The sequence below is a fragment of the Lacerta agilis genome, chromosome 17, assembly GCF_009819535.1.
Source record: "Lacerta agilis isolate rLacAgi1 chromosome 17, rLacAgi1.pri, whole genome shotgun sequence".
In the NCBI taxonomy this organism is placed as follows: Eukaryota; Metazoa; Chordata; class Lepidosauria; order Squamata; family Lacertidae; genus Lacerta; species Lacerta agilis.
The window spans coordinates 18,172,466-18,287,967 of record NC_046328.1 but is presented as its reverse complement, the minus strand read 5'-3'; the positions used below and the strand labels follow the sequence as shown (position 1 = coordinate 18,287,967).

Genomic DNA, 115,502 nt, shown 5'->3' with positions numbered 1-115,502 from the left:
AGTTCCAGAGGCATTGGTCAGGAGTTCACCAGGGTTTCAGTTCATGATTTTTGAAATTTTTTGTTTGTTTGTTTGTTCATCAAAGGAAGCAAAAGTAGATATGGTATTTTTCTGAACTTTGTAACAGTTGGAACAACTTTAATCTCAGACTTCCAAGGGTGGGGGAACTCAGGTCAGGCCTAGGGGCCAAAAGCCTGTTTATCAGTCCCTCAGGACTCTCCCAAGCCAGACCCTCACTGTCTGGCTTTGCATTTGCCTTGAGAGTGTTTGCTTGGCTGCGTTGGCTCCCGGAGCTGTGATAATAGCTCTTGGCAGTGGGGATGGTTGCTCCTTGAGACTGGTGGGGTGGAAGGTAGGGAGGCCAACGGCAGGTGCAGCCAGAGCCGCTCACCCAGCACTTGCTGCCTGAAGCGCTCATCTCATTATTACCTAATGATAAGGCCGGCCCTACTATTGGAGTGCAAAACCCCAGCCCATCGCGCTTCAGGTGCACTGCAGAAATTTAGCCTGCAAGGACCTTGCAGATGACAACTCAAACGGGGAGCCCAACAGTAGGTGGAACCAGAGCCCATGCCAGGCAGAGCCAACTGACTCTAGTTTTGCTCCCATCCTCCTCCATTAATGGAGCAGAGGGATATTGAGGTCTACTAGCCACGATGCCTATACTCTTCCTTTTGAATACCAGTTGCTGGAAACCACGGGAGGAGGGGAGAGGGCTCTTGTGCTCAGGTCCTGCATGTAGGCTTTGGGGCATCTGGTTGGCCACTGTGAGAAGAGGACGCTGGAGTAGATAGGCCATTGGTCTGATCCAGCAGGCCCTTCTTATGTTCTTAACACTGAGGCTATGTAGGAGTAAGCTGATAACCCTTCTGGAATGGCAGGCAGGTGGGGTTCGGCTAATGGCAAACTGAGGCTGGTGGGGCAGTGATCCACCTGCCCCAACACAGCAATATCCACCGATAGGTGTGTTATACAGGTTATTGCTTTGCTGTTTTCATTTTAACTATTTACTTGTGCTTTCCCCTTCCATTTTGTCCTGTGAACTGCCCTGAGATCTCGCGATGAAGGGGGCGTTATATAAATCAAATAAATAATAATATTGGAACCTCTGATAGCTGCACGACCAGAATGTGGCACACTGTGCAACAGGAAGAGGCATGCCTGTTGCTCCATCCTCTTTTTGCCTCTGGCCACAGCCGCCACTGGGATGCGGCCCCTGGAAGGTTGTTCATGATGGAACATGGCCCAGATAACAAATGATATATGGGAGTCAAGTATAAAATCAACAGAAATAGCCTCTATGGATCTAAGACTAAGACTTATTCTACAGAAAATAATATTCAGAGTCCTCTGGACTCCAGCAAAACTATACCAGAAGAAAATAACAAGTGCAGGCAACTGCTGGAGATGTGGGAGTAAAAAGGCGAACTTGGTACATATGTTGATTAACTGCCCGATGATAAGATCATTTTGGTGCGAGGTGAGGATATTTATAGCAAGAGTGATAAAAAGAAATTGTTATTTAGGGGAACTGAATTTAATTCCAAATTATATTCCGGAAACGTGGGAGATTTCAAGGGGTCAAAAAAATAAATAAATATGGATGTACCGTGCTATGTTAGAAGCAAAAAAAAACTTGTTTTGATGAATTGGAAGAGCCGCAAAAAGATTCCATAAAGTGCATGGATTGATAATACGGACAGATTAGCTACATACGAACGAGTTGCATGTCGACGCAAAATAAGAATGGATAAATATGAAGAAATCTGGAACGAACATTTAAGCGATAAGGTGGATAGTGTTGGGAGGAGAGAGAGGTGGTAAAATATTGTTTAAAAAGGTGTAGTCCTAGGTATTTCAGTGTATTCAAATCTGAATTGTCAAATTGTGTTATTATGGTTTTTGTTGTATGCGTCTTTTGCAGTTGATGTTTGAAAAAAATGATTAAATAAATTAAAAAATAATGATGATGGAATGTGGCCCTCGGGCTGAAAAATAGAGGCAAACATGTCACAGATGTAAATTTAAGGATGTCCTTGTAACGTCTCAAAATGGACATCTTGGACCACGTCAATTTCACAGGTGTCCGTTCATGAAGTCCAATGCCGTCCTGCTTCTGCATCCATCCGAAATTTTCCCCCACCTATGCTGTAATATCTGTCAAACATCTGTCAAACACCCTCAGATATGCTGATGATACTACCTTGATGGCAGAAAGTGAGGAGGAATTAAAGAACCTTTTAATGAGGGTGAAAGAGGAAAGTGCAAGATATGGTCTGAAGCTCAACATCAAAAAAACTAAGATCATGGCCACTGGTCCCATTACCTCCTGGCAAATAGAAGGGGAAGAAATGGAGGCAGTGAGAGATTTCACTTTCTTGGGCTCCATGATCACTGCAGATGGTGACAGCAGTCACGAAATTAGAAGACGCCTGCTTCTTGGGAGAAAAGCAATGACAAACCTAGACAGCATCTTAAAAAGCAAAGACATCACCTTGCCAACAAAGGTCCGTATAGTTAAAGCTATGGTTTTCCCAGTAGTAATGTACGGAAGTGAGAGCTGGACCATCAAGAAGGCTGATCGCCAAAGAATTGATGCTTTTGAATTATGGTGCTGGAGGAGACTCTTGAGAGTCCCATGGACTGCAAGAAGATCAAACCTATCCATTCTCAAAGAAATCAGCCCTGAATGCTCACTAGAAGGACAGATCCTGAAGTTGAGGCTCCAGTACTTTGGCCACCTCATGAGAAGAGAAGACTCCCTAGAAAAGACCCTGATGTTGGGAAAGATGGAGGGCACAAGGAGAAGGGGACAGCAGAGGATGAGATGGTTGGACAGTGTTCTCCAAGCGACTGGCATGAGTTTGGCCAAACTGCGAGAGGCAGTGAAGGATAGGCGTGCCTGGCATGCTCTGGTCCATGGGGTCACGAAGAGTCGGACACGACTGAACGACTGAACAACAACAACAACAATGCTGTAATATAAGGTCCCAGAAGCTAGAATCAGTGGGCTCCCGCAACTGAGGCCCAACCAAGCTCTATGGCCAAGGCTCGTGCAGGTTCATCTGTGAACCTTCACAATACATGATGGAATACATGATGGCTCCTTCCCAGCTGTTACAACAGCAGCTGCGAGAGTCCCATCGCTATCCCCAGGGAGAACCAGTCCTGGGGAGTTTCCCTTTCTTTCTGGTTGCGTGCAAAAGTTCTGATCCGGGAGCAAAAGGCATCTGTCATACAGATGTGTCATGTGGGAGCCTGTGAGGGGAACGGGGTTGTCAAAACATTGCCACAGAACATCTTGTGTCCTTGACACCAGTGTTTTTGGACAGACACAAAGAGTGACTGAAACAGCAGATGGGAAAACTCGGCAAGAGGGTGGCGGGAGTAATAATAATAATAATAATAATAATAATAATAATAATAATAATAGTGATTAATTTCTTTTTTTTCAAAAGAATTTATTGGATTTTAATAACAGAAACACACAAAACACAAATACATACACTACAAAAACCACACAAAATACACACAAACAAAACAATTATTTACTCATCCTTATCCTCTTTATAATCCTAAGCTTGGGACTTCCTCACATCCTCTCTTTTGCGTTCATTTCTAATCTTCTTTAGTAACTTTGTAACATTGTTAAATCTACTTTCTTGCATTTAATCTTAGTCTTACAATTATAATCCACATATCTTAAATCCTAAATCTTATTATTATCAAATAAAACATCAAATTCCACATCTCCACTTCTTTTATCCTCTCTTCACTTAACTTTGTTGTGCTGTAGCCTATAATTCTTCTGATTCCAATTACAAATGTATATAAAACAACACATATTGACAAATACCTAGATATTTCTTCCATCTCATAGTCCGTTTCCCCTCTGGTGTTGGAGTACCGTGGTCAGCCTTTATAATATCTCTATTAATTCAAACTTTACCCCACCCCACTCCTGTCCATCATCACCCTTCCCTTTACCTTCCCCATCCCTCACCGGTCTCCCCCCCCAACATTCCCCCAGTCCAGTTTCTTCTTCCTTCATATTCAGTTTTGCTTCTTTCCCTTCTGTTATTTCCTTCAATTGTAGCTCCTCCAGAATGCAGCATTCTTCCTGAAAAACAGTTGCAGCAACTTTATCACAAAGTATCTTCCCTCCACTCTCAGCTCCGTATTGCATTTTCCATGGTTGTTGTTCTCGAACCTCTGGGCTGCCACCCCAGGGGTTCTCTGTACTGTCCAAACTAAATAGTGATGAATTTCACAGCTCCCAATGCAAAGACGTATCGATCACATTGTACACAAGAACAGAAGAGCCTGTTGGGCCAGGTGAGTGACCCATCTAATCCAGCATCCTGTTCCCACAGTGGCCAACCAGATGCCTGTAGGTAACCAGGAAGGAGGACGAGAACACAAAAGCCGTCTTCCCTCCCAATGTTTCCTGCAACTGGCATTCAGAGGCATTGCTGCCTCAAACTCTGAAAGCAGAGCATAGCCATGGTGGCTGGCAGCCATTGGTAACCATCTCCCCTATGAATTGGCCTAATCCCGTTTTAAAGCTGTCTGTGTTAGTGGCCATCAATACCTCTTGTGGAGAGCCAGTGTGGTGCAGTGGTTAAGAGCGGTAGACTCATAATCTGGTGAACCGGGTTCGCGTCTCCGCTCCTCCCCATGCAGCTGCTGGGTGACCTTGGGCTGGTCACACTTCTCTGAAGTCTCTCAGCCCCACTTACCTCACAGAGTGTTTGTTGTGGGGGAGGAAGGGAAAGGAGAATGTTAGCCGCTTTGAGACTCCTTCGGGTAGTGATAAAGCGGGATATCAAATCCAAACTCTTCCATGGCAGAGGGTCTTCTCGGCAGTGGCGCCCGCCCTGTGGAACGCCGTCCCATCAGATGTCAAGGAAATAAACAACTATCTGACTTTTAGAAGACATCCGAAGGCAGCCCTGTTTAGGGAAGTTTTAAATGAAGCTGCCCAGAGTGGCTGGGGAAACCCAGCCAGATGGGCAGGGTATAAATAAATTATTATTATTATTATTATTATTATTATTATTATTATTATTATTATTATTTTATGTCATTTCTTACATCTTTTATCTTCCAATATTCAGTTTAATTGGATGTTTTTGTGTTCTGAGAGAGGGAGAAAAGCTTCTCTCTATCCACTCCCTCCATGCCATGAATAATTTGTAAAACTTATGTCAAATCACCTCTTACTCGCCTTTTCACTAAAAGTCCCCGACACTGCAACCTTCCTTCATGGAGAAGTTGTTGTATCCCCTTGATCATTTTAATACATAACCAATGCTTCCCCCCCCTCTTCTTTTTTTGCACCTTAACGCAAAACCATGGTTTACTGAGCGAATCTGGATTTGGATGTAACAGGGAAGTCAAGCTCAATTGCATCTTCCTCTTTTTTTGTTTTTTGTTATTCCACTCAGGTCAAGGGAAGAACAAAGTGGGAGTGACCAGGCTCCATGGCAAGCCAGTGTCTACCATTTGCCTGCTCACTGCCAACCTGCTCAACCTTTACCTTTATAAAGAAACAGGTATTGCAAAAGCACCATTAGTATACAATCGTCTTTCCTCGGAAGGAAACTTCTTTAGAATTGCTAAGCTCTCAGTGGCATGAGGAGTGTGGAACATTATGCTACTGGGGTTGAAAAACAGTGAGAGCCGTTGATAAGATTATGCTCTTGCATTGAGTTCAGTAACACAATCTGATCAAATCGTTGATCATGCTACTACACTGTTATCAGTTTCGGTTCTCTGTGAATAGGAAATGTAGGCACATTGTGCATGATATTTGCAGCATTGGAGAGTAGCCAGCAATTAAAAAAAAAACCTCCTCACAGTTGAAAATGCTACCTGGAAGAGTTCCGTAATTTGGGTCAGGAGAATTTTTCCATGTTTAATTCAGATCTCAGTGTGCTTAAGATCACAGCCATAACTGTGAAAATATGCAAATTTCTTTTTCTTGAGAAGCTCTTTGGTTCAGGGGGGTTGAATCTGGAGTACAAGGAAGGGCCAGAAGTGAAGCAGGACTAATCCCTCCAATCCGGTTTCTCATTTTTCTAATCTTAAATTCAGCCCTTCACATTTCCACATCAGTTTTCAAATTCTTTTGAATAAAAGCCCTTATGAAACCTCTCCACCCACACTTGAGTGCACATTTCTCCTAATAAACATATGTTGACATGCAATATGTTGCACACATTTTTTTCCCCAAAGCAATGTTCCTGTACAGAAGGATTTTTGAACATTGTTTTCATTAAAATATGGATTTGAACACACATTGTTACCCCAGGGTATGCATTTTTGTACACTTTGCTCAGCTGGAGAACTGCCTTGTAATATTCAGAGGAGGGAGACTTTCAAAGGGTCTCTGTATTTCAGTTCCTGTATTGGTTCGGAAAGTGTGACTTGGGTAGAATCGTCTTCAAATGTGTTGGCAAGCAGGGAGAGCAGCAGAGCTGCACCAGTGCTGCCCCACCAGCCACACCTTTCTGGATTGCTGTAATGCACTGTGTGTGCGCCTTCCCTCGCAGCTGGCCCAGAGGCTACAGCTGGTACAGAAAGCTGCAACCCATGTAGCAAGCGGTGCTCCTTGTTGGGCACATATCACACCAGTTCTAAAGGGATCTGCACCAGCTGCCTATTAGGTGCTGAACCAGTTTTAAGGTCCTGCTAGAAAGCCCTGAGGACACAGGTGGCACCGTGGTCTAAACCACTGAGCCTCTTGGGCTTGCTGATCAGAAGGTTGGCGGTTCGAATCCCCGCAACGGGGTGAGCTCCCGTTGCTCAGTCCCTGCTCCTGCCAACCTAGCAGTTTGAAAGCATGTCAAAGTACAAGTAGATAAATAGGTACCACTCCATTTCTGTGTGCTGCTCTGGTTTCGGTGTTCCGTTGCACCAGAAGCGGCTTATTTGTGCTGGCTACATGGCCCGGAAAAACTGTCTGCGGACAAACACCGGCTCCCTCGGCCTGTAAAGCGAGATGAGCACCGCAACCCCAGAGTCGTCTGTGACTGGACTTAACTGTCACGCGTCACGGGTCCTTTACTGTTACCTTTCAGAAAGCCCTGAAAAACTCTGGACCAGGTTACCCTAAAAATCATCTTCCACTTCACTGCCCGGTCAGGGCAATAAGATCAGCAAATGGAATCTGGCTAGCTTGCCACACCCTGGTGATCATTGGCTTGTGAGGGGCTTTATCACCAATGGGACCGGTGTTGTGGAATCCCCTTCCTACTAAAATATGAGAGGCTCCATCTGGCATTCCCCTGGTTCTTGAAAGCGCATCTGTTTAGACAAGCATTCCTCAGAAGCTGAACCACTTGATGTAATTGTTTTAATTGCTCGTTTTCTGTTTGAATTATCCTTTTAAACAAAATTGTCTTATTGTATGGCAGATGTTTTTTTAAAAAAAAAACATTTTGATTGAATTGTTTTACTGCATGTTGTAATTATATGTGACTGTTTTATCACTGATTTTATATAGTCGTACCTTGGTTTTTGAACAGCTTAGTTCTCGAACGTTTTGGCTCTTGAATGCCGCAAACCCAGAAGTGACTGTGCTGGTTTGTGAACTATTTTTGGAAGCCGGATGTCCAACGGAGCTTCTGATTGGCTGCAGGAGCTTCAGAAGTCGTGCTTTGGTTTTGGAAGTTGAAAGGACTTCCGGAACGGATTCCTTTTGACTTCCAAGGTACGAATGTAATTTGTGAAGTGCTAAGAAGACATTTTGTCATGTTAGTGGTTTGCTTAATTATTTAACCACCTATTCAGAGAGGGGGTTGTCTAAGTGTGTGTGGAAACGAGCCTATCATACAGAGCCCCAAGAAAGCACCCCAAGGTTTGCAATGCTATTTGTTTCTCAGATCAGTCTTTACCAACTTGGCCCACACCAGTGTATTGAACTTCGGTTCCCATCACTGTTGGATGTAAACACAGAGCAGCCAAACCCAACACTGCTAGAGTGGACATGAAGGTAACTCAGTCCTCCAGGCTTAACTTCCTGTTTACCTGGACTGAGTCACAGGAACCAGAAGTAGGTGTGGTCTTACCTGGGAACCAGATTCCAAAGAAGACTCCCCAGTTTTGCCTCGTCGTTTGAACAAGCAGGATGCTCTCTCTCAGCTTGCAGCTGAGAGAAGCAGAGGTGAAGCCTGTTCCCCTATGGAATCAGCTTCACCACATGTAAATAGATTTATCTAAGCTTATCTGCCTCTTTGAGCCTGTACTGTATCTCATAGACGATGACTGTAAGTAAACTCTTTTATATCTAATAATCAGTACTGTATTGTGTCTTTGCTTTTAAGAGGGAAGAAGGGGAATATACCAGGAATATATATTTCTTATAGTTACAGGTAGGTAGCCGTGTTGGTCTGCCATAGACGAAACAAAATAAAAAAAATTCTTTCCAGTAGCACCTTAGAGACCAACTGAGTTTGTTCTTGGTATGAGCTTTCGTGTGCATGCACACTTCTTCAGATACTTCTTCAGATATATTTCTTATAGAGGCTTTAGCAAGCCTATGCAACCATTTTCTGCTGTGTTTTAAAAGGGGAATGGAACTCTGCTAAGTTTGGAGCTTGCTCACACAAGCTGGGATTGAGATATATAAATAATATATACTCATCCACATTCCTAAACATTCCCACAATCACCTCCAGCCAGCATACCTATGCTCCCATCAATCCTTGCAACCTATGGCCATTCCAGGTGGGGTTGATGAGAGTTGTAGTCCAAAACAACTGGAGGGCACCAGCTTGGGAAAGGCTGCCATGGATGCTAAGAAACCAGCCTGCCTTGTGAAAGACCATATCCATTAAAAAATTGCTGAGAGACCGAAGACTCTATGAAAAGATGCTATGGGGGGGGGGGAATGGAAGCTGAGGTCTCTTGACAGATAACAAGGAGGTGATACAATCCTGTAATCAAGGCTAGCATCTAATCTGCATTGATGCCTTTTATCTCTCACACTTTGCCTCTGTCAAGTTTCCGCTGAGGCTTTCTTGGAATCTGTAAGGACAAATAGTCTCTGAACTGAAGTGCCACATCATAGATGGAGAGATGAGGGTGGTGGTAATGGGTTGAACAGAAGGGGCACAGTGCCATTGCTGTCAGAGAAATATTTACTGCGTAGGATGGAGTCTCAACATGAAAGTGGGGTCCATGTAGGGCAGGAATGGGGGGAACCAGTCCCCCCCCAGCTGTGGTTGGGCTCCAGCCCCCATTAGTCCCTGCCAAAAAACCCAACAGAACTTCTGGGAGTCCACCAACATCTTCTTTATTATTATTGTTTTATGTATTTACTAGCTGACCCATCCACGCGTTGCTGTGGCTGCTTTCATGTAATGGGAAAGGAAGATGCAGTATAAAAGAGAAATTGATATCTTACCATAGGTCTTTGAAGTTGAGGTTGTTTTGGTTTTCTTTTCTTGCTCGTTATTGTTTATGTGTATATAACTCAATATTAGTATTGTTGTATTTTCTGATTCCTTTTTTTAAAATTGTTTGTATGTCTTGGTTTGATGTTGTTGATGTGCATTGGAGGGTAGTATATTTGTTTGTACAGTATCAGGTTAGGCCGTCCGAACCTGGAAATGGTGGACAGAACGTTTGTAGCCGGCCTGACTGTGCCGTTGTTTTGCTGTGTACCTGCCGCTTCTATCAGCAGGCTATCTCGGTGTTAGCGGGCAGCTTTGCTTTCAAAAGGCGGACGGGACATTTCCGGGCGGCGTGGCTATGGTGTGGCTTCTCTCTATAGCTGCTGCAGGCGGCATCTAAAAGCCACCAAGGCCAAACTCCGTCTTTGCGTATGGGCTGCCTTTTGCGGGCGGCGTGCCTGTTGATTGGATGGTGGCAGTGATGTCAGGGGGGGAGGAGGAGGGATCGGCAACGGGTGTTGTGTGCTGTGCAATTTAACGTCCACCGGAGGGCGCCTTTTGCACAAATTCACAGATTTACCTGGGAAAGGTGTGATATGTTTACAATCTAGGTACCTAAGATCCTTCCCATACAGCCAAGGCATTTTGTGTCCAAATCTGACGCCAATCGGTCAAGCGGTTATGGAGAAAGGTGAAAACAAACAAACAAACATGCACCTTGAAGGATTTTATATAGAGAGATATCCTGCCTTCCTCTAAGGCTGGGATTCAAGGCGGCTTCTGACATCTAAAAACATCACTATAAAACACAAAAGTTAAATACTATTTAAAAGTGTACATCAGTACACATTTAGAACCAGCAGTGAAAATCCAGTTTGAGTGTTTCTGCCTGGCTGGAAATCATAGAATTGTAGGGTTGGCAGGGACTACAAAGGTCATTCCTGCAATGTGGGAATCTTTTGCCCAACGTGGGGCTCAGACCCATAACCCGGAGATTAAGAGAGTCTCATACTCTACCAACTGAGCGAAATGCCTTTTTTATGTGTCCTTGCACTGTGATAAAGCCTCTTGATTGCCTGGATAGAGAATAGAGAGAGGGAAACTAGCTTCCTGTATAAAGGTGAAATTTACATCTGTTGCTCCACCCACTTTTGCCTCTGGCCCCACCCATCACTGACATGTGGTCCCTGGAGAAAATTGCCCAAAAGAGAATTCAGCCCCCCAGTCTGAGAAAAGTGGCAAGTCCTGTTCCTGCAGTGTTCCCTGTCGTGCTCCCAAGTCCAGGCAATAAAAACTCTTCAGCACTGTGGAGCAGGGGGCATTTTGTGTATAGGCACCCATCACGTACAAACCCTACTTCCTGGAAAGCAAAATCAAACTGGGAAGCCACAACATAGGCCCCTTCTCGACTCTTGTGTCTCTCAGCCTCCAGTCAGACAGCAACCACAGCCCCAATGACCTGGCAAAAACAAAAACAAGAAAGCGTTTCCTTCTGACGTTTCCTTTCCTTTCCTTTTTTTAATTGCCTTTCTTTTCATCTTTCCTTTTCTCTTTCTTCGTGCCACAAAGGGAAATTGCAGAACATATTGGCAGCCATAAACATGTCAATGCAACGACACAGACAGACATCTCCACGTGTTCTGAGAACAGCAACAACCAAAAAAAAATCCTGTCGGAAATGACTGCAAGATTTGGGTGAAATATAGAGGAGGAAAGGGGCTTGGCGTCAGTCCCAGAAAGAGAAACGAGACCTTGGGCGGTTCCACAGTGAGACTCTCTAGAAGAGCAAGTGACTAGAGGTTAAAGGATACAGTCGTGGGAAGACAGGCAAGGTCTTTGGGCTGAACAAGGCGGGTGAAACAACTCTTCAGGGAAATGGGGAGCGGGAAGAGAATCTCTTTGGCCAATTCAAATGTAAAACTTTTCAGGGGAAGACAATAAAGCTGTCTTGGAGAGAGGGGAGTGGGTTCTAAGGGCTGGAACAATCAAATATAAGTGAAGATTTAGCCACCTTACCCCTTATATCAGAGCCGACCCTACCATTAGACGTGGTGAGGAAGCTGCTTCAAGCGGCAGAAGCTTCCTGGGTGGCAAACCCCCAAGGTGCCTCACCTGCCCTGCCACCACCTCCAGTGCCTGTTCCCACAAAACCGCATCCATTTCGGGTGAGATGTCACCCGAAATCAGCACGGCCTTGATAAAAAAATCAGTGCCGATGGTGATGCTGCTTCTCGGCCAGCGGTGGATGCAAAAAGGTGCACAGTGGTGGTACAGCAGGTAAGTGGTGGCAGGAGCAGGTAAGTGGTGGCAGGAGTAGTAGTAGCAGTGGCAGGGCAAAGTAGCCCTTCGAGATTCGCCTTAAGCGGTGAAATGGGACGTGCCACCCTTGCCCTACAAGGAAAGAGGGTTGTAGGGTTCCCACCCCAAAGAAGGGGTGTTTTGATTTAGAAAAAAAGGTAAAGGGGGGGGACATGATAGAGGTATATAAAATTATGGTTACCAATAGCTGTGTTCCACCTCCAGTTCCAGAGGCAATGCGCATCTGAATGCCAGTTGCTGGAAACCGCAGGAGGGGAGAGTTGATGTTGCACCCAGCTTCTGTTTGCTGGCTTCCCACAGACATCTGGTTGGCTACTGGCGGACTGGATACTGGATTACATGGGCCTTTGGCCCAGTAGAGCTTCTCCTATGTTCATAACCACACTACAAGTGTAATAGGGTTTAACAGTTATCTTCCCGTGGGATATTGGGAACTGTATTTGTCAGGTGTCAGAGGATCCAACCCCCACGGTATAGGTTGCCAGGAATGGATAAGACAAGGAAAAGTCCTTACCAACTGCTTTTTATTTAGTATTCACAGAGAGAGGCTTGGGAATGTAGCCTCTTGGAATAATGGCGGTTGCCTTGAGCGAGTCTCCACCCCTTCCCTTTCTCCCACTTCCTCATGCTGAAAAGTGCCCTCTGCCTTTGAGTTCTTTGCTCTCCTACTTTCTATGCCCACCAGGTTCTGGGAGAGGGGGGTGGTCTGCAATGCTTTCTAAAGACACTTTGTCCGTCCACACACCCCCTTCCCAGTGCTTCTTCTTTCCCCTTTCCCATTATCCGCCTCTGAGCTGTGATCTCCCTGTTGTCTTCTTCTTCTCTGGAAAGGTCATACTGGGGAGGCAGTCTCCACCATTCCTCCTCTGCCCAGTCCCTGACAGTACTTCTGTAAGGACAGATAGGAGCCTCGTAACAGATTTCTGAGACACATATTTTTGTAAACTAAAAATCTTTAATAATAAAATAAAATAAAATAAAATAAAATAAAATAAAATAAAATAAAATAAAATAAAATAAAATAAAATAACAGATTTCTGAAAGCCAAACTAGACAATTTATAGGAGACATGGAATTGGGCCTCCTAACATTGCACACAGACGTGATCTCTGCTGCGACATATACAGAACAAAGGATGCTTCTTAAAAACTGATAAAAACTAATTTGATTCCTCAAGTAAGGCTGCAATCCTAACTCTCAAGTAAGTTGAGAGAGAGCCCAATGAATTCAATGGGACTTACTTCTGAGTCGACACAACTGCATTAAATAAATAAATAAATAAATCGCTGTGGTGACTGATGCTCATGCGATTGGGGTGGAAAGGAGGGAGCCCAACAGTAGGTGGCGCCAGAGCCAATGGCGGGCAGAGCCAACTAATTCTAGTTTAGTCCCCATCCTCCTTCCTTGTTGAGTTCTATAAGGACAACACTGAGTCTAAGGAGGAGGAAGCTGATGGGCAGGGACCCCCCCCCCATGCACACACACCCGTACTGCTTGTAAGTTGAAAAGGCAAGCAGGTGAAAGGCAAACTGAAATTGTGTTCCTAATGAACCAGCCCTCCAATCTTTAACTGCAAGAGAGTTCTGTCTACACAAGATTTGTTTTCTGCTGTGAATGCAGGCATCATAGAATTTAGAGTAAGGGGCGGGGCAGGATTAATCTGGCCAGTTAGCCCTGGTGATGCCACATTTAGGTTGTATTTATGCTGTTTTTAAGCTGTTTTTAAACTCATTTTTAATCAATGTTTTTATGTTTGCTGTTAGCCACCCTGAGCCCGGTTTTGATTGGGGAAGGGCGGGAAATACATAAAATTTTTATTATTATCATTATCATTATTATTATTCTTCCCTGATTAACAATTCCCAGAATTCCTTTGGGGGGGAGATGGAGGGAGGGAGGAGGCCAAACAAACTGGTATACAGTGGAACCTCTACTTACAACCATAATCCGTTCTGGAACTCCGGTCATAACTAGAAACCTACATAGGTAGAAGCGCACTTTTCCATAGAAAGTAATGGAAAAGTGAATTGATCCGTTCTAGACGATGAAAAGCACCCCCTAAAACAGCAATTTAACAGGGATTTTACTGCCTAACGAGACCATAGATCCATAAAATGCAGGTAATAATCAATGTACTGTACTATAAAATAAACAAGACAGTATTGTAGATGGGGGAAAAATAATGTTTATTTTCTTCTTACGTGCACTGAGGGTGGGTGGGCTTACCTGGCTACAAGCTGGGGGTTGGGCAAGGGTCAGTAAAGAGCTGATTCACTTCGGCCAGGATCACTTTTTTTTCTTGCCAGGCCAGGTTCTTCTCTGGACTTCCTCAGGGTTAGTTCCTTGGCGGGGTTTGGGGCTGCCGTGCGCCCCTGCTGTGCCTCTTGGAGGCAGCACCTCTTCCACAGCTTTGGGAATCGTACATAAGTAAAGCCATACGTAATTTGAGGTTCCACTGTACAATCAATATAGATTTCTAGTGCAGATGCCGTCTTGCAACATCTTCCAGAAGATGACATCAACTGAACATCGCTATGAACTGGACTAGAGCCTGCAAGACTGTGGTTCAAATCCCCACTCGGCTATGAAGCTCACTGGGTGACCTTGGGAACCAGTGACAGCCTCCCAGCCTAACCTACCTCGCAGGTGTGTTGTGGGGATTAAATGAGGAGGGGGAGAACCTTGAGTTCTTTGGGGGGAAAGGTGGGATATAAATGCAAGACATACCGGTAATAAAATATGCAACACACAGTTGAGTGACATTTGGACGTGGTACCCAGGAGCCAGTTCCCAACTTTTCCTGAAAATCCCAAGCCCGCTCTGAAAATTCACTGCTAAACAGTGGACGGAAATGCCACAAACTCTTTCCATACATCCTTAACAACAACATCAAGGAAGTGGGTAATTAATCTCAATTACTCCCACATAGAGGATTTAGCTCCAGGTGCTACCACACCCCAGATCCATTTAATCTCTATTACTGGTGGCTGGCAGGGCAAAAAGCCATCTTTCTACTTCCTGTGATCCTCATAAATCCTATCCTGTGCCACCCAGCCTGGGTGCGGAGAGGAATCTTGCCACAGGGCATCTAATGAAGACAGAGTGGGGTTTAGGTTTTCTGGGCCAAGGTGATTTGCCAATTTCACTCTTCTCTTGTGCTACAAGCATAACAGCCCGCTGGATCAGGCCAATGGCCCCAGCATCCTGCTTTTGCAGTGGCCACTCAGAAAGCAGCAAGTGGGACCCAAACACAATAGCCCTCTCCCCTCCTTTGGTTTCCAGCAGCCAGTATTCAGAAGCATTACTGCCTCCAACCATGGCTAGTAGCCATCAATAGCCTTCACAAAATTGTCTAATCCTAAAGTTCCACTCCTGTTGAAGTGAGTTCCATAGTTAATGATGTACTGCAGGCTTCCTCAACCTTGGCCCTCCAGATGTTTTTGACCTACAACTCCCATGAACCCTAGCTAGCAGGACCAGTGGTCAGGGGTGATGGGAATTGTAGTCTCAAAACATCTGGAGGGCCGAGGTTGAGGAAGCCTGGTGTACTGCATGAAGAGGCTCTTTCTTTTACCTGAGTCTCCCAACTTCCTGCTTAATTTGATGCTCACAAGTTCTAGCGTCATGAGAGATGGAGCAAAACTTTCCCCCATTTCCCCATACCTTGCATCGTTCCGTAAACTTCTTTCATATCACCTCTCGCTAGCCTTTTCTCTGAACTAGACATCAAAATTAATAAACCGAAGTTAGTCACGCCAGTGCATTTTCCTCCCCAATGAGTCTGCTCTGAGCTAGACTAGCATTGTGCACAGACCTAGATCATGAAAACACAAAATGAAATCTAAAACAGCATTATGAAACAGTGGCCAACCAGAGGCACATGGGGAACCCACCAGCAGGACCTTACTGCAACGGTGTTCTGCCCACCTGCGATTCCCAGAGATTGTTATTCAGGAGCGCTCTGCTTCCAAGAGTGGAGACAGAACATAGTCACCTATTGGTAGCCTTCTCCTCCAAGAATTTCTCTCATCTCCTTTTAAAGCCATCCAAGTCAATGGCCATCGCTGCCTCTTCTTTTAACTGTGCTGCACGAACAAGTATTTTATTTTGTCTGTCCTGAATCTCTCGAACCTTCCTCTTCACTGAATGTCCCCAGCTTCATTCATTCATTCATTCATTGAATTTATATTCCACCCCTTCTTCCTCAAGTAGCCCAGGGTGGCAAATGGATACACAATTCAAAAACAACAACATTCCAAAACAGATGGAAGCCTTCTAAGAATGATTAGAATTAAGCAAAAATCTAAAAGAAGCTACAATTAAACATATTCCAAAAGAAAACGACCCCATTCTCCCATCCAATGATCTTGAGGTTTCCAGGAACAGAATTCTTCAGCCACCAAATGACTAGTATGATGAGAGCATCTGCTTTCTTCTATCATGCCACATCTTACTCGTCTTTTCTCTGAACTTAAAAGCCCCAAATGTCATAACCTTTCCTCCTAGGGGAGTTGCTCCACCTCTCTGATCACTCCGATTGCCCATTTCTCAACAATTGCTCTGCCTCTGAGCTACTGTACATCCTTGCTGACCATCATCGTCCTCGTTTCCTCCGAATGCTCTGGGCCCTGACATAGCATTGCGAGGAGAAGCTACATGAGGGGTGCTGGGAGCCCTAAGGCTTAGGGGTTACTGGGCTGGGGCTGCCTAATCCAGAGAGCCAGTGTGGTGCAGTGGTTAAGAGTGGTAGACTCGTAATCTGGGGAACCGGGTTCGTGTCTCCGCTCCTCCACATGCAGCTGCTGGGTGACCTTGGGCTAGTCATACTTCTTTGAAGTCTCTCAGCCCCACTCACCTCACAGAGTGTTTGTTGTGGGGGAGGAAGGGAAAGGAGAATGTTAGCCGCTTTGAGACTCCTTCGGGTAGTGATAAAGTGGGATATCAAATCCAAACTCCTCTTCTTCTTCTTCTTCTTCTTCTTCTTCTTCTTCTTCTTCTTCTCCTCCTCCTCCTCCTCCTCCTCCTCCTCTTCCTCTTCCCGGGACTGAGTCAGGGTGAGCAAATCTGTCAATTCCAGCTTCTCTGGATTTCTCGTTTTCCCATCTCCAAGCTCAGCTCTCCACACTTCCACATCAGCTTGCATTTTAAATAATAATACTAATAATGCCATGAAAATCCATCAGTATTTCAATGTGAATTTCTCCTTATTTATACGTGTTTGTACACATTTTTGCCTAATATACATACAAATTCTGGCAAGAGGAATCTCCCCTAATACAATACAATGCATGTTGGTATGGTATTCTCATTCATGGATGCTCAGTGTTCTTTAGCGTATGCATGCAGAACTGCATTTTGAAACTTGGAGAATCTCAAAGGACCGCTGTTTTTTGGTTCTAGTTTTGTTTGTGAATTGGGTAGGGTCACCATCAAACGAAAACGGAATAAAATCTCTCTCTCTCTCTCTCTCTCTCTCTCTCTCTCTCTTGCATTGAGGCCTAATGTTTGCTTGAAAATGTAATTTTTATTGGTTTTCATAGATATATAACAAATATAACTAGACATCTAAACATGACCGTACTCCCCACAACCAGATACGTAGTATAAAAAGGCATCTAGTTTTCCTTTCAGCGCCATTATATTACCGGTTCTTTTCTCAACTGTAGCTAACCTCCATACTCCCCCTGCCCCAAATTTAACCTTTATTAACATTATTAACAACCCAAAAGTGTGGTAGCAGGGTATTACAGTATATCGTACCTTGGTTGACGAACGCAACTCGGACGTTTTGGCTCCCAAACGCCACAAACCCGGAAGTGAGTGTTCCGGTTTGCGAACGTTCTTTGAAACCAGAACGTCTGACTTGGCTTCAGATTGGCTGCAGGATCTTCCTGCAGCCAATCGGAAGCCACGCCTTGGTTTCCAAACGTTTTGGAAGTCGAACCGACTTCCAGAACCGAATTCCGTCCGACCTCCGAGGTACGACTGTACAAGGAAGAAAAACAAAAAACAATAAGAGAAAGAAATGGTGGCAGTCAGACCAATATAAATCAAGGCATCCATATTTCCTAAGTTGGTATGGACAATGAATATTGAGCCCAAAGCATAGGAAATAAAATCCCACCAGAGGACATAAAATGGTTCTGTATCCTCCATCCCCCTGGAAACACACCGTTTATGTGTCTTGTCTTGTATTGTCTTGTCTTTTCACAACAGCTGAAGTGCATAAATTCTTTATACCATACAGCTAAATGCAGATTTGTCAAGGTTTTCCATTGCTGGGCTATTGAAATCCCACCTGCAGCCAGCAACATCTATATCAAAACATAAGGTGGAGTCTGTTGCCTGGGTAAGATTTCTTATATTCTGGCTAAACATCTGCCTTGACTCTGATAGAGACCCTCTCCTCCAGGTAATGTTATTGGACACCTTCCTCCCCATTGGGCTACAACACTTCAACAGGAAGGTTCAACAACTGGGGCTATCGGTGGAATTCCTGCGCACAATGTCCTTACTATCTGCCAAGGCCACAATAAAAACTAGATTGTGGGACATTGAGCGCCAAGAACTCATAGAGGCAGCAGGCAAAACATGTTCCCCTCTTTATTTTCATCTTCCGTGGGCACACGAAACAAATTGTAATTATCTTGATTTTCTACTGAACCCCCCAGAAAGAAGGGCTTTTTCGTTGGCCAGGTTCAATGCAAATCCATCGAACCTCCTATGGGGAAGGTTCTCAGGCAGGGTGGAGGGTGAGAGGATTTGTCCATGCAATGACCACCAGGTGGAAAGCCTTGTTCATATGGTTTTTCACTGCAAACTTTACGACGATCTCCACCAGCAATTCCTGGACCAGCTCTGTATCCCTAGAAGGAGACCAGAGCGGGAAGTCTTACGTTTCCTACTAATGGGGACTGACCAGGAGCTTAACAAATTGGTAGCTCAATACCTACATTTGCTCTTTTCTCGTCGTAATATTCTGCAGTCGTCTGAGTTATCAGGAGTCCCAGAGATGTGATCGTGGTCAGCAGAGTCTTGTCTCTTTTCTCTTCTAACATAAGTCTGTGCCACTGTGAAAGTATTAATCTGCTTCTGTTTTGTATGTATGTTTGTTTGTTTGATGCCAATAAAAGGTTGATGAATGAATATCAAAAGAACTTTAGAGCAACAAGCCTCCATACCGTTTATGGGCAGGCAGACTAAGGCCCGGGGGCCGGATCTGGCCCAATCGCCTTCTAAATCTGGCTTGCAGGCGGTCGGGGAATCAGCGTGTTTTTACATGAGTAGAGTGTGTCCTTTTATTTAAAATGCATCGCTGGGTTATTTGTGGAGCATAGGAATTCGTTCTTTTTTTTTCTTTTCAAAATATAGTCCGGCCCTCCACAAGGTCTGAGGGGCAGTGGACCGGCCCCCTGCTGAAAAAGTTTGCTGGCCCCTGTTTTAGACCATAGGTTCAGTCCCAAACCCTGTAGATTCCACTGGGGCAACAAACAAAAATATGCTGATATCACTTTTTTATTTTTAAAAAAATGTGATGGTGGGAGGTGCTGGTGTCAGCTATTGTGGTCCTACTGGGGCCTGAACCAGCCAGTGTGGTGTAGTGGTTAAGAGTGGTAGACTCGTAATCTGGTGAACTGGGTTTGTGTCTCCACTCCTCCACATGCAGCTGCTGGGTGACCTTGGGCTAGTCACACTTCTCTGAGGTCTCTCAGCCCCACTCACCTCACAGAGTGTTTGTTGTGGGGGAGGAAGGGAAAGGAGAATGTTAGCCGCTTTGAGACTCCTTTGGGTAGTGAAAAGCGGGATATCAAATCCAAACTCTTCTTCTTCTTCTCCTTCTCTGCAGCTGTGCATATCAGGGGTGGATTTTGGTCATACGTCGCCCTGATCAAGGACAAAATCCACACACACACACCCTAAATATTGCTCATTTTCATGCCCTCCTCCCTCTCACACTTCCTTGGCTTGGCCCGCCCCCCACCTTGGCACCCTGTGAGGGGGAACCACCCACACCGCCCTAAATCCGGCGTTGACAGCGGGCCTGCCTACACACCCAGTGCTTGTACGCCCGCCTACATGCATTGAACTTCTTCCATCTTATCCCAAGGCCAGTTTCAAGTCCAGGCAACCTTCCCTGCGGTTTCTGCTCTGCAAAAGAGAAGTGGCAGCATGAGTAGACCATGATGTCACTGCTTTCCCCGCGGCTGCATATTTTGGACTGAGAATGCTGCTGCTTCCAATCAAGGGGTTGCATTGATCCTCGCTCCAGCTATACCCCCTTGAGTGTCATCAGCGAAACAGTTGGCACCGGCTTTGAATTCTTAGACGTCCTGAGGGCCCAAGGAAGCGGAATTCAAATGGCGCTCTTCCAGGGCTGGGGTGTGTGTGTGTGTGAGGAGGAGTTGTTTTGAGCTCGTCCCATGCAGAGGTCGACCCGACGCAGGATAGGGAGCCATCCTTACACGGCAGGTCTTGGGTATTATTAAGGAAGAGAAAGACAAAGAGGTCCAGCTCAAGGGTCACGATCCAATGAGATCTCCTCCTTCACAAGTCCAAGTAAAATAAACAAGGACTCGGGGAGGGCACAAGTGCATCTGACTCAGCAGCCTGTCCCCTGGATTGTCCCTGGCTATTTTTGGTTTTACAGGAAGCTATTTAATACCAGGTCAGACTATGGATGAATGAATCTGACAAGTTAATTTCTCTCTCCCTCTCCCTCTCTCTCTCTCTCTCTCTCTCGTTTTAAATTAAGCTCTTCACATTTCCACGACAGTGTGTGATTTTCCTTTAAAAAAGGGGGGGGGAGAAGTCCTCATGAAAATTAATCTGCATTTCAGTGCAGATTTTCTCCTAATTATATGCATTTCTGTGCACATTACTTGGCCAGAGAACTGCGTTGCAAAATCCAGAGAAGTGCAAATTTCAAAGGACGATTGTGCTTCAGCCTGCGTATTGTTTCAGAAAGTGCAAATTAGGTAGGTTCCTTTTTTAAAATGTGAACTGAATTGAATCTCGTTCCTGTCTCCAGGTCAGGCAACCTGTTTAATGAGTATTGTTCCCGATTTGCTTTCACAGACCTCGTGGGGTTGTTTATGCAAGGCCGGTTCTTTACTGAACATTTGTCCTTATTTGTTCAAGGCGAGTTCGCTTAGAATCCCTGAGTTGTTTGTGTGGTGTGTTTAGACATCTTATTAATCGTTTGCCCATTCCACACTTCCTACTCCATTTCCCTGTCACTTTCCAAACCACATAAGGGGCCGGTTTCTGTTAAAAAGCCCATTTCGTTGTTGCAATAGGGCAGCAGAGCCCTTTCTCAGACTTTCGTTGTGCAAACCTGATGTTCCAGGATGTCCCTGAACCCCTTCTGCAAAATACTGACAGCCTGAGAGGAAGTTTTCGCCTGGCCACTTTTCAGGGTGTCAGGAGGCAAGGAAGCGTCTCTCCTATCACTTGCTACCCAAGCCTTTCCAACTACAGGTAACAGAGACTGGAGACAGGGCCCTTCTCAAGGCAAAACCTGCACATCCCTTTCTATTCAAGCAAGAAACATGGTCAGAGTTCAAGGATACAATCTACCCAGACACCCCCCCCCCCAAATTAAACACTTCAATAAGGGTACCCAGAAGGAGCAGTGAGGGGATGCAGAGAATGGGTGTGGTTCAGAAGGGTGTATGGCCTGGGAGAGTCTTGAGGGCCAGAGAAGGAGGCCCGGGGGGGGGGACTTAACTTAGCCCCCAGGCCTGACCTTCCCATCCCTGGCCTAGAGAATCCCTGGAGTGCCTGCCAGTCAGTGTAGGAAATACTGAGCTGACTGTTGGTGGAAGTACTCTTTGGTGAGAGAACCCCAGCAGAGATTTGAAGTCAAAAAACACGCAGAAAAGTAATGTGTGGATATATAGGCCATTAGACCTTTAAAATATGCCCATCCAAGTTCCTTCTGAAGTTTCCATCTTCCCCCAGTATAGAAGAGACTTTGCATGCCAGAGCCCAGCGGAGGAGGGGGGCGGTCTGCCCCTGGGTCACACCCTCTGCCTCCCTCCTTGATGGCCAGTGGTGGCCCCCTCCACCTCCCTTTTGGTCAGCCCAGAGGGAGGGTGTCCCTTCACCAGTCATAAGGAGAATGGGGCTCCGTCTCCCCTCCCAGCCCCAAAGGCCCAGCCTGTGTGCCCACTTCACTCCCTTTGGCTCTGGCCTCAATGAGGGAGCTTCTTGTGGGCAGGGATGTAGCTAGCTGCTCCGGCACCTGGAGCTGTGGGGGCGGGGAGATCCGCCCAGGGGGGCGACGCAGCAAGCTGCCCACGGAGTCCGCCTAGCGGATGCAAGCCCCACGCTGCCGTTTCGGGCAGCGCGGGGGCCCGAGCCACCGCGTCACTCCCAGGAGAGACGTGTGGCTCAGGCATGCTGCAGGCCAGGCCCCATGGCAAGTGCCACTCTCCACGGTGTGCCATTTTGTCACCCCCCTCAAGGATGACACCCCCTGCACCCCCCTTCCTATGCCCCTGCTTGTGGGGGTGCCTGGTTGTGCACCCTCAAGAAATGAAAACCACATTTAAAAAGAAACCAGAAGCCTTTTTACTGGGCATCCTTGGCCAGGAAATTCCTAAATGTGATAGAACTTTATTTATGTATATGCCACAACAGCAGCTAGAATCTTGATAGCTAAAAACTGGAAGACAGAAGAATTACCAAAGATTGATGAGTGGCAGATTAAAATGATGGACTATATGGAGCTCGCAGAGATGACCGGGAAACTCCGTGACCTGAGGGAAGATGCGGTGGAAGAAGATTGGAAAAAATTTAAATTGTACTTAAAAAAATTATTGTATGATTGCTAATTAGATATAACTAGGAAGGATAGCTAAGCTGTAGATTTCGAGTAAGATTAAGTGTTTAAGATAGCTGAATTTGAGTTAAGAACATTAGTTAAGTTTTAATAGGTAGATAATTTTTATAGTAAATATGATTTTGCAAGATGTTTAGAAATTACTAAAGATGTTAGACAAGGAACGCAGGAAGAGGGGACAGGAGGAAGTCTAATTGCAATGTGAGAAACAATTATGTTAAGAAATTAGTTTTTTATTCTATGTTTTTGTTTAGGTTTTTTGTTTAGTGTTGTTAGGTTTGTGTTTGTTGTAACTGTGTTTTCTTTGGTTTTATAAAATTCAATAAATATATATTTTTTTAAAAGAAATGTGCCATGCCCCCCCCCCACGCTATACCACTGCAGTAGAGGACACTGTCTCATCGCCACTGTTGAAGTAAGATTCAACTTCTGGTCCATTTGGATTCTGTGGGTTGCATGCTCTGACCGCTAGCAAAACGAAGGGATCCGGTGCAACAGTTGGACTAGTGAAAGCTCATTGGGCAACAGATGACGTAACCTATTTTGTAACAGTTACCAGCAATTTACTTATGCGCTCTCTTGCGCAACAACTATCAGCTGACATTAAAAAAAACAAAAAACGTTTTGCCGGCAGAGCAAGCATTCCACTAAGTGACCTTAACACTACATTGGATACACCCCTAAATTACAGAGGTGTGTGGATCTTTTCCTTCACAACCGGCAGCAAAATGACTTGGGCAGCTCTGCTTGTGTGTGAGGAATGTGTAGACACCTCTCTGTTAATGAAACACAGCTTTATCCCTTTCCCACATTTTGAAGGGCCCTTTGTCATGACTCAAACGGAAAAAAAACTTCTTCTTCTTCCAGGAACTGAGGCCCATGCTTGTAGAATTCACTCTTACTCAGCAGATCTCCAAGTACTTCCTGATGTCTTTAAATAATTTTTAGAGAGGCAGCCGGAATTGCGGCTCTTGAGCCAGACGACTCTTGTAAAGTTGGAAGGGGTTCCTTTCTTTTTTGGACAGCGATAGCAGGCAGCTGATGCGCTGGTTAGGGACACGGGAGAAATTTGGTTCTGCTTGCATTTTAATATGAACCTACCCAATTCACACCTCCTTAAATGGTCCGCAAAACCAAAACACAACTACCGTATATCACACTTTTCTGAATTTTGTGATGAAGTTCTGCAACCCAATAACAATGTACAAAAAGATATATTAGGAGAAAGTGTGCATAAACATGCATATATTAGGGGAAATAACATACTAAAATAATTATATTATTGCAAATTGCTTGCAAAATTGTATACATTAGGCAAAATTGCATATGAAAGTATATATGTATTGCAGGCTTCCCAGAGGCATCTGGTTTTGAGAACAGCATGTTGGACTAGATGGGCCTTTGGCCTGATCCAACAGGGGTTTTCTTGGGTTTTTATATTCTTTTATTAATAGAAATTCACACAAAAATGCTGGGTGGAGGTCAATTCACCTATACTTTTTAAAAATAAAATGTTTTAAGACTTTTAATAATCTGCGTTTTATTCGGTGTTAAAGTGCTTTTATAAATTTACCCACCGAAATATAGAAAGTCAGTTGCAACTCAAGAAACCTTTAATATATTAAATGTATAGTTAAATTTGAGGCTTGGAAATGGCAGCAGGAGGCTTTTCATTTTGTTTTTTAAAAAGCAAGCACTACAGCACTCTTTAATTCTGCAATATTCTAATTTAAAAAGAAAAGAAAAAGGCATAGCCCAAACTATTTCAGCACTAATTAATAGATGGATCAAAAAGAAAGAAAGAAAAAGATTAACAGTAAGTAGGGAAAGGAAATTTGGGAAATGTCAAAGGAATGAAAAGCTTGTTAAAAAAACACACCAAAAAAACTCCTGTGTTATATCAGAACAGAATTTCCTGCTGTTGAAAAACTCGAGGCATCAGATTCAGGAGTCGGATTTCTTTGATGTAATCAGCCGGTGAGCAATACACTGCTCTTTTTATGAGGCATCATCTAGTCTTGCGTCAAGCTTGATGCCAATTAAAAAAAAAAAAAAAGCCGCAGTATAAACAAACACAATGGTTTGGTGAAGTTTTCTGTTGGGCTCAAGGAAATCAAGCAGGAAATTGAATTCATAGAGGTGAACTTCAAAGGATCCACTTGTCGCCAGATCTATCCCATGCAGTACTGCTATAGGTTTGCGGACTGTTCCAGCTTTACAAAGCTTCAAAAGGTCTAGTTTGGAAGCCTTTGACTCACCAGGAGGCTGTCTGACTGCTGCTGAATGTGTCTTTTGTCCAGCCCCTGGGAGCATGCCAAGGCAAAAATAGTTTTGCGAACTCTGCTGCACACGCTCTGCGGCACCCATTAAAACATCATCTGTTGTTCACTCCACTAGACTTATGGCACATACCACATGGTCAAGAGCTGGGGAATCTGGAGGTTTGCCCTCGGTGTGATCTCTCTCAGACAAAAAAAAACCCGCTGAGTCATGAAGTCATGACGCTCAAGAGTTGGTAGAATGGGATTAGTAACACGAACGCATACGTGGGGATTCAGTTCATGCTTGGAGACATTACTTAAGGCGGCGTTACTTACTTAAACGGGAGACGGCCCTCGCTGCATCATTCGTTTGCAAATCTGACACTACTGAATTTGGTCTGAGTCAGGATTCGGGTGGCTTTTCCAGCACAGGGGGTACTTGCAGACGGGTGCTTATTATGGGATGGGTGCTCCTTATTCACTCCCCAGCATCCATACAGTGTTGTTGGCATCAAAATCCCATCCCATATCTCCTCGCCTCCATTTAATCTCAATTTACTATGTACAGGGGAAATCCTACATTTAAAAAAAAAAACCCATAACTGTTGCCAATGGTTCATTGAATCAATGAGTCTTTTGAAAATTAAGTTCCCATCTGCAAACATCCAGAAACTGATAGCACTTATTGAAATGCTGTGCTAACTGATCACCAATGACTGCTGTCACTCTGATTTTATCTTGCATATATTTGAGCTTTACGCAAGAATATGACACACTTTCAGTTGCTCCTTGTAATTCATTCACTTTTTGACTCATGCTTTCCAAATTCTTCATCCTTCATTGTGCTAATCTATATATACATAATCCGGTCAATTTAGGCATCCCTCTGTTTATCTAGCTATCTGTTGAGAGATTGACCAAAGTCCATAGAACTTTATGGTCTCTAAGGTGCCACAGAACTCTATTTGTGGTGGTGGTGGTGGTGGTTGTTGTTGTTGTTGTTGTTGTTAATTGAATTTATATATCACCCTATACCCGGAGGTCTCAGGTCACAGAACAGATGGACAAACACTGTCACTGCTTCAGTATGTAGGTTTGGGCAGAGGTGAAACTAGGCTTCATTTCACTTGGGTCAAAGACCCAATTTGGTACCCCCCCCCCGCCATGTGCATTTGCGTACACATGCACAGAGGCTGGAGCCTCAATGGTGCCCCTCTAGAGTCTTCACCCGGGGCAAAAAAACCTGACTAGCCCCCCGTAGCTACGGCACTGTCTTGGGTGTTCTTAATTTTTTCTTTCTTTACTTTGAAGATGACAGAAAATGGAAGATTGCCCCTTGCAGTTGACAATTCCATTGTCTTCCTGGTGAGAAATTATGAGATTGGTGGGACAGGAAAACAAATACCTTCGTTTTTTTTAAAAAAAAATTGCATAGCAATTAGTGACCAATGTGCTGAGTTCTCGTTTCTGCTGTGCTCAAGAATTGTTGGTTTTAAAGCAATTTCCGATCAGTGGGGTAGACCATGCCGAGACCTGCAGTTACAGAAACATCTGAAAAAAAGAGAACATTCTGTGTTGCGTGGGTAATATGGGGGTGGGGTGGCTTATGTTGTGTAACCGTAAAGGCTGTGGAAAGATGATCGGTAAGAAACCTGGCTCTTTAACTAGACCGTGCTCCTGCGCTTTTAACAGCAGCTTGGTGTGCGGACATTAGATATAATAATAACACTTGCATCTCTGTGCCATGGGAGGCTTTCACTGCTGGTTTCTGCACATCAAAGACTGTTAAAGGCAAATGATTGTAGCGGGTCCTGCCATTTTCTGCTCAGCTGGTCAGAAATGTCTCTGTAACTGGACATACTTCTTGTTGTTGTTCAGTCGTTCAGTCGTGTCCAACTCTTCGTGACCCCATGGACCAGAGCACGCCAGGCACGCCTATCTTTCACTGCCTCCCACAGTTTGGCCAAACTCATGCCAGTCGCTTCGAGAACACTGTCCAACCCAGAGCCGTCTTAAGGGGATCTGCCGCCCTGGCGCGGCTATCCCTCCGGCGCCCCCGCCATGCCGCCTCCCCGCCGCCTCCCTCCCGCGCTTGCCGCCCCTTGGGAGGGGGGTGGGCGAGTGGGGGATGAGGGGCGTGGCGCTGGAGCGGCGCGGGGCTCTGCGCGCCCTTCCAGCGCTTCCGGGACGGGAGGCGACGGCGGCCGGCTCGCGCTCCCGCGCGCATCCGGATGGCGTGGCGCAGCCGGGCGGCGCGGCTGGGCAGCTTGTGCTCCATCGGGTGGGCGGCCGGCTGCGCGCGGGAGCGCGAGCCGGCCGCCCTCGCCTCCCGTCCCGGAAGCGCTGGAAGGGCGCGCAGAGCTGTGCTCCTGTGCTCTGCTGGGCAGCCAAAGGGCGTGGCGTGGCCAGCCAGCTCCCTTGCCGGGAGTCAGAGGGCGCTGCCGGCAGGCGCTGCCAGCGGGGCTGGAGGACAGAGGCGCCCTCCAGGCCATTGCGCCCTGGCGCGCCGCGCCACCAGCCCCAATGGATGAGACGGCTCTGGTCCAACCATCTCATCCTCTGTCGTCCCCTTCTCCTTGTGCCCTCCATCTTTCCCAACATCAGGGTCTTTTCTAGGGAGTCTTTTCTTCTCATGAGGTGACCAAAGTACTGGAGCCTCAACTTCAGGATCTGTCCTTCTAAAATGTAACTGGACATACTTCTAAAATGTAACTGGACATACTTCTTAAAACGTGAAAAAAGCACAGAAGTTTAACTGGCACGCAGGAGGGAATGAGGCCCTGGGGCTTAAAAAGCCTTGCCCCCCCCCACCACTCAGGACGGTCAATTTAAGGGACCATCATAAGCCAATGTAGAAAAAGAGAAGCTTAAATCTAATGGGTGGTATTTTACTCAAAAGTTGCTCCACTGAAATAACATGACAAAATTATACCCATTGATTTCATTAGGTCTAATTTGAATAAAACTTAGTTGGCTATAGAATTATAGGATCCTAGAACTGTAAAGTTGGAAGGGACCCCCGAGGGTCATCTAGTCTAACCCCCTGGAATGCAGGAATCTCAAATAAAGCATCCCTGACAGATGGCCATTCAACCTCTGCTTAAAAACCTTCAAGGGAGGAGAGCCCACCACCTCCTAAGGGAGGTGAACAGCTCTTACTGTCAGAAAGTTATTCCTGATGTTTAGTCGGAATCACATTTCTTGAACCCATTGGTTCAGGTCCTCGCCTCCAGAGCAGGAGAAAACAAGCTTGCTCCATCTTCAGTGCGACAGCCCTTTAGATATTTGAAAATGGCTATCATATCCCCTCTCAGTCTCTTCTTCTCCAGGCCAAACATACCAACTCCCTCAAAGGTTCCTCATAAGGCACGGCTTCCAGACCTTCTATCATTTTGGTAGCCCCCCTCTGCACAGCTTGTCAATATATTTCTTAAATTGCGGCACCCAGAACTGAACTCCAAATGTGGTCTGACCAAAGCAGAATAGAGTGGTAATATTACTTCCCTATACTTCTGTTGATGCAGCCTAGAATACCATTAGGTTTTTTTGCTGCTGCATCTCACTATTCACTCATGTTGACAACCACCCAATATATTTATTAATGTTGCAATCCTTGAGATATTTAGTAGATGAACTGAAGTCAAGTGGGTTTTTTCTCAGTAAAAAGACTTAGGATTGAATGAATGTGTTAAATTGTTTTAATAAAACAATAAAACCTGTTTTCAAAATTTGTCGGGGTTTGGGTGCTGGAGCTCCTCGTGCACGGCCTTGGATTGGTTATGCACGAGGTACCAGTTGCGGGGAAAGTGGCCAGCGTTCCGCGTGCTTTTGAGCACGGTCGCCGGCCAAGCCTCACAGTCTGAAGGATGTTGAGTAAGCCAATTGACGACTCCGATGAAGCGTGAGTTCCTAATTGCCTTCTTTAATGAACAGTTGCCTCGTGAAATAAAATATATACCCTGACTCTGAATAGGCGGACCAATTTACTGAAAATTAAAAATTTTACTTTACTCCCCCCTTTAACCCCAAAGGAAGACAGACACCGGTTGTATCTTTAGTGGCTTCGGCAGAACCCGCATAGGCTCGTCCCCTAAGCTAAGTTCTCCTAAGCTTAAAGTCCCTGCGCGCCCGATCTTCCGCGAGGCTAACTAAATAAACTAAAACCGAAATATCTTCCGCGGGCCTAACCCTAGGCTAACCTAAAAGAAAACCTAACTAAAACTAAAACCGAATGATCTTCCGCGATCTAACTCTAACTAAAGAAAAACCCATCCAACCCATCCAGCCCGCTCCTAGTCCCTTAAACTAAACTTGACTTCAACTAAAACCCAACTAAAAGAACATGAACGAACTCCTCTGCCTAAGCGGGGTGCCTCTGCCTTTTATTAGGGAACAAACGTGACATCATCATTAGTACTTTAACCAATAAAATCACTGTTGCTGCCCTCCAAAAAGGCGGGAAGCAAGTTTAACGCTCATTAACAACTTTGAACATGACCGGATCTACAAAATAAAGGCGGATTAATCTCATAAGTGAACCACACTATTCATTAATGCTTTCACTTTCGCTTTTACGCGCAATTATACCAAAAGTAGACCTCGAAAAACTTATAAAATAACCAAATAAATATGAATCCATGGCGGATCCGTGAAACGTATTCCGACAAAAATTAGTGCCCAAAGCCTTCTCATTAATCAGCTACAACACTGGAAGTTAGAAAAGTATTGGATATTTGGGTAGAATACTGCCTTCCTATTTTCACTTATATCTCCACAAGGAAAATAGCTGTTTGTTTGGTTATTTATTTTAAGTGAAAAATAAAAAAAAATTATGGGAAGAGGACTCTTAACATCCTTGAGGAACCTCACAACACTTACAACTATGGGCTTACTAGGAAAGTTTCCTTAATTTCCCTTTCAGATTTCCCTTTCACAAACTTTCTTGTGGCCTCTTTTAAGTGCAAAGGTGCGCAGTCATAAAGCAAACCTATTTTCTGAAGACAATGAGATCATGGAAGACCTAGAAAAAATGAGTTGTCAAGTGGTGAATCACAGGCTTTCCCAGGGATGCCTGTTTTGATTGGGGTGGTGGGAACCAGGTGGGTGAAGTCACAGTAGGCCGGTCACGTGCATCACTAAGGGAGTACAAAATAGGGCACACAGAGAGGGAGCAGAGAGAAGCACAAGGAGTCTTTAAAAAAAACCCTAAAACTTTGGGTGTCCACATCTAATCTTGCACCCTTTCTCAAATTTACTTCTTTGCAAATCTACCAAAAATAAAAATAAAATAAAATAAGGATGAATGGCTTTTCTCAGGACAGTGGAGGCTGCATGTGCTGTGTCCTGTTGGTGTGATGGTGTTGGTGTTTGCCCTTCTTCTGATAGGAATTGCTCTTGTGGGAGGACAAAAATGGGGGGGGGTGTCAAGGAGGGTCAGTTGTGTGGGGGAGTGAGTAATAATAATAATAATAATAATAGTAATAATAATAATAATAATATTTATTATTTGTACCCCACCCATCTGGCTGGATTTCCCCAGCCACTCTGGGTGGCTTCCAACAAAAATCAAATACATTAAAATATCACACATTAAAAGCTTCCCTAAACAGGGCTGCCTTCAGATGTCCTCTAAATGTCTGGTAGTTGTCTATCTCTTTGACATCTGAAGGGAGGGAATTCTACAGGGCGGGAGCCACTGCCTGGTTCCCTGTAGCTTATGTCCCTATTTTCACCAGAGGAATGTTGGAAGGTATGTGGGATCCTTCCAAATTAATACGTGAGCAAAGTAGGGAATTTTGGCAAATGCCACTGATCAAGTATGGGATTAAAGCAGGAGTAGGCAACCTAAGGCTGGATGCGGCCCAATCACCTTCTAAACCCAGCTCATGGACGGTCTGGGAATCAGTTTGTTTTTACATGAGTAGAATGTGTCCTTTTATTTAAAATGCATCTCTGGGTTATTTGTGGGGCATAGGAATTCGTTCATTTCCCCCCCCCAAAAAAATATAGTCCGGCCCACCACATGGTCTGAGGGACGGTGGACCAGCCCACGGCTGAAAGAGGTTGCTGACCCCTGGATTAAAAAGTCCTTCCCCTTTTGCTTAAAAACCCTTTTACACAATGTGAAAAGCACCTTACCAGAAGCAATAATAAAGTTTCATTTTTGCTTGTCGGCCCCTTTTCCATATCAGGAGGAAGCAGCGGTCTAACCAAAAGCAAAAGCTGTTGACCGCAGTGAGCAACATGTAACTCACTCAAAAGACTTCAGGGACAGAAGATAACAGTCATAGTTGCCTGCTGCCTCCCTGCTATCAAAACGTGAAATAGGTTTGAAGTCTAAGGAAGTGGCTTGCAGATGTTCTAACCCCTTTTGGTGTTTTTCCCGGCAAAGCCCCATCAAGGTGCTGCTTCTGTTTGAATCTATGCTACCTGGTTGTTTAGGGAAATTTGAAACATTTGTGAAGGAAGGTGTGAGGTTTCTGTGAAGTATATTGCAGGAAAGGCAGGCAGGAAGGTGACCGCAAAAGAGTTCCCCTTATTCACCAGTTTCCTGAAAAACCCTGCAGAAGTCATTAACTTGCATCACACAGAATCTTTCGAAGAGGTCATGCTTATTGCCCACTGAAATTTTCATGCTGGTGGCAGATCAAAAGGATGTTACGCGACTTTCTGGATTACTCACACTTTTACCAACATGTGCGTTACAGTTTCTTGTCTTTTGTCCGAAGGGCAAGAATAAGCATGCCTCCCTATAATATGTAAATGTGTTGGTTTGTGGTTGGTTGGTTGGTTAGTTAGTTAGCTAGTTAGTTAGTTAAGGGGCTTTTAAAAAAACCAGGGAAGCAACTTTGACCTCATCTTATCTGAGAATTATTTTATAAGCTTCTGCCAATTTATGTACAGTGGTACCTTGACTTATGAGCAACTCGACTTCCGCATTTTTCGACTTCCGAATGACCTCCGGAAGCAGGAAAATGGCCGCCGCTTCCGAAATTTTCGACGTGCGAAGGGAAAGCGGCGGCACGATACCTCGACTTACGAAAATGTGTATGCGGTTTTTTTCGACATCCGAATTTTTTCCCCGTTCCGAGATGGCGCCTTCGACTTACGAAGATTTCGACTTACGAGTGCGCCTTCGGAACGGATTAATTTCGTAAGTCGAGGTACCACTGTACTGTGTGTGTGTTTATAGCTAGGGATGGGTGGCTACTGTAGAGTTGTGGAAGAGCAACCAAAATGATAAATATGGAACAACTCCCCTCTGAGGAAAGGTTGCAGCATTTGGGATTGAATGTTGGAATATAAACTGATTTTTCAATGCAGTGCTTAGTTAAACTAAAGAACTTGCTCTCTCAGGAAGCAGTGATGGCCACAAACTTGGAAGGTATTATTATTATTATTATTATTATTAATTTATTTATTGAATTTTAAGATAAGAGGAATTTATGGAGCATAAGGCTATCAGTGGCTGTTAACCACGATGGCTAGCCTCTGTCTCCATAGTCGGAGGCAGTATGCTTCTGAATACCAGTTGCTGGAAACCACAGGAGGGGAGAGTGCTCTCATGCTCAGGTCCTGCTTGCAGGCTTTCCACAGGCACCATGTGAAGAAATACAGTTAATGCCAATTAACTGACTCCGCATTTGTGTGTAATGAGAGTGAGTGGCACATCACCATTCATCAGTGTATAAATCATGTCCCTCCTTCAGTGTCAAATGACAGAGGGCTTTGGGGGATGTTAAACCTTTTCCCTTCAGTGGTTTTGCCACTTAAAGTACTGACAATATAAAAGTGCTCTGTGCCATGTTTAGTTTGGCCCAACGGTTTTTTTTTTGGGGGGGGGGAACCATAGCTCAGTGGTAGAGTACATGCTTTGCATGCAGAAAATTCCTGGTTCAGTCCCTGGCATCTCTGCAGAGGACAAGAAGAAGACTATTGTGGAATGCTACTTTGCATCTGCTGCTAGTACACTACAGAGTCCAGATTTCAAGAATTCATAAGCTGCTGGGGGTTGATTCTGTGCCCCACAGATGTCATTACAGCCTCCTACAAATTCCCCAAACCACCCACACATTTCAGCTTTCATTGTGAGTTTTCCTGGACTGCCAGATTACACAACCTGAAGCGTGGCCATATGAAAAGCTACATAGAAACATTGCTTGTTTCTGGAACCAACAAGGCACATGATTTTGGGGAATAAGAAATCAGTTGTGACGCCACCCTCAGAACATGTGCATAATCAGCCTCATTCTGCACATCACGAGTTATGAAGGATAGATCTTCTTGCAATATGATTACTTCCAGGAAACATACTTTGTCTGCATCTGGTATGCGTTACAGATTTCATAAGGGCTGGTCCTCATATTTACCTTCTACTGTACCATGTGGCTTGAGTCCCTTGCTTCATTCACCCTGTAGGATCCTCAGTGTGGCATGTCTTAAGGTGCCTCCAGACAGGAAGCTCCTAGTGCAGGGGTAGGCAACCTAAGGCCCCTGGGCCAGATGCGGCCCAATCGCCTTCTAAATCTGGCCCGTGGATGGTCTGGGAATCAGTGTGTTTTTACATGAGTAGAATGTGTCCTTTTATTTAAAATGCACCTCTGGGTTATTTGTGGGGCCTGCGTGGTGTTTTTACATGAGTAGAATGTGTGCTTTTATTTAAAATGCATCTCTGGGTTATTTGTGGGGCATAGGAATTCGTTCATTTCCCCCCCCCCCAATATAGTCCGGCCCACCACATGGTCTGAGGGACGGTGGACTGGCCCACGGCTGAAAAAGGTTGCTGACCCCTGTCCTAGTGCTATCCAATCATTGTTCTTCTGCTTTGAGGAAACGCAACTGAGGTGTCATCCAAACTTCCTTTTGCCTAGCGATTTCTTCCATTTGGTCCATGACTTCTAGGCACAGGTCTGAGAGGATTTTCTTTTGTCCTGCTGCTTTCCTGGGAAAACCTGCTGTTCACCACTGAATTGGAACAAAGTCAATCCACAAAAAAATTGATTGATGTTTGCTTTGATTCAGTGGTATACAGCGGGTTTCCCCAGGGAAAGCATCAGAACAAAAACAAACAAACCTAGAAGTCATGGACCAAACAAAAGTGTAGATGAACCCTGACTTCCCATATTTCAGGGATATAGTGGCTTTTGTGGTTTATTCATCCTGCTGTTTTTCATCCACAAAATGGATAGAGGTGTGTATGTAGGACAGGCACAATTCACTTGAACAACCATTTCCCCCACTTTTAAAATCTAGCCTTTTCAACAATGATTTAATTTGCATTAAAGCACATGTTTATTCAAGTGCAATTGTGCTATTACTTTCAGAGCTAGTAAAAATGTTTTGAAATGGAAAGTTCTATCAAACTATGTAAAGGAATGCAAAATGACATGACACCAAACACAAGTATTGTTTATGATAACACTGGCCAGAATCTTGTAAAGAACACATTGGAAGATGTTGAAAACCTAATTAAATGGGCCTTCTAAGGAAACTCTTGGAACAATCAAATACTGTAAAACTAACAGCTGTGCTTAAGGAGAAAAAGAGAGGAACTTATTAATGGTTGGGGTTTGGTAGCTAAGAAGGAATTGGGGAACTTGGGACAAGAAGTAAACAAGTTAGTTACATTTTAAAACTGCCATTTATTTATTTATTTACAATACATACCGGTATATTCATTTTCTTTGTAATATTAGTATAGAAACCATTTACCATACACACGCACGCACAGTTTCATGCTGTGTTATATTTAGCATATATAGATTAATATAGTCGGTGTATAAAGAATATTCAAAAAGGAAGGAATTAATATAAATGTTTTTAAATATTATAAAGTGTTTTAGGATGACTGGAAAAAATTAAGAAGTGCTAAAATTGATGGTGAAGAAAAAGAAAATTTTAAAATCAGTTTTATAATCACCCCTATAACTGTATTTCAGTTAAGCACTATTGTATGCATATGCTCATTTTAAAAAGAAATATAGATGGAAAAGCATTCTAGCACTAAATAGAATATAAATTTAAATGGTGTAAAGTGGCAATAGATTCCCCGGCACATATCATAACTAGAACTGTTAAACAGACAGAAGTGCTAAAGTAGTCCATACTTGCAGGGACGGCACTGCTCTTCAATTCTTTTAAAAAGCATCAGATATTCTGTGGTCTGAGGTAGATTCCCCATAAAATATGAACCAAGTGTAGCAATTCCACACTACGTGCTTTGTGATGAAGCACTTTGGGGCAGTGTCACTTAATGAAGAGGAAATGGGGCTGTTGTCTGGAATGAGAGATGAGACTTTTTATGTGGACAGAAGGCAGATAAATACCTGAATATTTGTAAATTAACAGACTATGGCGCATGAGTGCAAATCTCCAGTACTCTCATCTACAAGGAATAAATAGGATCTTATGGTGACTGTCCCCAAAATCTTCAACTGCTTGGGGGAAGTGGAAGTAGACAATGAAACAACTATATCCTGCTACAGTTTGAACTACAACTTGCATTTTCAGACTGTGGCATCTTAAATGACAATTAATAACCAAGTGACAGATACAAGCTCGAAAGAAAAGAATGGGGGATGTTTCTATCAGTGTGGCAAAAACAACAACTCCAAACACCCCCCAAACCATATAGAATCTATGTAGGTTCATTCTAGCTTAGCTATATACCATCAAAGTAACTACACCCTAAACATTTATATATACATGTCTATTCCACACAGGGTTTAAAACAGGAAACTAGATACAGCCTCTTCAGAATATAGATATGTTCTGTGCATGGAGAATTCACTAAAGCAGGTAAAAGATTAGAAGCCACAATAAACAGGAAGGATGCCTACTAGCACATTATAGTCAAAGCAAAACAGTCCATGGCAGTCATAGCTGCTGAGCTGTAAGAATAGAGTTGACTGGCATGCTGACCTTCCTCTTCTTCACTGGGCCACTTGTTTCCTCCTGGCTAAAAGCACTGTCCAGTCTCAATTTCTGCAAGAGTAACAGGAAAGAAGATTGGTCCTTCAGTATATCTTGTAATTCTAGGCACATCTGCCTCTCTGGAGTAGTGTATTTGAAACTGTGTATTATTCACTAAACATTTCCCCATCAACTTGTCTGCTAAGCAATACTTGCAGGAAGATTGATGGAACTGTAACATATTGCAGAATAGTCCAGTGCATGTTCTAGGGAACGAGTTCCCAAATTGTGATCCACGGACCATCAGTGGTCTGTAAGCTTCATTCAGGTGGTCTGCAGCATATCTGCATTAACTATTAATATTGATTTTAAAATGTATTTTCATTCCTCCTGTTACTTCTTATTGTGTTGCAGACTGAATTCTATGGAACGCAAATTGTAATATAATAAAATACAATATAAGAAATATAAGAAAATAAATAAATACAATTAAAATCATACAGTACATTACAATTGCTGCAACAGGAGGGGGAAAAAAACATTAAGCGGTCTGTCTAGCTAGGTCTTGGTTGAGACTGGCTGGGGAGACCCAGCCAGATGGGCGGGGTACAAATAATAAATTATTATTATTATTATTACTGTGACCTAGAAGAACATACTCAACATCCACCTGCAACTGTACATTGACAGGGAAGATATATAGTGGAAGCGAGAAGCGAGCTCGATTCTCATGGAATCTTGACAGACATTATGCATTTTTTCTTTGTGCTTCAGAAGAAATTCAATTCAGTTTGCATTTAAAAGGAAGCTTACCTAATTTGCACTATCAGAAACAATACAGCAACTGAAACAAACCACCCTTTGAAATTTGTATGTCTTTGAATTTTGCAGTGCAGCTCTCTGGCCAAGCAATTTGTACAAAAATCCATACCGGTATATTGGGAGAAAGTGTGCATATAAATGAATATTAGTAGAAATAACATAGACAAATCTATTATATGCTGGAAAATTGCTTTGCAAAATTGTGTATATTGGGGAAAACTGTGTACAAAATGTGTTTATTAGGAGCAATTTGCACTAAATTGCTGATTAATGTTCATGAGGATTAAAACAAAAATCACAATCTGATGTAGAAATATGGAGAACCAAATTTAAGAATGGAAAATGAGGAACTAGGAGAAACCAAAATTGTCATATTAACCCATTCTTACTTCTCATTGAGGAACCACTGATAAGCTTCTGTGGAACTCCAGGATTCAGCAGAAGTACACAGTTTGAGTGCCACAGCACTAGAAGACTGTAGCCTTTTGAATGTGCTGCAGTATCAAACAAAGGTGAGTGCACACAGTAACACCCAACTACCCTAATCAACATTCATGGCCCAAGGTCAACAGTCCATTTTCTGAATCTTCTTTAAAATGTATTCATACATCAGATTGTGCCACAAAATATCCTTGTGTCCGAAGCTTAGCTTATTATATTTCAGTGAAAAAGCATTTTGTTATAGGTCTTTTAATTGTATCCAGGTAGTGGGAAGGTTCAAAGCAGAGGGACAAGAATGGTACCGACTAGAGCATCCTTCATCAACCTAGTGCCCTCCCGATGTTATGGATTACAGCTTTCATCCTTATTCCATCATGAGGCCATGTTCTATGTTCTCCTACCAAGAGAATACTGTAACCATGGCTTCTAAGTGACACCACAGCATAGGAGCCAAGTCCTAGGGGCTGGGGGTTCTTCACCCCCCCAATAAAATATTTGACACCCCTCCCCCAAGTTGATGGGCATCGCCATTCAAATAGTGTGTGTGCATATCATGTCATGTGATTGATTATGCAGGATGGGGTTTAACAGGCCCCCCCCCCCACATTTTATTCAACTTGGCACCCCTGCACCACAGCACTTTCATCGCAATTGGCTGCCCTTCTATGTTTCTGACCCTGAGGAAAGTTCCCTTCTCCACAGAATTATTTAATGATGGTGATGATTAATCATAAACGTAAATGTAAAAACAAACATTTAATCTGTATAAATTATTTTTGGGCACAGAATAGCGATAGAGAAACTGTGACGCTTAAGATGCTGTTTGTTTTCAACTCTCATCAGCCCCAGACAGCATGGCCAATGATCAGGGGTTGTGGAAGTTTGTCCACTACACAGTACGCTGTATGAACGTGTGTTGACCCCCTTTTGGGTGGTTTGAAACCGCAGCATGGTGGAAGTGTTGGATTCTGTCTCTCTGACATTGACCAAGGGGTGACTGCGGGGGTAGCCGAGTTTTTGGCAGCAGTGCTTCAAGGAGTACTTTAACAGGAGGAAATTCTAGATTTTACATATATACACATACAATCAGCCTATGAGTTTAATTGCTGTTTCTCTGTGTATATATATTTTAAAGTTCTTGTATGTGATTCTTTCTCTCGCGATTTTACTTGTAAAATGCCTAACAAAGGTTTGATAAGTAGTAGTAATCCAACAACATCTAATGAGCCAGAAGTTCCATGTTCCATGCACGGAGCAAATGCAGAAATTTCATTGGCTTTTTTAGACATCCACAGATTGCACACAGCTCAAGGTATAGTATATAAAATTTTGCACAGCCAGGTCTCAGTGTACCTCTTTACCCTGTACATAGTGGCAGAACTGCAACCACAAGGACCACGTTTCCTTTGCAGAAATGCTACTTTTGAGGGCTCAAATGCTTTCTTCTAGCTGATCTATAAATATTATTCTACCTTAAACAAAAAATAAACTATTTTTATAGAAGGGAGGAAACCTCAAATTGTTAGAAAGCAACCATTTCCAACCTAGGCCTAAGAGTAAATGCAGGAGTTGCCAGATAGAGGAGCTTTTCCCACAGTTTTCTGTTACTTCTGTTAATGCAGTGACCTCCTCATCCCCACATCATCAAAAAGGAGAAGTCCAGTCTTTGCACAAGGGACTGTCTTAAAAAAGTCTTCATTGAAGACTGGCGAAGTTAAGCACACAGGATTAAGCTGACTTCGCCACCACAGCCACCATCAAATGGCTGGGAAATTAAAATGCACGAGTAGGGACTTCTGCTGTGCCTCATGCAGGGTTGGCCTGAGACCAAGACATTTTGATGCCTAAGGCAAAAACAGCAACTTTCCCCTACCCCATGCACAGACACTAATTGAAATAGCTGACAGCAGAAGTAAGTTCAAATGTAGAAGTTCTATTGAAGTGAATGGGAGAGACACCGGTGCAAACATGCCTTGTTGCAAAACTGAAGGCAGATGTTTTGGGGCACATTCTATTGGGATGCTATGACGTACAAGCTTCCTTTCAATAAAGCTTGTTCAGGAGAATGCCCATAGGTCAGATTTGTCTTGTCTTCCATTCTGTGGTCCTTACTTGTGCTCAGGGTCATAGGTAACTGTCTTATTCTGAGTTAGACCTAGTGTTCCACCTAGCTCAGTATTGTCAACAGACTGGCAACAGTTCTGAAGAGTTTCAGGCAGGAGCCTTTCCCAGCCCTTACCGGAGAGGCCAGGAATTAAACGTGATCTACCCACCTTACCTTGCCTCATGCTCATACTACAGGTGCCAGTTAATTAGATCAATTAGATGATATGGCCACCTTCTCCACATCAAAAGCAATGTACAGTAGAGCTTCTTTAGATTAAGAGTTCCATTTTACAAGACAGTGTCAATGCTAGTCAGTGGAAATGCTTATGGGGAAATCATTTGACTGGTCCAGAAATGGCTGTGTAGTTCTCTTGGTGGAACTACAACTCCAGCAATCATCTGAAGGTACAGATAAGTCAGTTTTTAAAGAAAAATCATTGTCTCGTAAATTAAGGTTTAATTTATAGCTCTTCCTATGCAAAAGAATTAGTTCAAATTAGAAATGGTCTGAAGCTGGGATAGCTCAGTCAGAAGAGCATGAGACTATTAATCTCAGAGTCATGGGTTCAAGCCCCACATTGAGCAAAAAGATTCCTGCATTGGAGGTGATTGGACTAGATGACCTTGTTGTACATTCCAACTCTACACTTCTATGATTCTATGAACATTTCTGCTCAAGTTCTTTTGGTGATTTGGGAAGGAGTGGGGAGGAGAACTCCCCTGAAGTTTTGGGGGCGGGAAATGTTTGTAAGAATTTGGGGGAAGGGACTGGTTTACCTTCATTTATCAGGAAAGGTGGCTAAGTGGAGTAGGGAGTTTTCTTTAAAAACAAACAAAAAACAAACAAGTCTTATGACAGCTGTAAGTCTCATGAGTGCTCTTTGCATCTTCCATGCTGCATTTCCAGGTCCAACTGGAACAACAATATGTAGTTCCCAACTCAACCTCACAACTTGAAAATTCTTATTTTCATTCCCACAACCTCCTCAAATTATGAAATCTCCCCTCCCCGCAAAAAAACAAAAAAAGGCAATATTAACAAAAATCCAGTTCAGCTCTCAGTTGGAAGCTCATGAGCAAACAGGGCCCTCGGGCCTATCATAGCTGCCTTCCCAGTCTCAGCTTCATCAGAATATCACTCTTCTCTTATTGGCCTGTCTCCCATCCCTTGATGGTACAGATGGTTGAAGGATGGAGTAAACCTAAGGCATGGCACTTTCCCATGCCTTTTAGTTAGGTGGTAAGTAATCCAACTGATTACTAATTTGCTCCCTCTAGTTCTTCTCCCATTACAGATTGCTTCAAAAGTAATTGCAACTGAGGAGAGGGTGTGGCAAGGAATGAGGCTAGAGGTTGAACTTCAAGATTGGATGATGTAAGGGATAAATGTGGTTGGTGGATATTTATATAGTTTTATTTATTGTATCCTTCTTTTGTATTAATATGATGTTCACTGTTGTGGAAGCCTTTGGGCCAGAAAGCAGTACAGTATATAAACCATCGCAAATAAATCATAATGTTGGGAGAATGCCCATTTAATTAGGTCCCATATCAGGAACACCAAATATAAACAAGTAGCCAGGTTAATTAATTGACTAGCACAAGAGTCCAAACTATTAATAATTCCTGCCTCTCCTAGAACTTCTCAAATTCATACTCCTCCATCGTCTCCCAAAACAGATGGATGCCAACAAGATGAGGGAAAAGGAAACAGGGTTATGCCAGGGGAAACTTACGGTAGCCATGAATCTATTCATTCAAATATGTCATTTTTTGTAATGTTTGAGGCCCAAGACCATGATCTTCCATAGTGTTTTTTTTTAAAGCCTTTATATACCTCTAGTTTTGACCAAATATGGTGAGGGAAAATATGAAAAGCAAGTGAATAGTAAAGCCACCCCTTTGTGTGAAATTCTTTCCATACAAGTTATCTCCACTGTCATTTGAATGTGTGTGTATATCATTATAAAAGTGACTCTGCAAGAAAGGCATTTTCATCTTTTTAAAGATCTGCTCCCTAGATAGCCCTTGTCTCAGGCAAACATCCTTTCTGCCCTTCCCTGGAATCACAACAGTGGAAGTTTCTGCTCCACCCTGTTGCTTCTTTGGGGCTTTCTTTGTCCTAGGAAAAGCAGTCCTTCTGCCAAGAGCAATGTTAAGGATGGAGGTATGTCTGAGAGTTCCTGCTGAAGGGGAGAGAGCTGCTTTCAGGGAAAGTGTCTGCCCCAATAATTCTTTACTCACACTTCTAACATGCTGTGGAGCATGGATGGATAGATGGCGAGGAACCAGTTGGTGGCCGGAGGGGGTGTGGGTCGGGACCATAGCTGTCAACTTTCCCTTTTTTTGCAGGAAATTCTCTTATTCCAGCGCCGTTTCCCATTGCAAAAAAAGGGAAAGTTGACAGCTCTGGTTGGGACTGCCACATTTTCCTAGCAACAGCACTTGTCTGAGTGATCAGTAAATGTGATACCACTACAATGGGTGTATCAGCTGCATAGCAGACACTGTAAGAGCCAGGCTAAATGGAAGAGTTTTAGAAGTAAAATACATCTACAGTAGGTCACCCAGAGCAACTTAATAATCCATTCCATTGTAACAATTTTCATAGGGGTAGTCTGTTACTAGATCTACTCATGTACACGCATATGTGAAACTGTATTGAACATGCATGTTCATGGAACTATTATTGTGGGGATCATTACTGGAGATGCTTGCATGCCAGAGATGTTATTGAAATGGACGCTATTATTTTAAAAATACCAGTTGAAATCCTGCTTATTTAAGGGAGTTAGCAAAGACCAACGAATGTAAGAAAAGGTCCTGCTTACAGGCATTTGGCTGAGCACTATGAGAACGGAATGCTAGATTAGATGAGCCATTAGCCAGCTCCACCAGTCTCTTTTTATGTCCTTAATCTAAATGAATATATGTTTATTTACAAAAAATGGCAGGCCTAAGTAAAATGGCTTCGCAGCTCAATGTGACAACATAAAGATAAAATAGCAGGAAGGTTAGTGAATACAATCTACTGAGGTTACCCAAATCTATATTGCCTGGATCATTAGCTTAAAAGTTCCTATTAGAAATAGAGAGATACAGTGAGATATGCCATTATGGAATATGAGTGGGCACTCAGAAACCCAGACAAGCTATTGGGAAACTGAAATCCACCAGGAAGGGGAAAATTACACATGCAAATGATGTGGGTTCAGATGTGACATGAACTGATCTGTGTCTGAAGTGAGGGAGATCAGTGGAATAAAAGAAGGTAGAGAGAAGTGAGAGGGTACATGCAATAGTTTTAATGGAATTGACAAGCTGGATCACAGCTAATGTGTACAACAGCATCCCAGCCCTTTTCTGGAATGAGTGTTTAGAGCAGAGAACTGGCAAAGGTGGATGGGTTGATTAACATTTTCTTTGCTCACCATTTCATAATTCCTCCCTCAAAGCTGCTTTCCTTAGCACAGGGTTCTAAACACACATTATCCTTGCAAATGCACACTTTGAATCTCATAGGAGAGGAAGTTATTTGGGTAGGAAATGGGTGAGATTTAGAGTAAAGAAATGGTGGACACAGAAAGGATTAAGCAGCCTTCCCTTCTATTTCTGAATTTCCCCTTTGGAACTGACTTTGACTTTTTAAAAGAGAGCCTTGGAATACACTTACATGCATTAGCACAGGGAAATCTGTGGCCCTCCTGTTGTCTCTCATCAAAGTTGCCAATATATAGGAACAGTCTGAGATGGTGCGATCAACACCTGGAGGACCACATGTTCCCATCTCTCTATTAGTTAGCTCTTGAGCCAAATACTTCAGCTTAATTTGGCTGTATACCAGACTAAGTAAAGGAGAGTCAGCTACAAAATGAATCACCCTAATACATTCTTTGATCTCTCTTGCCTACGTTTTACTGCACTTTCTTACCCACAATGTTATATTCAAATTTTTGTAGTCTGGTTTTCTTTGTGAGCCCGATTCCACTAAAGTATGTGCTAACCATTTATTTGGCTTGCCTACTTCCTAGTGAGACAATGGGAAGGGAAAGTCCCTGTGGTATGTGGAACAGAATGAATGAATCATTCACAAAGTAATGGCATTTTGAGATCAGTGTACTGCTTTTGTCTAGCAACCTGATGTTCTTTTTCCCTGAAGTAGTCCACATGATCTTGCCTGTAGTCAAGAGTCTCTGAAAAATGGAAGTCCATTTTCCCATTGATAAAGTTGCCAATGAAAATGGTTATTTATTTATGCTAGAAATTAATTACTGTGGTGACAAAAAGTAGAGGGAAGAATGTGCCCACATCCTTGACAGTAGAGTGCCCAGTACTAACGTGTTCTACTTTAATACAAGTCATCAAATTTAAATCTGCAGCATGCATGACTCATGCCTTTTTAATGAAGGCCACTATCCACAGTGTTTGTTCAATAAGTCAGCACTTTCAGACTGCTGAGTCAAGGAAGTGCAAAATTGTATCCTTCCTATTTTTTCATACAAGAGACAAGGGCTGACGTGAACAAGCCCTAAACTTACTCAATGATTACTTCAGACAAAATGTTAGGTCATCATTTCAAATTATACCACATACACTGAGTCAGTAGCCTCATGGGTCAAAGTTCGGACACCATTACAGGGCACCAAACTTTCAGTTATTTAATATATTATGTATATTTTTGTCCTGTGCTGCCACTGATACTTTCTGCCTCAGGCGCTGAAACGTTTTGGGCAGACACAGGGTTAATGAGCATTTTTCACTCTATGAAGCCAAACCCTCTACCCTTGTCCTCCTCAGCTTTCTTTTAAAAAACATTGCAAGATATTCATAGAAGCACTGAAGTACAGTATATTTTCCTTACACAGGTTTCTATTATCACCTTCATCCGGCTATGCATTACTGTGTGCTGTACATTGCAAACAGTTAAAATAATTTTAAAATAAACCCTTTTAATGGTTTGCAAAATCATTGGCATAATAATTTACATAACACTTTTGTGGTGTTCAAAGTCTGCACACACTTATTTCAGAAATCCTTTCCTGTAACAGACCAGTCTTACCACTCTAATCTTGCAGGCAGGGGACTGAGGCTGCAGTCCTAAGGGATTGTGTGTGTGTGTGTGTGTGTGTGTGTGTGTGTGTGTGCGCAAAACCCAAAGACAGTTCTACAGTCATTTGATTTTGTCAACCATTACCAAAAAGTTCTAAAACCATGGCACATTTGTAATCCACATTTGTAATCCCCCCTCCTCAATCTAACTTGAATGCTAAAGGATTTTACATCCTAACAGAATCAACACAACTACTGCTGTTTTAAGGAATGTCTGCATTGATTCCAAGCATTCTCTGAAAACTGAAAACAAACATTAAGTTCTCATCTAATGTTGGCACCATCATGTGGCACTGGGGATTGGTTAGAGGTGTGGCCTAATGCTAGAAGATCTAGCTGTTTCAATCACAATTTGGGGGTTTTGCTTTTTAGGTGGTATTCCATTGTGCACTATTGCAAAATATTTCCCAAACTTCCTGGACTCCTACTGGAAATGCAGATACATTGGCTTTAGGTGGTGCCAGCAAAGACAGTAAGCCACATTCTCCAGCTTCAGGTGTCACTTTAGGGTGCAGGGATAGTTGAAAGGAAGAATTGATTTCTACATGGTGCATAAAGACTTATTGAAGTGTTGGTCCAAGCCCAGGGGTAGAGGAACATTTGCATACCACTTCAGGCAGAAAAATGCCTTGAACTGGCACTGGCTGTCAGAGAATCAGCTATTGTTAATCATATTTACAATGTAGTGAAGCTCACCTGATGAGATGCTTTTTCTGCCCCTTTTACACCAGTCTTTCTAGATGTTTCTGAAATATAAACATTATGCTGTTTCAGGTAGACATCTTTTAAAAAATACTCTATTACCGTATTTAAATATACTGTATACCTTTAAAAAACAAATACAAAAAAGATTTTGATAAACACAAATTCATAATACAGACAAATCACTGAAGGAGCTAAATCGGGAAAATTAAAATGCATCTCTTTTAATGTAAAATATTAGTTGGACACCAGATCAGTCATAAGAACATAATCCCTACTGCATCAGACCAAAAGCCTATCTCTACCCATGTGTCCTATAGTAGCTAACTAAGTATCTATGGGTGTCTCCTTGTAGGCTAGGGCTTCTAGGTATGAGGGTATTTAACACAAGCTAAGACCACACAGTCTAATGAAACAAGTGAAGAGTTTACCACGATGCAAAACAATATGGAGTTTTGAGAAAAAGAAATGCAATGCAAAAGTTACAGAAGACCAATTCATTTCCTTTGGAGCAAAATAGCAAAATAAAGAAGATAAAAATGCCACCCACTTTCCCTAGACTTAACCAGTCCTCACCTCACCAGACTCTCAAGAGGAATCTTTATCTTGAGTAGCAGCCCTTTCTTATTTGCTTGCCTGTGTCCCAGGCTTATGACAGTTTCTCATTGCACTGAGTTCCACCTTGAACTAAACAGCTCCTGGCTAGCTACCTGCAGAAATAGACTCCTGCCTATCACAGGCCCCAGAAAGAGACCTTGGTAATACCAGAAAGCACTATTTCAAGGGGGGCACTTCACTTGGCAAGCATGAGACTGGGCCTTTCTGCGGTGGCCCCATCCCTATGAAATGCTCTTCTGTGTGACATATGTCTAGTTCCTTGCCTCACTATAAACAGGCCTTAAGTGCCTGGCTATTTCTGATGTTTATAATTGCTATTAACTGATTGTTGGTCTCATATTTGATAGTTATCATTTTAACCATTACTAGTATTTTTATTTATTTTTATAGCTTTATATTCTGTAAATTACTTTGAGAATGTCATCACTGTTAAAGGTGGCACAAAAATATTTCAAATGAATAAAGAAATACCTGCTCCCTTTTGATTAAAAAATAAACTGTTTTTGCCTTCTAAATCTGCATTCCCTTCATGAATCCTGTTTTTGTCCAACTTCATGCCATCAACTTGAAGGTTCTGAAAAACAATTTACAGCACATAGATGCTTTTTCATTCAGTTCAGTACAGGGAAGAGTTATCTGCATGTTCATGACTAACTCTGCTAATTAGTTAATTATTTCGCAAACATTAATATGTGATTTTGATTTATTATTCCACTGATTAAATTTGGAACTTCTTATGTTCCTTTCTATACAACCCTGGTGGTTTGTTGTTGCTTTTTTGTTTTTTGTTTTTAAAAACCATATTAAACATCTGGATGTGCCCTTAGAAATAACTTCTTGAGCATAAGGACTGTTCAGCAGTCCACCATCCTGCCTGTGAAACAACCTGCCCTGAAGAAAGACTGAACAGATGTTGTACAGTGGATGCTTTAATAATAGGATGTCTTCTTTCAGCAGCATGGTCAAACACAACCACCATTCAATCCCTTTGAAATCTAGAATTATAAGTAGTAATAATAACAATAATTTTATTATTTATACTCCACCCATCTGGCTGGGTTTCCCCAGCCACTCTGGCCAGCTTACAACACATAAAAAATTGTAAAACATCAGCCATTAAAAATTTCCCAGTACAGGGCTGTCCCCCTACTACAACACATACACACAATGGATTCAGGAAAATGATATCGTATATAACCTCTTCCTTTCCTTTAGTGCTGCCTTCCTCTTCTTCCTCATCACAGTCTAGCCCCTGATGGGAGATCTCAGTGGAACCATTCTCCTCAACCAGATTGCTCTCCAGCAACCCCATCCGTTTGCTCTCTGTTGTTACTCTCACTTTCATAATGTGGAACCCAGTGGAGACTGACCCGACTTTGAGGTTCACTGGGTCACCATCAAAAAGCAGGCAATCAGAGATGTTGCCTTCCTTAAAGCCAGGGGGTTGGTAATCAATGGGTGTGACTGCAAAAGAAAGACATATGAAATCCTGTGCTGCACAGCCTGAAGCAAAAGGCAAATGCAGTCCCCAGAGCAAGAAGCTAGGCTAGGCAGCTGAACAAAATGGAAAAAACAACAACCATGTTTAGTTCATTAGATATTGTACTCCATGTCAATCAATCAATTTATTTATTGCATTAGCCATATGGCCATAGCACATAGTAAAAGACCAGGCAGTGGCCTGGCACGATTATACAAAGAATACTACAGATACAGTTAAAACATTGGATGTAAAATCGTGCTGCATAATACAGATAAAATAGAGAACTCCATGTCATTTTATGCATCTTTTGTTTATTCATTATTTATGTCAAAGAATTAAATACCACTTGATTGTAAAAAAAAAACCCAAAAACCTGCGAAGTGGTTTACGAAAAGAATAAAACAATGAAATCATCAGAATGAATTATTTGTTCCAACATTTATTTATTTATTTATTTATTATAGCATTTTAACACCGCTTTTCAGTCAAAAAAAGTTCCCAGAATGGCTTACATAACAATCCAGAATTGTCAACTTGGAATGAACTCAAAGGGTCACCTACCGGTACTGAGTCCAGCTTCTTACTATGCTGGAATCTCAATTAAAGCATCTCATCTAATATTTGCTTTAAAACCTTCAAGGAAGGAGAGCCCACAACCTCCTGAGGGAGGTGAACAGCTCTTACTGTCAGAAAGTTATTCCTGATGTTTAGTCGGAATCTCCTTTCTTGTAACTTGAACCCGTTGGTTCAGGTTCTAGCCTCCAGAGCAGGAGAAAACAAGCTTGCTTCCTCTTCCATGTGACAGCATTTTAGATATTTGAAACTTTGTAAGGTTTGGCAGTTAGGCATTAGCGTATTAGGTTGAAGGTGAGGGGAGGTAGTGGTCATCACCTACCCCTCCTAATTCAAGGGTATTCTGTTAAAGGAATCCGAGGGGCATGGTCTCTGTCCAAAGCCCCAGACTGGGGGGGGGGGTGTAGGGCCATGGCATGACCCCAAGCGGTGACCCCAGGGGAGTTCCTAGTTGATGTGCATCAGCAGGTCTCCTCTTACTGGTGGTTAACCCTTCCAAGACTTCCTGCAGATGGGCAGGAGTCAGATAGTTGTTTCATTTCCAATGCCTAAGCCAATACCACTCACATTCTGTAACCAATAAAGTTGTGGCCTTTTTTGCCCATTAATCTAAAATACTGGTTTCATGTGTCTTTATTCCAACATCCCGGAAGGGTTTGGGTCCTTGCCACACAATCTCCCTTCATCTCATTTGAACCCGTTGGTTCAGGCCCTAGCCTCCAGAGCAGGAGAAAACAAGCTTGCATCCTCTTCCATGTGACAGCATTTTAGATATTTGAAGATGGCTATCATATTTCCCCTCAGTCTCCTCTTCTCCAGGCCAAACATAGCAATTCCCTCAACTGTTCCTCATAAGGCTCAGCTTCCAGACCTTTTATCATCTTGGTTGTCCTCCTCTGCACATGTTCCATCATGTCAGTATTTTTCTTAAATTGTGGTGCTCTAGAGGTGCTCTGACCAAGACAGAATAGAGCAGGACTATTACTTCCCTTAATTGGGATACTATGTTGATGCAGCCTAGAATAGCATTAGGTTTCTTTGCTGCTGCATCACACTGTTAACTCAGGTTTGTTGTCTACAAAGACCCCTAGATCTTTTTCACATGTACTACTGTCAAGCCAGGTGTCTTCCATCTTATGTTTATGCAGCTGTTTGTTCAACCTTACATTTGTCATTATTGAAATTCATTTTATTAATTTTGGCCCACTTCTCCAATCTGTTAAGGTAATCTTGAATCCTGATTCTGTCTTCTGTGGCATTGGCTACCCCTCCCAGTTTGTTTGGATGAGCATAACCACAATACCTTCATCCAAGTCATTTATAAAGATCTTAAACAAGAACAGAACCCTGTGGACAGAACCCTGTGGTCCCCCACTTGTCACATTTTTCTAGGATGACAAGGAACCACTTAGGTATGTAGCTGTTCTCACACAACTGCTCCATTCCTTCCCGCTGCTCACCTTGACAACCAATTTGCCTCCAGTCTGCAAACTTTGACATACATTTTGATAGCAGTTCCCCAATTTCCTTGGTTGTGTGCTAGTCCTGGGAATTAATTTAGGGGAAGCCAAGAAAGGTGGAGTCTCATCACCTACCATCATTGTAGTAGAACAGTTTCATGGTCAATGTAATGTCATTAGGCAGCGGTCCAAGATTCTGCATTAAGACATACAATTTGCGGATCAGCAGGATGCTGGCTTGCTTAATTTCCTCACCCTTCCCTCCATTTGTAAAGCTCCCTTGAGTGTCACCACTGAAACGATAAAGAAGTCAAAGTCTGCTCCAAATCATATGGCTCAACATTAAAGCATAAAACAAACTTTAAAAATAGATACACTCAGCAGGTGCCAAGAAACAGTTTACTGAATTGAGGAGCTGAAGTTCAATATATATTTTATATAATCCTATAAAATAAGTTACTGTGCAGAATCAGATGCAAGGGACACTACTTTTTATGCAATACCAGTGTAATGCATAGCTGTGTACTGACAACACGGGAAGCTGACATGTGCTGTGTCAAACCACTGGTCCCATTGGCAGGGGTGTTTCCCAAACCTTTGGGCCTTTTGCATGGAAAGCATGTGCTCTGCTACTGAACTTTGGTCCTTCCCCCCAACCTATGAGCCAACCCTAGGAGTTTGAACCCACAGGAGCATGAGTCAGTTGCAAGATGATGTGCAATTGACAGTCATGGACAGTTCCGCTCTCATGTTTAACTGCTCATGTGAACACTAGTTGCATGAGCAGTGTGACATGAAAGCCTTGAACACACACAAGATTGCAAATCTGATTGGATCTGTTGGGAAATCTTTAACAATGTGTCCATTTCATGGAATCGGAGCAATGATCTTACATGAGTTCACAGTACTGTAATCATATAATTTCATATGATAAATTATTTGTGGGAGCGAGCAACCTATGGAACATTAAAACTGACTCTGAAGTGTTCTGTGTCATTATACCTTCCATAAATGAGTGGAGGACACATGGAAAGAGGGCCAAGGACAGGACAAGAAGTATGTGCCATCTGAAGACACTTCAGCTATCACAGATCTACTTACAACAAAGCAACTTGAAACATGTACTGTACAGTGATATGCTGCTGCAGCCTCTTCTGATAAGATTGCAGATTGAGTTGCCAGAATTAGGATAACACTGTACCTGTAGTTACACCAACACAAATCAGTGTGTACGTGTTGGCTATAGCATCTAACCATTCTACAGGATTTGAACTTCAATCTCACAGCGACAGTAGAAGCCAAAATAGCAAAATGATTTTCAGTCACAAAAGCAACCACTGCCACTTACGCTCCACTGGCAAATATAGAACACCCACTGACACATTTTACAGTAAGGATATAAAAGGGCTGCAGAGTCTTTTCACCACTATAATCAAGATAAATAGGAAAGACAGATTTGCAGTGGGCTACTGCCTAGAATTACAAAAATTGTCATTAACACATGAATTGACACTATGACTGTGGAAAGGGCACAGCTCCAAAATTAAAAATGGTTATGAATACTCATTTGTTCAGCATTTGTATCTATGAATCCCATCTAAGAAATAAGGAACCAATTTCAGAAACAATTAGATTGCCACTGGAGAGTATGTGCTCATCCTTCTAAGAAAGATTTAATTAAAGCAAGCTGAACAGGTTTATTTCAGCACCTCTAAACCTGTAACCCAGATCTTGACATCTAGCTCCAGTTCACACAGTGAGAATACTAGATGCAAAGTGAGTGGTGAGATATCCAAGAGGATAATTGAAAATGCCAAATCACATTAACATATTTTTTTTCACCATGGAGGTACATCATGAGTACCTTGTGAAGTGGCTTATCAAAGAAAATCTGAATTCTAGGTTGTACAGGGTATTTTAACTAGATGGTATATATATGATGTTGTGGAACTGTTTACAAACTACAGTTCCACATGATTTGTGCCACCTGGTGGCAGTGGTGGGGAAAGCACCATCTGACAGGAAAGTGTGCAATTTGGAGCCCAATTAATACATCTCAGTTCATCTGTCAAATCAGAAGATGGCCTGAGTCCACTCACTATTGTCTCTGTCTGATCCTGATCTTGCCCTGAAGCAAGTCACACTGTATTTAATATGATTTATTCCTTAGGAGGTAGACACATGATTGCACCCTTAGTACTGTAAAGAGGAATCTTATAGTTATCTAATTCACAGGCTTGTTGTAGAAGACATGCAATAATAGACTGCAAAGTAGTTTGCATGTGAAAAGGCACCACACAGTAAGTAAGTAAGTAAGTAAGTAAGTAAGTAAGTAAGTAAGTAAGTAAAACAAAAAGTCTGTTTGCATAACAGCAGTTTTCTCAAATTAAACACTTCAAGGCAGGGATAGGGAACCAAATGCAATCTTCCAGGCCTCTGTCCAGCCCTCAGGACACTCCTCAGACCATGCCCTTCATTGCCCCTCCTCTAGAGCTTTTGCCTGGTTCTGATGTGTCCTCTTGCTTACCTGGATGGAGGATGGAGAGAAGTAAGTATAGAAACCTCTGACTGCTGGATAGCCTTCTATTAAAAAAAAAAAAAATAGACCCTGCTCCTTTTGGCTTCTGGCCCTGCCTAGGCCTAGGACTGGCATGTGGCCCCTGGAAGGTTTCCCATGAAGGAATACTGCCCACAAGCTGAAAAGGGTTTCCCTTCCCTGTTTTAAGGCAAGCATCTCTCTCAATGTATTTGCCCAAGAAATTAAATGATGAAGTGTTTACCTATCAAAGTCCATCTGAGGTCCATTCCTTGAATACTTGAACTTGAACCGGTAGAATTCTGTCATGTGCTGGAGATTGAAAAGCAAAGAGCAAGACCGATTGTAACTTGCTACTGTAACAAATAGACTTCTTACCATCATGGGATGTTCTAGCCATATAATAATTCCCACATGAGATCTCAGAAAGTGTTTTCCATCTCCTTATATTAAAGCACATGAGATATCTGTTGACATTTCCCCCTCTTCTTCAAGTTGATTGCTTTGTCCTTAGATATCATTACTGTGTTGTATTAAGGACAGTCCCACACTTGATGTCATTACACAGAAAACTTTATTTTGGTCCTATAAAATGTTATTTTATCCATACACAGACCATTTATCACATTACTTTGGCTCTAATTAGCTGGAACATTTAGTACTCCATGTACAATGTTGCTAGCCTAATTCATCTGTCATGCTAAGAGAAACTGTGTATGGAAAAATCAAACAGCTGAGGGAGGGCAGAAAACGTATGAAATTGCTTGCTTGTAGTGAAATACCGTACAATACAGACGCGGGTGGCGCTGTGCGTTAAACCATAGAGCCTAGGGCTTGTTGATCAGAAGGTCGGCGGTTTGAATCCCCGCGACAGGGTGAGTTCCCGTTGTTCGGTCCCTGCTCCTGCCAACCTAGCAGTTCAAAAGCACGTCGAAGTGCAAGTAGATAAATAGGTACTGCTCTGGCGGGAAGGTAAACGGTGTTTCCGTGCACTGCTCTGGTTCACCAGAAGCGGCTTAGTCATGCTGGCCACATGACCCGGAAGCTGTATGCCGGCTCCCTCAGCCAGTAAAACGAGATGAGTGCCGCAACCCCAGAGTCATCCGCAACTGGATCTAATGGTCAGGGGTCACTTTACCTTTACTGAAATAAGCATAAATGGGTTCTCTCAGGGTGGGAGATGCTGTGATTATAATCAAATGTGTATTGATTTAATTCACATCATGCCTTCTCATTAGGATGATCAGGACAGCTAACAAAATGAAACTGCACAAAGCAATTACAATGAACAAAAATGAAACCACAAAAATCAAATAAAAAATCATAATAATTCAGGATAAAAACTGCAAGCTGGTTTTGACACCTCCCTCTTCTGCTGAATGTGGATGTTCTAAACTCAACCATAATGGCAAAAGGAGGACTTGTTGCCAGACACTTCCTTCAGCTGCTGACAGATCCAATGGGCAATTGGAAACTGAAGTAAGACACATGGCTTCAGCTTAGTCCGGGTGATGATTGTAGATCTTATAAATGATGGTCTAGGAGTGCCTTTGCTGGTTTTCTTTTTTAAAATAAAGCTGTGTCCCCTCTCTATTTAGCAAAGGAAAGAGCTTTAGCTCACCAGCTTTGCATGCAAAAGGTCCCAGGTTCAGTCTTCAGCATCTCAAAGTAGGTATGGGAATATCCCTGTCTGGAATGCTGGAGAGCAGCTGCCAGTCATTGTAGATAATGCTGAGCTGGCTGGACCAATGGCCTGACTCAGTATAACACAGCTTCCTATTTTCTAAGCATGCATGTGTTGGTGGTAGAAGCTGAGATTCTGGCTAACTTGAACATAAAGCATAATTTATGCCTAATTGATTTTTGACTTTCTCTTACCTCAGGTTCTTTAGGGTTGGTATAGATCTGTTTTAAGAAAGCAGACTGAGTTAGCATTGAATTTTCGTAGTGAAAATAAAGCAAGTACAATTCTGTTTGATCACAGGTAGACTATAAATCTCACTGCAGGAATTTTTTTTACTCATCCTTCCTGGATCTGTAACTAGTCATACAAACTGTGAAACTGTGAGATGTGTATATAAATATCTGTCTTGCAAAACTTTCCATAACCCCAGCTCTCATTCAGGGAATTAATAAAGCAGCAGTACCCACATAGATACCTGTAGTCAGTTTACCAAACCATCCAATATTCAAGACTTCCCTGTGGAAATGTCAATCAAAATATCTCAGAGTAGCAACTGCAGAAACATGGGACTTCTCCTGACATAATTTTTAGTGCACATTCATGATTACTTGTTCTCTTGATGCTATTGGGGCAGTCACACATGATCCCACTTTCAATACTGTTTGTGCCTGCAAAATATTTGGGGCTGACACACTACTTTACTTCCAATCAGTGCAAAATCCCATAACTTGCTATATTTTTTATACGTACAAATGTTCTGATTTATTTTTGTTCTGCCTTTTGTTGCACTGCCCCTCCAGACAGAAATAATATGGAAGCATTGGGGAAGTATTTCACAATAAACTGAAGCAGAATAAATCCACCACTAATGCACTATTATTATGTTAAGAACATGATGCAGAATGTACCTGCCATAAAACACCAGTCTGGAGAGGTCCATTAGGGCAATGAGATTGGTTTTACTTGTCTGTCAAAAGCGAGTGTAACAGCCACAATAGTCCACCATGCAAAGTGAAAAAACTGCCCTCTCCTGGCCACTACTTAACGGGGACAGTCAAAACTAAATGAACAGGCTACAAGAAGAATAAGCTTTTATAACCAATCATTTCAGCTTTTTGCAAAGTGTGGTGTGTGGAGCTTGCTGTTCTGGGGGTGAGGGACTGTCAGCCGCCTAGACCTTTCTATCCAGCCCCCGAGCAATCTCCAGGCCACACACCTCTCTGTGTCTTCTTGGAGTGTTTCTGCATGGCTGGAATGTGTCTTGGAACTCTGATAATGCTACCTGCTTGTCTGGATGGAGAGATGTGTGGTGTGTGTATATATATAAAGCTGACTTTTGCATGACCAGAACATAGCCTACGGTACAAAAGTAAGAGTCCTATCAATTTCTCTGCCCACATTGCCACGATCCCCACCCATCACTGCCATGCAGCCCCCAGAAGGTTGTCCATGAATGAATGTGGCCCTTAGGTTGATAAGGGCTTCTTATCCTTTGCAACATGGGGGAAAGTAGAGTACAAACTCTCACTCTTGTGGGGGGAAACCAGGGTGGTGAAAAAGACCCTCCATCCCTCCAAACTCCAACAGCAAATCTATTATGTATTGTTATTTGTTTGTTTGTTTTTATTGTTAGCAACAAAATCTACAATAAACTCAGTATCTGTGATTAAACATTAGTCTGCTTGTGTTTACTGTGTCAATAGAAAATAAAGAAATCCTACATGTAACAAACTTATTGTCTGTGATTTATCAGCTGTACCAGGGCAGTTGCCCCTCCTGCATGAGGCAAGGTGAGGTGACCGCCTCAGGTGGCAGGATCCACAGGAGCAGCAAATCCAGCCTCCATGGAACTCATCACCAGCTGCTGCGTTTGGAGGTCAGATCATCTGCTTCCCCCAATGCTGCCTCTGTAGAGGCTGTAGAGCAAGCTGTAGGCAAACTCGTCCCTCCAGATGCTTTAGGACTACAACTCCCATCATCCCTGACCACTGGTCCTGTTAGCTAGGGATGATGGAAGTTGTAGTCCCAAAACATCTGAAGGGCCAAGTTTGCCTATGCCTGGTGTAGAGGCTTTTGACCCATAGGAGGCCCTCCTGATCTCCTCCCACCCTTGTTCCCAGATCTTCACTCAACCCTTCTTCCCTGGCTGAGTGTGGGGGACATACTATTTTGTGGTTCACCTCAGGTGACAAAATGTATTGGGCTGGCCCAGAGCTGTACAGTGAAGTGTAGTTTAATGAAATAACTAAATACTTCTAATAAAGAATTTTCAGCACTTTCACCAAACTACAATGCCCAGAGACTTGGGGCGGGTGGAGACTGGTGGAAACTGAACTGGTATTAAACCTTATAAAAAGATGTAGATGTGTAAAGATAGCACTTGTAAACATATTTAAACAGGCTAGAGATTGTGGAGTGTACATCACAGTGGGAAGTAAAACTTGAGGAAAGTGTTCAGATATTGAGGTAAAATACCGGTACATTGTTGAAATATCTTAATCTTTGCCCAAGGCAGGTCAGGCCAAGTTACCAGTAGTAATTGTTCTTTCCAAACAGAGGAAGAGCAAATCCTCTGTGAATTGATTTCATGTGCTACTTACTGTCAAGGCAGCCATATGTAGCTGGGGGGGAAAAAGAACTATCAAAAATCAGAATTTCATTTTAAAACATCCCCATCATTTCTTCACTTAAACTGCTACTATTTCCAATAGCTCAGGGCTGAGGGGGCGGGGGGCGGGGGAACCAGCTTTTTTTTACTTGGATGTGTTGCGGTATATTGGCGACTGAACAATGCAAATTTTCAAGTCTAAATTGTTTACTCAGAGAAATATCTCAGATGCCATTTTGCACGTGGTTTAACATTGCAAAATTTGTCTTTACTGTAAATAGCAGTTGCTGGGAAGGACTTATCAGAAATGAGACTACAGCATATGGGGTGGGGGTGTTAAACTTTCCCTCCTGAGCTGTGGTGCTGATGCAAATCTCCATCCCAAAGGATGGGGGGGGGGGCCCTCACTGGTGCCAATATAGTATTTTCCCCACTTAGAGTGGTAGATGGAATTGCAAGAAACATCACTGACATCTTGTGGCCAATTGGATTAATTACACATAAAAGGTAGCTTTAGGTTTATATTCCTTTTTTTAGTTGAACCCACCTGTATAAATATTATAAAATCAGTTTCTGTACCACATGCAACTGAAAAAGGCAATCTTAACCCAGTGTTTGGTATATCTCAACTACTTTCATAGGGCCAAATTAGACCTGCCGACTTCTTTTTACCTTTGAAGTGGTTGTGGGGGATTTTAGTTTTGATGAATGCAGGTGCAGGGTAATTGATAGTTTAACATTTCCCCCTGTGCTAAATCAGACAGACAGACAGACACACACACACACACACCCCTCTTTTCAGTGCCCAGAGGAAGAAGGAAATGGGTACTTGTATTGTGCCTGATCCCCAACCCCTACACACACGTGAACACACACACACACACACACACACACACACACACACACACTAAGATTAATAGCAGCTTCAGGGGCAGCACGGTGGGAAAGGACTAAAAATGTGCTGCCTCTGTATGTACACCAAATAAGGAGCCAAATGAGGGTGAGTTGGGTCATGTTTTCACATTCTCAACATAATTTCAGCTACTTATGTGAAAAGGAAAATGTGTTGTAGTTATTTTTAGATTCTCTATTATAGTCAACAGGGATGAAACAGATTTTCAGATTTAACATCAGACCTGGACCTGAATAACAAATCAAATCAGAATGACACAGAACAGATCCAAAATAGATTGGTTTGCTTCTAAATGCTACAAATACAGATACAAATAGAACCTTGTAATTTCTGTGCGCCCCTCTTAAATATTTCCTCCGCACATCTGCTCTGATCAAAACCAAAACTTATTGTGAATGCTTTAAGGTTTTTTAAAAAATGTCAGGAGATCCTGCAGAGTGTTTGGCTTGTCCATCGATATATAGCAAAAGAACTAGCATTATAACTTAAAAAAATAAGCAACCAAAGTACCGGTAACAAGCACTAAGCAAAGAAAAGTACCTAGGCCAGCTATCTTTTTCTTTAAATGATGCTTTGACAACTGCTTTTGCAAATGTGACTTTTCCTCCATCTTTAGAGAAAAACTGCATCTGTTCAGTATCTGCATATCAAGCAGCAGTATTGGACTGGGATCATTATCGTAACATCATATGGTCATCTAATTTTTTATTAGCATAATATATATATTACAAGTCTGATTCAAACTTACTTATTGAATTACTGACTATCAGGCACAACATGCAGCAGAATAGTCTGCAAATTGATTTGATTCATGGACATCTCCATATTTACTCCAGTTGCAGACATGGCATAGGCAAACCTTACAGCTCTAGAGGAACAGTTTTCTTTGGTCAAGACAATTAATTCAAGGCAAGAGGTGAAGAGCAGACAGTTTTGCAGTGAGGTTTCCCTGCCCTCTGTAACCCTGTGGTGAAATCTCATGATATTTAAAACACGATTTAATATAAATGAAATCAAAACTTACATAGTTCTTTTCCAGCGCATCAAAGCACCCTTGAATCCTGCTGGAGCAGATATATTAATGAATGAACATTCATCCATATATATATATATAGTGATAACATCCTTAGTTGCCAAATGGAGTTTAGAGTTCATAGCGAAGAAAATGAAGGAATGCTCTGGAATGTAAAACCTGTGCCCAGTTAAACAATAGTAAGGTTTATATAAATCTCTGGTTTTTGTACCATCCTTGGTTGGGGATGTACAGTATGTACAGAGTTTGTGCAGAGCCAGGCATCTGCTACAATCAATATCCACTATGGTATCTTCTTGATCATTTGGGATTTCTGTTTCTTACCACTTGACTACCTGGAGTGAACCCTGGCAGCTTCTATCTTCTCGAAGAATTTTTAGGCACATGTCTGGAGGATGAAAAACAATGCAGTTAACTGGTGTTTATCAAGTTGATTTCCAGGTACCAAATATTGGCTGCTTCCGGACAGGAGGCTTCAAGTTCAACCTAACTGCTCTTCCGTTGGAACTCGGAAGTATTGTGCTTTTTCTATGTGTACATCTCACTATATTTGCAAAGAGAGAGACAGAAACAAAGACAAAGACAGAGAAAGCAGCTTCAAATCCACATTAAACTTAAATGTAAGGTAAAGGTAAAGGACCCCTGGATGGTTAAGTCCAGTCGAAGGTGACTAGGGGGTTGCAGCGCTCATCTCGCTTTCAGGCCAAGGGAGCCAGCGTTTGTCCACAGACAGCTTTCCAGGTCATGTGGCCAGCAAGACTAAGCTGCTTCTGGCGCAATGGGACACCGTGATGGAAACCAGAGCACACGGAAACACCGTTTACCTGCCCACCGCAGCGGTACCTATTTATCTACTTGCACCAGCGTGCTTTCGAACTGCTAGGTTGGCAGGAACTGGGACAGAGCAACGTGAGCTCATGCGGATTCGAACCGCCAACCTTCCGATCAGCAAGTCCAAGAGGCTCAGTGGTTTAGACCACAGCGCCACCCATGTCCCTAAACTTCAATGTGGATAAGCCTGACATGTAATAACTCAAGAGCTCAATGAAACAGAAGAGACAAAGGCAGCAAAAGTTACCATCTAAATAGCGGGTTCCATAAGAGCTTTCTGGGAAGAGCCCCCGGAGATAAGTTATGCAGGAGATTGAAACTGCTAGCAGCCTTTTCACCAAAACCATAGACTGCTGCTCAGTGGCAACTCTGTTTGGAAACAGAGACGTTTCCTGAAAATGATGAAAACATATTTCCTATTTGCTTTAGAAGACAAATAAATAAATTGGAGGTCTACATTTCTTCTTAAAATAATACTACAGGTTTTCTTTGTACCTTCAAAGTTTTGGGCTTCTGGCCAATATGCAGGAGTTGAGCAGTAGCCATATTCGTTCAGTTAACTGTTTTCCATGGAGTGTTGGACCTACAGGAAGACAGATATGCCTATGATAAAAAGAGTTACTTCTAGGCAACCAGGGATTTCAATTTTCAGCCGTTCCCTGGCTGCCCCAATTTTAGACTCCAAATGATTACCATAAGTTTTTGAGGACTGTTAAGCTTTGGAGGCTGATTTTCAAGACTGGCCTATGCACTATTCAACAGCTATGGCTTACCTGACTGTGTGTAATAGTTTCAGCTGCCCTTTATTCACATGTCACTGATGGAAATAATTGTATTTATAATTTAGTTGGCACCTTTCATCCATGTTACTCAAGGCAATGAACAATGTTATTTCCCTCTCCTCCTACCTCATTCCTGGAATGCAGAAAGGCCTCAACTTCAATTTAATAAAAAGCACTCAGATGGCAGGCTAGAAAAACTTTGCCTTAAACTAGGACAGAAGTAGGGAGACTAATGGTTTATGTGACTCAGTATAAGTACTGTACAAAGTTAATGAGTGTGAGACGCAGGGATAGCGAATAGCATAAAGCTTCACTTCTTACTGAGAATCACATTTTCTGAGTATTGAAAATTGGTTCAGTTACTGCTTTGAACCATGATAATATTATAAAGAATGGTATTGTCTTCCAGGTTTGAGCCCCAGGTTGGGCAAAAAGATTCCTGCATTGCAGGGGTTGGACTAGATTACCATTGGATCCCTTCAAACTCTATAGCTCTACAATTCTATGACTGGGGGACCATGGCACCCAGATCATTCAGTTCCTGACAGAAGTTAAATGAATGCTGTTCAAGAAAGATATTACACAAGTGATTTTTTTATGTTCACAGCAAGAACCTCTGGCCCCCTGTGATAAAACACTCAGCCATGACAGAAGTTCAGGTCTCATATGTTTTGCCACCACTCAAAACCTTAGGTACGAATGTGGGTGAGAACTCTTGAGAAATTCAAAAGGCAGGGGAGAGGTGATGCTCTTCCCCACGCTCCCTCCATTTTGTATCGAATCCGCATGCACACTTCATAGCGGCGCTTAATTTGTGTCAAACTCTCAGCCCTTTCAACACCATGGCTCCAACATGGGCAGTTGCCCACTTAGCCGTGAACTGTGACAGGGTCTTCTTGGTGGTTGCTCCCCATTGATGAAATGCCCTCCATGGGTGTAGGCAGGATTTTTCTTGAGGAGCAGGCTTTTATTATGAGAGGCAAACTTTTGTTAGTGGGGGATAAAACCTCAAATTTGTATTGATTTGTACTGATTTTTTGAGGGGGGAACAGCTGCCCCCTGTCTATGCCCATGGTGCCCTCCCTAGTGAGGTGCGTCTGTCTGCAACCTTTAGGAGTACCGTAATTCAAAAATATTCCTGTTTATCCAGTGCATGGGTAGGCAAACTAAGGCCCAGGGGCCGAATCTGACCCAATTGCCTTCTAAATCCGGCTCGCGGACAGTCCAGGAATCAGTGTGTTTTTACATGAATAGAATGTGTGCTTTTATTTAAAATGTATCTTTGGGTTATTTGTGGGGCATAGAAATTCGTTCATCCCCCCCCCCCAAAAAAAATATAGTCCGGCCCCCCACAAGGACTGGCCCCATGCTGGAAGTTTGCTGACCCCTGATCCAGTGCATTTGATGGCCGACAGATACCTTTCCTGGCAATTCTGGGTTGCACCAATGCTAGTCCTACTTGGAGCAGACCCACAGAGGGTTATTTATTTTTAATAAATGTGTATATACTCATAACAATATCCGAGTGGTTTCCAACAATTATACATTCACTGTACCATACAGTAAATTAGTGGATGTGGCTCATTTAAATCAATTAAATTCCACGGGTTTACCCTGAGCAGGACTTAAGTTGGACACAATCCCTGAAATAATGTTTAGCTGTGAGAGCAGGTGAATTTCTCCCCAGAGGTTTTTAAACTGCTTTTGGAAGTTCTAATTGTATTGTTTTATTACAGAAGTGTTTGCCTCCCTGGGCTCCTTTGCAATGAAGGGCGGGGTTATAAATTTAAGAAATGAATACTAAGCGACCCCTGGAACGCGTGAAGGGCAACTGAAGTGTCCCTGAGCAAGTGCAGAGCGCATTTCCCTTGAAGATCAGATCAGAGGAGGGCTATTTTCAAACTGAAAAAACCGGAGCCTCTCCAGACCTCTAATTAGGCTGTAGGGTATCTCGAAGTTGGGGCAAGCAATGGGGACGTTTGTTTCCTTCTTTCCCTATATATCTGGGGGAGTTTTGCGACGGCGGTAGGGAAAGCCGCAATTTCCCTCAGACGGAGCTTCCCTTCTTGTGGAACAGAATGCTGCCCGCTGCCCGCCTAAACTCAACGGTCGACTCCGACGCTCTCCTCAGGCGGGCTCTAAATTTAAGCGGGAAACGGGCAGGATTCTATTTGACTTGAAGGGGGGAAATACCTCCGTCTGAGGGAAAACCTCTGGCCGTTTAGTTTCATATTAAAACATTAATCCGGGTTCAGTGCCTAAAAAGCACCTATCTCCAGTCAAGGGCGAGGAGAGACTCCCCGCCTGAAAACCTGGAGAGCGATAGCTGCCAGGGCTTGTTGACAATAATACCAATGGGCTGACTTAGTTGTAGAAAGCAGCTTCCTATTTTCGTGCAAATGAAGGTGAATCGGGTATAGAGAGGGAGTCTGCTCCGCTGCTTCCTCTTCCTCCTCCTTTTGCCGAAGTCGGGGGAAAACCTCCTTTCGGTGTTGCTCGCCGGCCTCATTCTGCCGGCTGCTTGCGCAAGGGAAAGAGATCCATTTTTCTTAATTTTTTTATGCAAACCCCAGTCATGCCTCTGGAGCAATTGGCCTCCTGGCCAACAGAGGAACTGTCTCTTTCTAAAGTTGTTTATGCACGCAGGATCGCCCCCTTTCTGCTTCCGCCTTTACTGAACTTTTTAAGTCATGTTGTTGGAAGGGGGAGGTGGCTCAAGGAGAAACAAACACGCCCGCTAGGTTTTTTCTTCGGCCGCTTTTGCTTTGCTTTTTGGCTTTTGCTTTGTTCCTTTATTTTGGCAAGTTGGCCATGTGGACGCCTTGCAAGACGAAGTTGTCATACTGCAAAGTTTGGTTGCAAAGGTTAGGGCAAGCAGGGAATCAAGAGTGCAAAGCTTGGGGCAAGAGGCGAATCGCGTTTTCCAAAGGCTGGAATCAGCAAGTGGAGCCCATGGATCAAAAATGCTCCTCACAACACCCAAGGGAGCTTTTTGCTAGGAAAGAAATTGGGGTCTTTTGTCAAGAACAGCCTAGGATTGGAAATCCATACCTGGAAGATGCTTTTCTTCAGGATTACTTGAAATCACAGCTACCCACTGAGGTCTGTATTTTATATATCATATTATATATATAGACACACATAGTATATTATATATTTAATGTGTGTACGCACACACACAATGTTGTGTGACATCTAGAGACTCCTAGAATTGTAGAATTAAAAGGGACTTCAAGGGTAATCTCATCCAACCCCCTACAATGCAAGAATCACAGTTAGTTTGCACTATTAACATGGATTTGATTACTTCCTCTGATTTAAACAAATGCAATTACATTACATCCTTTGCATATAGGACATTAAGAGTATCCAAACTGGTGGTGGCTGGTTCCCTTTGAGACTGGTAGAGTGGAAGGCAGGGTGCCCCACAGCAGGTGATGCCAGAGCCAACTAATTTTAGGTTTGTCCCCATCCTCCTCCCTGTTGAGTTCTACAAGGAGCAAGTGGGACACAAAGGAGGAAGAAGACGAGTAGCCAGGTGGACCCAATCCCTAGACAGTTTGTAAGAAGGAGGCAGGCAAGTGAGGGCAGACTGAGACTCTTAGGGCAGCACCCCATTCATCCAAATGTAGCAGCCTACACTGAATTCCAAAGCTGTCCTTGAATACTCTCCAATATTTCACAAATGGAAATAGAGACAGGTTAGTAAAATTCCTATTCCTATACCAAGGACCACTGCACAAGCCACTACTATCTTTTGTACATTGCTAAAGGTTCTGTTCTCTCAGCTGTGTTAATTGACCCTACATAGGAAGGTGCATTCCACTGAATCAAACCAATTGGCTTGTCTAGCTCAGTCCTTTCTATATTTGACTGGCAACAGCTCTTCAGGGGTTTGGACAGGGAACCTTTCCCAGCCCTCCCTGGAGCCGCCATTGGGGACCTTTTGTCTACAAAGCAGGTGCTCTTCCCCTACAGCAAAGTATCTTGCCCTTTACTGATTTAAAAGCCAAATGGGTGTTTGTTCCTTGCTTCAAAGTTATACAAGAAGCCAGCAGTTTGCCCTGTTCCCAAGCTGTTGTCCACAGTTTAAAACAAACCTCGCTAGTTGAAGCAGGTGAAAGGTGAGCTATGTATGGGTCATTATATATGTACAGTTATTTAGTTTTACATCTCCAACATAAGTTTGTTTTTTATACATCTTTGATAATTTAACTGGTGTGAGGTACCAGCAATAAAACATTTTCATTATATTTTCCTTAATTGAGTAGCACACTGTAAAATTTATATCTGTTTTCCATAGTCTTTCCCATTTGTCTAAAGTGATTGTTTGACCCAGCTCTTGAGATCATTTTATCATAGGTTCCTTTATTACCTCATCTTTCAGTTCCCATTCTAGAAGGAGATTGTATATTTTCGATATTTTTTTATTTGGCTGCAGAAGTTCACTTTGTAATTTTGATGTTTTCTGTTCAAATCCTACCTTTTTATCTTGATTAAAAATGTGCAATATCTGGTGGTATTGTAACCAGCCATTACAATAACTTGACCTCCTCATAGGGTCTTATTTTAACCTCCCCTTGTTCCTTTATTGCTAGTTGTTGATATGTTGCCAGCCCTTTTCCATATTTACTTTTTTTACCGCCACCACTTCTAGTGGAGAAACCCACCACGGGATCATAAGTTGACCAAACTTTATATAAAGACCTCCTAATTATGTGGTTCAGAAATCCCTATTTACTGCTGTTTTATCATAAATCAAATAGGCATGCCAACAAAGCAGTTGTTCCATCCTTCGAGGTCTAACATCTCTGTTTTTCCCCCACATAATCCAGTCTTTTATCCATCCTAAACATACCGGTACTGCCTGGTAATAAATTTTCCAATCCGGAAGTCCAAATCCACCCCTCTCTTTAATGTCTGTTAATAATTTGTATTTTATTCGTGGGTTTTTTCCCCTGGCATACAAATCTGGATATATCCTTTTTCCATTTTTCAAATATATCATATTTACTAATTACCGGAATCATTTGAAACAAAAAGAGCATTTTTGGCAATATACTCATTTTAATTGTAGAGATTCTCCCCCACATTGATAAATTTAATCTCTGCCAAATTTCTAATTGGTGTTTTATTTCTTTCCATGTTTTTATATAATTATCCTCAAAAAGATTTATATTCTTCATTGTTATATAAATCCCCAAATATTTTTTTTTACAATTTGCAGACCGCTTGTTTTTTCCAAATTTCTTTTTCCCATTTCATTCATATTTTTAACCATTACCTTCGTTTTTTCTCTAATTAATTTAAATCCTGCTACCCTTCCAAATTCTTCCATGTTCTCTAGCAATTTATTTATACTATTCATTGGGTCTTCTACCATTACTATCATGTCATCTGCAAATGCTCTAATTTTATATACATTTTTACCCAGTGTTATACCCTTTATTACTTCTTCCTTTCATATAACCTCATTTAATACTTCCAATGTAAGTATAAAGAGGAGAGGGGAAAGTGGACATCCATGACGTGGTCCTTGCTTAAAGGTTATGCAAGAAGCCAGCAGTTTGTCCTGTTCTCAAGCTGCTGTCCACAGTTAAAAACAAGCCTCACTAGTTGAAGCAGGTGAAAGGTGAGCTATGTATGGGTCATTATATATGTGCAGTTATTTAGTAGTAATTTTTTTAAGTGCAAGACAGTCTCCCAAGCCATGTCCCTGAGGAAAGTCCAAAAGTACAGGCAGATGGGTTCATTCTTTATTGCATAAGCACATTTCAAATAGCAGCAGTACATAATACCCAGTTTAAAGGGATCAGTACCAGAGAGAGGTGAAGTCAAACAGGCAGCCCAATACTTTGTTTTATGTTCTGCTCGCTGTGATGTTTTAGTTTAGTTTAGTTTAGTTTAGTTATACATACATACCTACACACATAAATACTAGTCCATCTCCCCACATTCTTTTACTTTACAGGTGTTTGCTGACGTAAGGTTGGACCTTGAACAGTTTGGGACCCGTGTGAAGGATGAAATTGATCTCCTGGGACGCGAGTGTGAGTTAAGCCCTCCACAACTCAAGCATTTCGATGCCTGGGGGCGGCGTGTGGATGAAATTATCACCTGCCCAGCCTGGAAGAGGATGAAAGAGATCTCGGCTGAGGAGGGGCTGATTGCTGAGGCTTATGAGAGGAGATACTCTAACTGGAGGTACCAGTTTAGTTGACACCTGCAGACTCAGTTGGCCACACTTCAGGGCGGTTAACATGTCCATATACCTCCAGTCAGGGTGGATAAAAATCAATGATTTTTTTGGGGGGGGGATGATTTTTTTTTATTTAAATCAGATTTTTTTAATGTAAATCGGACTTTTTCGATTTAAATGCTTTTTGAGGAAAATATATTACCATCCAAAGGTTATTCAATCATGAAATAAAGATTGGTTTTTTAATTATGTAGAATAAGGCTGTATATGTTTAATTTTTTGGTAAATAAATTCCATTAATCCATTCACAATGTCATTTATGCTCTTCCAGAGGTTTGTGTAAGATTTTTTTTTTTTTACAAAGATTTTATTGGTTTTCCACACAATAAAAGACAATACAACAGAACAAATACAACAACAAATACAACAATCAAAACAGAATAAAAAAAAATACAAACCTCAACTGGAACACCAATATTCCTTTTACTACTTAAAAAAAATTCTTGTTTCAAATCCACATAGGGGGACTTCCCCCGTTTTCTCTCCTTTGCTTCCAATTCTAATTTACTCTAATAGCTTCTCATCTCTAAAGTTTAAATCATCACCGTCAAAATATCTAAACAGACTTCTTAATGTTTATTTTTACTTCATAATACAACCTATTACTTCTTAGCTCAAATCTTACATCTTATTTTACTTAAACTGCTGCTGATAAACAATTCACATATCTCTTCACTAGTTCAAAATCTTAAATTCTTAACACACTGACTTCAGGGTACCATGGTGAGCCATCCTAGTTATATTTTAAATATTCTCACCCTATCCCTCTTCTAACCATTTTCCTTCGCCATCTCGGGATCACCCCCCAGACATTTCTCCATCTCCCTCCAACATCATTGTCCAGAATGTCCTCTTTTTCTTTAAAACCAAAGGTCAAGACGCAGTCCATAAACATCCTTGCAGGGAACTCCAGGGAACACAAATCATCACCTTCCAGCATCTCCATTTCAGAATTCCAGTCATCTTCTAATTGTAGTTTCAAAAATCTTTTTCCCTTCATTTCTGGGCTCTCACCCCAGAAATTGGATATAAATTGTCTTCTAACCCTGGGTCTCTCACACCAACAGGATTTTCCATCTTCTCGGAGTTGCATAGTCACTGTACTTTGTTTCTCAAAAATTTCCTCAAGTTCCCTAGCAAGGTTTTCTTCCAGTTTGACAAAGTTCTCAAGAGTCTTTCCTGTTGCATATAACTTTTCCTCAACATCCTGCTTCAACAAATTTAATTTCTGGTTTAACAGTTCTAACTTCAAAAGAATAATCCTTTGTTCATGGGTCAGACCCGGATCTAAAGCCAGTTTAAAAACGAAACCCAAGCATGGTAGAAGTAGGCAGAGGGTATCAAGTTTCAGTACTTTTCCATCTTTAACCACAAGTTTCAGCCGCCATTTCCCCCCGAATCAGGGTGAAAAGATTATAATCCAACAACTTCAAAGAAGAAATATTTCCAACATCTTAGTTCCCCTAAAGGGTTCAGCCGGTCTCGCTTGTCAAAAAGCTCCATAGAAACTTTGTATCCGCTACTGCAGCAGCAGCTAGAAACAATGTTATTTTCTTCATGCAACAAAGGGAGGAACGGGCTTCCTTTTGACGTTCCTCCCGGAGTGCCAATTGTCAGAAATTTTAAATCCAATTAACTCCGTACTCACGGCCTACGGGTTTCTTCTTTTTTTCCTTCAAATCAGGTAAGAACGACGTGCTCAGTGCAGGCGGCAGCCGCCACTTCGCCTGCCCAGTTGGGGCATTACCTCCACAGCCCGGCGCCGTTGTCCCTTCACTCCCGCGCCCCTTTTACAAGGGGAACGGGAGAAGGGTTCAGCGCCATAGTGGGCTCGCTGGAGAGCCCGTGCCGCGGGACGCTCGACCTGCGGTTTAGCGGAGCCCGCTGTGCGGTAGCGGAGCTCCTACCCCCGGTGCAGGCCAGGGTCGTCTCGCTGCCGAAACGACCCTCGACCGCCCGCAATGGCGTCCTCGCCGGAAGTCGTTTGTGTAAGATTATTGGGCAGTTTCTCTGCCTACACAGATGCTTGGTTTACTTTTGCAGTTCTCAAAACTGAATTTGACTCAGCAGAGATCACATGCCTCTTCTTCACAGCAAAAATGTTATAACATGATCAGAGTTGAGAAAAAGACCTTAATCCTATTGTTCTACAAACCTATGAATGCAGAATCAACCCCTTCACTGATAAGTTTCAAGAAGTTCAGTGAATAGAATAGAAACAATATTTTTCTGATTGTTTGGAGTGGAATGGATCTAATAAATCTATTTAAATTGTTATTATTAAGTTAATGATTATTTTTCTCCTTCCTAAGTACAACAGAAAAGTTGTCCAAATATGAATGATTAACCTATTAAACTGGGGATAAAAAAAACTAATATGAAAATTTGTTATTCTAAAAATCTTCATGTACTTGCATATTAAAGTTATACCAGCAAGAATTAGTCTTTATGTAGAAAACTATGATTTAAATCAAGCCTTACTGACTAGTGATTTAAATCGTGATTTAAATCAGTTTGATTTAAATCAAATCCACCCTGCCTCCAGTGCCATTCAAAATGAAATGTTTTTAATCCAGGAAAATCTTCTCAAAAGTCGGGGGTCGTTTTATACGCCGGGTGGAGAATCTGCGGTCGAGTATATCTCAAACTCTATATTTTAACTGGAAAAGTTGGGGGTCGTCTTATACACGCAGTTGTCTTATAGGCCGGAAAATACTGTAGTTATATTCCAGCTGACATCTCTCTAGAACAAATATATTTTCCCCTTGGCATTTCTAAATTCAGCAAGCCTTTGTTTCTCCTTCCACAGCCGCATTCATCAGATTGCCAAACTGTACCTTTTTGCACCTTCTTCCGGGTTTTTTTTATGTCCTCTGGCCATGACTGATGGGGCAGCAAAAGTAATAGAGGTGAGATCACAAGTCAGTGCTCAGCAGGTAGAACACTATATTGCATTGCTCTGAGTTAGACTAAGTCGGAGGTTCATTTCTGGGCTGCTGCTACCAAAGTAAAACACCCTACCCATAGATTTCCCTTACCAAAAAACAAAACCCCTACCCACACTATATTTAGAAACCTTGGAGAGCTGCTAGACTAATGCTGAACTAGGCTAATGGTCTGGCTCTATATAAGACATATTCCTCAGTTCCCCAAGGCCTTCCCTAATAAAGTCAGATTGGGAGTTAGCAAAACTGGTGCATATGTGGCATCAGGGCTCTGCTTAGATTCAGCTTTGCTGAAAAACCTTGAGGTCATTGTCTCAGAGGCAGATCTTTGGCAGCGCAACTGGTTCCACCACACTGGGCTCTGAGCCTACAGGGCACCACAATGAATAGAGCAGAATGGAAGGCAAGAGGCTGGGGGAAGGGGTGCCAAATTTTGGCCTTGCACAGGGCATCACTGAAATCTAAGCCTGACTATTTGGAGTTATTGGTGTAAGATCTCTATTAAATAGTGGGCGGACATAGCAGATGACACAGTGATTCTCCAAGCAGCTCTCTTTATTCTCAGGCTGGAACAGAACTGAAGTGCTGAGCCAGCCTGCTTATATAGTCCTCAGTAACATGCAACAGTAACAACTCTCTCTAGCTACCCAATCCGTGAGCGGCACTCTCAATCGTTCATTTGTATGTGGGCCTGAGTGAGAATTGCAGCCACGGTAGGCAGAGTGAAACTATATACACAACACCCCTAGTGGCCTAGGGTGAGAACTTCAATACATAACAATCTCTGTGGGGAAGCTCCCTTGCCTGACTGTCATGGACTGGTTGGATACAGAGGAGTGGTGGGAGGCACCAGCAAGGGAACCACCAGACAAAGAAGGCTCAGAGCTAGGGCATTTGTGGTGGGACAACGATGCAGGGTCAGAGGAAGGTGTCAAAAGCTGAATAAGCAACAGGGTTTAGTGAGCCGGAAGAGGCTTTGGCAGAGGGGAGCCAAGACTCAGAGGTGTCAGAGGAATGGGGCCAGGAGACAGAAATGAGGCAGGCTGCTGAAGAATCCAGGGAGTCCCCCCTCCTGCTGAGACCAGCTCTCCTCCCACCTGGTCTCCCAATGCATGCAGAGGAATAAAGAGGGAGGAGCAACAAATGACAGGACAAAGGAGCTTTGGGCTGCTGTGGAAGGAACCAGGAGAGGAAATCCTGTTTGTTTTTCTTTCTCCCGTCTGTTTCCTGCAATTCCCAACAGTCCTTGGGGATCCCCAAGCCCCTCGAAGAAGTTTTTATCCACTTGACATCACGTGACCCTGCCAAATTCTGGACTTCTGGCCAGTGGATGACAGAACGCAGAGGGGGCTCCGATGTTGGTAAGTGTGCCCCAAAGTGGGAAGTTTGACACAGAGTGCAGTACAGTACAAAATGCCTTAAGAAATGAGTAGTGGCACAGCTAGATAATGTTATACCATCAGCCTAATGGTCTGTTGAGGCATGGGGAGAGGTCCTTTAGATGGCCATGTGTATAACGTCTGTTGTGAAATGCACTATTAACATTTCTCTTCTCCCACCACCCCAACGCCTCTTCCATTCCATGCTTTTAACTGCTTCCACATTTCTAATGGAAAAGGAAAACGAACAAATGAAAAACAGTTTACCATCCTGGTAATAAGAAAGATAATACTCTAAGCATGTGCAGTCTCACAGTTTAAAAATTCAATTAACTCATAGCACCACCATGACTATGTGAATAAAAGATGATAGTTTCTAATGCTTTCTCATGTGATTCTGTGAAACTTGAATTCAGATCTATCCGCAGGCATCTGGGGAAACCCAGCTAGATGGGCGGGGTATAAATAATAAATTATTACTATTATCATGTCACATAGGCCACGCCCATAGTAATCATGACGGCAACATTACTGGTGGGTAGGATATAGACAATCCTATGGATTGCAAACATTGTAGTTGCTTAAGTTTTCCTATTGCTTAAGTTTCACTTTAGGAACATAGGAAGCTGCCTTATACAGAGTCAGTATTATGTACACGGACTGGCAGCTTTTGTCCAGGGTTTCGGGCAGGGGTCTTTGCCAGCCCTACCTAGAAATGCTGGGGTTTGATCCTGGAACCTTCTGCATATGAAGCAGGTGCCATGGCCTTTCCCCAAAGTTACTGAGGTGCCAGCTTCTTTTTTCGCTACACTGCTGAATGATAATGTTGCTTTTTCTTCAGCTTGAAGCCAGTGCTGGTTATTTGTGAAGATCAGCAGCAGCTAAGACTGGGTGTTCTTTTCTTGCAGCTAGTGGCACAGAGACAGTTGCCCTGGAACTCCCTGATGGCAGCTACAGTCTCCATGGCTTGAAATGGTTTACTTCAGCCACCGATTCAGATATAACTTTGACACTGGCAAGGAGCATGACTGCTGATGGACAAATACAGCAGGTCAGATTCCTAGTTGGGAAACTGAAGGACCAGCTGACAAGCAGTAATCAGTGATGTGGAAGTGGGGTGAGAAACAGGGTCCTTCACTGGCCATTTTGACAGGCGTTGGGGCCACTTACCTGCCACTCACCTGATATCACATGATCCATTGGGCCTTGCTGTGTTAATCAGCTGATCAGCGCTTATAGCATGACCCACTTTGGGCAGGAATCAGCTGCACTAAGAAGCTCCCACTTGAGAACTGTGTAGCACTGCCAATCCCTGCAGGATCACCGAACAGCTGATCAGCACTGACAGCACACCTTGTTTGCCAAGAAACTATCCCGAGTAGTACACTTTAAGGATCCTGATTGTTCCCTTACAGCCATGTCTTTACCTGCCACATAGTTATTTCACACATGATGTCAGTTGAGGATCAGGTGGGCTTGGTTTGCAGAAAACAGCTTCACAGGCCAAAGAGAACCCTTGTATGGCCTAATTTGGTTCACAGACTGGAGGTTTCCCATTGCACAATGAATTTATTCTAGCTCCATTCTCCTTGTTACCAGTCAGTGTTTCTCACCTTTGCATTCTCGCCTGCAGGGCTCCAAAGGTCTGTCTCTGTTCTACCTGAAGATGCGCAATGAGGAAGGGAAGCTGAATGGGATTGAGATACAACGGCTGAAAGACAAGCTGGGCACAAGGCAACTGCCGACCGCAGAGCTGCTCCTAAATGGAGCCAAGTCACTCAAGGTGAGCAAAAAGAAAAAGGCTAGATATGTATTTACGCAACTATGCTGTGTGTACATATTTCGTTACTGAGGAATTTGTGCAGAGATCCACTGCTCTACTTAGGAGTTACGGGCAGGCAGAAAAGTTATTATAGGCTTTTATGTCCCAGGGAGAACATGAGAGAAAACAAATAGATTTCCTTTTTACTAAATTGCAACCCAGTCCATGCCAATTAACCGCATTCTGGCTTTCTCTGCTTCATGCTTCCAGATCTCTGCAGAGGGCCGGGGTGTGGCTTCCATTGCAAACATGCTGACCATCACTAGGATCCACAATGTCATTTCTGCTGTTTCGGGTATGAGAAGGTAATTCATGTCCCCTTCCCTAAGATCTACTGGGCCATTGGGCTTAGTTATGGCTCTTTGAATCATGCTGCTGTCTGAATAAGCATTAAAGTAAGATGAGCTTGACTGTGAAAATGCTGTTAAGAAACTCCTGGTTTCCAAATTGTGGTAGTAAACTACAGTTCCCATGATTCCTTTGGGAGAATCATGCACTTGCAGTGTATGGTGCAGATGGTAACTTCCATGTTATAAAGGTAAAGGTAAAGGGCCCCTGACCATCAGGTCCAGTCATGTCTGACTCTGGGGTTGCGGCGCTCATCTCACTCTATAGGCCGAGGGAGCTGGTGTTTGTCCGCAGACAGCTTCCGGGTCATGTGGCCAGCATGACAAAGCTGCTTCTGGCGAAGTAGAGCAGCACACGGAAACGCCGTTTACCTTCCTGCTGGAGTGGTCCCTATTTATCTACTTGCACTTTGACGTGCTTTTGAACTGCTAGGTGGGCAGGAGCTGGGACTGAGCAACGGGAGCTCACCCCATGGCAGGGATTCGAACCGCCAACCTTCTGATCAGCAAGCCCTAGGCTCTGTGAATTTAACCCACAGCGCCACCTGGGTCCCTCTAACTTCCATGTTACTATCTCTCAAATAAAACCACTGCTTGTGAGCTACAATTAGCTACCTCAATCAGAAGTCTACACAGAGCAAGAGCGAGGAACCTGAGGCCCTCCAGATGTTGCTAGACTACAGCTCCCATCATTTCTGACCATTGGCCATGCTGGCTGGGGCTGGGGCTGGGGCTGGTGCAAGTTGTAGTCCAGCAACATCTGGAGGGCCACGGGTTAGTCACTCCTCTCAAGAGCTGTGGCCTTTGTGACCTTGGGGCGTGTCTTCTCACATGTGACCTTTTTTGGGCACTAAGGTCATCAGGAGAGGCCTTGCTCCAAATTCTGCCACTTTCTGAAGCCAGATTTGAGTGATCTCCCAATGGGCTTGCCAGCTAACAAGAATCCTCCCTGACTTTGTGTTGTGAATCAGAGCTATCTAGGGGGTAGGGTGTTTGTAGTATGTGAGCAACAAAATGATGCATCTAAAGTATAAGTATAGCATGATATGAGAGCAAGAGCAGGGAAAATAGTCAAGTGCATTTAATTAGCTAAAAATTGCCTTCCGTCTCCAGAGTGATCACCCTGGCAAGGGATTATGCCACCAAGAGGGAAGCCTTTGGAAAACCCCTGAAGGCTCACCCCTTGCACATGCAGACTTTGGCTCGAATGGAGGTGAGGATTTGGAGGTGCTGGTTTTGTTTGACCTTGACCCTTGAAGTCTTCCCCTGCAACCTACGAAGCATATGAGACTCCCCACCACATTCAGGTTCCTCTTGGTCATGAGGTGAAGGTGGTTTCCTTTTTCTCCCTTGAAAAGCACATAGAGCCGAAGGAGGAAGTTGGAAGAGTGAGGTTCTTTCTCACAGCCTCTTTCAGCTCCATGTGCTGAAACCTGGATATATTAGGCACTGAACCAGGATTTCAGGCAGCCCTACCTGGATATGTCTGGCATCAAACCTGGGACCCAATGCATGCTAGGCAAATGCTCTACCACTAAGCTAAAATCCTTAAGACATAGGAAGCTGCCTTATACTGAGTAAGACATCATTTTCCATCTAGTCCATTATTGTCTACAATAACTGGCACTGGCTTTCCAGTGTTTCAGGCAGGGAACACTTCCAGCCCTACCTGGATATGCCAAGGATTGAACCTGGGACTTTCTGTATGCCAACCCGGTGTTCTGCCACTCAGCTACAGCCCTTGCCCAATATGACATCCTTGTTTCTCCAGCCTAGTCTTACTTGTTCTAAGAACCTTGTGTGCTCCTCCACATGATCCCAGGCTGTCTTGTTCCTGCAGGTGCAAGCACGAGGAGCATTCCTGCTGATGATGGAGATGGGGAGATTGCTTGGACTGGAAGAAACCAAGAAAGACACTGAGCAAGACCAGCACATGCTTCGGCTGCTGACGCCTGTTGCCAAACTTTACACTGGGAAACAAGTAGTGTTTCAAGGCCTAGAATTTGGTTTCATGGTTTAGTTACATATTGGGCTCTGAAGCAAAAAGGGATGATTAACAGAGGAGCCAGATGCTAATTGTGGGGGGAAAGAGGAAAGGAAAGAAAAGAACTAAAGTTGGTAATTGTTTAATGGCCAAGTGGTTGTGAAATGGTAACACCCTGCCAGGGTAAGCGTATTCAAGAAATGGAACTAATATAAAGATATTGGAATGATGTTTTCCTGGATGGGCTTCTGCCCTAAGGTGGTCCCTTAGCCTTGATCCTCTTTTTCAACAAGCCTTTCTCATCCCCAGATATTATACAGGTTTATCACTGTTTCCCAGCTAAACCACCACAAACTGGCTGATAAATGTAAATGGGCAGATCAAAGAAGACCTGTCCTCCAGATTTGCAACAGGTTTCGCCACAAAGCTTCATCAGTTCGAGGCTGTATGATGCAAACAATACTCAAATTACAATGTATATTAATACAATAGAATTGTAAATCTCAAGGAACTTGCTATGCCTTACCTAATCAGACAAAACAGCACAAAAGAGGAAACTTCACAGACACCGCTTGATGAACAAACTTGCTTCAAGCCTTAAATACAACTGCAAGTGAATGTAATTAATCATTACATGGTTGCATGGTTAAAGGTACAGCATGTTCCTTGTGATTTACAATTCTTTTGTATTAATATACATTGTAATTTGAGTATTGTTTGCATCATACAGCCTTGAACTGATGAAGCTTTGTGGCAAAACCTGTTGCAAATCCGGAGGACATGTCTTCTTTGATCTGCCCACCTGTGGCAATATAAGACCTACTGAGGAACATTTCATTCTATTCCTTCATCCACCGACCTTCGTTTCATCATACTGGAGTCAACTGTAGACCTACTGAAGAACTCTCCACTTAGTTCATCTTTTACAAACTGTTTTGTACCTTCTGTTGGCATCAGGATACTGTTCTATGCTCAGCCACTTGTTGAATGGTTCAGTTATTCAGACATTGGAACGTTCACCATGCATATTATTCATTCCATGTTTTTGGCAGAACTATTATTGATCCGCACATGGCATTGTAATATGTTTCTGTTTGTTTGAATGGTCATTATTCCATCCTTATTCAGTTATTATTCTAGTAAATTCCCTTTTACATTTATCAGCCAGTTTGTGGTGGTTTGGTTTGGTTTGGTTTATTGTCATATTATTATCACCACTGTGATACTTAGTGTAGTTTGACTGTTTCCCAGGTACCTAAATCTGGTGAAGACAGTGCAAAGTGGGATGGTGCAAATGTGCCACATTTCACCTCCCCACACTCCAGTTTGCTGACACGTCTGTAAGGTGCTCCTTGTGTATATGAAGTTGTCAGAGTTGGGCAGAGACAGATCTCTGGGTGTTCAAGGTTAATGGGAATGTGCACATACCACATGTCTTTGTTGCAGGCTGTTGCTGTTATCTCAGAAGGGCTGGAGTGTTTTGGAGGGCAGGGCTACATGGAAGATACAGGCCTGGCAGGAGTTTTACGGGATGCCCAGGTATTAAGCCACACACCCACCCCCTGCAAAAAGGGCATTTTTCTCAGCCTCTCCTTCTTTCAGCAGCCTATATCCTACAGCAGTGTTGTTGAGGTAGAGCAGGGGACAAAAACTGGCTTCAGAATGTTGGTGGTGGCTCCATTGTTTGGAGTCTTCAGGAGCTTAGACATTGCTTGTCACGGCATTCTAAGTTCACAATAGAATTAGCTATTTTCACGCTTCCTCCAGGTAAAATTTCTGCAGTTCAAAAATGTACGCTTTGTATGTGTTTCTCCAGGATTAAGAATGCACCAGCTGTTGATACAGAATGTCTTAGAAAGAGCAGCTTCATACGGTGTCCCTGCAGCTTGTAACTGGATTTACTCGCCAAATACCAGGGACTCAAATTTAACGGCAGGTGTTAATCATGAGTTAGATACATTCCCTCAGTGCCAATGTTATTTCTTCAAAGATTAATATTTATAGTAAGCCAATATAAGTCTCCTAAGATGCCCCAACCCTCCGTCTGCTGTAACAAATGAACACAGCTGGCAGATTGTGAAAGATGGACCAGTTCTCAGCTACAAAGAGCACTATCGAGGAATAGTTATGCAAACACAAACAGAGACTATATTTGGGATGGGAGGAGCATTCAAAAATATTAGTTGGAGGGCAGTGCCCACCCTGCCCTAGATCAAGCAACACCCCCAAAATGTCTGTTTACATATTAGATACAGGCCAAGTTAAGATCAGACCACACGATACACTGCAGACACATGAAATGAAGCCCTTGACAACCCCTTCTCTATTGCAAAGCACATTCAGGAGACTGCATTTCATCAGAGAAGGGATGGGGGCATGTGTCACCATTTTACTCCCACTTGTTAACAGCTGTCTTCTGTTCTTTTTTGGTGGCTGGGGGCAAGTGCACATTGGGTGGGAGCGGTACACATACTGCCCACAGAACACACCATGCCAGGCTTTCCGTCACTGGCAACACTGCTGGGTGGGCGCACATGGGGCATGGAGGGTTCACGGAGCCTGTGTGCTAGCTCAGCCCTGGCCACCTGAACCAATTGGGGCTACGCCGCTGCCCGCCCATGCAGGGAGAAGCCTGGCTGGCCGACATGGGCAAGGGCTGGCAAATCCCCACTCCACCCTGACTCTGGCCAGGTAGACATTCAGCAAGGGGGAGGGGGACACAGCAGTCAGGCCAGGCCAGGCTCCAGGGCTGAGAGACCCCCAGCAGCTGGCATGGTGGGATAGGGATCCCTATGTGGCTCATTCCCCCTAAATATCATGAGCCTGCTCCTCTGCGCCCCTCCCCCATGCTATTCCCCTGCTTGTTAATATAGTATGGGTGGGAACATCACAGACGTAGATAGCAGCTGTCGGGAAAGAGCTCAGCATCCTCTGCTACCCATTTTCCAACTCTAAAACCTTGCTGCCCAGTGTATTTTGTGACCAGGAAGGGCAATTTGTTTATCAGCTTTATACTTTACTTCCTTCAGTCTTTGTCAGCTTGGAGCCCTCCAGTTGTTTTGGACTACAATTCTTAACAGTCTCAGCCAGCACAGCCATAGAATGCTGGAGCTGGTGGGAGTTGTAGTCCAAAACATCTGGAGGGTGACAGATTAGCAGAGATTGATATATTGCAGAGATTTCAGGAGCAATGTTTCATCTGGAGTGACATGCAGTTGTTCTTACTCTTCCATCCATTACTAGACTAACATCTCAACTTTTTCCCAACGTCTTAGATTTTGGCTTCCCTTTTAATTTTGTTTGCTGTCCCACTTTTCTCTGACTCCCTGACAGGTGCTAACTATCTGGGAAGGAACAACCAATATCCTCTCTCTGGATGTTCTGCGCTCCCTAGTTAAGAGCCAAGGAAAAGTGCTGGATGCATTTTTCTCTACTGCCCAGGTGAGCATTCCTCAACAAGGACACATTACTGTTAATGTCACTGCTACCAATGTAATCCTAAACTATACCTACTTTCCAACCTGGGGCCTTCCAAATGGTTTTGACTGCAATTCCCAACAGCCATGGCCAACAGAGTTGTGCTGGCAGGGGCTGATGGTGTGTGTGTGTGTGTGTGTGTGTGTGTGTGTGTGTAATTTCATTAAATTTATATTCTATCCTTCCACCCAAAGGAGCCAAAGGCAGCAAGCAAGCAATGAAACAATCAAATATTTAAAAACCATTCCAGTACAGATGCAGACTGGGAAATATATCCACTTAAAAGGCTTGTTGAAAGAGGAAGGTCTTCAGCAGGTACTAAAAAGGCAACAGAGGTGGCACCTAATGTTCAAAGGGAGCAGATTCCAAAGGGCAGGTGCCAGACCCTGAAGGCCTGATTCTTACAGTATGTGGAATGAACCTCTTGCTAAGATGGCATCTGCAGAACGCCCTCACCTCCAGAGCACAATCATTGACTGGGTATATAGGGGGTGAGATGAACGTTCAGGTACCGTGGTCCCAAGGTCTATAGGGTATTATACACCAGAACCAACACATTGAACATAGCCTAGTTTGCGGCTGAATCCATCTGGAGGGCACCAAGTTGGGGAAGGCTGCATTAAACCACTGTTAAGATTGCAGAAGAGGTGGAAAGGAGTGCATAAGCCACATCCATTCCTGTGCCCTCAGCTGTGATGAAGAGATTGCAGCATTTTGTCTGTACTGCACACTAGAGCGGTTTTCAAAGAGACAAAACTCAAATATCTTTAATATAAAGACGAAAACTTGTTTTCTAGAGTTTGTGAATAGAAGTGTGTGTGTATTAGAGGCCAAAGCACTTAAGAAATCACTATGCTTTTAACCATCATGCTGGCTGGGGCTAACAGAAGTTGTAGTCCAAAATGCAAAGGGCAACAGGTTGAGGAGAAGGCCACTATTAAGAGGTGACAATAGCATCCAGCATAGACGGCTTGATTCTTAGCCATGCTGTCAAATGGAAGGTTATACCAGCTGCACTTATACATGAAACACAGTTTGGAAAGCTCTGACTCAGGGTTTAACGTATTTGATCCCGGCTGTATTTTTGTATTTCATTCCATCTAACATCATGTGTGTTTATTCTATGCCAAGAGAGAGGGACATGGCCCTCAAGATCTGGTTGGGAAGCTGCAACATGGGATTTGGAGTCTCCATCAGCTAGCTGGCATGGGCACTATTCAGGAATGATAGGCGTAGTCTAACAATAGCTGGAAGACTACAGACTCCACCCCTCCCCATTGCACAATGTGATAACACTTACGCATGTGATGAAGTGGACTCAAGTTCTTGAAGGTTTATGTCATACTAACAACTGTAAATCCTTTAAGGTACCCCAAGGCTCTTTCTTGTTCAGATCAACATAGTTGTCTGGGGAAAATGTAAAGATTTGCTAACGGCTGAAAAGATGGTTTAGATTGGACAGCAGTACTGGCTGTTTCGAGAAACACTGATTACCATATGACTGATTTCCTTGCAGGCCAGGTTGAAGGTGGCGCTTAGCGTCTCCGAACTGGAACTTTCTGTGCAAATAGTGCAAAATGCTCTCCATAAACTCAGACAGTTCACTCAGAAAATAAGCTTAAAGGGAGAAGCCGGGATGCAGCTGTCTGCAAGAGACTTTGCCTATGCTCTGGCACGGATCTATGGAGGTAATGAAAAATACTGTTAAATCATCACTTTGCTAGTTTCTGGGTGATCTTCCAACCCAACTCTGCACTGCGAGTCTATGACCAGTGATTAAAAAGTGGCATTTTTTTGACTGGATGCACAGCCACGTAGCAAGTGACTCATCTCAGGCAGGTGTAAAATGTCTTAATGTAAAAGAGGCAATAAATTTACTTTGGGACAGGGAGAAGAAATCCATAATTGAAAAACAGCTGTTTCCAATACCGTGACAATCAATAGAGGATTTTTGACGGGCACAAAATGTGTTCTAGTTCCCTATACAAAAGAGAGTCTGGCTCCCTCAGTACAACTAACAACATATGTCACATAGCACTACACAAGAGGGTAGCACCAAATCAATGGAGATCAAAATGATTTAAGTTCCAGCACAGAACTGAATTTATTGGAAAGCCAGCACATCATGCTGGAATAGTTCATTATCATTGAGGTGATCGTTTCATTCCCTGTCTGTGTGAACTACTGTAGTTCTAAGCAAGCAGGTTGCCAGTGATCAGTGTAATTTCAGAGAAACCAATGGCCAGGTCACCTTTCCTTGTTGCTCCCAATCACTGCCATTATCTGTTCCACCACCTGTGACTACCTGATCTATTGACTACTTCCTCAGGCAACGTTATCTTCATTACCTTCTAGTTTAAATCCCATTTTTCAGCGTTTGCCTCTGGAATTAATTTGAGCAAAGACCAGGCAGGGGTAATATTCCATGCGCAGGGTTGGGAAAGAGATGGCACTAGATCTTTGGACTGCTGTTACTTTTGTGGCATAAGGTGTATACGGGGGTGGGGGGATATTAACAGACTAATCTAAATGCCACAAAGGCCCACCATGGGCCAGAATGACTCACGTATGACTGGCAGATCTCTCTGGCACAGGCATGGGGAACTTTTTTCAGTTAGAGGGTTGCATACCATTCAGGGAAACCTTTTAGGGACTTCAGACCTCTGATAAGTAAGGCCAAAACCCAAAGTGGTGGATAAATAAATGTAAATGTTACCTTTTACAATAGAGTAGCTTCTATGCACCCCTGTCCTCCAGCAAGCAGCATTATTAGAGTTCAAGGGAATACTCCAGCCAGCCTAAACATGCAAATAGGATGTGACAGAAGGGTGGCGAGGGGTGGGTCTAGGGAGAGTTATGTGTGCTTTTATTTCAAATGCATCTCTGGGTTATTTGTGGGGCATAGGAATTCGTTCATTCCCCCTCCCCCCAAAAAATGTACAGTCCGGCCCCCCACAAGGTCTGAGGGACAGTGGACCACCCCCCCACTGAAAATTTTTGCTGACCCCTGGTCTAGGGAGAGTCTTAAGGGCCAAGTTAAGAGGGCTTGAGGGCCATATTTGACTCCTGTAACTGAGGTTTCCCCTCCCTGCTGTAGCAGAATAATGTTACTTGGACGATAGCCCAGTAATGTTAACCACCTATATATTTGCTTTACATAGGAGTTCTCCTGCTGGAATATGCTGCCAGGCCGAATGCGTCAGCCACAGACATCTATACTGCTCAGAGGTATTGAATAAGCTTAGCCCATCCTCCAAAGCCATTTCTGAGATGGCAGAGACACATTCATATTTTTAACAGCTTAAGAAAGGGGGGCAGTCCTGGAATGCTGAAAGTCAGTGCAGTTGTCAGGGCTGAAGAGCAGCAGTTTAGACTGGACAACCTCTCGTGCGGCTCGAGAGCCAGGCTGTATGCACATAGGGAAGGAAGAGAGGAACATAATGAGAGGACAGAGCTGTGTGATATTGGTGGGAAGGCGGTCAACTCTCACATAAGCATTTCAGAGTGGTCAGTCAAATCTATCCAGTAGGCTGCCCTGTACTATTTGGTTTTCTAAAGGGGCCACATGTGCCTTGTGAACATGGATGGTAGAACAGATGGTCTCAAATCTCTTTACTAAATATAAATATTAAATGTTGATGCTTATGGCGAAGAGATGGTATTTAGTTTCCAACATACATCAGGGCAGTTTCTTGCAAGCTTTTAGCCTGGTGGGAAACCTATGGCCTGCCGTAAGTTGTTGAACTAGAACTCCCATCAGCCTGGATGATTGGCCACGCTGACTGAGGCTGATGGGAGATGTAGCTCAGCAACACCTGGAGGGCCAAGGGTTCACCACCTCTGCTTAATGCAGTAGGAGAATCATTGATGGGTTTAAAGTTTAAAACCAGATTTCCAGTTTAAATCAGTTGTACACAAAGGATTTTGCGGCAACTCTTACAGATGGTGTCACCAAGACATGTGCCCTGTGGACAGTGAAGACAAAGCTGGGTCTTATAGCACTGGAGCAGCTTCTCTGGATACTTCCCTGGTTTACGACAAACATCCAGTTCTGAAAGGAAGACTGTAAGAAGGAAGGCAGACAAGATGCCATGCACTATCCTGGAATAAAGAAGTTAGTGGGGACAGAGACAGTTCTGATACAATAAAAATGGTATTGCTTACCCTGAAGTAAGCTGGCAAAGACTGCAGTAAATAAAAGTAAAAGCTGAGAAAGAAACAGCCCTTGTCACAAAACCCTGCATTCAAGCGTGTGCATTCAACTCTTTTCAGTTATTAACTTTTACAGCCATGAAGATATGGAAAGGAGAGTATGAGTGCAAGGCTGGATGCAATCCATGGCTGCAAGTCACAGTTGAACAGATCCCCAAGTTACTCTTTGTGCCTCTACAATAATGACATACAGGGAAGTTATGACCACTCAGCAAAATCAACTTCTATCTCATTATAGAATACAAACCAAACCTGACCTGCAAGGACAGTGGCATTGAGGATTGCTTTCAGAGTGTGTCAAGTTCTCTGCATACGGAAAATGGTTGCTTTAGAAATTGCTTTGAAAGGAACTGGATACCACCAGATACTGTATGGCCACTAAAGCTTAAATGGCTTTTAAAGAGGATTAGATAAATTCATGGAGGATAAGGCTATCAGTGGCAACTAATCGTGATGGTTTGCATGCACCCTCCAAGTTCAAAGGTGCCATGCCTCAATACCAGCTCCGAAACAGTGAGTAAAGGCTTACTGGTTGGCTTCTCAGAGGCATCTGGTTGTCTACTGTTGGAATGAGGATGCTGGACTAGATGGACCTTTGACCTGATCCGACATTGGGGCTCTTGTTTTATCTTCAGAAGGGGCATAAATAGAATACTGAGTGCTTTTGAGAAGAGGCAGTGCAGCAGTGTGTCAAAAAGTTTGGAACGTGGCTCCTCCATTGGACACCTGCTTAGTTCCCAGTTACATTTCATGTACACTTGTCAAGAAACACACATAAAGATATTAACAGGGCTCAATTATATAGGTTCCAAAGCTGTGTGTGTGTGTGTATGCATCCCAAAGTTCTGAAGTCTCTGTCTTTGCCCTTACAACTGCTGCAAACCAAAGAGACCCCATTTAAACCCTAGGAACCTTTCCAATTTGCAAGCACTTGGGCTGCAACCCCAAAAGCTGTAGCTGGTTTCAGAAGAACATCCATGGAGTTGATTGGGTGAAAAGCCAGTTTATCCAGCCAGGGGGGTGTTAGCTGCTCCTAATGAACCACAAAGGAATCCAAGGAGTGGCGGCTCCAAGTAGCCTCACCATACAGGCCAAATGTTCATTTCAAGTCTCTCCCACTTGCAAGATGGGTCTACATTGGTGGGCAGGGAGGTCTTTCCACAGAGTGTGATGGAACTTTCAGAGGGGATGACAGAGAAGGCTATAAACATGGAGATTTTTGCCAAAACAGATCAGATGAACGAAAAGTGCTAGGAAGAGCTCTAGTTTTATTGTGGGATACTTGGCTGGGCTGCTGAAAGGGAGTAAGGAGAAAGAAATTTATAGCAGATTTATATGGTAAACTGGGAGATTTATATGTTGGGAGCGCAGGAAAAGTCATTTAATGCTGTAGATCTTACTCACCTGCCTGCCACTGAGGTAATAATAATAATAATAATAATAATAATAATAATAATAATAATAATTTATACCCCACCCATCTGGCTGGATTTCCCCAGCCACTCTGGGCAGCTTCCAACAAAATATTAAAATACAATAGTCTATTAAACATTAAAAGCTTCCCTAAGCAGGGCTGCCTTCAGATGTCTTCTAAAAGTCTGGCAGTTGTTTTTGTCTTTGACATTGGTGTGAGGGCATTCCACAGGGTGGGTGCCACTACCGAGAAGGCCCTCTGTCTGGTTCCCTGTAACCTCACTTCTCGCAGCGAGGGAACCGCCAGAAGGCCCTTGGCACTGGACCTCAGTGTCCGGGCAGAACAGTGGGGGTGGAGATGCCCCTTTAGGTATATTGGACCGAGGCCGTTTAGGACTTTAAAGGTCAGCATCAACACTTTGAATTGTGCTTGGAAACGTACTGGGAGCCAATGTAGGTCTTTCAAGACCGGTGTTACGTGGTCTTGGCGGCCGCTCCCAGTCACCAGTCTAGCTGCCGCGTTCTGGATTAGTTGTAGTTTCCTGGTCACCTTCAAAGGTAGCCCCACATAGAGCGCATTGCAGTAGTCCAAGCGAGAGATAAACAGAGCATGCACCACTCTGGTGAGACAGTCTGCGGGCAGGTAGGGTTTCAGACTGCATACCAGATAAAGCTGATAAACAGCTGCCCTGGACACAGAATTGATTTGCACCTGCATGGACAGCTGTGAGTCCAAAATGACTCCCAGGCTGCGCATCTGGTCTTCAGGGGCACAGTTACCCCATTCAGGACCAGGGAGTCCTCTATACCTGCCCGCCTCATGTCCCCCCAAAACAGTACCTCTGTCTTGTGATTTCTCCAAGCGGCTGCATGTAGATGTTGAAAAGCATGGGGGAGAGAACAGACCCCTGAGGCACCCCACAAGTGAGAGCCCAGGAGTCTGAACACTCACCCCCCACCACCACTTTCTGAATACCCTCCTTGATCTCCCTAAGTTTCTCTTGAGCAAAGACATCTTCCTTGGTGTTTCGGACCGGTTCCATAGTCCCACCACAGGTCCATGTGTCCTGTGAGAAGACGTGCCTGGTCTCCGGTGCCCCCTCCTCTTCCAGATACTCCAGTTTCCAGGATAACGCATCTGCCCGCACGTTTTGTTCACCCGGAACATACTGAATCTTAAATTTGAAACCTGCAAAAAACTCTGCACACCTAATTTGTCTCTGGTTGAGAACTCTTGCGCTATGCCCGTATTCCAGGTTCTTGTGAGCAGTGCACACCTGGATCTGCTGACATGCTCCTACCAGGAAATGCTGCCACTGTTTGAAAGCAGTGTAAATTGCAAGGAGCTCCTTGTCCCACACCGTATAGTTCCTTTCGGACTTATTAAGCTTTCTGGAGAAAAAGGTACAAGGTCTCCATTCCCTTTCAGTGTTTTGCTGCAAGAGCACAGCTCTGATGGCCTTGTTGATGTGTTCGTTTCCGCCCTCATGGGGGTGCTGGGGTCCACATGGATCAGCTGCTCCTCCGACGCAAAAACCTTCTTTAAGTGCTCAAACGCTTGCTTGCGCCTCTTGTGTCCACTGAAACTTCTTCTTACCGCTCAGACAGTCTGTAATGGGCGCCGTGATGTGTGCAAAGTTATTGATGAACTTGCAGTAGAAATTGCTGAATCCCAGAAATCGCTGCACGTCCTTCTTCGTTTTGGGGCTCTTCCACTCCAACACCGCCCTAACCTTCTATTCATCCATGGCCAGACCCCGATCCAACAACCGGTATCCCAGAAACTCCACCTCACGGGCGTGGAATGGGCATTTCTCGAGTTTAGCGTAGAGCTGATGTTGTTTCAACTTCTCCAGCACCTCTCTCACATGTTTCACGCGCTGCTCCTCATTCTCTGAATAGACTAGGATGTCATCCAGGAAGCAGACACAGTTCTTATACAAGAGAGGCCCCAACACGTGCATAAAGGCCTGGAAACACGGACTTCCTGCCTGTAGGCCAAAAGGCATAACGAGATATTCAAAAGCTCCCAATGGGGTAAACATGGTTGTTTTTCATTCGTCGCCCTCTCGGACCCTGATCAGGTTATCCCCCCCCCCCCGAGATCCAATTTGGTGAAGATCTTGCCCCTTCTCACCCTTGCCAACAAATCGTCGATGCGAGGCATGGGAAATGTGATTGGTTCCGTCAAGGAATTCACAGTTCTGAAGTCAATCACAAGGTGGCGCTGTTTGGACTGTTTCTTGTCCACAAAGAACACTGGACTCCCCCCCCCCCCCGCCTTAGATTCTCATATGAAACCTCGCCGCAGGTTTTTGTTAATGAACTTCTTTAGATCTTGCATCTCTTGGTCAGACATGGAGTACAGCTTCCCTGCAGGCAACTTGGCCCCCGGCACCAAGTTGATCTGACAGTCGTAAGGTCGGTGAGGAGGCAGCCTGTCCGCCTCCCTCTCACTGAATACTTTTGCAAAGTCTGCGTATTCTGGGGGGACCTTGCTTGCCCCCTGCAGGCTCACCCTTTCCCCAAACAGTGTTCCACGCAGTGTGCCGAGCCGAAGGTAAGCGACTGCTGATGCCAAGATACTACCGGATCATGCAGGTTCAGCCAACTCATGCCCAAGATGATGGGGGGGGGGTCCAGCCACCATAGTTACGTTGAAGGCTATCGTCTCAGAGTGCCCAGACACACTCATTCTCATGAGGGGGGCTTGATGGGTGATTCCCCCCCCCAACAACTTCCTCCCATCAATGGTGGTGACTTGCAATGGAAAATCCATAGGGAGCAAATGCAATTGGTGTTCCAAAGCAAAGTCCCGGCTAAAAAAATTGGCACTTGCTCACCTGCACTTCCACCAAATAGCCATTAGGGAGTTCCAACACCACCTTGATAACAATTCCTGCCTTCGGGGCATCTGGCCGGGGCACTTCTATTCCTTGTCTGCCTGACTGCTTGCCCCTCCCTTTTGCAGCCAGGCTCCGTCGTTTCCCTGCACCTTCCTCCACTTCCTCCTGGACAGCCGTTCCCGCCATGCCTTACTAGCCCTTACGCTGCGGGCATGCCTTCACAAAGTGGTCTGCTTGGTTGCACAGGAAACATTTTCTGGCCGCCTTCCAAGCCTTTCCCTCCACCTTCCTGGGAGCCACAGCATTTGAAAAGCCCCCCCCCCCTGCGCTCCCCCAAGTCCATCAGCTCAGGAGGTGGCAGTCCGGGCGCGCAGCCAAAAGGCTTCTCAGGAATGCGGTTGCCCTGGAAACGCTCCCCCTCTTCTCAAGGACGCGTGCTTCCTGCCGGACGCCTATGAAGAGTGCCGCCTTAGCAAGATCGTCCATCGTTCTGGGTCTGGGACCGCAGGAAAGTTCATCTTTCACGTCTGGGTTCAAACCCATCTTAAACAATGCCTGCATCAGTTCAGACAGCAGATCTTAGCCCAGTTTATGAACCAACACCACAAATCTGGACCAATAAGAGCGGACTGTGAGTGGACCCCTGTTTGAGCGTTAGTAGCTCCTGCTGTGTCACATCCCCTTGTATCTCACTCGTGAACATCGCATCCATTGCCTCAAAAAAAACTACCCAGGTCCTTAAGCACATTTCCCGATGCTATCAGGGGCCGAACTCATTCCCGTGCACCCGCCTCCAGGTGGGCCACTACAAAGGCTACTGCTCATCACTGGCAAACTCCCTCGTCTGTAAATCCAGGGCATATTTAATCTCCGTCTTAAAGGCCAGGTACTCTTGGGGGTTCCCGCCAAATTTGCTCACCAGCGTTGGTAGCTTCCTCCCAATGGGGGCCATTCGAGCCTCCTGATCCTGCATCCTGTGCTCCAGCCTTGCGGACAGCAACGCAGTGTGCGTTTCCAACTCCGCTGCCCTGTGCGCCAGAGCAGATGCTTCCCAAGCTACCTTCCTCCACTCATCGCCACCTGCCGCTCCCCCACCTGAGGCTCCTTGCTCCGCCGAGCCTGCTCCCACTGGGTTGCTCATCATGGCACATTTGTGGGTGTAGGAACCTGCTCATGAGCAACTGCAAAGATTCCTGGATTGCTGTGAGGTCCTTGGGGTAGCTGCTCGCGAGTAACCAGGCAAAACTCCGACCAGTCTTTTAGCAGGTTTATTGTGCATACTATTTACAGTGCAAAGCTACAAGTTCATGTCTGTATCAGTCACTCGCAGAAACCGGAGTGGCCCCTTCCGGCTGTGACTCCAACGTAAGAGTTTCAGTATCCGAAATCTCCACCTCCCCTCCTTGCGTTTCACCCCTCGGTGCACTTGGGGTGAAGGAAATGGGGTGTCTCCCTCCTCGCCCACTGAGCGAGGGGAGTGCAGGGTCTCTCCAACATCCCCAGAGCCTCTGCTCTCAAGCCCCTGAGCTGCCTGCCCCTCTCCATTGGAGACATCACTGCTTCCTCTGCTGGAAGAGGAGGTGCTGCTGGTCAGGTGGGGCCGGGGCTCTCTGTAGCATCCCAAGAGCCCTTCCACCACCCTGCGCTGAGCCGGGGACAGTTCCCTGACAGCAGGGTAGGGTTTGGAAGACAATATTAAAATAAAATAAAAAATAGGAAGACTCAAAACTGTTCATAGCACAGCAGTAGAAAAGTGGTTTTAATGTAAGGGGCACATTTTCTTTTCCTATATATCTGTGGGAGTTTTGTGACGGTAGGAGGGAAAGCCGCAACTTCTCTCAGACTTCCCTTCAGGTCAAATGGAATCCTGCCCGCTTCCCGCCTAAATTCAACGGTCAACTCCGACGCTCCCCTTGTTGCATTGGCCAAAATGGCCTATCTTCTGAGCTACGCCAATAAAACTTGGAGACAAGAGATCTGCTCAATTTTGTTAGTACACATAATGGGAACCAGTGTTACATGTAGGCATGTATCAAGTTATGTTCTAGCTTATGAATTGAATCTTTGTGATTGACATATTTGCTTGTTCTTTCCCAATGAGGAAGGCTTCTTTGCCAAATCATCAGTTCCTTAAAGCAACAGGTTACCATAACATTTCTATAGAAGCATATTGAAGGATTTATAGGGGTTCATATTATCACATTCATTATTGCCCTTTGGGCCATTGCCACACCCTCAGGCAGGTTTCAGTTTTGAATTGTGTTGTTGGAAGGATGGTGGTGGCGCAAGGCAAAACAAACACACCCGGTGCTGTACAATCTTTCTTCGACCGCTTTTAGTTTGCTTTCTGGCTTTTGGTTGGTTGGTTGGTTTTGGCAATGTGAACGCCTTGCAAGCTGAAGCTGTCAAACTGCAAAGTTTGGTTGCAAAGTTTAGAGCAAGCAGGGAATCAAAAGTGCAAAGCTTGGGGCAAGAGGCAAATGGCATTTTCCAAAGGCTGGAATCAGCAAGCGGAGCCCATGGATCAAAAATGTTCCTCACCACACCCATGGGAGCTTTTTGCCAGGAAACAAATTGGGGTCTTTTGTCAAGAACAGCCAAGGATTGGAAATCCATACCTGGAAGATGCTTTTCTTCAGGATTACTTGAAATCACAGCTACCCACTGAGGTCTGTATTTTATATATCATATTATATATATAGACACACAGATATTATATATTTAATGCATGTGCGAGCACACACACAATGTTCTGTGACATCTAGAGACTCCTAGAATTGTAGAATTAGAAGAGACTTCAAGGGTAATCTCATCCAACCCCCTACAATGCAAGAATCACAGCTCATTTGCACAGACAATTTACATGGATCTGATTTAAACAAAAGCAACTACATTAAATCCTTTGCATATAGGATGTCAAGAGTAGTATCCAAACTGGTGGTGGCTGGTTCCCTTTGAGACTGGTAGAGTGGAAGGCAGGGAGAGTGGAAGGCAGTTTGTCCCCATCCTCCTCCCTGCTGAGTTCTACAAGGAGCAACTGTGACACGAAGAAGAAGAAGAAGAAGAAGAAGAAGAAGAAGAAGAAGAAGGGCATCCAGATGGACCTAATCCCTGGACAGTTTGTAAGGAGGAGGCAGGCAGGTGAGGGCAGACTGAGACTCTGAGGGCAGCAACCCATTCATCCAAATGTAGCAGCCTACACTGAATTCCAAAGCTGTCCTTGAATACCCTCCAATATTTCACATATGGAAAATAGAGACAGGTTAGTAAAATTCCTATTCCTATACCAAGGACCACTGCACAAGCCACCACTATCTTTTGCACGTTGCTAAAGGTTCTGTTCTCTCAGCTGTGTTAATTGACCCTACATAGGAAGGTGCCTTCCACTGAATGAAACCAATTGGCTTGTCTAGCTCAGTATTGTCTATATTTGACTGGCAACAGCTCTCCAGGGGTTTGGACAGGCAACCTTTCCCAGCCCTACCTGGAGCCGCCATTGGGAATTGAACTAGGGACCATTTGTCTACAAAGCAGATGCTCTTCCCCTGAGCTACAGCAAAGTATTTTGCCCTTTACTGATTTAAAAGCCAAATGGGTGTTTGTTCCATGCTTAAAAGTTATGCTTTGCCCTGTTCCCAACCTGCTTTCCACAGATAAAAAGAAAACTTGCTAGTTTTTTTAAACTATTTATTCAGAAGATGGATATACCGCTTAACAAAAATCTGCAGCTGATTTACATTAAAAAAAAATCAAAATACAGTAAGATATGTACAAAGCTCAGAATACAGTTAATACATTTCGAATGCGTCCTTTAAAACAGCCACTGAACAAAGTAGCGCTCTCAAACATCTCCAATATACCTGAGTAAACAACCAAGCTTTTTAGGAGATTCCCCCCCTCCCCCTCCCCTCCCCTCTGGACAGAACTTCTTTCTTCAGATCTTTAACCATGTACACAGTCTGTTCATTCTAGCTTGTATGTTTGGGTTGGCTTCACCCCTTTCTATCCAGTTCCTGTAAATTGCCCATTTATTTATAATTCTTTGGCATTTATTTTCCCAACTATCCTCTGCCGCTATCTGTACAAATATTTCAGATTGTACGTATTCAAAAACATAATCATTCCATTTTCCCATTTCTCATTTAGCCTTTTCTTTCCATCCCAGTGCAATAACTGCCATTCCGGCTAGAATCATGATCTTATACAACTCTTGCATATTACTTTTTACTTTGTTATTTCCCAGTATTCCCGAAAATAATAAATCCCTATTCACTTCTATATTTATTTGAAATAATCCAGAAATTACCTTTGTAATCTTTTGCCAATATTCCTTAACCAGACTGCATTCCCACCACATGTGGGAATAAAATCCTTTTTCCTGACCACAATGCCAACATTTGGGACTAAACCCTTTCACTATATACGCCATTTGTGCCGGAGTTCTATACCATTTTAATAAAAAAAATCTACTTAGTTCTTTAAACTTTTCTATTTTGATATTGTTTATATTTTTCATCAATTCTTGGACTGTATTTTGGTGTATCATCCCTTCCTGCTCCCATTTAATTTGGATTATCCTTATCATTCTTTCTTTATTGTTTACCATCAATTTATATAACATACCTGCTATCCCTTTCTCCATTATTTGTCTTTTGTTTAGCACCATATCTATTTTCATTTTTGTCCCCATCATCTCCTCTGCTTTTTTTGTTTTTATCAAATCATACAGTCCTTCCACTTTCAACCAATATTGTTTTCCTATTTTTTCCCAAAAACCATTTTTTTTAATTAAACTCCCTTCTTCATCATACATATTCCCCAATCTAACAAATCCCCGATCCTTCAATCTCCTCCACCAGCCAGATTCCCCCTGACTCTCCTGCATATATTTTAACGGCATCCATCTTGAGAGAGTTGGCATCCATTTCGTATTCCATTTCTTCCAGATTCCTAGCGCAGTTTTCCTTGGTCCTGTTGACTTCTTACAAGCCATGTTAATATCTCTAATAAATATCCCCTCTCTTCCTATGCCTTCATTTATTTCATTTTCCAGCCTAATCCATTTAGTCCTATCCTTATATCCAATATCTATTAAATTTTTCAGTTGGAACGTTTCATAATAAAATTCTAAGTTCGGTATTCCCCATCCCATCTCTTCTTGCGGTGAGTAATTTACTATGTCTGGGGTTCTAACTCTTTTGCTTCCAAAAATCCAATTTTTAAATACCTTATTCCATGTTTTAAACCATATTTTCCTAATGGGTAGTGGAATTACTTGAAATAAATATAATAATTTCGGTACCAGAAACATTTTAACTGCTCTGATCCTACCTAGAATAGATAAATTCTTATTTTTCCATGATTTTATATCCTTCTTGATCTTCCTCCATGCTTCTTTGTAGTTTACATCTGGAATCCTAGCAATATTTTTAATGATATTTACCCCCAAATATTTAATTTTTTTCTTGTTAATATCCATCCTTGTCATTTTTGCAATTTCCTTCTTCTCCTCTTTATTTACGTCCCAAAACAGAATTTCCGACTTTTCCAAATTTACTCCCAATCCTGACTCCTCTTTAAAGTCCTTCAGGATTATCATAAGTTCTCTTACGCCCTCAAGGGGGTTTGTAAATAATAATAGGATATCATCTGCATACATGTTCAACTTGATTTCCTCCTTTCCTTTCTTATATCCTTTTATCCTTACTGAATTTCGTATCCTGTCTGCCAAATACTCCATACCCAACACAAATAGTAGCGGTGAGAGTGAGCATCCTTGTTTAACTCCTCTTTGTATATTGAATTGATCTGAAACCCCCTCGTTCACTCTGACCACAGCCTTCCCTTCTCTATACACTTCTCGGATTGCTTCCACAAAGTTTTCTCCTAATCCTACCTCCCGCATGATGTTCCATAAGAACTTATGTCTAATCGTGTCAGAGGCCTTATACACATCCAATTTTAAAACCACCAGTTTACCTTTTACCCTGCTTGTTAGTACGTTTAATACGTTTCTTATAGGATGGCCTATGTATCTTCCCTTAACAAATCCATATTGATCTTCCTTAATTATTTTAGGTAGTACCTTTTCCAATCGTCTTGCCAGGATCTTTGTAAATATCTTATAGTCTTGATTTAATAGACTGATTGGTCTGTATGACCCCCACCTCTGTAGGGTCCTTTTGTGGTTTTTCAATCACTACTATTTCCGCTAGTTTCCAAGTATCTGGGGCTTTCCCCCCTTCTAGGATATTATTAAATACTTTTTTTAGTTCTGCGCCCAGGATATGAATTGTTTCTTTATAAAAGTCTGCAGTAATTCCATCTAATCCTGGTGATTTCTTACTCTTAAATGATTTACCTACATTCTCTATTTCTTCCAGAGAGATTTCCTCCTTCAGTCTCAATCTATCACTTTCTTCAATTTTAAACCCTAAGCTTTCCCTACTGATATTTTTATTTTCTTCTGTATATAAAGATTGATAGAATTCTGCAAATTCTTCCTTATTTCTTTCTCTTGTGTGAGTGTTTTCCTTCTGGTCTTAATGGCCTTCACCCTCTGTTTGTCCCTTCTTTTCTTTAAATAGTTTGCAAGTCTCTTATATGATCCTATTGAGGTTCTCTGAAAATCGTTTTTGATCATATTATCTCTCTTCCACACCGCAACTATATCCAACTCATCCAACTCCTGTTTTAACTTTCTTAAAACAAGAAAGGGAGACTGTGCATGCGTCGGCGTGGGTAGACGCTCACCCGTATCGCTCCTGGAACTCACTGAATTAAAAGCCTGAAAAACAAATAATTTATGGCAAACTGATAGCAGAGACAACTCACCGAGAACTGTGTTCACGTCTAAGTCCTGGACTGGGGTGAGTCAGAGTTTAAAACGGTTGTAAATTCACCTATTTGGCAAAGACTTGAGAAGGCCTTAACAAGATGGCCAAGTCTATTAAGGAGCTGGGGGAGATGATCCAGCGTTCGGAGATAAATGTACGTGCTGATATGCAAGAACTGAAAGCAGAAATGAGAAGAATGACTGCTACATTAGAAAAAGTTACGAAAATAGCACAGCATGCAAAAGAGGTAGCAGAAGGAAATGCAAATAAAATAGAAACTTTGACAAAAAGAATTTCGCAAATGAATGATAGACAGCATAGAAGGAATTTGAAGTTCTCTGGCATTTCTGAGGACATTGGAAAGAAGGACCTGGAAAAGGGGATGTTTGAATGGCTTAAAGAACAAGGAATTGTAATTGAGCAATATGAAATCGAGAGAGTGCATCGTTTGTTTACACCACGAGGAGGCTCCGAACTTCCCAGGGATGTAATATACAAAATATGTACACAGAAGGGTTCAAAAAATAAATAGTAGTCGGGACAATGGATAGATCTTTAAAGGTTTTATCGCTTAATGTTAACGGGTTGGCCTCAAATATTAAAAGATATAGGGTACTGACATTGGCAAAGAAGATGAAAGCGGATATATTATGCCTTCAGGAGACACATAGAGCTAAAGCAAATAATAGACCTTTGTTATGCTCTCAGCAATGGGGCTTAATAGAAGAATCAAAAGCGACGAACAAGGCTAGAGGGGTCGCTATACTATGTAATGCAAATCTCAGGCCAGAGGTTCTGAGCCGGAAAAAAGATAATGATGGTAGATTTATATTCTTAAAAATCAAAGTGTCACAAAAAATCTTTACAATAGCTAATATATATAGTCCAAACACAAGACAGAAAAAATTTATAAAGAAAATCTTGAATAAACTGCAGCTTTACGCTGAAGGGGAAGTTATCGTTACAGCAGATTTTAACTGGAATATAAAAAACGATAGCACATTTAGATTATCTAAATGGGGATTAAAGGATGTGTTTGAGATGGGTAATCCCAGCACTAAACCTACTTTTTTCCCCAACAGACACAAGAGTTTTTCTTATATCGATTACGTGTTAATTAAAGATGGGAATGAAATTAGTCTTAAAACGGCCAATACTATGGGAATATGGATATCAGACCATGCTCCACTATTTGTGGAGCTGGGGCTGGAAGAAGATGGGAAAAGTAGGAGATGGCGGTATAATAATCTAATAATGGCAAAAGAGATTGATAGGGAATATAGCAGAAATCAAATTGACTGGTACTTTAAAGAGAATAATGGCTCAGCCGAGATCCCGGTAGTGTGGGACGCTTTCAAAGCTGTTATAAGAGGACATTGTATATTGAAAGAGAATGCTATTAAGAAGGAGTGGTACTCGGGGAGACAGGAAAAAATTAAAGAGATTGAATTTTTGCAACAACAGCAACAGGTTAAATATCTAAGGAGTAGGAAGGAGCAGTTAAGGAGAAGAAAACTTGCTAGTTGAAGCAGCTGAAAGGTGAGCTATGTATGGGTCATTATATATGTGCACTTACAGTAGTACCTTGGGTAAACAACTCAATTTGTTCTGGAGGTCTGTTCTTAACCTGAAACCGTTCTTAATCTGAGGTACCACTTTAGCTAATGGGGCCTCCTGCTGCCGCTGCGCCGCCAGAGCACGATTTCTGTTCTCATCCTGAAGCAAAGTTCTTAACCCAAGGTACTATTCCTGGGTTAGCGGAGTCTGTAACCTGAAGCGTCTGTAACCTGAAGCATCTGTAACCCAAGGTACCACTGTATTTAGTAGTAATTTTTTAAAGTGCAAGACAGTCTCCCAAGCCATGTCCCTGAGGAAAGTCCAAAAGTACAGGCAGCTGGGTTCATTCTTTATAGCATAAGCACATTTCAAATAGCAGCAGTACATTAATACAGTACCCAGTTTGAAGGGATCAGTACCAGAGAGGTGAGGTCAAACAAGGAGCCTGATACTTTGTTTCATGTTCTGCTTGCTGTGATGTTTTGTTTTAGTTTAGTTCAGTTTAGTTCAGTTTAGTTCAGTTTAGTTCAGTTTAGTTTAGTTGTGCATACATACCTACACACATAAATACTAGTCCATCTCCCCACATTCTTTTGCTTTGCAGGTGTTTGCTGATGTAAGTTTGGACCTTGAACAGTTTGGGACTCGAGTGAAGGATGAAATTGATCTCCTGGGACGCGAGTGTGAGTTAAACCCTCCACAACTCAAGCAGTTCGATGCCTGGGGGCGGCGTGTGGATGAAATTATCACCTGCCCAGCCTGGAAGAGGATGAAGGAGATCTCGGCTGAGGAGGGGCTGATTGCTGAGGCTTATGAGAGGAGATACTCTAACTGGAGGTAGAGATTTAGTTGACACCTGCAGACTCAGTTGGCCACACTTCAGGACGGTGAACACATCCATATACCTCCAGTGCCATTCAAAATGAAATGTCCCTACTCTGAACACCATTTGCTGAGAATTGGAAGTGGGAAGACTGCTCTTGTACTCATGTCCTGCTTGTGAGCTTCCCATTGAGGCATCTGGTTGGCCACTGTGAAAACAGAGTGCTTGAACCTGATAGGCCTTTAGCCAAGCTCTTCTTGTGTTCTTGTGTAGTTATATTCCAGCTGACATCTCCCTAGAACAAATATATTTTCCCCTTGGCATTTCTAAATTCAGCAAGCCTTTGTTTCTCCTTCCACAGCCGCATTCATCAGATTGCCAAACTGTACCTTTTCGCAACTTCTTCTGGTACTTTTTCAGCTCCTCTGGCGATGACTGATGGAGCAGCAAAAGTAATAGAGGTGAGATCACACGTCAGTGCTCAGCAGGTAGATCACTATATTGTATTGCTCTGAATTAGACTAAGTCGGAGGTTCATTTCTGGGCTGCTGCTACCAAAGTGAAACACCTTACCCATAGATTTCCCTTACCAAAAAACAAAACTCCTACCCACACTATATTTAGAAGACTAATGCTGAGCTAGGCTAATGGTCTGGCTCTATATAAAACATATTCCTCAGTTCCCCAAGGCCTTCCCTAATAAAGTCAGATTGGGAGTTAGCAAAACTGGTGCATATGTGGCATCAGGGCTCTGCTTAGATTCAGCTCTGCTGAAAAACCTTGAGGTCATTATCTCAGAGGCAGATCTTTGGCAGCGCAACTGGTTCCACCACACTGGGTTCTGAGCCTACAGGGCACCACAATGAATAGAGCAGAATGCAAGGCAAGAGGCTGGGGGAAGGGGTGCCAAATTTTGGCCTTGCACAGGGCATCACTGAAATCTAAGCCTGACTATTTGGAGTTATTGGTGTAAGATCTCTATTAAATAGTGGGTGGACATAGCAGACGACACAGTGATTCTCCAAGCAGCTCTCATTATTCTCAGGCTGGAACAGAACTGAACTGAAGTGCTGAGCCAGCCTGCTTATATAGTCCTCAGTAACATGCAACAGTAACAACTATATACACAATACCCCTAGTGGCCGAGGGTGAGAACTTCAATACATAACAATCTCTGTGGGGAAGCTCCCTTGCCTGACTTTGCAGTTCTTCACCCAGCCCTAGCCAGACTGTCATGGACTGGTTGGATGCAGAGGAGTGGTGGGAGGCACCAGCAAGGGAACCACCAGGCAAAGAAGGCTCAGAGCTAGGGCATTTGTGGAGGGTCAGAGGAAGGTGTCGAAAGCTGAATAAGCAACAGGGTTTAGTGAACCGGAAGAGGCTGTGGCAGAGGGAGGCTGAGACTCAGAGGTGTCAGAGGAATGGGGCCAGGAGACAGAAATGAGGCAGGCTGCTGAAGAATCCAGGGAATTCCCCTCCTGCTGAGACCAGCTCTCCTCCCACCTGGTCTCCCAATGCATGCAGAGGAATAAAGAGGGAGGAGCAACAAATGACAGGACAAAGGAGCTTTGGGCTGCTGTGGAAGGAACCAGGAGAGGAAATCCTGTTTGTTTTTCTTTCTCCTGTCTGTTTCCTGCAATTCCCAACAGTCCTTGGGGATCCCCAAGCCCCTCGAAGAAGTTTTTATCCACTTGACATCACGTGACCCTGCCAAATTCTGGACTTCTGGCCAGTGGATGACTGAACGCAGAGGGGGCTCCGATGTTGGTAAGTGTGCCCCAAAGTGGGAAGTTTGACACAGAGTGCAGTACAAAATGCCTTAAGAAATCAGTAGTGTCACAGCTAGATAATGTTATACCATCAGCCTCATGGTCTGTTGAGGCATGGGAAGAGGTCTTTTAGATGGCCATTGTTAGTCGGAAAACGATCTTATCCATGGCTAACATTTCTGAAACAAGGGTTTTTGTGGACAATTTGATTTTACCCCTTCTGAATAGCTGCATGGAAGCTGCACCATATAAACAAGAACTCTAGCCACATTGAGAGATGATGTTCAGCCGTCTAGGGCGGAGCCCACATGCCATCGTGTACAGCCGGAACTGACTCCTCCCCGAACAACCGTAGATCCGCCACGTGATGATAAAAATCAGCAACCCTCCCTTGATGAAAGTAGATTTATTGCCTTATTTGAAGATCTTTCACCTTTGGAACAGTCAGAGACAATTTTAAAACTTGAAGCGCTCAAACTCCAACTTCTACATATCCGACAAGGGATGGAAGATACAAAGGACGAATTAGAAAACTCTGCCCTGAATCATCAGATGGAATGGACGACTTACTACAGTTCACTCCAGCTCCAAAAACAAAAGCTTCCATGCAAGATCCGTTGTTTTTAACAGAATCTGAAACAAAGGTTGTTCCTCAGAAGGATTCCGCCTCTCCAGCCTTGCTAAACATCAACTCAAACCCCCTATCTGCTACACCGAAGGATGATGATATAATCTCCCTGCAGGTTTTAAATTCCTTCTCAACTCATTTATCCATGCCAGAATTAGAATCCTCCCCTGTATCGACTAAAAGGAAGACTGCAAAAGCCACTCCACAGGAACAGCCGAAGATGTTCCAGGCCAAAAGTAAATTAGGAAACAAAACAATTCAAACAAATAGGGGCACTGATGGTCCAGTGGACCTTCTCCAATTTAGCCCACAGCCCCAAAATAGGTCCACAAAATCTAAGGTAACGACACAGACAATTGCCCCTCCTCCCTTGTTAGTGAATTTGGAACCAGATCATCCGATTCCAGGCGGGATGGATGCATCTACTAAAGAACAACAAAACGTAAATAACATTTCAACACAATCCTCAATGCCTGACCTTGAGTCATCTTTGGCAGACGGGGAATCCTTAGCTGATGATCTAGAAGTTCCATCGGTTATTGATATGGACTGGACCGAAGATCCCTTGGGCTGTATAAATAAGATTGCATACCCTCAGAAGGAAAATTTAATAAAACCTAAAACTTGTATTGGCTTAATCTCTGCACCCCTAGGTGATAAGCTCACTGGTAAAATAAGGGACCTCAGGGACGGGATTAGACCAAACCAGGATGCTACCCCTAAAGGAACAGGCGACCAGAGAATAATCAGAAATAACTCACGAGGTCCATCTGTGTCAAAGGGAGACAAGTCACCAATTACTAGTCAAAGGAAAATTACTGACTTTTTCAAATCTGACAACTCAACAAGATCAGCGTTCCCCCCCTCTCCATTTTGACTATCCAAACTACACCTAAAGCACCTCCCGTTCTCATTTTTAAGATGGAACATAGCAGGTTGGAGCAGGAAAAAATTCGACCCGGACTTTTTAAAATTAATAAATCTACTTCAAGTAATTCTTTTACAAGAAACATGGGAAGAGGGGAGAGTAGATATCAATGGTTTTGAAGTTATATCATTACCTGCATGCCCGTCTACTAAAGGAGGCCGGCCTAGTGGAGGATTAGTTATAGCAATTTCTCTGAAAATACAGGCAAAACTCACTCTTGTAAATACCTCCACCTATGCAATCACAGCCCTGATCACGGGAATTTTTTTTGAACTCGTTATAACAAATGTCTATCTTCCTCCTGGAGGAAACACTGCAGAATTATACAAGAAATGGGAAATTTTGGAGGAACACCTCATTCTTTGTTACTCCAAATACCCCAACGCACCCAATGTTATAGGAGGGGACTTCAATGCTCACATTGCAACAAACTGGGAGTCTTTAATCAAAGCCAAATGGTGGATTACCCCAGACTTTATTAGTGACCTTGCCCTTCATACTCAAAGATTTTCTAAAGACAAAAGGGTAAACGAAGCAGGAACTCTTCTCTACCAATTAGTACTACGTTTAAATCTAGTGATTCTAAACGGGAACTGTCCGCCAGATGTTCCGGGTGAGTTTTCATACATAAGCTCTTTTGCAAATAGTGTCCTGGACTATATTTTAGTATCTCACGACGTATTTTCTAAATTTTCCTATTTTAAAGTTGAAAATATCCATCTGAGCGACCACCTACTGTTGGTTGCCAAAATGACCATAGATTGGTCCCCAGATGGAGATAGGCATCCAACACACATGATAACAAATTCGGCACTGCAAATCAAGGGTACAAAATGGTCCGAATTTCAGGCCCAAAAATACTCATTATATTTTCAACAAGAGTTAAAACAAATATATTCAGGCTTAATTGTGGACTCTAATGATTACGACCAAGTTTTAAGACGATTCTTGAATCTGTCAAAAGATCTAACGTCTTTTTTCTCTGTCCCGACACATAAAATAAACCGAACTCAAAGGAAGATAGGCGCACTGTGGTTCAATAGTGGTTGCAAACAAGCTAGACAACTTCTTGGTAACATCTACAAAGAGTATAAAGCTGCTGGGGCAACGGTCCTTCCAAAAGAATATTTCCAAGCAAAATTGGCCTACAAGAAAATTCAAAAGAAAGCTAGACAGGAATGGCAAGTAAACCAATGGCGGGCAATCATAGAAGCCTCATCTCTCCGGAATTCCAGACAATTCTGGCTTCTGGTAAACAAAAGAACTAAAAGATACCCTTTAACTATTATTTCCGCCCTGGTTTGGGAATCTTACTTAAAAAATTACTTTGCCTCAACTGATTGTAATGCCAATACAAGAGACGAATTTCAAGATCAGCTACCCCTCTGGCCACCCACCAATCCGAAAGACATCTACGACTTGATCGTTAAACTTAAAACGGGGAAAGCGCCTGGGCCGGCCCTGATTCTGGCAGAAGCTATAAAATATAATGCGGACTGGTGGACTAAAGCCTTGGCGACCATCTTCGATGCTGTCAATAATTCAGGAATGATTCCGGGAGCATGGAAGGATGCCATTATCATCCCAATCCACAAAAAGGGCTCTCCAGATGACCCTGGGAACTACAGAAATATCAGTTTGCTCTCAATAGTGGGGAAACTGTATGCCCGCTTTTTGCTGAACAAACTTACCCAATGGGCCGATGAGGAAAAATTGATTGGGCCCGAACTAGCTGGATTTCGTCCAAAACAGGCAACAACTAACCATATCCTAATTTTACATCATCTTGCCCGGAAGTACTCCACCCCAAAGGATGGCCATCTCTGTGCAGCTTTTATTGACCTAAAGGCAGCATTCGATAGTATCCCCAGGAGAATCCTCTGGGGAAAACTTGCCCGCTGGGGCATTGACAGAAGGCTCCTTTGGTTAATAATTAAGCTCCATGAGAACTCAGTGGCCAGGGTGAGACTCACCCTGGAGGGTGACCTTACTAATCCAATTCCCATTAATAGAGGAGTCTGACAGGGTTGCATACTGGCTCCACCCCTGTTTAATTTGTTCGTAAGTGACATGAGGACTCCCCTAATAGAGGCTCAAGTAAGGATTCATGCACCCCGCTTACCACTTTACCGCTGCCTTTTATTACTATATGCGGATGACGCAGTCATCCTATCCTTTTCCAGAGTAGGTCTCAGGAGGGCTTTAAAAATTTTTGGTTCATACTGCAATGCAAACTCTCTCACAATTAACTATGTAAAATCAAAGATTCTAATTTTTTCGAAGAGCCGGAAACTTTATAACTGGAGAATTGATGGGAGGGCCATTGAACAAGTTTACAGATTTCAATATTTGGGAGTCTTGTTGCAACACAATCTGGGGTGGAAGGCCCATGTAGCTTATCTTGCAAACAGAGCCAAAGCTATTTCCTGGGCAATTTTGCGATTCTTTTTCACCGATGGGGCCCTTCACATTCCATCAGCGCTGAAAGTGTTCAAGGCCAAGGTGATTCCGACAATTGCTTATGCCATCTCAATTTGGGGGACTTTTGTTAACCTATCTTACCTAGAGGTTATTCAAAATCAATTTCTAAGAAGGTTACTGAAATTACCCAACTGTGTAAGTAATACTGCGATACGCATGGAACTTAACACCATATCCCTAGAAAATGCCCTGTGGAAGTTTATTCTTTGCCACTGGTTATCACTATGGCACAATCTCCCAAACCTGTATTTGAAACAATGTATGTGGAGGGATGATTTTCAGAGCCCATGGGTAAAAACATTACAACTGAAAATCATGGCAATGGAGCAGGATATAGTTCCTGCTAAAAGAACAGTAAAGTGTAGATTAGAGGAGATGGACTTGCAGCAGAAAATGGTGTTGGGTAATGGTACCTGTTCACCTCTAAACCTTGGTTTACTACCCCCCCCCCCAAAACTCCCAAACTACTTGAATTCCTTAACTTCCTCAGCTCATAGATATGCCTTTATAAAGGCAAGATTTAACACCTTCCCATCCAACGTGTTGGGAAATAGATTGTCCAATGGACACATATCGCTCATATGTGACTGTAATTGCGGAGCACCATAATCGTTGTATCACATAATCTTTGATTGTGCTCTTCACTCATCGTCCAGGAGTAAGTTTCTTGCTACATATTTAAAGGCAATTGCCGATGACTCGAATGAAGCCAAACTGAGATACCTACTGAATGATGAAGACCCTCCAAGATCACTTACGGTTGCCAGATTTCTGATCACCATCCTATCCCAAAAGAAGAAAAATGGACTTCTGGGCGGATTGGACATTCCTTTTAAATCATGACTCAGGATGTAATTATGTGATACCTTAATTGATGTTTTTATAATTTTTAAATAGGGGGTGGTGTTTTATGTTGTAAATTTACTGCTTAGTCTGTTACATTAAAGTCCTCTTGAAATTCTAAATAGAAAGGCTAAGTATATATATGTTGTTTGAAAAATCGTGCGTGATGGGCCAATGGCCTAAATAATAAATATCTATATACCTATCTGCTGTTAAATGCACTATTAACATTTCTCTTCTCCCACCACCCCAATGCCTCTTCCATTCCATGCTTTTAACTGCATCCACATTTCTAATGGAAAAGGAAAACGAACAAATGAAAAACAGTTTACCAACCTGGTAATAAGAAAGATAATACTCAGTCTCACAGTTTAAAAATTCAATTAATTCATAGCACCACCATGACTATGTGAATAGTTTCTAATGCTTTCTCATGTGATTCTGTGAAACTTGAACTCAGATCTATCCGCAGGCATCTGGGGAAGCCCAGCCAGATGGGCAGGGTATAAATAATAAATTATTCTTATTCTTATCATGTCACATAGGCCAGGCCCATAGTAATCATCACGGCAACATTGCTGGTGGGTAGGATATAGCCAATCCTATGGATTGCAAACATTGTAGTTGCTTATGTTTTCCTATTGCTTAAGTTTCACTTTAGAAACATAGGAAGCTGACTTATACAGAGACAGTATTATGTACACGGACCGGCAGCTTTTGTCCAGGGTTTCGGGCAGGGGTCTTTGCCAGCCCTACCTAGAAATGTGGGGGTTTGATCCTGCATATGAAGCAGGTGCCATGGCCTTTTCCCAAAGTTACTGAGGTGCCAGCTTCTTTTTTCGTACACTGCTGAATGATAATGTTGCTTTTTCTTCAGCTTGAAGCCGGTGCTGGTTATTTGTGAAGATCAGCAGCAGCTAAGACTGGGTGTTCTTTTCTTGCAGCTAGTGGCACAGAGACAGTTGCCCTGGAACTCCCTGATGGCAGCTACAGTCTCCATGGCTTGAAATGGTTTACTTCAGCCACCGATTCAGATATAACTTTGACACTGGCAAGGAGCATGACTGCTGATGGACAAATACAGCAGGTCAGATTCCTAGCTGGGGAAACTGAAGGACCAGCTCACAAGCAGTAATCAGTAATGTGGAATTGGGGTGAGAAACAGGGCCCTTCACTGGCCACTGGCTATTTTGACAGGCGTTGGGGCCACTTAACAGCCACTCACCTGACATCACATGATTGGGCCTTGCTGTGTTAATCAGCTGATCAGCGCTTATAGCATGACCCACTTTGGGCAGGAACCAGCTGCACTAAGAAGCTCTCACTTGAGAACTCTGTAGCACAGCCAATCCCTGCAGGATCACCGAACAGCTGATCAGCACTGACAGCAAACCTTGTTTGCCAAGAAACTATCCCGAGTAGTACACTTTAAGGATCCTGATTGTTCCCTTACAGCCATGTCTTTACCTGCCACATAGTTATTTCACACATGATGTCAGTTGAGGATCAGGTGGACTTTGTTTGCAGAAAACAGCTTCACAGGCCAAAGAGAACGCTTGCATGGCCTAATTTGGTTCACAGACTGGAGGTTTCCCATTGCACAATGAATTTATTCTAGCTCCATTCTCCTTGTTACCAGTCAGTGTTTCTCACCTTTGCATTCTCGGCTGCAGGGCTCCAAAGGTCTGTCTCTGTTCTACCTGAAGATGCGCGATGAGGAAGGGAAGCTGAATGGGATTGAGATACAACGGCTGAAAGACAAGCTGGGAACAAGGCAACTGCCAACTGCAGAGCTCCTCCTAAATGGAGCCAAGTCACTCAAGGTGAGCAAAAAGAAAAAGGCTAGATATGTATCTATGCAACTATGCTGTGTGTATGTATTTCGTGACTGAGGAATTTGCGCAGAGCTCCACTGCTCTACTTAGGAGTTACGGGCAGGCAGAAAAGTTATTATAGGCTTTTATGTCCCAGGGAGAACATGAGAGAAAACAAATAGATTTCCTTTTTACTTAATTGCACCCCAGACTATGTCAATTAACCGCATTCTGGCTTTCTCTGCTTCATGCTTCCAGATTTCTGCAGAGGGCCGGGGTGTGGCTTCCATTGCAAACATGCTGACTATCACTAGGATCCACAATGTCATTTATGCTGTTTCGGCCATGAGAAGGTAATTCATGTCCCCTTCCCTAAGATCAACAGGGCCCTTGGGCTTAGTTATGGCTCTTTGAATCATGCTGCTGTCTGAATAAGCATTAAAGTAAGATGAGGTTGGCTGTGAAAATGCTGTTAAGAAAGTCCTGGTTTCCAAATTGTGGTAGTAAACGACAGTTCCCATGATTCCTTTGGGAGAATCATGCACTTGCAGTGTATGGTGCAGATGGTAACTTCCATGTTACTGTCTCTCAAATAAAACCACTGCTTGTGAGCTACAATTAGCTACCTCAATCAGAATTCTACAATGAGCTAGAGCGAGGAACCTGAGGCCCTCCAGATGTTGCTAGACTACAGCTCCCATCATTTCTGACCCTTGGCCATGCTGGCTGGTGCTGGTGCAAGTTGTAGTCCAGCAACATCTGGAGGGCCACGGGTTAATCACTCCTCTCAAGAGCTGTGGCCTTTGTGACCTTGGGGCGTGTCTTCTCACATGTGACCTTTTTTGGGCACTAAGGTCATCTGGAGAGGCCTTGCTCCAAATTCTGCCACTTTCTGAAGCCAGATTTGAGTGATCTCCCAATGGGCTTGCCAGCTGACAAGAATAATCCCTGACTTTCTGTTGTGAATCAGAGCTATCTAGGGGGTAGGGTGTTTGTAGTATGTGAGCAACAAAGTGATGCATCTAAAGCATAATTACAGCATGATACGAGAGCAAGAGCAGGAAAAATAGTCAAGTGCATTTAATTAGCTAAAAATTGCCTTCCGTCTCCAGAGTGATCACCCTGGCAAGGGATTATGCCACCAAGAGGGAAGCCTTTGGAAAACCCCTGAAGGCTCACCCTTTGCACATGCAGACTTTGGCTCGAATGGAGGTGAGGATTTGGAGGTGCTGGTTTTGTTTGACCTTGACCCTTGAAGTCTTCCCCTGCAACCTACGAAGCATATGAGACTCCCCACCACGTTCAGGTTCCTCTTGGTCATGAGGTGAAGGTGGTTTCCTCTTTCTCCCTTGAAAAGCACATAGAGCCGAAGGAGGAAGTTGGAAGAGTGAGGTTCTTTCTCACAGCCTCTTTCAGCTCCATGTGCTTTTCAGACCTCAGATAAATTCTGTTGGATCCAGCAGCTCCCTTAGAAAAGCAACATGTCTGTGGTTTTTCTCTGTCTGGAGGTGTGGTGGGGGCTTACCAGTGGGAGTGCAAAAAGAAGTGACCAGAGGTGGTGGCAGTGGCTCTCCAGGATTTCAGGCAGGGAACCTGGATATATTTGGCACTGAACCAGGATTTCAGGCAGCCCTACCTGGATATGTCTGGCATCAAACCTGGGACCTTATGCATGCTAGGCAAATGCTCTACCACTAAGCTAAAATCCTTAAGACATAGGAAGCTGCCTTATACTGAGTAAGACATCATTTCCCATCTAGTTCATTATTGTCTACAATAACTGGCACTGGCTTTCCAGTGTTTCAGGCAGGGAACACTTCCAGCCCTACCTGGATATGCCAAGGATTGAACCTGGGACTTTCTGTATGCCAACCCGGTGTTCTGCCACTCAGCTACAGCCCTTGCCCAATATGACATCCTTGTTTCTCCAGCCTAGTCTTACTTGTTGTAAGAACCTTGTGTGCTCCTCCACATGATCCCAGGCTGTCTTGTTCCTGCAGGTGCAAGCACGAGGAGCATTCCTGCTGATGATGGAGATGGGGAGATTGCTTGGACTGGAAGAAACCAAGAAAGACACTGAGCAAGACCAGCACATGCTTCGGCTGCTGACGCCTGTTGCCAAACTTTACACTGGGAAACAAGTAGTGTTTCAAGGCCTAGAATTTGGTTTCATGGTTTAGTTACATATTGGGCTCTGAAGCAAAAAGGGAGGATTAACAGAGGAGCCGGATGCTAATTGTGGGGGAGAAGAGGAAAGGAAAGAAAAGAACTAAAGTTGGTAATTGTTTAATGGCCAAGTGGTTGTGAAATGGTAACACCCTGCCAGGGTAAGCGTATTCAAGAAATAGAACTATTATAAAGATATTGGAATGATAGCTACTCAGATGTTTTCCTGGATGGGCTTCTGCCCTAGGGTGGTCCCTTAGCCTTGATCCTCTTTTTCAACAAGCCTTTCTCATCCCCAGATACTATACAGGTTTATCACTGTTTCCCAGCTAAAGCACCACAAACTGGCTGATAAATGTAAAAGGGCAGATCAAAGCTCCAGATTTGCAACAGGTTTCGCCACAAAGCTTCATCAGTTCAAGGCTGTATGATGCAAACAATACTCAAATTACAATGTATATTAATACAAAAGAATTGTAAATCACAAGTAACTTGCTATGCCTTACCTAATCAGACAAAACAGCACAAAAGAGGAAACTATTCACAGGCACTGCTTGATGAACAAACTTGCTTCAAGCCTTAAATACAACTGCAGGTGAATGGAATCAATCATTACATGGTTGCATGGTTGCAGCTACAGCATGTTCCTTGTGATTTACAATTCTTTGGTATCAATATGTATATATATCCAGTGCAAAGTGGGATATTGCAAATGTGCCACATTTCACCTCCCCACACCCCAGTTTGCTGACACGTCTGTAAGGCACTCTATGTGTGTATGAAGTTGTCAGAGTTGGGCAGATCTCCAGGTGTTCAAGGATAATGGGAATGTGCACATACCACATGTCTTTGTTGCAGGCTGTTGCTGTTATCTCAGAAGGGCTGGAGTGTTTTGGAGGACAGGGCTACATGGAAGATACAGGCCTGGCAGGAGCTTTACGGGATGCCCAGGTATTAAGCCACACACCCACCCCCTGCAAAAAGGGCATTTTTCTCAGCCTCTCCTTCTTTCAGCAGCCTATATCCTACAGCAGTGTTGTTGAGGTACAGCAGGGGACAAAAACTGGCTTCAGAATGTTGGTGGTGGCTCCATTGTTTGGAGTCTTCAGGAGCTTAGACATCGCTTGTCATGGCATTCTAAGCTCACAATAGAATTAGCTATTTTCACGCTTCTTCCAGGTAAATGTTCTGCAGTTCAAAAATGTACTCTCTCTATCTGTTTCTCCAGGATTAAGAATGCACCAGCTGTTGATACAGAATGTCTTAGAAAGAGCAGCTTCAAATACCAGGGACTCAAATTTAACGGCAGGTGTTAATCATGAGTTAGATACAATCCCTCAGTGCCAATGTTATTTCTTCAAAGATTAATATTTATAGTAAGCTGATATAAGTCTCCTAGGATGCCCCAACCCTCCGTCTGCTGTAACAAATGAACAAAGCCGGCAGATTGTGGAAGATGGACCAGTTCTCAGCTACAAAGAGCACTATGGAGGAATAGTAATGCAAACACAAACAGAGGCTATATTTGGGAGGAGCATTCAAAAATATTAGTTGGAGGGCAGTGCGCACATGGGGCATGGAGGGTTCACGGAGCCTGTGCGCTAGCTCAGCCCTGGCCACCTGAACCAATTGGGGCTACGCCGCTGCCCACCCATGCAGGAAGAAGCCTGTCTGGCCGACAGGGCCTTTGGCTGGCAAATCCCCACTCCACTCTGACTCTGGCCAGGTAGACATTCAGCAAGGGGGAGGGGGACACAGCAGTCAGGCCAGGCCAGGCTCCAGGGCTGAGAGACCCCCAGCAGCTGGCATGGTGGGATAGGGATCCCTGTGAGGCTCATTCCCCCTAAATATCATGTGCCTGCTGCTCTGCGGCCCCCCCATACTATTCCACTGCTTGTTAATATATTATGGGTGGGAACATCACAGAGGTAGAAAACAGCTGTCGGGAAAGAGCTCAGCATCCTCTGCTACCCATTCTCCAACTCTTAATTCCTTGCTGCCCAGTGTATTTTGTGACAAGGAAGGGCAATTTGTTTATCAGCTTTCTACTATTATTTCCTTCGGTCTTTGTCAGCTTGGAGCCCTCCAGTTGTTTTGGACTACAATTCTTAGCAGTCCCATCCAGCACAGCCATAGAATGCTGGAGCTGGTGGGAGTTGTAGTCCAAAACATCTGGAGAGTGACAGATTGGCAGAGAGTGATATATTGCAGAGATTTCAGGAGCAATGTTTCATCTGGAGTGACATGTAGTTGTTCTTACTCTTCCATCCATTACTAGTCTAACATGTCAACTTTTTCCCAACGTCTTAGATTTTGGCTTCCCTTTTAATTTTGTTTGCTGTCCCACTTTTCTCTGACTCCCTGACAGGTGCTAACTATCTGGGAAGGAACAACCAATATCCTCTCTCTGGATGTTCTGCGCTCCCTAGTTAAGAGCCAAGGAAAAGTGCTGGATGCATTTTTCTCTACTGCCCAGGTGAGCATTCCTCAACAAGGACACATTACTGTTAATGTCACTGCTACCAATGTAATCCTAAACTATACCTACTTTCCAACCTGGGGCCTTCCAAATGGTTTTGACTGCAATTCCCAACAGCTATGGCCAACAGAGTTGTGCTGGCAGGGGCTGATGGAATGTGTGTGTAATTTCATTAAATTTATATTCTATCCTTCCACCCAAAGGAGCTCAGGGCAGCAAGCAAGCAATGAAACAATCAAATATCTTAAAAGCCATTTCAGTACAGATGCAGACTGGGAAATATATCCACTTAAAAGGCAACAGAGGTGGCACCTAATGTTCAAAGGGAGCAGATTCCAAAGGGCAGGGGCCGGACCCTGAAGGCCTGATTCTTACAGTATGTGGAATGAACCTCTTGCTAAGATGGCATCTGCAGAAGGCCCTCACCTCCAGAGCACAATCATTGACTGGGTATATAGGGGGTGAGATGAACGTTCAGGTACCGTGGTCCCAAGGTCTATAGGGTTTTATACACCAAAACCAACACATTGAACATAGCCTAGTTTGGGGCTGAATCCATCTGGAGGGCACCAAGTTGGGGAAGGCTGCAGTAAACCACTGTTAAGATTGCAGAAGAGGTGGAAAGGAGTGCATAAGCCACATCCATTCCTGTGCCCTCAGCTGTGATGAAGAGATTGCAGCATTTTGTCTGTGCTGCACACTAGAGCAGTTTTCAAAGAGACAAAACTCAAATATCTTTAATATAAAGACGAAAGCTTGTTTTCTAGAGTTTGTGAATAGAAGTGTGTGTGTATTAGAGGCCAAAGCACTTAAGAAATCACTATGCTTTTAACCATCATGCTGGCTGGGGCTAACAGAAGTTGTAGTCCAAAATGCAAAGGGCAACAGGTTGAGGAGAAGGCCACTATTAAGAGGTGACAATAGCATCCAGCATAGACGGCTTGATTCTTAGCCATGCTGTCAAATGGAAGGTTATACCAGCTGCACTTATACACTGCAGCCGGCACACTAACATGTCACAGTTTGGAAAGCTCTGACTCAGGGTTTAACGTATTTGATCCCAGCTGTATTTTTGTATTTCATTCCATCTAACATCATGTGTGTTTACTCTACAGCAAGGGAGGGGGACATGGCCCTCCAGATGTGGTTGGGAAGCTGCAACATGGGATTTGGAGTCTCCATCAGCTAGCTGGCATGGGCACTATTCAGGAATGATAGGTGTAGTCTAACAATAGCTGGAGGACTACAGACTCCCCCCCCTCCACATTGCAGAATGTGATAACACTTACGCATGTGATGAAGTGGACTCAAGTTCTTGAAAGTTTATGTCATACTAACAAATGTAAATCCTTTAAGGTACCCCAAAGCTGTTTCTTGTTCAGATCAACATAGTTGTCTGGGAAAAATGTAAAGATTTGCTAACAGCTGAAAAGATGGTTTAGATTGGACAGCAGTACTGGCTGTTTCAAGAAACACTGATTACCGTATGACTGATTTCCTTGCAGGCCAGGTTGAAGGTGGCGCTTAGCATCTCTGAACTGGAACTTTCTGTGCAAATAGTGCAAAATGCTCTCCACAAACTCAGACAGTTCACTAAGAAAATAAGCTTACAGGGGGAAGTCGGGATGCAGCTGTCTGCAAGAGACTTTGCCTATGCTCTGGCACGGATCTATGGAGGTAATGAAAAATGCTGTTAAATAATCACTTTGCCAGCTTACTACAGAATGATGTAGAATTCATTGCAGTAGGCTGAAGCTTATGATCCCCGTGCGTTTCTGGGTGATCTTCCAACCCAACTCTGCACTGCGAGTCTATGACCAGTGATTAAAAAGTAGCATTTTTTTGACTGGATGCACAGCCACATAGCAAGTGACTCATCTCACGCAGGTGTAAAATGTCTTAATGTAAAAGAGGCAATAAATTTACTTTGGGATAGGGAGAAGAAATCCATAATTGAAAAACAGCTTTTTCCAATACCATGACAATCAAAAGAGGATTTTTGACAGGCACAAACTGTGTTCTAGATCCCGATACAAAGGAGAGTCTGGCTCCCTCAGTACAACTAACAACATATGTCACATAGCACTACACAAGAGGGTAGCACCAAATCAATGGATATCAAAAATATTTAAGTTCCAGCACAGAAAGGAATTTATTGGAAAGCCAGCACATCATGCTGCAATAGTTCATTTTCATTGAGGTGATTGATCCTAAGAATGTTTCTCAGAATTCTTAAGAAGATGATGGATGCACAATCTCCTGTCTGTGTGAACTACAGTTCTAAGCAAGCAGGTTGCCAGTGGTCAGTGTAATTTCAGAGAAACCAATGGCCAGGTCACCTTTCCTTGTTGCTCCCAATCACTGCCATTATCTGTTCCACCACCTGTGACTACCTGATCTATTGACTACTTCCTCAGGCAACGTTATCTTCATTACCTTCCAGTTTAAATCCCATTTTTCAGCATTTGCCTCTGGAATTAATTTGAGCAAAGACCAGGCAGGGGTAATATTCCGTGGGCAGGGGTGGGAAAGAGATGGCACTAGATCTTTGGACTGCTGTTACTTTAGTGGCATAAGGTGTATACGGGGGTGGGGGGGTATTAACAGAACAGGCCAAAAGCCACAAAGGCCCACCATGGGCCAGAATGACTCACATCTGACTGGCAGATCTCTCTGGCACAGGCATGGGGAACTTTTTTCAGTTAGGGAGTTGCATACCATTCAGGGAAACCTTTTAGGGACTTCAGACCTCTGATAAGTAAGGCCAAAACCAAAAGTGGTGGTGAAATAAATGTAAATGTTACCTTTTACAATAGAGTAGCTTCTATGCACCCCTGTCCTCCAGCAAGCAGCATTATTAGAGTTCAAGGGAATACTCCAGGATAGGATGTGACAGAAGGGTGGTGAGGGATGGGTCTAGGGAGTGTCTTAAGGGCCAAGTTAAGAGGTGCTTGAGGACAATATTTGACCCCGGAACCTGAGGTTTCCCCTCCCTGCTGTAGCAGAATAATGTTACTTGGACGATGGTTCAGTAATGTTAACCACCTATATATTTGCTTTACATAGGAGTTCTCCTGCTGGAATATGCTGCCAGGCCGAATGCATCAGCCACAGACATCTATTCTGCTCAGAGGTATTAAATAAGCTTAGTCCATCCTCCAAAGCCATTTCTGAGATGGCAGAGACATATTCATATTTTTAACTGCTTAAGAAAGGGAGGCAATCCTGGAATCCTGAAAGTCAGTGCAGTTGTCAAGGCTGAAAAGGAGCAGTTTAGATTGGACAACCTCTCATGCGGCTCAAGAGAGCCAGGCTGTATGCACATAGGGAAGGAAGAGAGGAACATAATGAGAGGACAGAGCTGTGTGATATTGGTGGGAAGGCGGTCAACTCTCACATAAGCATTTCAGAGTGGTCAGTCAAATCTATCCAGTAGGCTGCACTGTACTATTTGGTTTTCTAAAGGGGCCACACGTGCCTTGTGATCATTAGGCTCCAGAGCATGGGTGGCAGAACAGATGGTCTCAAATCTCTTCACTAAATATAAATACAGTGGTGCCCCGCTAGACGAATGCCTCGCAAGACGAAAAACTTGCTAGACGAAGGCATTCGTCTAGCGGAAGGCTGCCTCGCAAGACGAAAATTTTTCGTCTTCTTTTTCGTCTAGCGAAAGCGCGGCTGTCATTGCCGCTTCGCTAGACGAAAAACCCGCTAGACGAAAATTTTCGCAGAACGAATTATTTTCGTCTAGCGGGGCACCACTGTATAAATATTATATGTTGATGCTTATGGCAAAGATATGGTATTTAGTTTCCAACATACCGGTACATCAGGGCAGTTTCTTGCAAACTTTTAGCCAGGTGGGAAACCTATGGCCTGCCATAGGTTGTTGAACTAGAACGCCCACCAGCCTGGATGATTGGCCACGCTGACTGAGGTTGATGGAAGATGTAGCTCAGCAACACCTGGAGGGCCAAGGGTTCACCACCTCTGCTTAATGCACTAGGAGAATCATTGATGGGTTTAAAGTTTAAAACCAGATTTCCAGTTTACCGTATTTTTTGCTCCATAAGACTCACTTTTTTCCTCCTAAAAAGTAAGGGGAAATGTCTTATGGAGCGAATGCATGGTCCCTGGAGCCAAATTGCCCAGGGGCGAAAGGCAGATCCTGCTTTTTCTGTTTTAGAAAGAGCTAAAGGCTGACAAGAGGGAAAGAGAGTGTTGAAAGGAACCTGCTTGCAAGAGATGGGGAGGGAGATAAGCTTCCTTCCTGCCCCGCCCAGGCCCCTTGCACAGTAGTTCCTTTGCGAGGGCTGAGAATCCTGGGAAATTGAGTTTTTTAGCCATTTGGGGCTTTCAGTAACTTTTCCTCTTGCTTTCTGTTACTTGCTGGTGCTTACTGGTTTGCTTTCTTCTTGCTTCCTATTACCTACTGGTGCTTACTGGTTTGTACTGGTTTGCTTTCCTCTTGCTTTCTATTACTTGCTGGTGCTTACTGGTCTGTACTGGTGCTTACTGGTTTGTACTGGTTCACTTTCCTCTTGCTTCCTATTACTTGCTGGTGCGTACTGGTTTGTACTGGTGCTTACTGGTCTGTACTGGTTTGTACTGGTGCTTACTGGATTGTAAGCAATGCTCTTCCCCCTTTGCAAAAGCTGCATAAATCTGAGCTGATCCTCAAAAATCTGAACTGATCCTCAAAAAAGCAGGGCTTTTTCCTTTGCAAAAAAAGCTGCAAAACTTTGAGCTGATTCTCAAAAAATACATGGGTTTTAGAGGAGGAAAACCAGAAAAATATTTTTTTTCTTGTTTCCTCGTCTTAAAACGAGGTGCGCCCTATGGTCTGGAGCGTCCTATGGAGTGAAAAATACGGTAAATCAGTTGTACACAAAGGATTTTGCGGCAACTCTTACAGATGGTGTCACCAAGACATGTGCCCTGTGGACAGTGAAGACAAAGCTGGGTCTTATAGCACTGGAGCAGCTTCTCTGGATACTTCCCTGGTTTACGACAAACATCCAGTTCTGAAAGGAAGACTGTAAGAAGGAAGGCAGACAAGATGCCATGCACTATCCTGGAATAAAGAAGTTAGTGGGGACAGAGACAGTTCTGATACAATAAAAATGGTATTGCTTACCCTGAAATAAGCTGGCAAAGACTGCAGTTAATAAAAGTAAAAGCTGAGAAAGAAACAGCCCTTGTCACAATACCCTGCATTCAAGCGTGTGCATTCAACTCTTTTCAGTTATTAACTTTTAACAGCCATGAAGATATGGAAAGGAGTGTATGAGTGCAAGGCTGGATGCAATCAATGGCTGCAAGTCACAGTTGAACAGATCCCCAAGTTATTCTTTGTGCCTCTACTATAATGACATACAGGGAAGTTATGACCACTCAGCAAAATCAACTTCTAGCTCATTATGGAATACAAACCAAACCTGACCTGCAAGGACAGTGGCATTGAGGATTGCTTTCAGAGTGTGTCAAGTTCTCTGCATATGGAAAATGGTTGCTTTAGAAATTGCTTGGAAAGGAACTTGATACTTACCACCAGACATTATATGGCCACTAAAGCTTAAATGGCTTTTAAAGAGGATTAGATAAATTCATGGAGGATAAGGCTATCAGTGGCAACTAGTCGTGGTGGTTTGCATGCACCCTCCAAGTTCAAAGGTGCCATGCCTCAATACCAGCTCCGAAACAGTGAGTGAAGGCTTGCTGGTGGGCTTCTCAGAGGCATCTGGTTGTCTACTGTTGGAAATAGGATGCTGGACTAATGGACCTTTGACCTGGTCCAACAGTGGGGCTCTTGTTTGATCTTCAGAAGGGGCATAAATAGAATACTGAGTGCTTTTGAGAAGAGGCAGCACAGCAGTGTGTCAAAAAGTTTGGAATGTGGCTCCTCCATGGGACACCTGCTTAGCTCCCAGTTACATTTCATGTACACTTGTCAAGAAACACACATAAAGACATTAACAGGGCTAAATTATATAGGTTCCAAAGCTGTGTGTGTGTGTGTGTGTGTGTGTGTGTGCGCACACACACACACACAGGCACGCGCATCCCAACTAGTAAGTTCTGAAGTCTCTGTCTTTGCCCATATAACTGCTGCAAACCAAAGTGACCCCATTTGAACCCTAGGCACTTTCCCAATTTGCAAGCACTTGGGCTACAACCCCAAAAGTTGTTGCTGGTTTCAGAAGAACATCTATGGAGTTAATTATGTGGAAAGCCAGTTTATCCAGCCAGGTGGCTGTTAGCTGCTCCTAATGAACCACAAAGGAATCCAGGGAGTGGCGGCTCCAAGTAGCCTTACTACACAGACAAAAAACTACAGGCCAAATGTTCATATCAAGTCTCTACCACTTGCAAGATTTTTGCCAAAACAGACCAGATGAACGAAAAGTGCTAGGAAGAGCTCTAGTTTTATTGTGGGATACTTGGCTGGGCTGCTGAAAGGGAGTAAGGAGAAATAAATTTGTAGCAGATTTATATGGTAAACTGGGAGATTTATATGGTAAGCTGGGAGCTCAGGAAAAGTCATTTAATGCTGTAGATCTTACCTACTACCTGCCACTGAGGTAGTGATCATACCTCAAGCAGAATACCCAATTGGTGATGCAGTGTTCTCTTCTTGTGTGAGCAAGGAGGGATGTAGTCATGTAGTACACCAGTGTCTCATAGCACATGCATGGCACCATTTGGTACAACACTGTGTGCACATATATATACACACACGAGAAGGTTTTGAAAGGTTTTTTGGTTGCTCTTGCCTAGGAACAGGAAGAAGAATAAGCAACAGGAGGAGGGGCATCTCATACCAGTAAAACCCTCAAGAGGTCAACTTGCTTTCAAAGGCAAACTAGGCTCTGTGCCGCTGCCACCACCAACCTGCCCAAACCAGTGATAAGGAAAAAAGGAAGACGTAGCAGCACATATCTCCAGCTGAAACTGGGGCAGTTAAAAAAGTAGGAAGTGGGTCAGCAAGTGCTCCCATGCAAAACTCTAAACTTTATTCACTTTTATTTATATATTTAACAATTCTAAAGTATGTACGTCTT

At 43.5% G+C, this 115,502-nt stretch overlaps 3 protein-coding genes across 11 annotated transcripts; 2 read left to right on the top strand and 1 right to left on the bottom strand.

Annotated features, from left to right (window-relative positions):
- Positions 1-35,102: 35,102 nt before the first annotated feature.
- On the bottom strand, positions 35,103-61,292 carry HORMAD2 (HORMA domain containing 2). Of its 8 annotated transcripts, XM_033135892.1 has the most exons (13): positions 61,243-61,292; positions 59,147-59,233; positions 58,899-59,043; positions 58,145-58,208; positions 57,812-57,851; positions 55,867-55,887; positions 53,461-53,487; positions 51,827-51,894; positions 49,182-49,339; positions 46,729-46,994; positions 46,002-46,104; positions 44,907-44,956; positions 35,103-35,804 (listed from the first exon to the last, which is right to left on the bottom strand). In XM_033135892.1, exons 2-13 carry the CDS (start codon positions 59,195-59,197, stop codon positions 35,697-35,699), a joined length of 1,101 nt encoding a protein of 366 aa, XP_032991783.1. In that variant the 5' UTR covers positions 59,198-59,233; positions 61,243-61,292; the 3' UTR covers positions 35,103-35,696. The 8 variants fall into 8 exon arrangements, with proteins under 8 accessions (XP_032991783.1, XP_032991782.1, XP_032991785.1 ...); XM_033135891.1 differs by lacking the exon at positions 61,243-61,292 and having other exon boundaries at positions 59,147-59,289; XM_033135894.1 differs by lacking the exon at positions 61,243-61,292 and having other exon boundaries at positions 46,741-46,994; positions 59,147-59,289.
- Positions 61,293-62,250: 958 nt separating this feature from the next.
- Positions 62,251-81,882, top strand: LOC117039207 (acyl-CoA dehydrogenase family member 11-like). Its single transcript, XM_033136290.1, has 14 exons — positions 62,251-62,535; positions 65,405-65,637; positions 68,502-68,601; positions 69,881-69,998; positions 70,925-71,067; positions 71,650-71,799; positions 72,049-72,143; positions 73,299-73,398; positions 74,026-74,166; positions 75,616-75,708; positions 77,503-77,610; positions 79,163-79,334; positions 80,808-80,874; positions 81,589-81,882. The coding sequence occupies exons 1-14, from the start codon at positions 62,386-62,388 to the stop codon at positions 81,713-81,715; spliced, it is 1,797 nt and encodes a 598-aa protein (XP_032992181.1). The 5' UTR covers positions 62,251-62,385; the 3' UTR covers positions 81,716-81,882.
- A 6,629-nt stretch (positions 81,883-88,511) lies between these two features.
- On the top strand, positions 88,512-113,560 carry LOC117039208 (acyl-CoA dehydrogenase family member 11-like). Of its 2 annotated transcripts, XM_033136291.1 has the most exons (14): positions 88,512-88,786; positions 95,115-95,347; positions 95,695-95,794; positions 96,983-97,100; positions 102,927-103,069; positions 103,656-103,805; positions 104,055-104,149; positions 104,909-105,008; positions 105,797-105,937; positions 106,821-106,913; positions 108,331-108,438; positions 109,947-110,118; positions 111,508-111,574; positions 113,357-113,560. In XM_033136291.1, exons 1-14 carry the CDS (start codon positions 88,598-88,600, stop codon positions 113,481-113,483), a joined length of 1,836 nt encoding a protein of 611 aa, XP_032992182.1. In that variant the 5' UTR covers positions 88,512-88,597; the 3' UTR covers positions 113,484-113,560. The 2 variants fall into 2 exon arrangements, with proteins under 2 accessions (XP_032992182.1, XP_032992183.1); XM_033136292.1 differs by lacking the exon at positions 106,821-106,913 and having other exon boundaries at positions 88,513-88,786.
- Positions 113,561-115,502: the final 1,942 nt, after the last annotated feature.

Bases quoted from the DNA above. Each gene is read 5' to 3' on its own strand.
- HORMAD2 (XM_033135892.1), bottom strand. From the start codon at position 59,197: ATGGCTACTGCTCAACTCCTGCATATTGGCCAGAAGCCCAAAACTTTG. The intron at 58,209-58,898 runs GTAACTTTTGCT...TTCATCCTCCAG, and splicing joins TGGAACCCGCTATTTAGATG to ACATGTGCCTAAAAATTCTT. The intron at 44,957-46,001 runs GTATTTCTTTAT...TTTATATTTCAG, and splicing joins TTTTAATCAAAAGGGAGCAG to AAACATCTAGAAAGACTGGT.
- LOC117039207 (XM_033136290.1), top strand. From the start codon at position 62,386: ATGGATCAAAAATGCTCCTCACAACACCCAAGGGAGCTTTTTGCTAGG. The intron at 74,167-75,615 runs GTAGTGTTTCAA...TCTTTGTTGCAG, and splicing joins AACTTTACACTGGGAAACAA to GCTGTTGCTGTTATCTCAGA. The intron at 79,335-80,807 runs GTAATGAAAAAT...TGCTTTACATAG, and splicing joins TCTGGCACGGATCTATGGAG to GAGTTCTCCTGCTGGAATAT.
- LOC117039208 (XM_033136291.1), top strand. From the start codon at position 88,598: ATGGCATTTTCCAAAGGCTGGAATCAGCAAGCGGAGCCCATGGATCAA. The intron at 88,787-95,114 runs GTCTGTATTTTA...TTTGCTTTGCAG, and splicing joins AATCACAGCTACCCACTGAG to GTGTTTGCTGATGTAAGTTT. The intron at 95,795-96,982 runs GTGAGATCACAC...AATTCCCAACAG, and splicing joins GAGCAGCAAAAGTAATAGAG to TCCTTGGGGATCCCCAAGCC.